Source organism: Monodelphis domestica, chromosome 6, assembly GCF_027887165.1.
Source record: "Monodelphis domestica isolate mMonDom1 chromosome 6, mMonDom1.pri, whole genome shotgun sequence".
In the NCBI taxonomy this organism is placed as follows: domain Eukaryota; kingdom Metazoa; phylum Chordata; class Mammalia; order Didelphimorphia; family Didelphidae; genus Monodelphis; species Monodelphis domestica.
The window spans coordinates 171,732,554-171,876,732 of record NC_077232.1 but is presented as its reverse complement, the minus strand read 5'-3'; the positions used below and the strand labels follow the sequence as shown (position 1 = coordinate 171,876,732).

Sequence of the window (144,179 nt, the reverse complement as noted above, 5' to 3'; positions counted from 1 at the left end):
TCTCCATTAAAGCTTAAAAACTCTCACCCTTTTTTAGTTTAGTTAGTTTAGTTTTCCTTCCCAGCTTCAGCTTATTTTGAACTTTTGTGCAAAGGAATTTTCCTAGGAAAATGTTGAGGCTTTGTGCAAAGGATAATTCCCAGAGTGCTTAGCAAATATGCATAAACTTATAATTTGTGATTTTTCATTGCGTAGCTTTCATACAGTTATTGTTACGGCAGTTATCTCACCCCCACAATAGGAACAGTAAGGATTGTATTTAATTTTTTAAAAAAGATTTCATTTAAATAAAAAGCCCTCTGGTCTTTAAGGTCACTTCAGGAACTAAAAAGTAGTTTTTAAAGGATCTTGAATGACACAAGTGATTTAAAGTATTTAGCCTTTATATTCCTGGATGAAACCTCAGAGCCCTTGAACATTAATTTCAAGTAAATAACATCAACAACAACAATAATGAGAGCTTGCATTTATGCAGCACTTTAAGGTTTGCAAGGCACTTTACCAAAATTATATCATTTGATCCTTGCAACAACTCTGGAAGTTAAGAATTATTATTATCCTCATTTTATGGTTGAGGAAACCGAGGCAGATACTGGTTAAGTGACATGCCTAAGATCACATAACTTGTATCTGAGGCTGGTTAAGATCTTTGTCAGCCGTAAAAGATTTTTACAGGAACAAATGTGTGAAATTAATATAAATTGTACCCCTCTTAAATCTTTTCAGGGGAAAATTTTGAAAACCCATTTGAGTTGGTATCAGTCTCGCCCTTTGATTGGGTGCACATGTGTGCTATACTAGGACCCTAGAGGTCTCTTGGTTCCCTGGCATCCTGCAGGAGGTTTGCCACTTGTCCCCAAGACCCTGGGTGTCTGGAAGACTGGCCTCTAACCTGGACTGAGAACAAGGCTATCCAACCAGAAAGACCCAGGAGGAGTGATCTCACTGGGGGTTTTAAGAGAGGGTTTTGAGGAAAGAGAATTTTCTTCTGGAGATTTTTCAGGGTGCTGTGGCTTTTGGCTAGTGAATGGAGACAAGCTTGGTAAACTAAAGGTACCTAGGTATGGCCAGGTGATTATATGACTGTATATCTCTGAGTCCAGCTTTTACTATTTAATAAATAATTCTAAATTAATATGTAGCCTTCAGAGAATTTTAATCATAATGCAACATAGAACCTCGACTTTTATCTTATTTTATTTTTATTATTATTATTATTATTTTAAACCCTTACCTTCCATCTTGGAGTCAATATATGTATTGGCTCCAAGGCAGAAGAGTGGTAAGGGCTAGGCAATGGGGGTTAAATGACTTGCCCAGGGTCACACAGCTGGGAAGTGTCTGAGGCTCAATTTTTATTTTTTACCATTTAGAGTGATACAAATGATCCAGAACTTGGAAAATTACTCTGCCTATTTTTTTGGAGAACCAATACCCCCAACGGGAGGAAGGATAATGAGAATGTTCTCTTCTGGGATATTATGTTAAAGTAAAGCTTGATGCAATATCATTTCCATGTTCTAATTCAAAGAAATTAGAATTAAATCAATTAAGTTTTCTTTTCTGCCAAATTTGCCTCTATACCCCATTTTCCTGAGAATGTGCAGAGAAGAACTTAGTTCCTCATATCCTGCAGGAAGCTTGTTTAGAATGCATTGGTTTTTTTGTCACAGAAAAATATGGAAGGCTATCTTCTAATATTAATTATGTTCAATCAGCTAAATAACTAATTAGGTTTGTATTTAGAAAAATTTTCCTGTGGGGTAAGAAAGCAGTCATGGCTTTCACCAAAAAAAAAAAAGTCCTGAGATGTCTAAAAATATAATGTTATAGGTAATAATCCTATAATTCTCCATTAATATTTAATTGATTCATAGATATATTGTACTAAGAATAGCAATGACTTCCCTTTTTTTCTAAGACTGTTCTAGATCATTTTCTTTCAATATTGAAGCTGTCATTTTTTTACTTTGTCCCTAGTGATTTTAATTTGTTTTTCTCTAGGGCCTAGCACAGTCACTTGGGATTAATAGGTGATAGATAAATGAATGTCTTTTCCATATTGTTGTCTCAGAACAAGACAATGTATGAGGTATTTGCAGAGATATAGACCATATCCATTTGAATGGCAGAGAGAGAGCTCCTAATCCTCCAGATGGAAATAGAAATGCCGACAGCCCTAGGCCACTCTAGGTCTCTATTTCAATGAAGATTTATTGATGATATTAAGAGTAGAAGTAATCAGACAGATTCAGTATAAGAAAGAATGCTAGATTTGCTGTTTAGTCCTCTTCAGTTTTCTCCAACTCTTTGTGACCCCATTTGAAGTTTTCTTGGCAAAGATACTGGAATGGTTTTGCCATTTCCTTCTCCAGCTCATTTACAGATGAGGAAACTAAGGTAAACCGGGTTAAGTGACTTGCCCAGGGTCACACAGCTAGTAAGTGTCTGAGGCCAGATGCGAACTTGGGTCTTTCTGACTCCAGGCCCAAACATTCCATCCAGCATAGAAGCAATTAGATTGATGCAGCATAAACAAGAACGCTACAGAGAGGAATCAGCAAGTTTTCACCTCATTTTTCTAATATCAAGGTTAGCACATATACAAAAGAGTTTTATGGATATGCTTTAGATACTGTGGGTAGCCAAGAAAACTAAAGAAACTAAAGAAATTTTATCTGTCATTCCTATCTGGCTGCTGACCCTGTTTGTCTCGCATCTCCTGCCTAGTTTTTGAGCTTCCTTACAGCTGCTGAAACTGCAAGGATAATCCTAAGTATTAGGGTAGAAGATGGAGGTGGTGGGGTTTATGTGGAGTTAACTATCCTGAAGAAGAGACATTCTACAAGCTCCCAGCCATCCAGAGGAGCCCCAGTTCCATTCTTGCCTAAATGGAAACCTATAGAAGCTTTGTTCTTTTGTTTCTTCAGGGAGTCTCAGGTGCTGGGGGTTCCTTGCTGGTGAACTTAACTGGTTCCTAAATTTCTAGTTCTGGTTCTTGTTTGTCTCTGCAAGGACAGTTTTATACACAATACATACACAAGGCTTTCCAAATGGCCCTTTACTTTGACTAACCTTTCAAATTCTACTGGACTTAAAAGCTTTATCTGGTCAGAGTCCTAGCTCAAAGGAATTCAGAACACATTTACAACTTCCTAATCTTTTGATTAGCAATTCCTTTATGCACATATTCCTCTAACTCTCCATAGCTCAGGGTAATTTTCACCACTCTTCTTTGTTTAGAAGATGTCATGTCACTAAAAAGCAGAAAGATTTGGGTTTCTTTTCCCCCTGAGATACATATTGGACTCCAGCTGATCTTTTGGGGCATCCATCTCCAAATATGTTCACGTAGATTAAATATTTCTATTCTGGGTGAGTAAATCTCTTGGCCAACTTTCCAGAGACCAAGTTCTTCATGTAAAGAGAGATTTCCCATGCCTTTGGAGAGACTCTTCACTGTCTCATCAACCAAACAATATAATTATATGTGTGTTGTGTGTTGTCTACCTTAAAAAGAAATCAGTTACCAAAGTAGTTATAATAAAGAGTCTTCCACTGTGGTCAGAAAGATTGCAATCTGGGTTCCCCCATAGCACCATGCACTTGGGTACATGGTACTTGGGTTCCCCAACGAGAATCTGAGAAGGGGTATTAACTCTTTTTTTGGATGTAGGGAAGGGGCAACAGCAAGGGTACTAGGATTCACAAAACTTTGGGAAAGGTGTAATAGCCAGAGACTAAGGTGGGTGGGAATGGGCATTTGCTACCAAAGGTTTGATTATCCTCTTTTAAATTTAGTTCTCATGGTAGATGACCAATTCTTTGTCAATTCAGTCATTATCTGCCTTCTGAGTTCCTTTCTGGGAAAGTTAGTAAAAGGATTATCTGATTATCTGAAAATGATGTCATTAGTGTGTATACATGCATCCATACACACAAATCACATACATAGAATAAGATAATAGCTAGCTTCTATATTTTACAGATGAGAAAATTGGGGCAGATAGAAGGTAAGTAAACCTTTAAGTATCCATTAATTATCCTACATAGGACTATGTATAATTGAAAAATCTGTTACCCTAAAAAAAGAACTACATTTCCCAGGATCCCACTGACATCCTGTCCTTACATACTTCCTATAGACAGGGGATATTAGGCGGGGATGTGGAGGGTCCCGCCCTCTTTAGCATGATGAGAGTGAGCTTGGTGGTAGTAAGGCAGGCATTTGAACTGGCTGATCAGCCATGGGTATGTGGTCTTTATTTTTGTAACCCTTTATTTCTTGATTTCTAATGATCATTAATAAGTCTCCTAAAATATATTTTTATTATTGCACATTAATTTTAATTTTTACAATTAGCAGATATAGTCAAATATTAAGTACCCTATTTGTCTTAGTTTCTCTTATTGTATCTAGATGCTCCCAAGTATTAATCCTCTTTCCCTAGCCTCCATGTAAGCCAGTCAGTTATCCTTCCTTTCATGTACCCCTTAACAGGTATATAAGACCCAGTGGAAATTTGGTGGCCGGCCCTAAGAACATCATCTCCCTTGTCCTGATTAGAGACATGTTCTTTTTGTAACTGCTTTGGTGGTTCTGTGTTTTATCTGCTTGACAGATGTAATGGAAACCATGCCATTGAAACATGGGCTTTGGCCCCGTGGTGATACAAAAGCCATTTTGGTTTTATTCTAAAGAACATGTACAACCTTGGGTCCCTGCCTTTCCAACCTCATGACAGCCCACTACAATGAAAACTAAGCCAGGAAAAAGAGCCTATTCAGTAGACCTTAAGAGGAGTCAGGAGGTGCATGGTTCCTAGGTGCTGACTATGAAGGCTCTGTGAATCTCTCTCCCTTTGTGGTCATGGGCTCCTCCAAAAAGAAAACAAACACACGGGCTTCTAGGTAGCCTGAGCCTGGACTGTGGACCCTGGCTACTTTTTCTGCTTTGTGTATACAATTATCCTTTCCACATCTGAGGGGAGGGACCCCCATGATTTGGAAAATCCAAGTAAAAATTTTTGGCTCTCCCTTTGTGCTAGAGAAGTCAGAATTTTTTTTTTTTAAGGGCATGTTTACAGAACCTCGTAATTTTTGGTTTAAGCATGCATTTCTACATTTCTAAATCTTTTCTGTGTCATCTGCTGGCCTTTAAGTGTTGTCTGAGGTTTCTGCAAAACTCCCAAAAAATTCCCATTTAATTTCTTATGCCAATCCATAACATATTGAAACTTTGGTGGGGAAAGTTTGAGATGCAGAAGGGATAACTGTATTTATTTGAGCATAAAGTGATCTGCAGATAGACATTTGTAGCCTTTTAGGTAACCTCAGAAGTTTGAGAAATTGAGATGTCTTTGGTTGAAGTAAAGAAGTTTTCTGCCACTACAGTGACCCCTCATCTATTGGGGGAGTTACATTCCAGAGACCCCCACCATAGGGGAAAATCCTCAAAGTAGCTAGTCACTGAGCCAATCAGTGCCCAAGATACAGAACACAGCTACAGCTGTGGTTGGTCACCTTTCATCAGCCAATAGCATGCCATGTACAATCTCACATTGGCAAACTTGTGTTTCCATTGTGTATAGTGTGGTATTCATCCACAAAATCTTGCAATATAGGGAAAACTCCACAATACAGAATGAGATCTATTTAAACATACACACACACACACATACACACACACACACACACACACACACACTACAGTGACACCACAAGTGGACTGAGATATAGCAAGGGACGACTGTATACCTTTCTTAGAGATGATTAGTGCCATCAGGAGGAAGAGCCCAAGCCATGCATACTCTTAGAAGAAGATTTAGCTGAAAAGAAGCTACTTAGAAAATGCAAAGCTGAAATAAATGTGAAATTAGTTGTCCAGGAGTCCCACAAAATGTCTCATGTTTCAATGGTGGCAAACTCCTGGAAAAGTATGAAAGAAGTTATGTATTACTGTTTCAGGTTTTTTTTTTTTTCTAAAATATGTGCTTATGAGTCTTGTGTTTTCATTATTTTTTTTTCTAAGGGAGAAAAATATATGACCCAAACTTGATCTATTCTGTAAACTAAGTATCCCACCCCCCTTATTTTATTTATTTAAAACATTTTTTTTGCCCATGGTTACATGATTCTTGTTGTCTCCCTCCCCCCTCCCAGAGCTGAGTACCTTTCTAATCTATCTTGGACAGCTGGTAGACAAGAGCAAAACCTAAATTTGCTTTATCTGAGTTTCCCCAGGGTCCTAGATAGGGTTATAAAGATTCTTTTCTTTAAGCCTAGGCTCCTCCAGTAAGATAATATTTATAACGCATTTAGCACAGTGTCTGGCACAGAAAGGTGCTATATTTCCTCCTTCCCCCAAGACTAAATTCAGAAAGCATAAGCCCAAGAATTGGGACCTCTTAGTAGGAGAGGTCCCTCAAGATCCCTTGTCTTTTGTTATATTATGGAGCCAGGATAGTGAAAAAGGATTGTTCATGTCCTCTAGCAATGGACTGAAACCCTTTCCCTGTCATAGGGTCCAAGTACAAGCTCTAATGAAATTGCCTCTAGGATATAAAGCAAATAAAAAGTGATTTTGGAGTAGTGAGTGATGATTAGAGAATTGGGATAGAGCTTGAGTAGAGGCAGCATTTACGCTGAGCTTTGAAATGAGCTAGGAATACTTCAAGGTAGTGGAGAGCAAGGAGACAATGTCCAACATAAAGGAGAGACTCTTTAAAGTCAGAGGAAGGAGAGATGGAATATTCTCTCTAAGGAGCAACAGAACAATGGTTTCCTTGGAATGCAGATACATGAGGAAGAATAATGCGAAATGTCTCTGGAAAGATAGGCTGGAGCCAAATTGTGGCCAGAGAAGTTTGTATCTTATCCTAGAGGCAGAAGCGAGCCAATAAAGCCACTTGAGTGATGTGGTCAAATCTAGGTTTTAGGAATATCATGAGGCAGCTATGAAGAGAAGAGAGACCAATGAGAAGGTTAGTGCAGTAGTCTAGGTGATAAATTAGGAGGACTGAGGGGGGAGAGAAGAATGAAAGATATTTGTTGAGAGAGAATTTCTCAGAGTTGGAAACTGATTAGATATAGGGCGAGGGAGAGATTCTACTGGAGAAAAGACCCTGCTATTGAGGGCTATCTACTGTTTCCCTAGCTTTCTAGGATTCCTTATCACTCAGGTCCCCTGAGGGTATAGTGGTGGGGTGAGAGCTTTCCTTTCCCTACCTTTTTCTTGTTGCCCCCAAACTAGCATGCTTCTTTGGGGGTTTAAAAAACTGGGGATTTGCCATAAAGTGCTATGGGGAAAAGAGACTGGAAGAGGAGAGAAACCAAACAACAGGGTAAAGGAATTCTTATGACTGCTTCCTGATCCAAGCCTCCTCTTGGCTGCCTCCTATCTGAGCTCCCTTTGCTTGGTCTCATGCTTCATGTTAGGCTCTCCTTGCTCTCCTTTCACCCCCTCAATTTAGTGACTTCTATTAGTCTCCATGGACTTCATTATCATTTATTTCTATGCCGATTTCATCAGTCAAGTCTCTCTCCTGAATTTCAGTAGTCCTGCACTGCCAGCTGTCTAACGGACATTTCAGACTGGACAGATAATACCACGGACGGACGTCTCAAAATCATCTCCAAAACACAGCTCATTGCTTTTCGACCTGAAAATGCCCCCTTCTGCTGAAATTCCCTAAAGGGTACCAGGAGCTTTCCAGTCTCCAAGGTTCACCACTTTAGTTTTTCTCTTCCTCCCTTTGTTCTTCATCACTCCAGAGATCCAGTCAGCTACCAAATCATCTCCACATCATTAACATCTGTCTCCTCCTCAGCATTCACATAGCCATTACCTTTGGCTAGATTATTGCAATAGCCTCCTAGCTGGTCTTCCAGGCTAGAATTCCTCGCCACTTCAGTCAATGCTCTGGGGAACTGCTGAAGTGATTTTTCCTTAAGATCAGCTCTGAACTGTATTTAACAACTTCAGGGATCCCTAGTGCCTTTGGGATAAAATATCAACTCCTGTTTGGCTTTTAAAACCCTTTTGCATCCGTGCCTCTCTGTATCTTGTCAGCCCTGTTATATTCTTCCCTTTTGCACAGCCCAAGGTCTAGCCCAAATGGGTTTTTTTTCCCTGTTCTTCACACATAGCACTTCATGCCTTGTATTGGACTCCCTCACCCCCTAACTCAAGTCTGGAATGTATTTATTTCCTCCTCCCCTTTGACTGAATCCCTTCTTGTTATTCTCTTTGTGACCCCAGGGACCATAGCTGTTCATGGGATTTTCTTGGTGAGGGTCCTGGAGAAAGTTTGCCATTTCCTTCTCCAGTGGAGCCTTTTTGTCAGGTAATTTTGTCAGTGGTTAAAGGACTTGCCCAGGGTCACATAGCTAGGTAGTATCTAAGGCCAGATTTGAAGTCAGGTCTTCCTAATTGTAGGCACAACACTCAACCCACTGGGCCATCTAGATACTTCCCTCAAAACTCAGTTCAGATCCTACCTTCTAAACAGAACCTTTTCTGATGCCCCGCACTGGTGCTCTCCCTTCCAAAATACTTTGTATATACTTATGTACGTGCACATTATTTTTCCTTGATAGACTATAAGCTTCTTGAGGGCAGAGATTGTTTCATTTCTATTTTAACACTTAGCTCTGTGCTTGGTACATAGTAAGCACTTTAGAAATACTTTTTGGCATATGTTAACTCAAGTCTAGCTATTTTGCTATAGATTTTAGTTGATTAAGCTATTTTTCAGCATTCCCTTTTTTGGATAAATATCTCTTAGCTTCTTTCTTTGTAACAATTCCAAGACTGAAGGACAAAGGCTAGGCAAATGGTGACTTGTCTAGGGTCACACAGCTAGGAAGTGTCTGAGGCCAGATTTGAACTCGGATTCAACTAACTCCAAGCCTGGTGCTCCACCCACTGTGCCATCTGTAATCATTCTTAAAAACATATACAGTGATTTGCATGAAAGTACTGATATAACCTATATCAGACTATTTACAGCCTGGAAGGGAGGGAAGGAGAAAATTTGAATCCTAACATGTCAGAAAACTTTTTTACATGTAATTGAACAAAAGTTAAAAGGGGGCAGCTGGGTAGCTCAGTGGATTGAGAGCCAGGCCTAGAGACAGGAGGTCCTAGGTTCAAATGTGACCTCAGATACTTCCCAGCTGTGTGACCCTGGGCAAGTCACTTGACCCCCCATTGCCTAGCCCCTACCTCTCTTTTGCCTTGGAGCCAATACACAGTATTGAATTGAATTGAATTGAATACACAGTAAGGGTTTAAAAAAAAAAGTTAAATATATATGTGTATACATAAAATATACATATACGACACACAGTATTTTATTGATGTATTTTTACATCAAAGTCCATTACTATTTCCTCCTTCCTCCATCCTCCTTTTAAATAAAGAAAAATTGATAGTCCATTACTATTTCCTCCTTCCTCCATCCTCCTTTTAAATAAAGAAAAATTGATATGTTTAAATTTTTAAAAAATATTTAATTAATTAATAATAGATTAAATTAAAAATTAAAATATTTTAAAAATATTTTTTAAAAAATAAAATATTGTCACATCTAGTTACTATAATAAGTGCTTTTTCTTAATTTTTTTTTCCTGTCTCAAGAGAGTGTTCAGTGGTTAGGGATTAACTCTAAGCTCTATTTCTTCTTTCATCCTTTTTTGGACATTTTTTTCTTTCACTATCCTTCCGAGGTTTTGGAAAGCACTGGAGTGTATCCAGTGTGAATATCCAGCATTCTTATTCAGGTAGAAAATACAGAAATAAATTCAGTATTGATATGAAGAAAAACTTTTAACATTTAAGGTTAATGTTGGTTTGCTTTAGCTAGTAACGAGCTCCCCCTTATTAGCAGATACCTTCAAACAAAAGCCATTTCATCACTATATGAACATGTTGTAGAGAAAATTTTTGTTTAGGTACAGGTTGGACTAAAATGCCTTTTGAGTTCCCTTTCAATAATTATTTTCTGTATCTGTCTTTCTCTCTCTCTCTGTCTCTCTCCCTCTCCCTGTCTTTCTCTCTCTCTGTATTTCTGTCTCTCTTTTTCTCTCTCTGTCTCTGTCTCTGTCTCTGTCTGTCTCTGTCTCTTTTATGGGAGTACACTTACAGCTAATAATATTGGTCAGATGGTTTCCACAAGCTCAGCCCTTGATGGTCAAATCGGCTCTTCTATCTAGGCCATACCAGGCTTGAGGCATATTTCTGTGTTGTTTACCACATGGCCTCTCCTCCCATACTGATTCCTTTTCTAATTCAGAACCTGTGCTCTTGTTTGTTCCACTCCCAGGTCCCATTCACCAGGGAGTCAAAGGAGAGAGAGACACACCCTAGAGCCAAAGAACAATAGAAGCCTTTTCTTGTTTCTAGCTATTGGCTCTAATCTCTTACTTATCTCCAGATCTCCTATGAGTCTTGGCAGGTCCAGCCTTGGGCCCTACTTCCCTGAAAGTGGATATTTACTATTACATGTTTTCACAAAGAGCAAAATATATGGGCATATAGCAATACCAACCTAGTCTCATCCCTCTCTTGTAATAATCCATCCTACTCTGGGGCAGGGGATCTTAACCTGGAATCTGTGAACTTAAAAAAAAAAAGTATTTTCATAACCATATTTCAATGGAATCGATTTCTACTGTAATTCTAGGTATTTTATGTATTTAAAAACATTATTTAGAGAAGAAAGAGGTCCATAGGCCAACAGGGCCCATGATAGCAAAAAGGTTAAGAACTTATGAACTAGAGATTCAATTGTCTGAAATTCAGCCAAGTGATAATTGTTTAAAATAGATGGGTAAATATATAGGCTTTAATGGGAGAGATGGTCAAGTCTGAGGTTTCCGAGAGAATTGCCAGGAAGAAGGATGTAAGAGAAAGACTTGAGAGCAGAATTCTGTTAGTTCAGGCTCAATGCTGAAAGAAAATGAGGTACCCACAGTTCATTGAATGCAGGAGGTTTACTTAGTTCTAACATAGCAAGGTTATTTAACATGGATATATATATAGCCCATGGAAATGTCTCTGGTCTACAGGGCACGATTTAGCCTAGGGATATCCATCAAGTCTATAAGGCACCAACAGTACCTGGCTGGGACCTTTTAGGGGATCAAGAAACCCCTTCATTATTTCCAGAGGTTATCCGAAAGTGGTGTCAGAGGAGGCTCAGCTTGAGTTTTGTCCTGCCTCCCCATCCTAGCCTTCTCTCATCAAGCTCTAACTTTGTGCCTTTTAGGGGAAATGTAGCCTAATCCATGTAGGGGTGTGGAAAGGGATCCTCTGATATTGGTCTTGTCGCTGCTGAGTTCAGGGGTTCTGTATAAGATTGTATAAGACTGACTGCATCAGGAAGAGGGAAGTGTTTCAAACTGTGGTGGTGGCCCGATTGGGGTCATATTTATAGTGAAATCTCTGGTTTGTACAGAATAGGGAAGTGGGGGAAACATGTCCCCTTAGTCTGAAGGATCATTCAACAACATTAATTTAACAAGCATTTATTAAGCTGCTACTTTATACCAGGTGCTAGGGATATAAAGACAAAAATGAAAAGAGTCACAAGAGAATAGATCTAGATGGAAAGGACATTAGAGACCATTTGGTCCAACCCTCTCATTTTATAGATAAGAAACCTGAGGCCCAAGGTCACATGGGGAATAAGTGAATGAACTAGTATTAAAAGCCAAGTCCTCTGGCTCAAAAACCAGTGAACTTTCCACTATATTCTGCTAAGAGTTCCTGCCTCCAAGAGCTAACATTCTGTTGGGGAGATGGGGAAGAGACAAAAAGTTCACAGATAAGTTCATTTAAAGTGTAATTTGGCAGAGAAACACTAGCAACTGGAGAGATTTGAAAAGCCTTCTGGTAGGAAGTAGAACTTGAGGAGGACCTTAGAGGAAGTTAGGGAGTCTAAATGAGTATAAAAAAGGAAATACATTATTACCAAGGCTGAGGGACAACCTGTGCAGAAACAGAGACAGGAGATGGCATGTCATGTACAGGGAAAAACAAATTAGGATATTTTGACTGGAACATAGGGTTGGGGGTGGGAGTGGGGGTAGGGGATGACATGAAATTAAGAAAAGAAGAGCCAGATTGTGAGACTTTAAGTGCCAAAAAGACATCAGTGCTTTATTCTTAAAGAAATGAGGAAGCATTGGCTTTTTTGGGCAAGGGGGGGGGGACAAAGGGAAATCAGTGCTTTAGTAATAATACTTTGGCAACTGAGGAGAAAGATTTGGAGAAAGGAGTGGGGAGCAGTGAACTAGAAGCCTGGAAGACAATTTGGAGGATCTTGTGATAGTCTAGGTGATAGAGTGTCTGGGACTTAACCAAATATAGCTAGATAGAATCCAAGCTCCTTAAGGATAGGAAAAGTTCTATTTTAAATTTGTATCCCCATGATCTAGCACATTGATTGAAAGTAGGCACTTAATAAATGCTTTTAAAATTATTATTTTTAAAGCATGAATCTAGTTTCAATTTATCTCCCACATTCACCCAATTAAGAAAGAAAGAAAAATAAAATCTATCACTGTCATCATGAGAAATTTCTGCATTAGCCATATCTCCCCTCTCTCCTTCAAAAAAAAAAGAAAGAAAGAACAGAAGAGAAAAATAATACTTCAATTTTCCCTTGTCATGTCCTTTTCAAATTATGGTTGCTCATTGTTTTGTTAGTAGTTACTAAATCTTCACAATTGATTATCATTATGGTATTCTGTTACAGTATGAATTGTTCTCCTAGTTCTGCTTATTTCACTTTGCATCAGTTCATATAAGTCTTCCCAGGTTTTTCTAAATCTATACACTTCATAATTTATTAGAATATAATAGCATTTCATCCTTTTCATATACCATAACTTGTTCCATCCTTCCCCCATTCATGGGCATCCCCTTGATATCCATTTCTTTCCCATGGCAAAAAGAGCTGCTATACTTTTTGTGATACATGATTGTGATTGTGTTATAAGAAATGATAAGCAGGCTACTTTCAGAAAAACCTGAAAAGATTTCCATGAACTTATGCTAAATGAGCAGAACCAGGATTGTACAGTACAGCAATATTGTATGATAGTTAATTATGAATGATTTAGCTATTCTCATCAATACAATGATCTAAGATTCTTTGGAATTATCAAAGAACTCATGATGAATAGTGATATCTACTTCCAGAGGAAAGAAATGATGAAGTCTGAAGATCAAAGAATACGTTTAAAAAGTTTTTTTCTTTTTTGGTTAACTTTCTTTCTCAACATTACTAATATGGAAATATATTATGTATGACTCACTTATAAAACCTATGTCAAATTGCTTGCTTTCTCAATAAGGGAGGAGGGGAGAGAGAGGGAGAGAATTGGGGACTCAAAAGTTTTTTAAAAATGAATGTTAGAATTTTCTATGGACTTCCAGGCTAAGATGGCCACAGAGTAGAAGCAAGGGTCTTCTTCTCCTCACAACTAACCAATATACAGTGCCTCAAAAGGACAAAAATCAAAATCAGATGAGTGAAGGGTCTCTACCATAGGGCACAGCCTTGAAGGTAGGCAGGCTTGGGGCATTTCCATGATATAAGAGGGTAAAATTACTCCTACCAAGGGCAAACTGATCACCCCTCCCCCATTCTACCTACAGTGCCAGAGTCAAAGTGAGTGCAGGCCAATCTCTAGGTTCTCGGAGGGCTAACTGAGGACACCACAGACTTATCCCTGAGGGCAGCAAGACTTGGGATCCCAGGAGGCTGAGGAACACAGAGCTTGGGTGCAGAGATAGGGCAGAGAGGGGCTGCCCATAGCAAACATGGTGGAGACTGAAAAATAGCCTCAGGGCAAAAACTGCTCTATAGATAAAGAGAGAGCAGCCTACCCTCCTCATTCAGACTTGTGGCTGGGAAGGGAATCAAAAACTAACACAGCAATGGCCACCAGCACCCACAAACTATAATCTACAACTACCGAAAAAAAAATATGAAAAAGCCTCCGATCCTGGATAACTTCTATGGAGAAAAACAGAAAATCACAGAGGAGACAGCCGAGAGCAACAAAGAAACAAACACATCCAAACTTTAAAAAAAATGGAAATTGTACTTCCAGGTAAACATGGTGGCAGTCTAGACACAATACTCTTCCTCTCCTCAGCACCCACCGATATAGACTACCTTAAAAGACCAAAAAAAAAAAACCCAAATTCATAGGAACAAAGGGACTCTACAGTAGGGTGCAGCATTGAAGGTACGTGAGATTTGGGCATTTCCACACTATAAGGGGGTGAAAGAGCTCCCATCAAAGCTTCAAGCTGATCTATCGGAGGATAGATCATACCAACTACGGAACCAGAGTCAAAGCCAGTGCTCACCAGAATCAGTGAGTAAGGGGCATCTTTAAAGTGAGTAAAGGGTACCTCTAGGTCCTTGGGGGTTGACTAAGACCACTAAAGACCTACCCCTGAGAGCAGCTACACCTGAAACCCCAGCAGGCTGAAGAGTGCATCCAAACACAAAGATCAAGAGAATCATGAAAAGGTAAATAAGAAAGAGAGGGAAAAGGGGAAAACTGTTTTTTTATTCAAACTCTATTCTTTAAGGACTACAATTAGATGAAATTATATATGTTAATATATGGGGAAATGTTATTTGTAACTCTCAAAAATTATATTCACTATTATAATAACTAGAAGAATCATTCACAGGAAGTTATTGGGGTAATAAGTGCTATAAGATGATATACAAAAAAAGAAAAAGGGAGGGGGGGAATCAAAGATGGCACCAAGAGATACTTGAAGAAATAAAATAAATAGGATAATCTTTATCACACAAAGATATGCAGGGGAAGGGGAGGGAAAGACTACTCTTATAAGAAGGAGAGGAAGAGAATGCTAATATGTAATACTTAAACTTTACTCAAAGTGAAATCAATTCTGAGAGAGAAGAGCATCTAGATCAACTGGGGTCTTGAATTCTATCTTATCCTACAGGGAAATGAGAAGGGAAAACTAAGGGGGTTAGGGGAGAGGGAGTACAAAAAGGGAGGGAAAGAGAGGGGGGAGGGAACTTAACAGACCCTAAAAAAATAAGAAGGGAATAAAAAGGGAGAGGCCAGAAAGGGAAGCATATAAAGAGGGGGGGGGGATTAAGGGTATTGATTAGAAGTAAACCTCTGGTTTAAAAGAATATAGCAAAAAAAGAAGGGACAGAACTAGGAGAGGATATCAAAATGCTGGAGAATATACAAGTGACAATCATAACTTTGAATGTGAATGGGATAAACTCACCCATAAAACAAAAACAAATAGGAGAGTGGATTAGAATCCAAAATCCTACCATATGTTGTCTACAAGAAACACACCTGAGACAGGTAGATACTCACAAGGTTAGAATTAAGGGTTGGAGTAAGACCTATTGGGCCTCAACTAATAGAAGGAAGGTAGGAGTTGCAATCATGATATCTGACAAAGCCAAAGTAAAAATAGATTTGATTAAAAGGGATAGGGAAGGTAAATACATCCTGATAAAAGGGAGTATAGACAATGAGGAAATACCAGTAATCAACATGTATACACCAAATAGTATGGTATCCAAATTTCTAAAGGAGAAACTAGTGGAATTGAAGGAGGAAATAGATATAGATAAACTATACTAGTGGGAGACCCGAAACTACCACTATCAAATTTAGATAAATAAAATTTTAAAAAATTAATAAGGAAGAGGTAAAAGATGTGAATGAAATCTTAGAAAAATTAGAGTTAATAGATATATGGAGAAAAATAAATAGGGACAAAAAGGAACACATCTTCTTTTCAGCAGCACATGGTACATTCACAAAGATTGACCATATACTAGGTCATAAAAACATGGCAAACAAATGCAGAAAAACAGAAATAATAAATGTAACCTTTTCAGATCATAACACAATAAAAATAATGATCAGTAAGGGTACATGGAGAGCCAAATAAAAAATTAATTGGAAATTAAATATGATTCTCCAAAATCGGTTAATTAGAGAACAAATCACAGAAACAATTAAAATTTCATTGAAAAAATTGACAATGATGAGACATCCTTTCAAACTCTATGGGATGCAGCCAAAGCAGTACTCAGGGGAAATTTATATCCTTGAGTTCATATATTAACAAATTCAGGAGGGCAGAAGTAAATGAATTCTTAACACAAAATAGTATACATATCAGATCTTTGGGAAAGGAAAGATTTTAAAACCAAGCAAGCCTTATAAAAAGACACAAAATATAAAATAAATAATTTTGATTACATCAAATTAAAAAGTTTTTGTACAAACAATACCAATGTAACCAAAATTAGAAGGGAAGTAACAAATTGGGAAACAATCTTTATAACAAAAGGTCTAATTACTCAAATTTACAAAGAGCTAAAACAATTGTACAAAAAATCAAGCCATTCTCCAATGGATAAATGGGCAAGGGACATGAATAGACAATTTTCAGTCAAAGAAATCAAAACTATTAAAAAGCACATGAAAAAGCGTTCTAAATCTCTTATAATCAGGGCGATGTAAATCAAAACAACTCTGAGGTATCACCTCACATCTAACAGATTGGCTAACATGACAGCAACAGAAAGTAATGAATGCTGGAGGGGATGTGGCAAAGTGGGGATATTAATGTATTGCTGGTGGAGTTGTGAATTGATCCAACTATTCCAGAGGGCAATTTGGAACTATGCCCAAAGGGTGCTAAAAGACTGTCTGCCCTTTGATCCAGCCATAGCACTGCTGGGTTTGCACCTCAAAGAGATAATAAGGAAAATTACATGTACAAGAATATTCATAGCTGCACACTTTGTGGTGGCAAAAAATTGGAAAATGAGGGGATGCCCTTCATTTGGGGAATGGCTGAACAAATTGTGGTATATTTTGGTGATGGAATACTATCGTGCTCAAAGGAATAATAAAGTGGAGGAATTCCATGGGAACTGGAACAACCTCCAGGAAGTGATGCAGAGTGAAAGGAGCAGAACCAGGAGAACATTGTACACAGAGACTGATACACTGTGGTACAATCGAATGTAATGGATTTCTCCATTAGTGGCAATGGAGTGATCAGGAACAACCTGGAGGGATCTATGAGAAAGAACACTATCCACATTCAGAGGAAAAACTGTGGGAGTAGAAATACAGAAGAAAAACAATTGCTTGATTACATGGGTCGAGGGGGATATGATTGGGGATATAGACCCTAAAGGAACATCCTAGTGCAGACATCAACAGCATGGAAATGGGTTCTGATCCAGGACACATGTAATACCCAGTGGAATTGCACGTCGGTTGCAGGGGGGGTGGAGGAATGGGAGGGAGGAATAGAATATGATTTTTGTAACCAAGGAATAATGTTTGAAATTGGCCAAATAAAATTGGAATAAAAAAAGGGAAATTGGTCACAAACTCTCGAGGAACTCAAATTTGAGTTTAAGAACCAAGTAAGAAAGATAGAAGAAACTTTGCAAGAAAAGTAGGAAATAGTTCAAAAAGAAAATAATAGTTTAAAAGACAGAATCTCTCACTTGGAAAATGATGCCTGGAAATCACATGAAATAAGCAAATTGGAGACTAGAATTGACCTTCTGGAAACCATGAAAATCAGGATAGAACAAACTGAAAAGTAAAATCAAAAGATCATAGCTGAAAAACAGATTTTTAAGAGTATAATTGGGCCAGTGGAAGCTAATGATCTCACAACGCAGCCAAATTAATAAATCAAAGTCAAAAGAATGACAAAATAGAAGGAAACATGAAATATCTCATTGAGAAGAGGACTGACCTGGAAACCTGCCTTGATATTCTCAAACAAGAAGGCAAAATAGATATTGAAAGATTCCATAGATCACCCTCTACATTACTTCAAAAGACAACTCCCAGAACTGTAACTGCCAAATTCACGAGCTTCCAAGTTAAGGAGAAAATATTGCAAGAAGTCAGAAAGAGACAATTCAGATATCAAGGAGCACCAATCAGGATCACACAGGATCTGGCAGCCTGCACACTACAGGACCTCAAGGCTTGGAATATGATATTCAGAAAGACAAGTTAATTGGTTCTACAGCCAAGGAAAACCTACTGTCTATTATATTGGAGGGGGTATATTTGATGGTTACTAGATTACAAATGGATCAGGTAGTTATTTTCTTTTGCCTACCCTCCTCCCTTTTATACCTCCCTTCCTCCCTCTTTCAATTTCCCTTCCTCCCCTCTTCTTCCCTTAATTTTCCTCTTCTCCCTTCTTCAGTCTCCTTCTAAGTCACTCAGGGTCGGTTATAATGTTTCAGAGGAAATACTCTTTTCTCTGTTAGATTTAAAATAGTTTTGAGTGTTAAATAGTAGTAGATAAGAGAGTGGGAGCCATAAACTGTGATAATTAAAATGTTTTGGGAGCAAGGGAAATATATAACAATTATGACCGCTGAAATATGTTTTCTACTGTGTCTTGGTTTTATATAAATATAAGATGGTTGCCAGGGAATATATTCCCAATTTATGAATATGCCCAAGCCAACTGGGTTTTATAGAGAAATTTAATTTATAATACACTGATTAATCAATAGAAAAAGAGAGAAAGTAAGAAAGAAATATGAATGAATAAATCAGTCAGTTGGTTTTATCACTCACCCAAGATCTCTCTAGGCAAGGCTTCTCATGCCAACCTCAGGCTCCACCTTCAAGAGAGCCTCCTTTCAAGAAATGTTTCCAGAGAATTCTCCTCCTGACTCCTCCTGAATTCTCCTTCCACTGCCTCCTTCAAGACCTCTCCAGGAGCTCTCCCTCCAGGACCTCTCTCCTCTCAGACCTCCTTCAGAGCATCCTTCTCAGAGCAAAACCTCCCCCCTTCTATCTTCAGACCCCGCTATCTTTAAGGAAACCATCTAAGTCCCCTCCCCTCGGTTCTCACATCTACCAATCACTGTCGATGTCTCCCCTGTGCCAATGGTGGCTCTAGCTTAACCCAGGACCGCCCAGAGGTCTGTTTCCTTTGCACATGTCTGTTGAAGGTCATATTCTCAAATAATTAAATCTTGATCTTTGCTGCAGCCCTTCCTAAATCCTGTTACTCTGAGTAGGGTGGAGATTGTAGACCTGGTTCTGTCATTCCAAGTATCTCTATTGTATCAATTCTAAAATCAATCATGACTCAAAGAACTTCCTGTTTGTTCTATGCTTAAGCATAGGTCAAAGCCCTTTCCATTGTTTAGCAAAAGGTTTCTGTCCTGAAGTAGTCTTAAGTAGGGAGGAGAAGGATCCTCCCATGCCAAGGAGTTTCACATTCCAATAGAGTTCTTACTATCAGTAGGAAATTTTTTCAAGTATGAAATTTCCCAATGGGGAAATTTCCAACATTCATAAGTCTAAGAAATTTTAAGGTTTACATCTCTTTTTTATCTCGAGTAAGGGTTTATTGGGGAAAACCAATATATATGGACTATTCTTCTTCTTCTTCTGCCATCTAATCAGCCAGGCCACCTCCAACTTGATTATCCTACATCCCAGAGATAAACCCAGCTTCTTCCTTCAAAGTCACCACCATCAGGTAAGAAGCCCAGAAATCCAGCCAGCAGTTTGATCTTGTCTTCCACTGTTTCCCGGTAACATTCCAAATGGAATCATCCTTTGATTGATAGCTGATAAGTCTCCAGCTTCTTGTCTTTCTTCTTGTCCTTTTGCATGCCTTATAATTTCTCTCCTCCACACTACCCGTCAAAACTGACTATATACTTCCAGGAGAAAGTATGGACATTTAACAAAATAGAAGATTTCCAAGTATTTGTAAAGAAAAGACCAGAACTAAATGGAAAATTTGATGTCCAAATACAAAATTCAAGAGAAACATGAAAATGTAAACAAGAAAGAGGAAAAAAATTTTAAGGGCTTCAGAAGGGCAAATTGTTTATATTCCTATATGGAGAAGTGATATTTGTAAATCTCAAAAACCGTATTCACTATAATATTAGTTAGAAGAATTATCCATAGGTAGAGGTTGGGGTACTAAGTGCTTTAAGATGATATGTAAAAACGGGCAGGGGAGAAGATGGCACCAAGAGAAACTTAAAAGAAGAAGAAAAATAGTATAAATGATACCACGTAAAGAGGCACATGGGAAGGGGAGGGAAAGAATAGTATTATAAGAAGGAGAGGAAGAAAGTGCTAATAGGTAATACTTAGACCTTACTCTCAGTGGAATCAATTCTGAGAGGGAAGAGCATCTAAATCCATTGGAGTATTAAATTCTATCTTACCCTAGATGGATGTTGAGAGGGAAAATCCAAGGGGAGGGAGGCAGGCAGGGAGTACCAAAAGGGAGGGAAAGAAATGGGGAGGGGATTTAATAAACCCTAAAGAAAAGTAAGAGGGGTATAAGAAGGGAGGGGGTGGGAAGGGAATTAATACAATGGTGGGGATCGGGGGAACTGATTAAAAGTAAAACACTGGTATAGAAGGAAATAGAGAAAGAAGAAAGGACAAGACTAAGAGAGGAAATAAAAATGATGGGGAATACATAGGTGTTAATCATAACTCTGAATGTGAATGGGATGAACTCAACCATAAAATGGAAGCAAATAGCAGACTGGATTAGAAACCAAAATCCTACAATATGTTGTCTACAAGAAATACACATGAGGCAGGTAGACACACACAGGGTAAAGGTAAGAGGCTGGAGCAAAATCTATTGGGCATCAACTGAGAAAAAGAAGGCAGTAGTCACAATCATGATATCTGAGAAAGCCAAAGTAAAAATAGATCTGACTAAAAGAGAAAGAGAAGTATTATTGAGAGAAATGGGCACAGACAGAAGAAATGAAATGCAAAGAAAGAAGAATTCAATAAAAAACATAGAATCCAGACCTCGACCCATTGGGGGAGGAGAAAAAATTCAATGGAAGGTTGAGGAAGGGGGAAGTTATCCCCAAGCTGAATTTTGGACAGTCACTTCTGTTTGGGAGTGGTCTGGTCTACACACCACTTCACATTTGAAGAAGAAAGTCTTGGTTGTTACCTTTCTCCACCTAACTTGAGCTGAAGAACATTCTTGCCCAGAAAAGACCTCAGCAAGATTATTGTTATTTCCCTCAGGGGAAACAAATTTTATTACTTTTTTGAAGAGACTGACACCAAAGCCTTCAGTAAGTGATAGAAATTAGAAGTAGGGAAGACCTCTCTCCCTCTCTCCCAGTTTCCCAATTATTTCCTTCCACCAAAAAAACTGAATAGATCCTTTTCAACTAAAGAAGTTGTTCTCAAGACTTTTGTAATTAGAGAGAGGAAACTGACTCACCATCTGTGAAGTGAACTCCATTAGGATGCTTAGTGAGGAGAACAGGAAGTAAGGGTATTCTCTGAAATCAGCTCCCTACCTTCAAAACTGTTTCCTGGTGTAACATCTTTTTGATTCCCCTATCATCTCTCAGTATTCCCCTCTAATACAGAAGGTAATTACATCCTGATAAAAGGCAGTATAGACAATAAGGAAATAGCAGTACTCAACATGTATGCACCAAATGTTATAGCATCCAAATTTTTAAAGGAGAAACTATTTGAGCTTAAGGAGGAAATAGATAGTAAAACTATACTAATGGGAGACTTGAACCTTCCTCTATCAGATCAAGATAAATCAAACCAAAAAATCAGTAAGAAAGAGGTGAGAAATGTAGATAAAATTTTAGAAAAATTAGATTTAATAGATATATGGAGAAAAATAAGGACAAAAAGGAACACATCTTCTTTTCAGTAGCACATGGTACATTCACAAAGATTGACCATGTACTAGGGCATAAAAACATTGTAAACAAATGCAAAAAAGCAGAAATAATAAATTCAACCTTTTAAGATCATAATGCAATAAAAATAATAATTAGTAAGGGTACATGGAGAGGTAAATAAAAATTATTTGAAAATTAAATAATACGATTCTCCAAAATTGGTTGGTTAAAGAACAAATTATAGAAATAATGAATAATTTCATTGAAGAAAATGACAATGAGGAAACATCATATCAAAATCTATGTAGCCAAAGAAGTACTCAGGAGAAAATTTAAATCTTTGAGTGCATATATCAACAAATTAGAGAGGGAAGAGGTCAGTGAATTGGGCATGAAAATTAAAAACTAGAAAGAGATAAAATTAAAAATCACTAGATAAAAACTACTGGAAATCCTAAAAATTAAAGGAGAAATTAATAAAATTGAAAGTGAAAGAACTATTGAATTAATAAATAAGACTAGGAGCTGGTACTTTGAAAAAAACCCAAATAAAATAGATAAAGTACTGGTCAATCTAATTTAAACAAGGAAAGAAGAAAACCAAATTAATAGTATCAAAGATGAAAAGGGCAACATCACCTCTAATGAAGAGGAAATTAAGGTATTATTAAGAAACATTTTGCCTAATTATACATCAATTTAGGTGATATGGCTGAATATTTACAAAAATATAAACTGCCTAGATTAACAGAAGAAGAAATAGAATACTTAAATAATCCCATATCAGAAAAAGAAATCGAACAACAAATCAAGAAAACATGTAATGCCCAGTGGATTTACGCGTCCGCTATGGGGGGTGGGGCGGAGGAAAAGAAAATGATCTATGTCTTTAATGAATAATGCTTGGAAATGAACAAATAAAATATATTAAATTAAAAAAAAAAGAAATCGAACAAGCCATCAAAGAACTCCCTAAGAAAAAAATCCTCAGGGCCAGATGGATTAACAAGTGAATTCTATCAAACATTTAAAGAACAACTAATCCCAATAGTATAAAAACTGTTTGACAAAAATAAGAAAAGAAGGAGTTCTACCAAATTCCTTTTATGACACAAATATGGTACTGATTCCAAAGCCAGGCAGACCAAAAACAGAGAAATAAAACTACAGACTACTCTCCTTAATGAAAATAGATGGAAAAATATTTAATAGGATACCAGCAAAAAGACTCCAGCAAGTGATCACAATGATTACTCACTATGATCAGGTGGGATTTATACCAGGAATGCAAGGATGGCTTAATATTAGGAAAACCATCCACATAATTGAACATATCAACAACCAAAGCAACAGAAATCACATGATTCTCTCAATAGATGCAGAAAAAGCCTTTGACAAAATACAACAATCATTCCAATTGAAAACACTAGAAAGTATAGGAATAGAAGGGTCTTTCCTAAACAATAATAAATGGTATATATTTAAAACCATCATCAAGCATCATCTGCAATAGGGATAAATTAGAAGCCTTCCCAATAAGATCAGGAGTAAAACAAGGATGCTCATTATCACCTCTATTATTTAATATGGTACTAGAAACACTAGCAGTAGCAATCAGAGAAGAAAAAGAAATTAAAGGTATTAAAATAGGGAATGAGGAAACTAAACTATCACTCTTTGCAGATAATATGATGGTCTTCTTAAAGAATCCTAGTGAAATCAACTAAAAAGTTAATGGAAATAATCAACAACTTTAGCAAAGTTGTAAGATACAAAATAAATCCACATAAATTATCAGCATTTCTATATATCTCCAACACATCTCAGCAGCAAGAGTTAGAAAGAGAAATTCCTTTTAAAATTACCATAGACAATATAAAATATTTAAGAATCAATTTGCCAAGACAAACACAGGAATTATATGGACTGTGAATCTTGAAATTTCTCAGACTTGTGAATGTTAAAAATTTTCACATTGGGGAATTCTCCATTGGAACAATTCCCTACTGGGAACATTCCCCATTTTGACAGTGAGAACTCTACTTGGATCAGAAATGGGAGGACCTCTACTCCACCGTACTTAAGATTGCTTTAGGGGAGAAAATTCCTTGATAAACAATGAAAATACTTAAACTCATACTTATAATGAGGCAAAAAGTTCTTTAAGCCATGCCTATTTTTAGAATTAATACAATGGGGTGCTAAGTACCTATAAAAGGTCAGGCAACTTGTAAACTTGCCAGGAGCAAAGAGGTGAAAACTTATTCAGAAGTTTTTCTGGTTCAAACTTACTAAAGGGATTAGTCGACCCAGCAGTGTTTTTTTCTGATTCAAACTTACTAAAGGGATTAGTCGACCCAGCAGTGAATTCAAAATGGGCTATCCTTTGGAAAACGTCTACTGTGATTGGTAGATGGAAGAACTTAGGGGAGGTGACATAGGAGAAAACCCCCTATATAAGAAAAAGCAGAATCTCTTGGAAATCAATCCTTTTGAAAAGATCTCTTGAGAGAGGCTCTGGAGAAGGGAAGCTCTTGGAGGACAATCTTTAAGGTGGTCTCGCTGGAGCTCCTCTGAGGGGACTCTGTCCCTCTGGAGGCTCTGGAGAGAGGTCCTTTGAAACAGTCTCTGGCTGGAAGGCTCTTTGAGGAGGACTCTGGCTGGAACTCTCTCTGAGGAAACTCTGTCACTAGAATCCTTGCTTAAACAGACCTTGTGGTGAGTGATAAAAGACTGACTGACTGATCTCTCTCTCTTAAGACTCAGGTCTAGGCCATGTTGGCTTAAGGCCCTTCATACTTATTTCCTTTTTCTCTCTTTCTCTCTTTTCTTTAATTCCTCATTGTATTATTAATTAAATTCTCTATAAAACCCAGTTGACTTGGGTATATTCATAATTGGGAATATTTCTCTGGTGACCACCTTATATTTGATTTAAAACCAAGACACTGTAGTGAAACATATTTTCTGAGGTCACAAATTTACTCACCCACTCTTATATCTACTACAATTTAGTTCTTCCACCATTTTAATTATAACAGCACACAACTACAAAACACTTACCACACAATTTAAATTGGGAACAACATTAATTGCTCATGGGTAGGATGAGCTAGCATAATAAAAACATAATAAAAATGACAATCCTACCCAAATTAGTTTACTTATTCAGTGCCATACTTATCAAACTACCAAGAAACTTTTTTACTGAATTAGAAAAAATTATAACAAAATTCATTTGGAAGAACAAAAGATCAAGAATATCAAGGGAAATAATGAAAAAAATTTGACCGAAGGGGTGTCTAAAAGCACTAGATCTTAAACTGTACTATAAAGCAGTGGTCATCAAAACAATATGGTACTGGTTAAGAGGCAGGCGAGAGGGTCAGTGGAATAGGCTTGGGGTAAATGACCTCAGCAGATAGTGTATGATAAACCCAAAGATCCCAACGTTTGGGACAAAATTCCACTATTTGATAAAAACTGCTAAGAAAATTGGAAGACAGTACGTTAGAGATTAGATTTAGATCAACATCTCACATCCTACACCAAGATAAACTCAGAATGGGTGAATGACTTAAATATAAAGAAGTAACCTATAAGTAAATTAGGTGAACATAGACTAGTATGCCTGTCAGGTCTATGGGATTTTAAGACCAAGCAAGAGATAGAGATTATTACAAAATGTAAAATGAATAATTTTGATTACATCAAATTAAAAAGGTTTGGTACAAACAAAACCAATGCAACCAAAATTAGAAGGGAAGCAATAAATTGGGAAATAATCTTCATGACAAAAACCTCTGACAAAGGTCCAATTACTCAAATTTATAAAGAGCTAAATCAATTGTACAAAAAAATCAAGCCATTCTCCAATTGATAAATGGGCAAGGGACATGAATAGGCAATTTTCAGTTAAAGAAATCAAAACTATTAATAAGCACATGAAAAAGTGTTCTAAATCTCTTATAATCAGAGAGATGCAAATCAAAACAACTCTGAGGTATCACCTCACACCTAGCAGATTGGCTAACATAACATCTATGTAAAGTAATGAATGCTGCAGGGGATGTGGCAAAGTAGGGACATTAATTCATTGCTGGTGGTGTTGTGAATTGATCCAACCATTCTGGAGGGCAATTTGGAACTATGCCCAAAGGGTGCTAAAAGACTGTCTGCCCTTTGATCCAGCCATAGCCCTGCTGGGTTTGTGCCCCAAAGAGATAATAAGGAAAAAGACTTGTACAAGAGTATTCATAGCTGCGCTCTTTGTGGTGGCCAAAAATTAGAAAATGAGGGTGCCCTTTGTAAAGATTAAAATTTAGGGGAGACTGAGGCAGGTAGAAATTAGTTTCTCTCTGCAAGGAGTATTATATTTTTTAGAGGTTTATTAAGGATTAAGGATTAAAGAAAATACAGGATAAGGAAAACGTGCCTAGGCCAGAGGCCTAGACAAGACCTCACCTACATTATGGAAAGAGCCATGTCTGCCCCAAAATGGAAGTCCAAGAGCGAGAGAGCTCAAAAGCCTTTGCAATCAGCTTAAGTACCTTCTCCACCTCACCCACCTCAGAATTCAGTGAGATTACAAAGCATTTTGGGGAAGTGGAGCAAGGACTTGTGGCGATTGAAGTCCAGAGTTCAAATCTCAATTTTACACCTTCAATTGGGGAATGGCTGAACAAATTGTGGTATATTTTGGTGATGGAATACTATTGTGCTAAAAGGAATAATAAAGTGGAGGAATTCCATGTGAACTGGAACAACTTCCAGGAATTGTTGCAGAACGAAAGGAGGAGAACCAGAAGAACATTGTACTCAGAGACTGATACACTGTGATACAATTGAATGTAATGGACTTCTCCATTAGTGGCAATGCAGTGATCCTGAACAACTTGGAGGGATCTATGAGAAAGAACACTATCCACATTCAGAGGAAAAACTGTGGGAGTGGAAAAACAGAAGAAAAACAACTGCTTGATTACATGGATTGAGTGGATATGGCTGGGGATGTAGACTCTAAATGAACATCCTAGTGTAAACACCAAAAACATGGAAATAGGTTTGGATCAAGGACACATGTAATACCCAGTGGAATTGCGCATCAGCTACAGGAAGGGTGGGGAGAGGGAAGGGAGGGAAAGAATATGATTCTTGTTACCAAGGAATAATGTTCTAAATTGACTAAATAAATAACTTACAAGGAAAAAAAAATTTAAATTAAAAAAGAGATAGAGAATATTACAAAATGTAAAATGACTAATTTGTATTACATCAAATTAAAAAGGTTTTGTACAAACAAAACCAATGCAACCAGAATCAGAAGGGAAGCAACAATTGGGGAAAAAACCCTTTATAAGAAAAACCTCTGACAAAGGTCTAATTACTCAAACTTATGAGAAGGTAAATCAATTGTACAAAAAATCAAGCCATTCTCCAATTGATAAATGGGCAAGGGTCATGAATAGGCAATTTTCAGATAAAGAAATTTTGTGGCAAATTTGGGACATTAATGTAATTGATCCAACCATTCTGGAAGGTAATTTGGAACTATGCCCAAAGGGCTTTAAAAGACTAATTGCCCTTTGATCCAGCCATATCACTTCTGGGTTTATACCCCAAAGAGATCATAAGGAAAAAAACTTGTATAAAAATATTTATACCTGCACTCTTTGTGGTGGCAAAAAATTGGAAAATGAAGGGATGCCCTTTGATTGGGGGATGGCTGAACAAATTGTGGTATCTGTTGGTGATGTAATATTATTGTGCTAAAAAGAATAATAACCTGGAGGAATTCCATGTGGACTGGAACAACCTCCAGGAAGTGATGTGAAAGGAGCAGAACCAGGAGAACACTGTACACTGTAAACCTTAAAATTTCTTAGACTTATAAATGTTGGAAATTTCACCATTGGGAAATTTCATACTTGAAAAATTTCCTACTGATAGTCTATTGTAATGTGAACCCCGTTGGCATGGGAGGGTCTTTCTCCTCCCTTCATAGGATTACTTTAAGACAGAAACCTTTTGCTGAACAATGGAAAGGGCTGCAGCATAGATCAAAATTTAATTATTCCAATCTCCACCCTACAAAGGGTAACAGGATTTAGGAAGGGCTGTAGCAAAGGATCAAGATTTAATTATTTGAGAATATGACCTTCAACAGACATGTGCAAAGCCACAGACCTCTGGGCGGTCCTGGGTTAAGCTAGAGCCACCATTGGCACAGGGAAGACATGGACAGTGATTGGTAGATGTGAGAACTGAGGGGAGGGAACTTGGATGTTTTCCTTAAAGATAGCAGGGTCTGAGGACTGGGGGGTGGTTGGAGAGTTTTTGCTCTGAGAGGTTGTGCTCTGAGGAGCTTGCTCTGAAGGAAGCTGGAGGTGGAGGCCCCTGAGACTGTTTCTCCATTTTGGTCACGTGAGTGATAGGGACTGATCTCTTTTCTTTGCCTCAGCTATCTAAGGGCTTGGGCCTTTTGGCCCAGCCTAAACAGAGGGGGTATTTAAGCCCTATTCCCTTCTCTCTCTCTCTCTCTCTCTCTCTCTCTCTCTCTCTCTCTCTCTCTCTCTCTAATACTTTTCTTCCTCCTGTTTGTAATTAAACTCCATAAAAGGTTGACTGCTGACTTGAGTTTTCATTAAGGAATTACATAGCTGAATTCCTTGGCAACCTTAAATTAATATATATCAGTCTTTTAAAGTGATTTCCTTGTCACAACACAGAGACAGATACACTGTGGCTGGACTTCTCTACTGGCAGCAATGCAATGATCCAGGACAATTCTGAGAGACTTATGAGAAAGAACGCTATCCTCATCCAGAGGAAGAACTGTGGGAGTAGAAACACAGAAGAAAAACAATTGCTTGATCACATGGGTTTTGATGGGGATCTGATTTGGGGATATGGACTCTAAATGATCACCCTAGTGCAAATGTTAATAACATGGAAATAGGTCTTGATCAATGACACAGGTAAAACCAGGTAGAATTACTTGTTGACTATGGGAGAGAGGTGGGAATAGGGGAGAGAAAGAATATGAATAATGTAACCATGGAAAAATATTCTAAATTAATTAATTAAATAAACAGTTAATTTTTTTTCTATGTGTAATTGAAACAAAATTTTCAATGTAAAAAAGTTGCTATAAATATTTTTATACACGTGAACCCTTTTCTTCTTTTTTTAAATCTCTTTGTGTGAAAATGTCCTTGGATCAAAGTGTATGTACAGTTTAATAGTTTTTTGGACATAATTCCAAATTACTTTTTAGAATAATTGGACTCTACCAATCATTTATTAATATATCTATTTTTCCTACATTTTCTCCAGTATTTGTCACTTTTCTTTTTTGACATCTTAGTCAATTTTATAGGAGTGAGGTAGATCCTCAGAGGTGATTTAATAAGCATTTCTCTAATTATTAGGGATTTAGCATATTTTTTTCATATGGCTATTAATGTCTTTGATTTTTTTTATGATAACGAACTATTCATATCATTTGATTACTTCTCAATTGGGGAATGGTTCTTTTCCTTATAAATTTGATTCAGTTGTCTATATATTCCAGTAGTGAGATCTTTACCAGAGAAATTTGCTATAAAGATTTTTCCATTTCTTGCTTTTCTTTTTTCTTTTTTTTAAAGCCTTACCTTCCATCTTGTAGTCACTACTGTGTATTGGCTCCAAGGCAGAAGAGTGGTAAGGACTAGGCAATGGGGGTCAAGTGACTTGCCCAGGGTCACACAGCTGGGAAGTGTCTGAGGCCAGATTTAAACATAGGACCTCCCATCTCTAGCCCTGGCTCTCAATCCACTGAGCCACCCAGCTGCCCTCTTGCTTTTCTTCTAACTTAAGATGCATCAGTTTTGTTTGTGCAAAAGCTCTTTTATTTTATGTAATTAAATTTATCTAGTTTACCTCCTGTGAATCTGTTTCTTGCTTGGTCATGAACTATTCCCTTCTCCATAGATTTGACAGTTAGTTTCTTCCTTACTATAGTAAAGATTAAAATTAATAATCAATAAGTATTATATTTTAAAAGTTTCATTAATAATAACTAAAGTAAAGGAAGTACCTGAACTCAGCCTGGTCATGTAAAAAAAAAAAAAGAGTATGGGAGGAGTTATAGCCAGTTAAATACCAATAAGGTTATCTCCCCAACTTGGAGCCCCAGGAGAGATTATAGGGAATTTTGGGAAATACTAAGGACTTGGGGGGAATGAAGTCAAAGGCTTAAATTAATCTCCATTTATATACTAATTAACTTATGACATCACCTTCTATGCCTAAACAATGTACCCATTTTGAACTTATCTTAGGATATGGTATAAGGTGTTGGTCTATGCCTAGTTTCTGACACAATACTTTCCAGTCTCCCAGTGGTTTTCATTAGTGAGTTTTTGTCCAAATTTCTGGAATTCTTGTGTTTATCAAACACTAAATCACTGGGCTCATTTTCTTTTGTAAATTGTAAACTTAATCTGTTCCACTGATCAACCTATTTCTTATGTAGCACCAAAATATTTTGATGATTACATCTCTACAGTATTGTTTGGGATGTGGTACTGCTAAGCCTCCTTTCTAATTCCCTTGATATTCTTGACTTTTTGTTTCTCCAGTTAGATTTTGTTACTTTTTTCTAGCTCTATAAAGTCATTCTTTAGTAATTTGGATGGTATGTCACTGAATTGACATTATTCCATTAATTATATTTCCCTTTGAGTGAAGAGTGTTTTGTAATTGTGTTAATAAAGTTTCTCAGACGTCTCTTGGTAGATAGACTCCCAAATACTTTGTACTGTCTGTGGTAAAATAATAGATAAATAGATCTTTTTTATTTCATCTTGATGAGTTTTGTATATACAGAAATGCTGATGATTTGTGTGGGTTTATTTTATATCCTGAAACTTTGCTAATGCTGTTAATTGTTTAGATTAGGTTTTTAGTTGACTATGGGGTTCTAAATAAACTACCATATCATCTGCAAAAAGTGGTAATTTTGTTTCCTCATTGTCTATACCTATTCATAAACGTTTATTGATTGAACTAGGGAACAAAAGAAAGAGATGATGTGGAGTCAGAATTAATAATACTTGATAGCTGCCTGGATATTGAGGTTGAGGGAAAGGAAGAAATCAAGGATGATGCTGAGATTGTAAACTTGAGTTACAGGAAAGTTAGAAGTGCCTTCACAGAATCAATGTTGATTCAAAGTAGTTGAGGGGTTGACTAAGACTCCTTATCCAAAAAAAATCAAATTTCTGTTCCTACTCCATATATACACATACTCACACACACATCATGGTCTCTCCCCAGAAAATATTTTGTATATATTTTGCATGTAATTATCTGCATACATGTTGTTTCTTCCAATATGATTTAAGCTACTTGAGTATAGTAATTGTTTTTAATCTTTCTATCTCTAGTGCCTAGCATGATGCCCTGTGTATTAAAGGCACATGTTCACAGTTAAGCTAATGGAAAAGCTAAGAACAGGCCTTTAAGAACAAGCTAAGAACAATTTACGATTTTATTATTTTACCTCTATTAGTGTTGTAGTCTATTAATTTGTATTTTCACATCTAGTCTCTTCCAGATCTACCATGAATCCATCTAGATTTTTGAAGATTGTTGTGTTATGAATCTCAAACTGATGGCATAGGATGGATTAGATAAAGTTGATATAGCAGTTGAATTGTTAATTAATGTGCAGGGTTGCATTAGAATTTCCAAAGCTCTTTGGGCTAATTTTCAGAGTACCAAGACAACATATAGACTTTCCTGGGGCAGTAGGCAAATACTTTTTTTTTTCTTGGCCTCCTTTAAAAAGTGAAAAAGTGTACAACATACCATAGATCAGAGAGAAAAGCTCAGTTGCATTTATGTGACAGTGCCAGTTTGCATGCGTAGGCAGCAGTCCCAGCTTTAGCATACCTCAGTCATACCATTTCTAGGCTACACAAGAGGGTTATTCATAACTCTGCTGCCATGTCATTTAAATGAATGCAATCTTCAGCTTCCACTGTTAAGCAGAGAAATGTATGAACTCTTTATTTTGAGGTGTTGTTTTCCCTTTTATAAATCAGAATCTTTTAATCTTTATATGTTATATGAATTATGAGATCCTAACCCTGGGATATGGTCAAGATCAACATGAAAACTGATCATTCTTTTGGGCAGGTTCTTATTCTGGTTATTGTATTTTTGAGGACTTAATTTATCTCTACAAGTAAAATATGGTAAAGTAAATACAAAGTACAAATCTATGTATGGAGGATTAGTTAAATTCTTATGTACATGTATTTTTTTCCAGGTTAATGTTTTCTATGAAAATCAGTTACTTAGATATTTTGTTTCTTTATATATACCTTTATACCTGATCTAAAAATATACTTCACTTAAAATAATTTAAAATTATTATTTTATACGAGGTTGTTATCAATGCCATCAGTAAAAAATTCAAAGATAGCTTCTTTGCCTTATTTCCTAACTTTTACAGTATTTAAGATATATTCAACTTACTGATAATGAAGCTTCCTTGATCCTTCGAGAAGCCTCAAGGTAGGAAGATAGAGGAAGGATAGAAGTTCTGTATGCCGCGAGGGGGATGGCGGAGCCAACTTAGAGATATGAGGTGGCAGGAATGAGTCAGAAATCCAGGCCTTATTAATTATCAAGGAGCCACAGCAAAAACTCCGATCAGTGGAGTACTCAGAAGGCTTATACCCGTCCAGTGATCCAAATTTAATACCACACAGGTCGGAGACATGATAGAGAAAAGAGAGTGCCTGGCCAAAGGCCAGGTCCCAGGTGGGAGAGGTAGAGAAGGAAAGGAAGGACAGGCATCAGAGAGAGCTGAGATCCAAGTGGAAGAAAGGGGAGAGCTTGCTGTGGCCCAGTATTTAATCTCTTTGATATGCAAATATACACAATACATAGGGATGATTATCATTGGTTAATGACAAGGTATAGGTGTGGTTTCTCTTAGCCAGGTGAGCACAAAGAAACCTGTTTTCCCGCCTAACCTGGGGGAAGCTGGGGTCAAGGGTCAGAGGCTTTCCCAGCCATGTGCAAGCCTGAACATGCTCAAGACTGAGCATGCTTTCTTCTAAGCCACTCTGTACATACTAACTGTTTCCCTTGCCCATAGCTAGGGGTGGACTACTACAGATAAGTTTGAATTAATTTTTAAACATTAACACTATTATTAGATTTCACTTCATCTTTGTTATCCTAAATACCCAACCAAAGAATATTGCATAAAGAAAATTTTAACTAATGATCTTTCTCTGCCCTGTCCTATTCTGATACCTTATCCTGGCATCGAGGTCACCCTAGGGTCTCAAAGGCTACCCTGGCAGAGTGTAAGCTTCAGGGATTGTCCCAACAATGCATTGTATCTACTTTTTGAGGATCAACTAGTTCTATATAGAGAGAGTAAGTACTAATAGTCTGGCCCATTGGTGTTGAATTCTTCAGCCATGGCAACCCATGAAAAAAGAAAAATATAAATTGGTCTTTAGACATTGTGAATCCACTTTTTGTATCCCCACTTTTGCAGTGCTGCCAAAATGGCATAAAGAGGGGGGAGAGAGTGCTAAGTTCATATAGACTTTCTATAAATATTAACTCAGCTGTTGGAATCCTAAATATAATGTGAGATCCTTGACCAATGACCAACAAGTTAATGTACTCCTGGAAGAAATTAATTTTATCTATCTTGAAATTCCAACATAAGTGAAATGAAAAGATAAAAGGAAGCTGAAGTTTAAATGGAAGGATGGTTATAAAAGAGTTCTTTAGTTGGTATAATCATGTGTCTAAAGGCAAAAAAGAAACATCATTTTAAGAAATATAGAGTCTTCTTACATTTTAGTATTCATGGTAAGTATCTGCAAAAAAAAAAGGGGGGGCCCATCATGAAAATAACTGTAAAATAATTGTCAATTAGTAATTTTTTTTTTTGATAAAAACCCTTACCTTCGGTCTTGGAGTCAATACTATGTATTGGCTCCAGGGCAGAAGAGTGGGAAGGGCTAGGCAATGGGGGTCAAGTGACTTGCCCAGGGTCACACAGCTGGGAAGTGTCTGAAGCCAGATTTGAACCTAGGACCTCCTGTCTCTAGGCCTGACTCTCAATCCACTGAGCTACCCAGCTGCCCCCTAATTAGTAAATATTTATTAAATGCTAGATACTGTGCTCATTGCTGAGAATACAAAGAAGTAAAAGGTGATTAATTCCCTGTTCTCAAGGAGCTCACAAATGGAAGAAAGTCTAAAAACATGTAGAAAAAAGGGACAAATGTTTTAAAACTGCAGCTTACCACTGGTCTGTTTTAGAGGATGAGGTGGAGGAATTTTATAAAGAACTTGACAAAGACTACCAAATTAAATGAATGTGTACTTTTATAATTGGTGAGTTCAGTGGAAAAATAGATCAAGGCAAGGATGCTGAAAATTATGGTTCAAAAGTTAGGAAGGAGAATCTCAATACAGAATAAAGAACCAGAGAAGGCAGTGGAGAGAGTATACAGTGGAGATAGCATGACAAAAATGAACTTGATTCTATTTTGACATTTGATATATTTTAGAAGCAATGGAAAGAAAAAATAAATTCAACAAACACTTGGTAAGACATCCGATCATACAAAGTCATTCTGAGGAAAATTAATGATGAAACTGGGAAAAGGGCAGAATAAAGATGGAAAAAATCTGTAAAGATTTGCTAACAAAATCTTATCAAGGATGGTGCAATGATCATACTTGGATCCTAATATCACAATACCAGATATAATTATAGATGCAATAGAAATGTTACTGAAGATAACAAAAATGGGAAATCAGATAGACGGTCTAAGAGTATACAGATCAGGTTCTTACTGAAAGAAACACAACACTAAAGGTAATAATGAGAGATCCATTTTTAAGGTTTTTGAATGAGAAGCTACAAAAGGTATGGAAAAATAGTTGATATTATTGGAATTTTTAAAAGGCAGCCAAAAGATATTAAGAACAATCATCTTATATGTCTGTATACTACACTACACACACACACACACACACACACACACTCTTTATTAGAGTAATTGATACATGCATCAAGGACATCCTTGGTGAGGATATTAGAATATGCAATCTTTTGGAAATGATAACAATAGACCATGTCTTTATTACTACATAACTGACTGAAATATGTATAGAATACAACATTCTACTGCACTATTACTCGCTGGCTATAAAAATATAATTTACATTAATGACTCTTTCTTGATAAGGTATCTCTAGCAAACTGGAGGATTTTTTTCTTTAACTGATTTTAGGATTTTTGGTTACTAAGTTTTCCAAGAATATCAAACAAATATAAAAGTTTCATGAAAAAAAAGTTATAAAATAAATTAACAGCAATTTCTTCTGTAGCTCATAAAGTACTTTTGCATGAGAAAGTAAAGGTATTTTGCAATAATATAAAAATGCTCTGTTTTGCCCCACAGCATCACACAATTTTACAAAATCTTCCTTTTAATGGATTGTTTTTTAAAGATGATTATTTATGTATTACCCTAAAGAGCTATGTGTAAATCTTCCGTTTGTATTTCTGAACACAAGTGATTGTGAAGCATGACCAAGTTTCAAAAGGGTTCATATTTTTAGGTAGGGCTTGGACATCTTTGTTCTGTCTGTGCTCAGTACACAGTTCAATACAATTTTCCTACATGTGGAATTTTCATCTTAAAAATCAACAGTTCTAAAGCAATGTAAATGAAAGTAACAATAACAACAAAATGGAATTCTTGGTACTTTTAATGGTCAAGCTTTAGCCCAAAGAGGAGAGGGAAAAAATGAACCTCCCTCTCTTCTTTGTAAATGTGGGGATCTCTGAGTATGGAATACTACATACACTATTGGCCTTAGTTGATGTGTTAATTTTGCTAAACTGCTTTCCCTTTCCTTTTATTCTTTGTCATAAAAGATGGTTCTCTGAGTAGAAGGTAGAAACATTTTCCTAGAAATAAAAGAGATGAAAATTTTAAAACAAAAGACATGCATATTTTTAAAATTCACCAATTATATAGAAATTTTCTTAGGGATCATATGTCTAGCCCTAAAAGGCAAAAAAAATGTTTGCCATGCAGTCCAACCTCCTCATTTTACAGGTAAAGTAACTGAGGTCAGGGAAGGTAGTGACTTTTTCAAGGTCACCTAAGCAATAACAAAAATGGAATTTTCATACAGGTTGTCTGATTCCAGAGTCAATAATCTTTTCACTGCATTTATGTTGAAAGTTTCTTTTTTTCTTAAAACAAAAAAACAAACAAACAAACCCAAAAAACCTTTATTACCTTAAGGGCTAGGCAATTGTGATTAAGTGATTTGTTCAGTTACACAGCTAGAAAGTGTCTGAAGCTAGATTTGAACCAAGGTCCTTCTGACTCCAAGACTGTACTCTATGTATCATATTATCTAGTTGCCCCTACACTGGCATTTTTATCAGCAAGTTTATAAAGTAATGTGTTTTACCAAACATAAATTTCAACAAACTATTACATATATGTAATTAACCAACCATCCATGTACAATGCAAAATAGAAAGATTTTATTATTTCATTTCTTTTTGGTAAAGACATATGGGAGATTCTTCTACACATAATCTTGTCTATTAGTGGCCCCATTTGAAACTGCTTTGATATGATTTATCAAGCACTGTTTTCACCATATTAATAGCTATAGATAGAGATTTGTTAGGAGCCAACAATAATTAACTGTAAATTTTCAGTGTAAACATTTATACCTCAGAAATTGGCAAAGACACATCAATACTTGATTTATGATTTTATTGATGACATAGTTTTTAAAAATGGAGAAAATATTCATAATTCAGATTAAATTTTAAAATGTGTCTATATGCATTTTTTCCCAGAGAGTTGGTTGACAAAACATTTACAAGCATACCCTTTTATACTGAATTTTTTTATATTTGACTATTCTAGCTTTATCTCTCTGGACAAGTCACCTCTCAGTATTTCAGGAAATAATCTCTTAAAATTACAAATTGCAGGACAGGTGTTAGTCTGCATTGGTGGTGATGGGGAATTGTCTCATTTGGAGTTTCCTATACCAGTGAAATCACAGGTTAATCCTGCCACTGGGGGAAGCAATCCTTTTGAAGTCACAAATATGATTTTGGAGGTTTTTTTACTTATTAAAAGCATTTAACTTTCTCTGGAAAACTCTTTTGTCTTGCCAATATATTCTGAAAAGACATTTTCAAGATACATTGTCAATTTATCAGGTTTGATAATACCTTTTGCTTAAGCATTTCTGTTTCTTTTACTTCTAGTGCCTTCCCTCTATTATTTCCTATATATCCTGTGTATAGCTTGTATATATATATATATATATATATATATATATATATATATATATATATATATATATATATATGTTCATGCTTGTTTCTTCCATTAGATTGTGAACAGGGACTGCCTTTTCTCTCTTTATATCTCTAATTAGCATGCTCAGCACACTGGAGGCACTTAATGCTTATTGACTGATTAATCACAATGGTCTTTTTTTTCCATCAGTAATAATACTTGTGAATCCTAATAATATAGTGAATAATTTTTTTTAAAATTTGGGCTTTTTAACTTTGTGTTTCTATATTTCTATTGAAACTGGTTTTGTTGTTTTTGCTTTTTGGATCATGCTAGTTCTAATAATTTTTCCTTCAAATCAGAGAATTATTCATTACAAAAGGATACTTTCACCTAGAAAAACATTTAAATTTAAAACAATTCAAATTTAATTGTTAAAAAAAAAGATTGCAACCATTTGTAAAATGTGGAGATTTAAAAAAACAAACAAACCCTTACCTTCTGTCTTGGAATCAATACTTGGTATTGGCTCCAAGGCGGAAGAATTGTAAGGGCTAGGCAATGGGGGTTAAGTGACTTGCCCAGGGTCACATAGCTAGGGAGTGTCTGAGGTCACATTTGAACCTAGGACCCTCCTGTCTCTAGGCCTGAAATACTGCAATTTTTGACAGTGCTTTTTTTTTTTTTAAATAAAAACCCAAACCTTCTGTCTTGGAGCCAATATGGTGGATCTGCTCCAGGGCAGAAGAGTGGTAAGGGCTAGGCAATGGGGGTCAAGTGATTCGCCCAGGGTCACATAGCTGGGAAGTGTCTGAGGCCAGATTTTAACCTAGGATATCCAGTCCTAGGACTGACTCTCAATCCACTGAGCTACCCAGATGCCCCCCCTCCCCCCTTTTTTTAAAGAGGGTTTATGGTGTACTTAACCAAAGTTGAATGATGTTGAAAATTAAAACAGATATTATGGTACTTTTGATTTCTAAAAACTTTTTTCCCCCTATCCTACAGACTTTCTCTTCAATTGAAAGTGGTCATAAAAATGCAACTTAACTATATCTTGAGTTGAGCTACAATGACAAATCACTCTGCTTTCAAGTTTTGACAAAGGATGACTTAAATTAGACCTTGTTTCAGCATACTAGAAAAATAATAGTTATTCTGTGTTTATTATCAGTTGGGGGGAATATATCCTTTTAGTTTCGTTTTTACTTTGAACTTTGTTTTTACTGAAAAAAAAAAAGACCATGCTTATGGGAGTTGCATTTGAAAATATCCAATAATGTCCAATAATTTCGGTCTTTGCTTCCTTCCCCCCACTTCCATTTTGGAAAATTCTTACTAGGTCTTTTCTTACTTTTAGCTTTTGGCCCCTTGTATTATGCCTCGTTTCTCCTTAGGTTATTCATCCAGAGATAGTGAGAGATTTCTGGTGTTTTCAGGTAGCATTCTGTAATCTTTACAAAGTTGGAAAGGTTGACCGACCACAAGATGATTTTACATATATATATATGCATTCTCAATTTATGAAGATTTCTTATGAGAGAGAAAAAGTTGCAATATTCAATGGAGTATTCAGTGATAAAATCGTGAGTTTTTTGAAATACTAAAATTGAAGTACTTACTAACATTATCAAGAATGATGAAAGGCTTTTCAATTCACAATCATCTGCCAGGAAGCAGCTTCCCCATGAAATGAGATAGATGAGTTCAGAACATAACTGAAAGAGGTCTCTTCTTTCTCCCATCTCTTCCAAGCTCTGAGATCTCCAATGAGGTGAGGAAAATTGATGCAATAATAATAGCTATCATTTTTATTGTCCTTTAAGTTTTGCAAAGGCCTTAAGGTTTACACATGATCTCTTTTTGATAGAACCAGCAGTGGTGAAGAGCAGTGATTAACTTGGTACTGGGGAATGAAGGAATCTCTATAAGTTCCCCAAATCAAGTCCTTTGGAATGAATAATTAGCATATTGGAGAGCTGAATCCTGCATGTAAAGAAACTGACTAAGCCAGATGGGATGTAACATTTGGGGACTCTGGTCAGTCAAGAAAGAGGAAACTTTAGGATACTGGATATCTGTCAAAAGGGATTGAGGAAACACTAGTGAGATTTTTCTATTACTTTTGCCCCTGGTTGGTTTGCATTTTTAAGGAAGTGTTGACACTCTGTCCCCATCCATAAAGAAACATTTTAATGCTCTAAAATTATTACTTTATGTAAAATTTCAATTTTTAATTTTTTCTAGTTTATTTTTGGCTTGATAAATCATGATTGAAATATTTAATTAGGGAGAATATTTTGTTTAGGTATCATGTCAGAGAACTGAAATTTTACCACATAGCTCTAAAATTATTTTTCAGAGAGACTTCTTTGTGTCTAAAATACTGTATTTCCAAAGGAGAATGGAGAGAGAGAAGCAAAGGGAATATCTGTAGTATGTGTTGGAATAAGGTGAATCTCAGTAGATTGATGCCAAGTTTTTTGTGCTTTTTTCCCCTCAGGCAGTAGTGGCAACATGTTAACTATTAATTTACCAGGTTCTTTTAAGTTATCTATACATTTTTAAAGAAGGCAAGTCAGATTAAATTCAACAAGCATTTATTAAGTGCCTAAATGTGCCAGGAAACTGCTAGGGACTAGAAAAAAGAAAAAACCAGAGGGATTTCCTGCCCTTAGAGAACTTGTAAACAGCCCATATATGTTTAGTATTAATGACAGGCTCTGAATGATGACTCTGTTGTATTTTCTGGTAGCAAATATGATTTGAATAAGACAATCAGAAGTACATCTTTAGTGATAGGGGTAAAGGATTTTTTTTCAATAAAAAAAGAACAGGAAAAGAGAAATCAAGCATTTATTATTTTACTGTGGCTAATACTTTTTTTTAACTAATTTTTTTGTTGAAGGTCTAATTAATAGAGAGAAGGTAGACAGTAGTGAATTCACAAGCCTCAAGATCATTAACTATAGTTACATCAACACTGGGTTGGAAAACGCACAAAAAATAGGACTTTTGACCTTATAGGCCTATTTTCAGTACAAAGTTGCTATTCTTGTTTGGATAGCATATGAAAAATATTCTTACTGGGTGTTACAAGGAGAAAAATCATTTGTCCATTTAATGGCATTAAGAAAAATGTTGAAGACAACACATGGTGCTTGAAATATAAACGTTGGCAATGATTTTCATGAGGAATAAGCCTTTTACTTTAATAATTCAAAGATCATTCATTTCATAAATGTGAGTTTCCTCCATTAATGCAAAGTGCAACCTCTCTCTGCCTTTATAGAATTGCTAAGGCTAAAAAAAAAAAATCATTATCTGGTGCCATCTCTTTGGTGATGAACTTTCTACATTTAAGATAGTTCCTCCCTAGACTACTAAGAAAAAAAATTCTATTTTCCAGGTCTTGTGCTTTGTGACCATAGCCTTCAAGAACTCAGGGTTACTTCCAAAGAACAACGTATGAAAAAAATGTTGTCCTTAAAAGGTCTGCTTTTTTAGTATTTTTATTATTGTTACAAGTTCTCTTTTCTTAATGGGTTATCTTTTTTCTTCCTTTTCTTAAAGAACCTGTTAGCTTCAATATTACTTTAACCCATGGATTAAGAAACTTTAGTCAGAACTGGGAGGTGTAACAGTTAAAATTATAGTTGAGATGGAAAAAAATCTAAATTTAAATGGTCACCAAGGGAAATCCCAAATAATAAAATACCCAAGTCAGCTGCCAAATTTTTATGGTGATTTAATTACAACAGGAGGAAGAAAATATTAGAGGGAGAGAGAGAAATGAAGAGAAGGAAAGGAGTTTAACTCAGAACCACTCTGGCTCAGGCTGAGCCAAAGTGGGCATTAAGGCCTTAGATAGCCAAGGCAGGGAAAGGGATCAGTCCTTATCTCTCACGTGACCAATCTGAAGGAAAGCAGTTTGCGGGGCTCCTCCAACCTCAAGCTCCTGGATGGAACTGAACTCTAGCCTTCCTCACAGGAAGTCCAGAGAATTCCAGAGGCTGTTCTATACCTCACTTCCTGTGTCTTACCTGTGCCAATGGTGGCTCAAGCTTGACTTAGGACCGTCCAGGGGTCTGTCTTTTTGCATGGCTGTTGAAGGCCATATTCTCAAATAATTAAATATTGAGTTTGCTTCAGCCCTTCCTAATTTTGTTACACTGAGTAGGGTGAAGAATGTAGTTTCCAAGACCTGATTCTGTTATTCCAAGTATCTCTATTGTTATTGATCAGGAAATAGGTAAATCTGATCTTCTAAAGAATGGTCTGAATAGGGTAGAGTAGTTTTGAAATCCACAAAGGGAAGATGGAATACAGAAGGCTCAAAGGGAATGGTAATACTCTCATGTCTGGTCCAAGCTCTGGTAGGTAATAGCACCAGTGATGGGGTGATAGCAGCAGTTGTGCTAGGCCACAAAGAGGCCACTAGGGTGAGAGGAAGGAGATACTTTCCTTGGGAGTCAGTTTTGCCCTGGAAGCAACTTCCTTGATGGGAGAAGTTACATTCATTTTTTATTCCAATCAAGGTTCTCTAGGCCCTCAAACCAATTTCCATGTGATTTAAACACTTGTTGCTTCAGCCTAATTAATTCCAATACATTAGTTTGCTATTTTCCCACTTCAAAGAAAAATATGCCTGATAAGGGATATGTATTATGGGAGAGCCCTCACCCCTCTATTTTTTCTCAGCTGCATTAAGATTTGGATTCAAATGAGCTAGATTGCTTCACTTTTAATTTTTTTAACCCTTACTTTCTACCTTAGAATCAATACTGTGTATTAGTTATAAGGCAGAAGAGTGATAAGGGCTAGGCAATGGGGGTTAAGTGACTGGATTGTTCAGTTTTTATACTATTTAGGACACTTTGCAAATCAGCTCACCTCTATATGTTTTTATTTACTAAAATTAAATGAGATGAAGAATCAAGGACAAAGGCAGTATAGTAGGTTATTGTCCTGGAATAAGGAGTGGTAAGGAGGGGTGGTGGAGCCAAGATGGTGGCTTAGTAGCAGGGAAAGCTGAAACTGCTCTGATAATCCTTCTAAACAAATCTTTAAGTAGAGCCTCAAAATGACAGAAGTAAAAAACCAATTGCAAGTAAGAGTAATTATGCTCTCTGGCTGAACACAACTTGAAAGTAGGAGAGTCGATTTTCATGGGATAAGGGGTAATTGGAAGCAAAACTGCACATAGAGAAATGCTGGCCAGCCACCCCCTGTACCTATTACACCAGGTTCTGAGCTTGGGCATAAGGCAACTTTGGGATCCCAGGACCCTGCCTACATCAACAACAGAGAACCCCACCCTGAGCCCCCACCACTTAAAGAATCAGGCTCTGGCACCAGTGTGCAGTGAGGCCAGGAAGTTCGTAGGGCTTGGCCCTTTCAAGCCTGCACTGTAGTGAAGACTAGTCCAAGGGCAAAAAATCTCAGAGTGCTGAATCCTGGAAGCCATCAGTAGAGGAGGCAGAATCAGCAGCTTTCAGAAATCCTAGAGTATAGGCACAAAGGCTGGGAAAATGAGCAAAAGGCAAAAGAAACACCCTAGAAAATTTCTTTGGCAACAAAGAGTGAAACACAAAGCCAATAGAGGACTGTAAGATCCAAGCAACCACATACAAAACTTCAAAGAAAAATGTAAAGTTGTCTCAGTTGCTGTAAGAATTGAAAAAGGAATTGAAAAATCAAGTAAAAGAGGTAGAAGAAAAACGAGAAAAAGAAATGAAAGTAATGCAAAAAGAAAATAGCTTTCAAAGCAACATTGGTCAACTGGAAAAAAGAGGTACAAAAACCCAATGAAGAAAAGATTTTCTTGAAAAAAGTAAAATGGAGTAAATGTGAAAGGATCAAAAGCTCAAGGAAGAAAATTAATTCTTTAAAAAATTAGAATTGGGCAAAAAGAAGTTAGTGACCTTATAAGACATCAAGAAAAAATAAAACAAAATAAAAAAAATAGAAGAAAATATGAAATATCTCATTGAAAAAAATAACTAGAGTCAGGAAACATGGGTGTAAGTGCTGACAAAAACATTTACTGTCTGGGTGATTTGGAGCAAATCACTCACTTTGGTTCCATGAAAAGAGCACTGAATTTGGAGTTTGAGAACTTGTGTTCTTTTTCCAAACACAAACCTTGCTGGTGAATCTTTTCTGAGTTTGAGTGCCATTCAAGCTATCTGTGAGCCCCACTGATTACTGGAGAGAGCTGAGGGAGGAAGTGCTTGCTTTGGGTGGCTGGGCAGAGGGGTGGAACATATGAAAAATGTCCTAGGGCACTGGGAAGTGGAGGAAGGTAGCAGCTTCTTGAGTGTCAGCTCTCTACACATGCCACATCTTTACCAATGCTGCCCTAGTACAATCAATTCCTGGGAGATCAATGCCAAGCCTATTCAACTCGAGACTTCAGTTGTAAAATTTGGAAATAGATTCAGATAAGACCTTGGGTTGATGGTGAGAAAACTCTTTGGGTTTAAAAAAACTTTAGATGAGATTGTCTTATTTGTATAATGACAAGTTTGGACTAGATGACCTTTCCCCACCAATTTCTATTCCTTTTATTTATTTTTTCAATTACATGTAGAAACAATTAATAGCTCCCAAACTCTTACTTTCCTTCTTAGAATCAATACTTTGTATTGGTTCCAAGGTAAAAGGGCAGTAAAGGATAGGCAAGGGGGCTAAGTGACTTGTCCAGGGCCACACAGCTAGTTGAATGTCTGAAGCCAGATTTAAACCCAAGTCCTCCTATCTCTAGGCCTGGCTCTCAATTCACTGAGTCACCCAGGTGCCCCCAAGGAAATTTTTTTTTTTAACAATTGCTTTCTGACATCTTTCAATCCAATTCTCTCTTTCCCTGCTCAGGGGGTAAACAATCTGATATGGGTTATACCAGTGTTGCCATATAATACAACTTTCCCTTCTTCTTCATGTCCTGAAAGAAGACATATATCATACATGAAAAACCTCATTAAGGAAATATGGCAAGAAATGGTATGGTCTGCATTCATACTTTGCCAATTCCTTCTATGGCTGTGGATAGCATTTTAAAAGAGCTTTTCATCTCAAAATTATTCAAAGCAGAAATAAAAAAAATTAAATTTGTATACAAAAGAAAACTGGGGAAGGGGGAAGAAAGGGACTTGAGTGCCAAGTTATTTTTAATAGTCGTAGAAGGATACCTTCAGTCTCTAAACACTTCTTTTTCTAAAAAGTTGAAAGAGCAAGGAAACCACCAGAACTCTTTTTCCTGGGCTTGAGGAGTTGGCATTACTACTACTACTACAACTACCCCGCCCTACTATTTTTAATAATGCTAACATTCATCTTTCACTTACCATGTGCCAGGCACTGTGCTAAGTGTTTTAATAATTTGTTGTGGATTTTCAGGTGTGTCTGACTTTTTGTGACTCAGTGGAACATATCATGCAAATACTGTCCATGATATTTTCTTGCAAGGATACTGGAATGGTTTGGCATTTCTTTCTCCAGTGGATTAAGGCAAAGGGAGGTTAAATGACTTGCCCTGCACAGGGTCCCATTACTAGTGCCTCCCCCAGCCACATCTTAATTCCAGTCTTCTGGCTTTATTCATTTAGTCACCTGGATGTCCTGCTTTAAAAAGAACTATAATTGATATAGCACCCATTATATGTCAGGAACTACAGTAAATGCGTTACCATCTTCAGTTGATCCTCAAAACTGCCTTAGCAGTTGGTGTTATTATCCTCACTTTACAGTTGAAGAAATTTAGGCAGAGGTTAAATGACTTGCCCAAGGTCACAGTTAACAAGTGTGAAATAAAATCTTAACTCGAGTTTTCCTAATTCTAAGTGCCAACTTGTTTTTTTGGACATAACACGCATGCTAGATTCCCTTTCGAGCCCTGACATGACTACTACGGTCTCCTAGAGTCCCCATTCCACACCGACCGTCCACCACTTCTTCCGCCCTGAATCTTCAATTCTCTGAACAAAACTTTACATTTTGGCTCTCCTAATAGGGCTCGAATCGCTTTCTTTGTGGGTCCGCAAACTTCAGAGGAACAAGAGCTGTTCCAGGAGAAACTTTGGGCAAACTTCGGCGATGCACGTCGCGGAATGGCCTCTTGGCTCCGACTGGGGAGCCGGCGCAGCGGGTAGGCGAGCGGTGCGGGGGGTGGGGGAATAGGGGAGGAAACGGGAAGAGGGCAAGGTGGTGCGCGCGCTGGCGCCCGCGCCCTGGCCCTCAGCGAGCCCGCTCGGAAGCGCCCAGCAGAGCCTGAACGCGAGCGCCGGGACCCGCAACCGAGCCACGCGGGCGGAGGAAACCGAACGCAAACTCCAACGGCCGCCGGGGCAGTTCAGTCGGTTGTAATTTCGGGGAATGGGGCGGAGTCAACGGGGCGGGCGAGGAGGTGACGCTGTCAGGAGGGAGAAGGAGGAGAAGACTGGCGCGAGGAGCGTCAGGGGGCGGGGTCAACACGGTACGTCACCGACCGGGGGCGGGGTCACTTTTGGGCGGGGATAGCTGGCCCACTCCCCTCGGGGAGGGGCGCTGGTTGAGAGGGAGAGAGAAGCGCCTCGTGTTTTGCCCTTTCCCCCTACCCATAACTGTCAAACTGCCTTAGTCTGGGCTCGGTCCTGTGGAAGGAGATTGAAGGGATATTAATCATTGGAGGCGGGGCGGAGGGAGGATTCAGGGGACTCGAAAAAGGTAGAGATGAAGAGGAAGGGTAGGGGTACCGGGCAGCTGTTTTGCGCCTGGGCAGGTGCACAGACCAACCCCCCGCTGGAACGGAGGTTTTAAGGACCGAGAGGCCTGGACAGCCCTCGCAGAGCGTGGCCAGTGGGGATGCGAGGGAGGGGCAGTCTAGCTTGTGGGGGAGGGTAGAGGAGCCAGGTGAGGCTGGCTGCAGCCAGGCCTAGAAGTCCCGCCATCTCATGACCGGGAGTTGTCGAGAGCACCGGCCTGTGGTAGCTTGAGAATGGAGGTGGGAAGTTTTCGCGTGCTCGAGGGGCTCAAGGCGGGCGCATTGAATGGATGCGGGAACTTTGGTGGGGTGGGGGAAACGGGGAGATTCCACACAGCAGCCAATCCAGGTGTGGGACAGAGATCCGAGCTGGGGCTGCACGCTGGCCAAGGACGCTGCCCGCCGCCAGTCGGAGCCGAGCGCCTCCTGGGGACTACGGCGCGGCTCCCCCTCCCGCCGGGGATGTGCGTGTGTGTGTGTGTGTGGAGGGGGGGCGCGCGCGCGCGGAGCGGGGCGGGCGGACTCGTGTGTCCTGGTGGCGGCAGCAGGAGGCGAAGGGGGCGGAGCTGGGCGGGCTGGAGGGAGGGGGCCGGGCGCGGGGAAAGCTCGGCGGCGGCGGGTTGGGGGGACCATTACTGCGTGCGCCGGGCTCAGTGTCGCCGCCGTCGCTGCCGCCGCCGTTGGGGGTTGGGGGTGGTAGGAGCTGTTGTGAAGCAGGCGGGGGAGCGTTTGTGAGAGAGAGAGAGGGAGTGAGTGAGGGAGTGTGTAAGGGAGGAGGCGCGGTGCTGTTTTGTCTCCTCCTTTCCCGGTGGAGCTGCTCCTGCTGCCGGGGAGGCCCCGGCCGGCTCCCTTCGGACTCTTGGCTCTCGGCAACGGCGGCGGCTGCCCCTCGGCCCAGCGGGGAGGGACCGAGGCGCGGCGGCCCTCGGCGGGGACTCGACTCGCAGGTAAGAGGGAGGAGCTGGAGAGGGGAGCGAGGGAGAGAATGGGGGCTCACGCTCCACCCTCCCCCCCCCCCCCCGCCCCGCGTCCGCCCGTGTGGTTGGCTTGTAGCTGCTCCCAGAGCTGTGGCGCTGACACCGGCCGGCTGGGCCCTGGGGCAGGCGGGGGGCGAATGCCCCCGGACAGGGGAGCCGAGGCGGGAGGGGGATGGGCCGGGTGCAAGCTTGATTTGATATGTTTATGTCCCGCTTCTGCTGCTGCTGCTGCCGCCGCCGCCGCCGTGAGTCCTCAGTCCTGGGGCAGGGCGGGGGTCAGGCAGAGGAAACCAACTCGAGAGTGAGTGTTGTGTGTACGAGAGAGAGAGGGGGGGAGAGAGAGAGAGCGAGCGAGAAAGAGAGAGAGAGAGAGAGAATAAATATGTGTGTGTGTGTGTGTGTGTGTGTGTGTGTGTGTGAGAGAGAGAGAGAGAGAGAGAGAGAGAGAGAGAGAGAGAGAGAGAGAGAGAAAGAAAGTATGTGTGTATGTGTATGTGTATGGGAGGGTGGTGGTGGCGGCGGAGCCGGGAGTCTGGCGGAGGGCGACGGGCAGCTCAGCTCGCGGGGCGGGACAGCCCGGCCGAGACGACGGCCCCACTCTAGCTCTGTTCCCCGGATCGCCGGCCCAGGCTCCCTCGGGCTCCCGGGGCAGCCTGGCAGGTTATGAGTCGGCCTCTCCCCGCCTCCCGGGGCGCGGGTGACTCACTGCAAAATCTCGTTATCTTAAAACAAAACCAGACCCGGAGAAACGCATCTCCTAGGGCCCTTCTCGGGACCCCGGAGGCCGGTGACAGGGCGCTCCGAGCGTCTCTACGCGGATATCCAGGAATTGTCCTGAAAACTTTGAAGGTGGGGGATGGGGAGGGAAAGTGAGAGCCATCCTGAGCCTTAGGGGAACTTTCTTGGGACCCCTTTGCCATTGAGCCTCGTTTGCTCTTTTGGGGTATCTTATATGTGGGGGATAATTAAAAGAGGGAAAAGATTTACTAAAGTAGTTGGTTCTGCACCGTTTCTGCGTTTTGTCATGTGCTAGAATCTTTGTGGCTCTTTTTGCTTGTAGCTAAATACTAGGGTTAGGCAGGGAACTTCTTTGAACCTATTTGCTAGTTTACCACAGGAATAAGGGATATTTCTCTGCAGCTTTATTCAACGAAATTGAATGTTTCACATCAGCTCTAGGTGTTAAATTGTAATCCGTTGATGGGCAGTAAGCATAGTTCTAATCAGATTTACTTTTCTTTATTTCTAAGTCTACTTATTCATGTTCACTGTCCTTTGAATCACTGAAGTATTTTAGTACAGATATAGGTATGTTAAAATTTTATTGGAATAAGGTTAATTTAAAATCAAGAAGTAGGAATTTTGGAATGGAAACTAAGCTAGCAGTGAAATGCAACCAAATGCTAACATTTGGAAGCAGTCAGTTAATTACTAGTTGTCAAGAGGACGAAGAAGGTATAAAAATTACCAAAATATTAAATTTTGAACAGTAAAAAAAAAAGGTTAGCACTTTTTTGGAGCAGTAATTTATTTGTCCTGTGTTTGAAATGGATGACAATGATTTTTACAATGATAATTTTGCATGTTTTATGTGATTGACATATGTCTTCTATAAATAGTATGTTTTGCTGAAGGTTTACAAAGCATTTTCTTCTGAAGAGTTTATAGGGTAATGCAAATATTAAGCCTGTTTATAATAAACAGGGAGACTGGTTCAGACTAAGTAACTTGCCCACTATTCCACAGCTGTCAATGTTAGAACTCTTGCTACTCAAACCTAGGATTTTCTAACTAGCACAGTGGAGAGTTTAGGACTCTTTCGACTATACTGGGCTGCAGGAAAGATTGTTAAATGACCTCCAGGCATTTCTATCTTGAGTATACAGACTAGGTCCATCCTTTGGTTAGCAATTAAGTGAACGTGTCATTATTTTCCAAGTCTTACCTGTTCATTGTATATATAGACTTCCCATCTGGTCTCAAAAAGAACATCATTTCCACTTGCCACTTTCTGAGTTTTCATTTGCTAAAGTCATTGCTATACCACTGAGATGGTTTAGAGATTGTGGCTATTATTGCTGTAATATGTTAGGTCTTCTGGGCTCCTTTGGGTGGTGGGGACAAAGTGGCAGTTGACTAATTCTTAAAAAGATTATGAAAGTTAATAAGACAATTCTTTTCTTGAAGAATCCATGACTTGTCCCCAAAGATTTCTCTGAAATGGAATATGAAGATTTCTGCCTTGTCCTAAGACTGTGGGACTTTTCTAGATGATCTGATAGCCTAATGAAGCTTTAGAGAACTCTGGGTTAAAGATACAGAGCTAAAATTCATGCACAACTTACTTCTGAGGAAAAACAAAAACAAAAACCCGAATTTCTTTTAGTTGCTTTAAGTAGTCATCAATTATGACGATGAATGACCAGAATGCACATATACTTAAGATGCTTCCATAATCTTGCAGTAAGTTTTCAATGGCCAAAGATTTAGAACTGGAAGGAAAGTCATTTAATCAAACCATTTTACAAATATGGAACCTGAAGCTCAGAAAGATTAAGTGACTTGCCCATGGTCACATGGCTAAGTAACTGGTCAGGTTCTCTGACCTTAGTCCCTATCCTGTTTTTCATAAAATGGAGGGACTACTACACTGCACTTGGAAAATTACCTTAATTTTATATGTGTGTGTGCAGGTGTGTGTGTGTGTGTGTGTGTGTGTGTGTGTGTGTGTATAAACAAATCTACAAATTATATTAATTTTTGTGTGTTTATACATACATAAATTATCCCAGTTCAAAATTTTTGCTTTTATGCAATCCAAACATAAGTCATTCAATCAATATCATTTTTGGGCTTCAGAAAACTGTAGTTACATAGAAAATACAATTGAACGTCTCCTTGTTTGGAGTAAATTTTATTAAAAAGATACCAGTCTAAAGCCAAGTACTTTAGAATAAAACATTTTTGAGTCTGAATGTTCAAAGTTATGTTCAGTAGTTCATGTTCATTTTGTGATGGTTGTATGTACATTATTCACAATAGAATACTAAATTTTGTAAGTTGAATACAAACATAATTCTGTAATATTTATTATTAATACCAGCATTCTGTTTAATGGAAGTAGGAGGTAATGAGTTCCCCATCACTTAAGATCTTCCAGTAGAGGTTGTTTAGGTGACTACTTGTGGGGATGGGGGTGTTACAGAAGGTTCTTGTTTAAGTTTGGGTTGTATTGGATATCCAAGCCTGAGAGTCTGTTAAAAATTCCATCACCACTTAGGCCATTCAGTCAACTCCTTTGAAATGATTGCACAGCTATACTCATTTATACCATTCCTAGCTGCTATCCAATATTTAGGCTAGGTTATCAAGAGAGAAATAGGAAAATAGAATAATAATGTGTCATTAATGTGTTTATATGAGGTCAGACTCTGCATTAGAAGCTGTGCTAGATAAGATGGAAATAAATATAATTAAGTTAAATTTTAGCACAGAACTTTCAGAGGCTTTCACCAAAATGCTCAGAATGTGAATAACATGAGTAATATTTTCTGGGTTGGAAAACTAGCATCTATGTGCAGTTTCCTATAAAACCTTTTAAGTTATACAAAGATTTAAGATACAAATCTTTTTACCCCCTTCTGTTTCTTCCTTAAAATACTAATCTTATAATTGTTAGACATCTAGTACAATATGATCAGAGTAGTAGGTAAGAATCTTGTTGATAACATCTTTCTCAAACATGCTTTTACTCAAAAAATGTCAATCAGAATTTGTTATAAAATTTAAAATCTTTAAACAGATTGTAACTTTTGTTTAAAAAGTTTCCTATTCAGACAGATTTGAGGTGGGACAATAAGAAAATGTTTTTCTTTTGCTGATAGACTTAAGGGGAAAATTTTCTAGGAATAAATTTCATATGTTTTAGTATGAAATCGTTAGTATTTTATAAATTTTTCAATATAAGTTGAGCCTTAGTTCACATAATAGAATGTGTTTGTGTAAAAGTTTGAACAAGTCAGTTTCCATTCTAAGAGCATAGGAAAAAATGTTAGTCATCCTTAATTAATATTTGTTTTAAAATTATAATATGCTATATTACATTAACAATTTGCAATATTTTAATAGCTTATACTTGTACAGTGCTTTGTTTATAAAGTACTTATGATAACTCAGTGACATAGTACAGATACTGTCATTACTAATTTACAGATGAGAAAACTTGAATGATCCTACAACTAGTAAAATGTCAGTCGAATGTGAACATAGGTCTTTTTTTTAAATTAAGAAAAATTTTAAGCCCTTACCTTCTTAGAATTGATACTAAGTATATGGTCCAAGGCAGAGGGTCATACAGCTAGGAAGAATTTGAGGTCAGATTTGGATCCAGTATCTGCAGTCTTCAGGCCTGGTGCTCTATAAACTGCCTCCTGAGCTTAGATCTTCTGTTTCCATAATACCAAGTTCTATCTGGCATTTCCTGTTATATAGTCATTAGTCCACACATTTCAACCAAAGCCAATGCTATGTTTGAGGTATGATATATTTTAACATTGCAAGGAATTTCATTTTAGTTGGGAGTTTTTAAAAAATTGAATATACAGAATAATCATATTTTTATAAGCACCCGGTATATGTTATAGATTTTTGAAGAGAGCTTTTTAGGCATATTTATGACAAAGTTTTATTGAGCAAATCTGTAAGTGCCAAATTATACTGGTACTAGAAATCATCTGTTGTTACAACCATGTAAATATGTTAAAATAATTGAACAGTATTCATTATAGGGTCACTTTCCTAGTAATGCTTCTAACACCACTCTTTGATTATATCTGTATAACTGGTTGAACACATTTAAAATCATCCATGGACTCAAATTTCTATTCAAACAACTGACATTTGCCATAAATCTCTAATCATGTAAAATTGTATCTTAAATTATATACTTGGGCAATTTTCCTTTAGTAATCTCTTTGTCTTTCCAAAGATGAGAAAGCAGTGCGGCAGTTGTTCTTTACTATCCACGTTTTTTATAACTTTAAAACTTTTTCTCTAAAATCCCCAAGCTATCCTTTTCCTTTCTCCTTTCTCTTTTCTTCCTTGCTCTGAAATAAAAAGAACAGGGAGAAATCTTGGGATAGGATCAGAGCCAGAATATTAAAAAAAAATCATTTTTGGTTCATTGTTTGTCTTTTAGTGCCTTCATGATTTGTTTAAAATTGGCGAGTTTGATTTCCCTTCAACACTGGGTTAGTTGAGTTAATCTTCATTGTTAGAATATAATTCACATTTTAAGAAATAGAAGTTCTCATTTTTTGTCTATGATAATCTGTTTGATAATTTATCTGGTGCACTTTCTTTCATTCATTCATACCTGGTCACTGAAAAGTAGGGAAATTTGGAAGGATGTGAAAAATGATTACTAGTCTTACCTCATTTATGGGGCAAGGCTTTGAACTTATAAGCTCTTTTATAAATTATATTTGTCCTCAAATTTTTTGAACCTTTTTAAATGATGAACTTAGTCACTGAGATACATACTCACTTTAGGAAATTTTGCTTGATATAACAATATGTGGATTAATAGAAAAATCAGGATGGCTTTCTTAAAAAAGAGAAATCTATGCCATTATGTATACCATGACACTTTGAATCTGTTAGATAATGATCACAATGGACTTCTGGCATTCTGTAATTAGTAATAGTACATAAATTTGATTTTCAAGAAGAATATAATTTGTCTTTTGTCATTGCTTGTTTTAGAATATTGTTGTTGTTTTTTTTTCTTGTAGTAAGTTTATTCTCATAAGCTATTATGGCAATGTGTTGATACAGATATATTCATCTGGGTTTATAGTATTAAAATTCATAAACCAAGACTGTACTTAGCAATACAAAAACCAAAAGATAGACATAAGTTTTATTTCTCCTTGTGCTTATGATGTCCAAAGGATACCTCAAATTTATTTTTATATTACATGGATATAAGAGTGCTTCGCCTAGAGAATCAAGAATCTATTAGAGAACAAATGGTTTTTTTTTAAGTATCATTTTTCAGAAGAGTGCCAATGATTGGGCAATCAGGATTAAATGATTTGCACAGCGTCCACCATGGCCAGGAAGTGTCTTGGGCTAGATTTGAACTCTGGTCCTCCCAATTCCTGACCTGGTGTTCTATCAACTGTGCTGCCTAGCTGCCTCTATAATATAGTTTTTTCATTAGTGTACTTGTTCCAACTTGTAAAACGAATTTTCCATACTATGTCTACTACCTTAATGATTTATTGTTGATTAATTTGAAAGTAGAAATCTTGTCCTTACATAAGTATGCAAGGCTGATATGTTCCATCTTACTACTCCACCAAATATTTATCCTTTTTATTTTAAGTACTCTAAATGTTAAATTAAGGGTAATCTGTCTTAAGTAATATTTGATTTTATTTGTGTAGTTCCTGGCACATATCTAATGCCCTTCTATGTTATTAGGAAAGGACAAATAAAGTTTGTATATTACCAAATAAACCAGTATTAATAGACTATCTGCTGGGTGCCTACTCTATTAGGATTTTAGATGAAGGTTCTGGAGTAAATTTAGTAGGTATTCTCCCCTTTAATAAGAAACATATCAGATCTTTTTACAAGGCTCTTAAAATTTTGATCCAATTTTTAAAACCTTGAATAAATTTTGACATATTTTTCAAAGGGATTAAAAACTAGTTTCATATTTTGGTTTTTATTTAGTACACAGCCAGACATTTGAGAGGTAGGTAATGTGGTATAGAGGAAAAGATAATGATCTAAAGAGGCACAAGATCTGGATTTGAATCTTTAGTCAATGTTTCTGCCTCAATTTCTCATTTGCATAACAGAGGTAATAATGATACTTGTATAGCGTACTTCCCAACAATTGTTATGGGGACTATATCGGAAAGCTAAAAGGATTAGAGATGTGAGTTATTTTCAATTATTGTGAGAATTTAGAAAGCTTAATAAGTTAAATCAATATTGTAATTAGAATATACCTTTTTTCCATTTTTTTGGTCATCATTTTAAACAGATCTAAGTAGGATGATTTCCTACTTAAGAGACTAAACATTTCCTATTGATGCATTATATAGTAAAAAAAAAAAAAGCATTATATTTGAAGTTTAAGGGCCTGGGTTAAAATTTCATCTCAGGACTTAACTCCCTGTATGATCTCAGGTAAATTTCTATGAGCCTTAAATAAGGGAGCTGGCCTGGGTGACACCCCCGCTTTCCTCCTCCCCTTCCCCCCTGCCATTTAGTCCTAAATCTATGATCCTATTTAGATGGCATTAAAAAAATATTTTATAAATGTGATTTCCTTACTCTTGACTTTTGAGAACAACATATAAATCTGATGGATTTATTTTTAAATCACCTCAGCTTCTTCTACTATCCTCTTTTTTGCTTTATATTAAAAACAAATTCTCACCTTAGAACAGAAAAAGAGGATTTTATATGTAGTTGCAAATGTGCATCATATATAGTTTTCTTCTCCCTCCAACTATACAAACATTTAACATCTTTTCAAAGTCATACTACTTTTTTATATTTTCTGCTAATTATTCTTATAGTTTCTTCTGTACACTTAAAAAATGTTTTAATGACCTTCCCCCTGCTCCTTCCATTTTGGTATCCCTCTTGCCAACCCCTCTCTTCTCATTCTTGATTTCTAACAGTTTAAAGAAAGAAAATAAAATTCTTGAAGAATCAAATATGCATAGTTTAGCAAAACAAATCACCTCACATTCAAAAGATGGGTAACTTGTTTCATCATTGTCATTGCATTAAGAGTTCTTAAACCTTTAAAAAAGTTTTTTTTTCCTTTTTTACAGTATTGTTATCACACATGGCTTATTTAAACCTAGTTTAGTTATTAGGGAGCAATATTAATCCATTATACTCAACATAGCATAATTTTTCTGTCAATTCCCATTCATATCCTTCTTATTCCCTTTTGTTTTCTTCCTGGAGCTTATACTCTTGATAATCCCTTCTTTTTTAGTACTAACCTTTCTTTTCTCCTGGCTACAAACCTCTGGTAATTCTTCCAAGTCTTTAAGGAAGATTTCTCTTTTTTAAAGGAAGTCTTTAAGGAAATCTTCATTTGATCCTATCATCTCCTCAAGCTATTATCTTATTTTCATAGTCAAGCTGTTTACACTCTTGCTTTCCCTGACATCCATTCCTATTGCTTTTTACTGAAATTGTTTTTTAACAAACAAAATCGCCAATAATTTTTTCCTTAAGGCCAATGGGCCTTTTTCAGTTATCATCCTTGATCTCTCTGTATTGTTTGACATTTATTTTTTTTTATTTTTTTAAATTTATTTAGTCAATTTAGAACATTATTCTTTGGATACAAGAATTATATTCTATCCCTCCCTCCCCTACCCCCACCCTTCCAGTAGCCCATGTGCAATTCCACTGGGTATTACATGTGTCCTTGATCGGAACCTATTTCCATGTTGTTATGTTTGCACTGGGATTGTTTGACATTTATTTTACTATTTCTTAACTTCTATAATGCATTTTCCTCCTTTGGCTTTTATGATATTGCTCTGTCATGATTCTTTCATTATCACATTTATCCTCAATTTCCTTTGCAGTTTGATTATCTATGTCCCAGGATTGTATACAGTGTGTAGGAGGCTAGATCTTTGGTTTGCTGAGCTCTTTTCAGGGCTGCTTTCCTCCTTTGGTGTATCTACCTGTCACCTAACGCTCACTTGTGACTTCAAGAAGTTGTAGCATATGAAGCAGTCACACCCCAATAAACCAGATTGAGGATAACTAGAAGGCCTCAAACCCATTGGGGCCTCAGGTGAATGTCTATCCCAAACACAGATTTCCCCTGGTGGAATGAACAGATAAAAACAATTTGTTCCAATCACTGTGAAGGTGGCAGAAGTAGTTGTGGGAGAGAGTTTAGACCATGATTAGACACTGAAGAGGCTGAGGTCATCTACAACATTCTGGACCAGTTGTCCTGGCTTTTGTCTTGCCACTGGACTTGGATGACCCTGGTAGAGTAAGACTGCTGACTTTGTGAAACTCTGCCTCATTTAAATCCAATTTATCACTGTGATGTCATTGGTTCTCTTCAGAAATGAAGGACTGAAAACATCAGTGTCCCACTCCTTATGCATCTGTCACCCCAAAGTTCTTTCTTGAGTCTCCTCTTCTCTCTACCCTTTCTTTTCACCTCATCAGCTTCTTAGGAGTCAAATCATCATTTCAATGCAGATGAATCCTAACTATATACAAATCTCTCCTAAGTTCCAACTGCCATCTGAATAACTCCTCCTGTATTCTCATTGCCATCTTAAATTGCTAAACCAAGTTTGTTATATTTTGTCTTAAGCTTCTTTCTACTTTAGTACTCCTACTACATTAGAATCATACTTAATGTTTTTATTCTTTCTTTCCATCCATTTTCTTCTCTCTACTCACCCTCTAAATATCTTAGCCCAGGCCCTTCTTCTCCTCTCTCCCCAAGACTAATAGTCTCCTAAGAGGCCTTTTCCAAATTTATTCTCTCTATTCTACCATCAGTGTTGTTGAAGGGAAAGATCACTACCCCTGGAACCACAGAATTTGGGTTCAAATTCTTCTGATTCTTCCTTATGTGACTGGGCAAGTAAGTAACTTTAAAATGAAGTGGTTGGACTATGTGATAGTCTTTTTTAATTTTTTAAACCCTTACCTCCTAGAATTGATTCAATTATTGGTTAGTATGTGGAATATTTAGTATGGTATAGTAAGGGCTAGACAATTGGGGATAAATGATTTGCCCAGTATCACACAACTAGGAATTATTTGAGGTCAGATTTGAACCCAGGAGCTCCTGTCTATGCTCCTGGCTCTCAATTCACAGAGTCACCTAGTTGCCCCTACATGACAGTCTTTTGAAGGTCCCTTCTAAGCTGTAGAGCTGAGACCTTAGGATCTTTTGCACAGCTGCCTAAGTGATATCTGACTATTGTTATTCCTGTTCTGGAATCTTCAGGACTCCTCTTTGTCTTTAGGATAAATACAAACATCTCTGGTATTTAAAGCTCTTCAAAATCTGATTCTACCCTATCTTTCCATATTGATTATACATTATTCACTCTGGGCTGTATACAATTTGGCCCATTTTCCATTTTCCATAGATGACATTCTCTCTTGCTTTAATTTCTTTACTATGGTTTGCTCTCCTGGCTGGAATACTTTCCCACCCAATTCCTCTCTCTTGAAATCTCTAGCTCCTGCTCTCATCAAGGCTTTGATCAAATGTTACCTCCTATAAGATTCATCTCTCAATTTCCCCAGTTAGTATTTCCCTCAAAATTCTCATGTTTTTGCTTTGTATATTCAGATTTTACTTATTTGTTAACATATTGCATCCCCTTAGTAGGAATTAAGTTTTTTTGAGCACATGGACTTAGAACATCTTTTATATTCATATCCCTAGTATTTTTAGCTCAGTGGCCAACACGTAGTAGGCACTTAATAAATGCTTGTTGATGAGTTAATAAGTGATTTCTAATAATATTTAGGGGAAGATTTTTTTGATTGTAAACTTTTTTAAACCCTTACCTTCCATCTTAGAATCCATAACTGTGTATTGGTAAGGGCTAGGCAATGGGGGTCAAGTGAATTGTCCCCGGTCACACAGCTAAGAAGTGTCTAAGGCCAAATTTGAACCCAGCTGCCCCTGATTGTAAACTAATGCTAAGCAAAGCATTATAAACAGTAAGCATAACATAGCTACTGTGTGTTAGCCATGTAGTGCCTATGAAACTAGAATGGGAGGATGACAATATTGTATGGTGATGGACATTTCTGAAGACAGTGAACTGCAGAGGAACTTCTTAGCAAAGTTTTTATTAAAATCTTAAAATGTAAACTTGTACCACTTTTTACCTATTTAATTTTTCTGACTTCAAATTTTAAAGATAGGGTTCAGGATTTAGAAATACTTTAAAAAATTAGTATTCTTGTATAATATAACATATCTTATGTGTTGGTGAAAAGCCGCAACTCCACAACAATCAATGGCCTTTGTTTTGGTTTTTCAAATTCAGTATTATTGAGTCATTGACTGGTCAGAGAGGTTTTTGTTTTTATTTTTAATTGTCAGTTTTAAACTTGTTGAATGGAAAAAACGTGACTTCTAGGTTATGTTAATAGCTTATAATTAAGTATGAGGTAAGTAGATCTGGTCTGTAATGGATTTAAATCCTCTTGTATCCCAAGGATTCTGAACCTATTTTTATATCAACATTAAATAACTGAAGAAAATTCTTTTGAGTTGAATTGTTATTGAAGCATTAATGTAACAGTTTTTCCTTTACTTTTTCTTACAGATTCTTCCTGTTCTTTCATCCTTTATTTGAATTTAGTGTTTAATAAAGATAAATTAGTTAAAGTATCTTGGGAAAGTAGAAATAATAATGTTAGTATTTATGTTTTAAGATTTGCAAAATGTTTTACAGATTTTATCTCATTTTATAACAACAACCCTGAGAGGTAGGTGATATTATTGTGACATCATTATAATGTCTGTGACTGGGAACTTTTTTTTTTAAACCCTTACCTTCCATCTTGGAGTCAATACTGTGTATTGGCTCCAAGGCAGAAGAGTGGTATGGGCTAGGCAATGGGGGTCAAGTGACTTGCCCAGGGTCACACAGCTGGGAAGTGTCTGAGGTCAGATTGGAATCTAGGACCTCCTGTCTCTAGGACTGGCTCTCAATCCACTGAGCTACCCAGCTGCCCCCGACTGGGAACTTTTTCCCATATTGTAAATGTTTCTTTTTAAAGACACATACTTTAACCAACAAAAGCATATAGGCATACATAATTGTTTGAACTTAAGATGACTGTGTGTGCGCGTGTGTGTGTATACATATATATATATATATATATATATATATATATAATATCCAAAATGTCTATTAATTGCTCTGTCAGTAACACAGGATCATAGATTTAGAGCTGGAAGGGATTTTAGTGGCCATGTAGACCAACTTCTTCTTTATAGAAACTGAGACCCAGAGAAGTATCAATCATCCTCTCAGTATATCAGTGAATAAAGCCAGTATTTGAATCTATGTTGTGAGTCCAAATCTAGCACCCATTTGCTATACCATGCTGTCTTAATTCTATTATTCATTATAGTGATAACTTGGGATGCAGTGGATTACCTTGGCTTTTTCAATGTCCAACCAAACTCTGAGCTTTCTACTGTACCTGTTTTTGCTGCCTTCACAGTGGTTGGAACAAATTTTCCCATCTGTCCATTCCACCAGGGGAAATGCTTGGTGTAGATGTTTCCCTTGAGCCCCTATGGGTTTGAGGCCTTCTGGTTACCCTCAACCTGGTTTAGCCAGCCTACTGGGTTGTGTGGCTGTTTCACATGCTACAGCTTCTTGGAGCTATAGGTGAGAGAGCTGGGTGACAAGATATACCAAAGGAGGAAAGCAGTCCTGAAAAGAGCTCAGCAGGCCTATCCCCAATTGTCTTGATTTTTGTCTTGTCCTTTGGTTATCAGTGACTCCACAACTCTGCCTCACTTAAATCCGGTAGTCAAAAGACATCACCTGTGATATCGTTTTGGTTCTTGGAATAAGAAGGATGACAACCATAGTTGTGATAGTGATAGCTAATGTTTACATAGTGCTTTAAGAACATTAAAAAACAAACCTTTTAAAGCAAAGAGTTTTTACATTTGCTCCTTTTATCTCAACAGCCAACTCAAGTAGTATCCCTATATTATGCTGACTTCCTCAGGGTTAGTGTTTGAGGTTGGACTGGAACTCAAGTCTTTCTGGTTTCACATAACTGTGTCTTTTGAAAATTCTTATGTTCCTTAAATTTGTGGTGCCATTATAGTAGAGACTCAATGTGGTGGATAGAGAGCTAGCTTAAAGTCATTAAGGAAGACCTGGTTTCAAGTCTTACCTCTGATTATTGGCTTTCTCATGTTAGGCAAGGCACTTGAACTTCCTGGGCCTCTAGGAACTTGCTAAGAAATTGCCAAAAGGGTGCAAATCTGCATGGATAGAGTCTCCTCACTTGAAGGTTTAGTCCTTATTTTCCTAATACTATTATAATATTACATTACTTTGATATACAGTACATTAGTCATTCATCAACTATTGAATTTCAAGTTGCAGTTCAAGTAATTCTATTATTTTTGACTATTTCCTTTTTTATTACATGTTTTTAAAAAATATGTATTAAATTTGACAGAATAGTAAAAATTTTTATTTGTTCATGCCTCCTTTTGTGGAATTTAAAAAAGTCTTTTATTGATTCCCTTATTTTTCTTTTTTATGTATTGCTATCCACTAAATTATTTTCTCTTGAAATAAATAAGTATAGTCAAGCAGTGTGAATGTAATTCTTATTCTCTATTCATCAAACTTTATATCATTCCTCTGAAGTTGAAGCATTGATCAGAGTTGCAGTCATTCAAAATTGTTTTCTCTTTTATATTGAGGTCATTGTGTAGATTGCTCACCTAGTTTTATCCCCTTCATTTCTATATCAATTTGTTTATAGAAGCCTTCCTAGTTTTTTTTGAATCTATCATACTAGCTATTTTTTTATAGCAGATAATATACTATTACACTCGTGTATTATGAGTTTTTCTTAACCATTCCCCATTTGATGAGAACCTGCTCTGTTTCCAGTTCTTTGTTACAAAAAAATTCAGTTTTGTCATCTTTGGAGTATTTGCCTAGTAGTGATAATACACTGGGTCAAAGGATATACAAAGTTCCTAAATGATTTCAAGAATAGCCTGACCAATTCACAACTTCACCAGTGGTACACTGGTGTACCTGTCCTTTGACAATCCTTTCAAATGATTATCATATTCCCCTTTTTGTCAATTCGATCAATACCCCCCCCCATTTTTGGCCGTGGAAAACAAAATAGAATAGAAGGAGAAAAAAGGATTGGTGGTTGTTACTTTTTTTACATGCAGGGTTTTTATAATATCCGATAAATGCTTTGGATAGCAGCAAGAAGTCGTGACTAATTCCTATGAACTATTTGCTTATTTCCTTTGATAGGTCACATGCTTACTTGCCTCCTGTTTGTGTTCCCATGCTGTACTTGGTAGCTTCCTTTTCTCACATTCCTTCAGTAGGCATCCTGATTTAAAATCATTTTCTTCTTTCTGTTTATACTTTGTAATTGTAAAAGATGAAATAAATTCTTAAGGATTTACCTGAACTTGTTGATAGATTCTTATACTGATTGCTGTTCTAGTTTTGAATTTCTTTTAGAAATTAAGAGTAAGTAGTCATTATTCCTAGTATATAGCCTATCAGGTAAATGAATGAAGAACAGTACTTAATTTTTGTTCATTAATTTCCTAGTTAACTTAGGTTTTTGCCATTTTTATTTTTTGTGTATATTGAATGCAGATTATTTTTTTATTTAATTCCCATCGCCATGCATTTATTTTATGGGGTCTAATGTTTCTCTTTTTCAGTTCAATAAGGAGGCAAAACTCAAGCTATCAGAATGAATTGTATTCCCAGGACATTTAGATAGCCCAACTAGGGCCTTTTGAAGGCACTAGATTTGTTTCTTTGTTTAAAGAAATCCTGTTAAGAAGAAAAAATGGCTGGATTAATAATTTGGAAGTTGAAGTCAGCAAAGATATTTAAAAAAAAGGAACTATAGAATGTTATTTATTGGATTTGTGTGGTACCTTTCCTGAAAAGAGGTCAATATTTTTCCATTTTTTCTTAAAAAAAATTATATTTAAACACTAAAAACACCAAATGAAATGGCTATAAATATGTGTGTATAATTTATATATATATATATATAAAATAAAGATTGTGCATGAAACTGAAAATGTATGTGCAGCCCACTTAAAAATTATATGTAATAAATTCAACATGGAAGCTGCCTTGCTTGTTTGTGATTCTTTTTTGGTCTTTCTATTCTCTTCTGTGAATTAAAAAATATTTCAATGAACCCCCCCCCCCCCACTTGATCCCTAGGTGACCTTCCCCCAGGGAAAAAAGAAACAAAAAAACCTTTATAACAAATATGGGATGTCAAGTAAAAGAAATTCCCACATCTTGAGACCAGTATTTTTTTCCCCCAAAGGTAAATGTAGCTCACATAGGTGTTATGTTTTTAAATGTCAGAAATGTAGAGGTTAATAGTGTTAGAGAATTGAGATAGTAGATAAGAAACTAGTATGAATTAGATGAGGACAATTGGGCAAGGAGCTGTGACAAATTCAAAAGTTGAGTCATTTTTGGTCATGTCTGTGATGGGATTTGGGGTTTTCTTGGCAAAGATACTGGAATGGTTTGCTGTTTCCTTCTACAGCTCATTTTACAGATGAGGAAACTGAGGCAAACAGTTACATGACCTGTACAGGATCACACAAGCTAGTATCTGAGGCTGGATTTGAACTCGGGTCATCCTGACTCTTGGCCCAGCCCTCTTATCAATTTGGGCCATTGGAACTGCCTCTAAATTTAGAGTAATATGCTGTTAAATAACTCTTGCCTGTTGTTAAAATTGCTTATGCAGTCATTCTACAGTGAGTTTTATGCCAGTGAAATCCCAGATCTGGACCAGAAGAAAATTCAACAGACAGCTGTTTACCTGGGCTTATAACTAGATTTCTTTAAGTCAACTAAGCTTCCCAGAGTTCTGCACTGTATTTTTTTTCCCTCAACTTTCCCATGTCCTTCACTCTGCCTCTCTCCACTAGGTATGATTCCACCACTCTTATCTGGGCCTCAAATCAGCTTTTTTTTTCCCCATTGTTTTATTAGGAAGATTCTTATTAATGCCATGAACAAATTATGGGGCTTCCTGCTGTCTTCTTTTGGGAAGAAGAGAGTACCTGAGTATAGAAACAGCTGGAGAGCATATATATATATAAAGATATATATATATCCTGGTGTTTCTTCATTCAAATAAAGTTGAGTCATAAATCCTGACTTTAATATCAGATTAGATTGTTCTTTCCTCAGTTTTATTCATATTCCAACCCCCACCCACCCCCAATTTCTATCTTTTTCAAGCTTTACATTAGGTTTCTTCATCTTTTGGGACTTCCCTGAAATTTGAAGAAGAATCCACACATTAAAATCAGACTAGAAAGAAAGCAGGAAATTAAAGCTTGAGTTCACTTCATACATTATATAAATTGCTAAAAAGTTATGTGAAAATCAGATAAGTGTACATAATCTTGTTGATTTTCATTGTAATTAAAAAAAAAAGCAAACTCTCACCTTCCATCTTGAAATAAATACTGTCTTGGTTCCAAGGCACAAGAGCAGGAAGGGCTAGGCAAAAGGGGGTTATAATTGACTTGTCCTAGGTTACACAGCTAAATGGCTGAGCCCAAGTTTGAACCCAGAACTTCCTGTTTTTAGGCCTGGCTCTCAATACACTGAGCCACTTAGCTGCCCCGATGGAAACCTTTTCCTCCCTTCCATTATAGTTTGAGAGATATATTCAGGAAATATTTTTCCCTCTACATATAACAAAGCTTTCACATTAGGATCCTAGCATTAAGGAATATTCTAGCATACTGTAACAAAGTCTCTAATTCTTGCACCCTGTCCCTACAAAATGACAGCTAACCCATCTAACCATTTAGGAAGAGAGATTTGGGTAGACATTTAAAAGTTGGTAATTACTGTTCTGGATCAGCTTCAGGGGCTCCAACTGTGGCTTATTCTTTTCTTGAATTTTTATTTTTTCCTTTTTTCCTCTTGGCTTTTCTCCTACTGTCTACAAACACACCCAAGTCTCCTTATCCTTAAAAAACAACTCATTTGACCCTACTATCCCAAGTATTTATCCCAGAAAAAAAATCTTACCATGCCTCTGCTTCTTTTGGCACTCCACCAATAATAATGTCACTTCACCACTATGATTGAATAATCTGATTTATAACCTCAATCCTCCACTAAAACTGTCCCCAAAGTTATCAGTAATCTTATGGTTTCCAAATCCGGTGTTTTTTTTTTTCACAGTCCATAGACTTCTTGATTTCACTGGCGTTTGACTGTAGATTACCTTGTCAGTGTGCTTTCTCTTTAAAAAGTTTTTGTGATACTTGTGGTTTTTCTCCTACTTTTCTGACTCCACATTTTCCTTTATTTGGATCATCATTCAAATCTTTTGGATCCCCTTTTTTTCTAAAGAAATTCTCTCTTGATAGCTCCTAGGTAATATATTATTATCTCTATTCAAATGATTTCCCTGTGTTTTTGGTTAGCTTTAGACTCTTCTCAGAGTTCCAGTGTTTCTTCAATTACCTATTTAACATCTCAATCTGGATAACCTAGGGCTGTCTCTAAAATTAGCATTTCTTAAACAATTCAGTTTTCCTTTTCCATACAAATAACCTCATCCCCAACCTACTCCCCCTTCCTAAATTCCCAGTTTATATTTAGGGCATCATCTTGTTTCCAGTTATCCAAATTTACCGCTTCAGAGTCCTTACTTTCCTTTTCCTTATATAGTTAATTTTTTTCAAATCTTGATGGTTCTTCCACCTCTGGCCATTCATGGCCTCAACCTGATTTCAGTCTCTCATTATTTCCTTCCTAGACACATTAGCCTCCTAACTGGTCTTGTTTTTATTCTTTTTCTAATTCTTTTAATACAAGCACTAAGGTGATAACCTTAAGTCACTGACCTGACCTTTGACTCCCCTGCTCAAAAAAGCTCCAGTGGCTCTCTTTTGCCTCTTAATTTTATGGCATCAAAAGCCTTTTCTAGTCTGACTCTAGCATACCCTTCCAGCTTTTTTCATCTCATTTCCCTTCCCAAACCCTACATTCCAGTCAAAATGTTTTACTTGTTTTCTGTGCATTTCATATTTCCTGTCTCCCTATCTTTGTAAAGATGTATACCAAGCCTGAAATGCACTTCCTTCTCACTTCCATGTCTTAGCATCCTTAGCCTCCTTCACAGCTGAGTTTAACTCCAGATCTCATTTAAGGCATTTCCCGATTTCTTCACCCTGCCTAAGTACTCGGTTTTTCCCTTTTCCATTACCTTGTTTTTTGAATATGCTTTGTACTTATGTGGGGAGACAATGATCTTTATCCCAATTTATTTTCTCTCCTAATTTAATTCTAGAAGGCCTAGACATATCTGTTCAATCAATCAACAGGTGTGAGTAAATTCTTGATACTTTTAATCAAATCAACCAATCAAAAGTATAATATTGAGGACACACAGGAAATATATTGGGATTTTTTGGAAGAAGGAATCAAATATACTTCTGGAGTGACTTATAACAAGCCATTTAGAATCAAGAAATCTTGCTGGAACATTTCTTAAAGCATTTAGAACTATTGTCTAATAGTAATTGAGAAGTTATTACACTCTCTCTCCCTGCCTCATTTTGACCAGAGGGATGACTTTGTGAATTGAAGTCTCATTCCTGGGGACTGTAGCTGTGGTTGAGAGCAGAATCTGTATTGAAAGCTTGGAGAGACATGTAGAGCATACTAGAAACAGTTTATGAAAGCACCAACCCTCAGAACCCAACAGGGAGCTATGCAGAAGGGTAACTTCATGAATATTCCATGAAGGGAGAAAAAGACTTAAGTAACTAGGAGCTATGAATAACCCTTTTGCCAAACATGCTCTACTTTCCCCCTGAACCTTGTGAATAGTGGTGGGAGAGTATGCCCTAGACTTTTGGGGAAGATTTTTTTAAACCAACTGGGGCTTCTGAGCAACTTATTCTAGAAAATCCTCAACCCCTCTGGGCTACCAATATAACCTGGGGGAGCTATATCGTCTGCCCTCTGGGAATCCAACCAGTCAGTACTTATAGAGCCCAGACAGGAAGGAGAATACATATATATATGAGTAGTGATGATCCCTTAATAGAAAGTAACAATAATCTTGAAGTTAAGAACTGTTTTGTTTCTGCCATTGTTTTCCTACCCATTTTCTGGTACCAGATCATATATCTGGTTTTAAAAAAATCTGTCTTTCAAAATCAATTTTATTCTGTGTAGACCCTTGACAAAAGGTCAATGATTTTTTGATTGATCAATAGAATGTAGCATAGAACTTTATAAATGACATGACATGATTTTCTGACTGGAAAAGAGTAAAACAAATAATGGTAAAGAGAAAAATGAAGTCTGTTCATACAGGTGAGGAAATATGATCTAAACTTAGAGGAGTTCAAATCTCTTAGGCAGAAGAAATATCCAAGTGTATTGAAATAACTTGGTGTAGTGATCACTATAACTTGATAATCTTTGGCAAGAGTTCTCAAACTTTTTTGCAAAGTTTCTGGTCCTAGTTCTTTCCTCAAGAATTAAGCAGAATAAAAATTGGGACATATATGCATTGCTGATGGAATTATGAATTGATCCAACCATTCTGGAAGGCAATTTGTAACTATGCCTAAAGGGCTCTAAAAGACTGCCTGCTCTTTGATCCAACCATACCACTGGTGGGTTTATACCCCAAAGAGATAATATGGGGGGGAGGGGGAAACTTGTACAAAAATATTTATAGCTGCCCTCTTTGTGGTGGCAAAAAATTGGAAAATTAAGGAATGCCCTTCACTTGGAGGATGGCTGAACAAATTGTGGTATCTGTTGGTGATGGAATACTATCGTGCTCAAAGGAATAATGAACTGGAGGAATTCCATGTGAACTGGAACAACCTCCAGGAATTGATGTAGAGTGAAAGGAATAATGAACTGGAGGAATTCCATGTGAACTGGAATGACAACGAGGAGAAGGAAGAGACTTTTCCAAACAGGAAGTTACAAGCATGGCTTATTTCAAACGGTATCTTTTGAGTGCACTGGCCATTTTATTTATCTCACCTGAGATTCAGGAGAGAATTTCAACTCCCTGCAATTCTTTGGCCCAATTTGAGATTCCAAAAACCCACCCTCACTATGGGGGAGCAGCTCAGTGGCTCAGTGGATTGAGAGCCCGGCTTAGAGCCGGGCAGTCCTGGGTTCTAATCTGGCCTCAGACAATTCTGGGCAAGCCACTTGACCCCCATTGCCTACCCCTTACCAATCTTCTGCCTTCTGACAATAGGCATCTAAATGGATTAAAAAAACCAACGAATTTTAAAGAGACTGGAGGTTATATTTTTAAGGCATTTCAGACTGCAATGTTTTATAAAAATCTCTGCATTTTGCTGATTGTTTTAAGATTTAATTTTGTTGGTTTTAAGTTCATATATTAATGTATTCAATACTATTCTGTTACACTGAATCATTTTAATGCACTGGGTTTTAACTACTGTTAAATTCTGTTGCTTTTCCCCTATAACTATACTGAACAAATATTATTGAATAAGCCCATATATAAAAACAGCCTTTTTCTGTTTTGAATTTGTAAATTGTCACAAAGAGGATAGAAAGAGGATAGATGGACTTCATCAGGACTGGTTACAATTGTATAACAACCTTTGGAAAATTTAATGAGCTAAATATCTCAAATTGATTTTAAAAGGGGTCTTTAGATATGATTTTTAGAATTTATTTTTAACAATCTCTGGTCATTTTACCTGCTCTTAACAGGAGGTAAGGTCCATTTTAGTAGCTGAAGTAAAATACAAATTTAACCTCCACCTCCCACATTTATAAAAATGTGAACAGATGGGACATCACAGTCTCATACCAAAGGATCTGGGAAGTTAATCCCAGGGCATTGTACCTCTGGATGATTCCACAAAGAGGAGCATCTCTCATTTATAACTCTTCAGCTCACTTTACCCAACATCAACAGTACAGGGGTTTGGGTTTTTCCTAAACTCCTCTGCCACATTTTTTGTAATGATATCTAGATTTCTTGATGATGTTCTCAAGGAATTTAAACTTTGCAATTTAAAATAATAATAATTATACATTCCTTCCTCTGAAGAGGGTGATTGAAAAACACAGGGATCACTAAGGGATGCATGGATGAATTATGAGGTATATGAATCAATTGGTAAGAGAAATCAAAAAACATTTTTAAAAATCCAAATTAAAAAAGATAATTTCTGGATGAAATATAGACTATCAAAGTCTTATGTGTAAAAATTCCAAGTAAAGGAAAAGTAAATCTATAACAGGTCCTTAAATCAGGGCCCAATTAAATTCCCTATAATTCCCTATAATCTCAGCTGAGTTCGAGAAAACAATTTAGTATTTAAATGGCTTACTGCCTCTGAAGCACTCTCTTCTTCTGCTTCTAAGCACATGTGACTCTCTACTTGGCATGCAAGATTTACTAAGTGAATTGTGAATGGGCTAATCAGCCCTAGGCATGCGCTTTTCTTATTTTGTATTTTCTTTATTCCTTGATTTCTAATAATCTTAATAAACCATATAAAATATAATATTTTTATCAGTAGAGACTAACTTAATTTTTTTACATAGTAGACTTAGGTTCATAATTGTACAACTAGTAAGTATTGAATTAAGCCCAGATCTCCTGATGCTAACTAGAGCTTTCTTCTGGGCCATATTGTTCCAGCTAAAGAGGAATACTCCTCTTTTTTCTTTTTTAGCCCTCAAGCCCAACAACTTTGTATTTCTCCACCTTCATCCCTTTCCTTATTAAACTATTTCCTGTGCCTGTAGTGTCTTTCCTCCTTTTTGCCAGTTGAATTCTTCTCAAAATTAAAATGTAATTCAAATTCTGAGTCCTATAGGAATGTTTTCTTGATTTGGTGTTTTTCTTGCTTATCATTTTGTTTTACAACTTTATAAAAATAATATAAATGCATTATATAATGTACTTATGCCTAATCTTCATCCATTTGAAATAAACTCTTTTTGTGGGTTCTTTTTTTAGCTTTATATTTCTTCTAATACCCAGTACTGTGCCCAGTAGATGCATAGTAATACATGCCTAATGAAGGGGAAGTGAGAAGGAAAAAAAAATATTTAGAAGTGCAGCAGATTGAAATCAAGTTTTTTTTTTTTAAGATAACAAACATTTGTTTAAATGTGATGTTTGAAGGTAGAGGAAAGGATAAATATTTGTTAAGCATTTGCTACATGCTAGCCACTGTGTTGAGTGCTTTACAAATATCCTTTGATCTTCACAACTTTGGGAGATAGGTACTATTATTACCCCCGTTTTAGTTGAGGAAACTGAGGCAGACAGCAGTTTAGTGACTTGTAGAAAGATATTTGAGGTTGCATTTGACTTGAGGCCTTCCTGATTCTAGGCTCTGTTCTCAAACTGCTATACCATCTAGCTGCCTCTAGGTAGTTCTGGAAGTGTAAAATGACCAGAGCAAAAGAGCTGTGATTGATTTATAGGCCATTGTTAGTGTGGAAGTGTGGGAAGAACTTAACAGAAGGCCTTAGGAATCTTTCTTTGGTCCTTTTTCATTCTACATTTTTATCAATGGCTTGAATGAACCACAGGTGTCACTTGTGCTGCATCTTGGGCCTACCTTCTAACTGTACTTTGATTTCAGATTGATCTCACTTAGAGTTGGGGAGACAAGATTTAGGTTCCTGGGTTTGATGCTTGCTGAATTTATTTATTTATTTATTTTTAAGTTTTATTTAATTAGATGATTTAGAATAATTTTCCATGGTTACAAGACTCATGTTCCTTCCCTTCCCTACCCCTGACTCCCTCCCATATATGACACACAGTTCTACTGGGTTTAACATGTGCCATCAATCAAGACCCATTTCCTTATTATTAGTATTTGCAATAGGGTGATCTTTTACAGTCCACTTTCCCAGACATAGCCCCACCGATCCATGTGATCAAGAGGTTGTTTTTCTTCTGTGTTTCTTTTCCCACAGTTCTTCCTCTGGATGTGGATAGCATTCTTTCTTATATGTCCCTCCAAATAGTTCTGGATCATTGCATTGCTACTAGTAGAGAAGTCCATTACATTCGATTGTACCAGTGTATTGGTCTCTGTGTACAATGTTCTCTTGGTTCTGCTCCTTTACTGGTCTCTGTGTACAATGTTCTCTTGGTTCTGCTCCTTTCACTCTGCATCAATTCCTGGAGGTCATTCAGTTCACATGGAATTCCTCCAGTTCATTATTCCTTTGAGCACAATAGTATTGTCACTAGCATATACCACAATTTGTTCAGCCATTCCCTAATTGGAGGGCATCCCCATATTTTCCAATTTTTTGCCACCACAAAGAGCGCAGCTATGAATATTTTTGTACATGTCTTTTTCCTTATTATCTCTTTGGGGTACAATCCCAGCAGTGCTATGGCTGACTCAAAGGGCAGACAGTCTTTTACTGCCCTTTGGGCATAGTTCCAAATTGCCTTCCAGAATGGTTGGATCAGTTAAAAATTCCACCAGCAATGTATTAATGTTCCAATTTTGCCATATCCCATCCAACATTCATTACTTTACTGTCATGTTGGCCAATCTGCTAGGTGTGAGGTGATACCTCAAGAGTTGTTTTTTGCATTTCTCTGATTATAAGAGATTTAGAACACTTTTTCACGTGCTTATTAATAGTTTTGATTTCTTTATCAGAAAATTGCCAATTCATGTCCCATACCCATTTATCAACTGGGGAATGGCTTGATTTTTTTGTACAATTGATTTAGTTCCTTATAAATTTGAGTGATTAGACCTTTGTCAGAGGTTTTAGTTATAAAGATCGTTTCTCAATTTGTTGCTTCCCTTCTAATTTTGACTGCGTTGGTTTTGTTTGTACAAAATCTTTGTAATTTAATGTAATCAGAATTATTCATTTTACATTTTGTAATCTCTATCTTCTTGCTTGGTCTTAAAATCTTTACTTTCCCAAAGATCTGACAGGTAAACTATTCTATGTTCACCTAATTTACTTATTATTTCCTTCTTTCTATTTAAGTCATTTACCCATTCTGAATTTATCTTGGTGTAAGGTGTGAGATGTTAATTTAAACTCAATCTCTCCCATATTGTCTTCTATTTTTCCCAGCAGTTTTTTTCAAATAGTGGATTTTTGTCCCAAAAGCTGGGATCTTTGAGTTTGTCATAGACTGTCTTGCTGAGGTCACTTACCCCAAGTCTATTCCACTGATCCTCCCTTCTGTCTCTTAGTACCATATGGTTTTGATGATCACTGCTTTATAGTACAGTTTAATATCTGGTACTGCTAGACCACCTTCCTTCGCATTTTTTTTCATTATTTCCCTTGATATTCTTGATCTTTTGTTCTTCCAAATAAACTATGTTATGTTTTTTATAATTCTATAAAAAGTTTTTTGGTAGTTTGATGGGTATGGCCCCAAATAAGTAAGTTAGGATAGGATTGTCATTTTTATTATGTTAACTCATCCTACCCATGAGCAATTAATGTTTTTCTAATTATTTAGATCTAGTTTTAATTGTGTGGAGAGTGTTTTGTAGTTGTGTTCATATAATTCCTGCGTTTGTCTTGGCAGATAGATTTCCAAGTATTTTATTCTGTCAGTGGTGATTTTAAAGGGAATTTCTTTTTCTAACCCTTGCTGCTGGGATGAGATGGAAGAATATAGAAATGCTGATGATTTATATTGGTTTATTTTGTATACTGCAACTTTGCTAAAATTGTTGATTATTTCCACTAGCTTTTTTAGTTGATTCTCTAGGATGCCTTAAGTAGACCATCATACCACCTACAAAGAGTGATAGCTTGCTCTCCTCATTGCCTATTTTAATACCTTCAATTTCTTTTTCTTCTCTAATTGCTACTGCTAGTGTTTCTAGCGCAATGTTAAATAATAGAGGTGATAATGGGCATCCTTGTTTCACTCCTGATCTTATTGAGAATGCTTCTAATTTATCCCCATTGCAGATGATGTTTGCTGATGGTTTTTAAATATATACTGTTTATTATTTTTAGAAGAGGCCCACGTATTCCTATGCTTTCTAGTGTTTTCAATAGGAATGAGTGTTGTATTTTGTTGAAGGCTTTTTCTGCATCTATTGAGATAATCATGTGATTTTTGTTGGTTTGCTTGTTGATATGGTCAATTATGTGAATGGTTTTCCTAATATTGAACCATCATTGCATTCCTGGTATAAATCCTACCTGATCATAATGAATAACCCTTGTGATCACTTGCTGGAGTCTTTTGACTAGTATTCTATTTAAGATTTTTGCATCTATGTTCATTAAGGAGATTGGTCTATAGTTTTCTTTCTCTGTTTTTGATCTACCTGCCTTTAGAATCAGTACCATATTTGTGTCATAAAAGGAATTTGGTAGCACTCTCTCTTTGCTTATTATGTCAAATAGTTTGTATTGTATTGGGATTAGTTGTTCTTTGAATGTTTGATAGAATTCACTTGTGAATCCATGAGGCCCTGGGGATTTTTCTTAGGGAGTTCTTTGGCTTCTTCAGTTTCTTTTTCTGATTATGGTGTTATTTAAGTATTCTATTTCCTCTTCTGTTATTCTAGGCAGTTTATATTTTTGTAAATATTCATCCATCTCACCTAGATTGCCATATTTATTGTCATATAATTGGGTAAAATAGTTTTTAATGATTGCCTTAATTTCTCTCTTCATTCGAGGTGAGGTCTTCCTTTTCATTTTGGATACTGTTAATTTGGTTTTCTTCTTTACTTATTTATTAGACTGACCAGTACTTTGTCTATTTTATTTGTTTTTTTTTAAAGTACCAGCTTCCAGTCTTGTTTATTAATTCATTAGTTCTTTTACTTTCAATTTTATTAATTTTTCCTTTAATTTTTAGGATCTCTAATTTAGTTTTCATCTGGGGATTTTTAATTTGTTCATTTTCTAGTTTTTTATTTGCATGCGCAATTCATTGACCTCTGCCCTCTCTAATTTATTAATATATGAACTCAGTGGTATAAATTTTCCCCTAAGTACTGCTTTAGCTGCATCCCATAGATTTCTTAAGGATGTCTCTTTATTGTCATTTCCTTCAATGAAATTATTGTTTCTATGATGTGTTCTTTAACTAGCTGATTTTGGAAAATCATATAATTTAATTTCCAATTAATTTTTGATTTGCCTCTCCCTATACCCTTGCTAATTATTATTTTTATTGCATTGTGGACTGAAAAGGTTGCATTTATTTTTTCTACTTTTCTGCATTTGTTTGCCATGTTTTTATGCTCTAGTACATGGCCAATCTTTGTGAATGTACCATGTGCTGCTGAAAAGAAGGTGTATTCCTTTTTGTCCCTATTTATTTCCCTCCACATATCTCCTAACTCTAATTTTTCTAAGATTTCATTCACTCCTCTTCTTTCTTATTTATTTTTTGGTTCGATTTATCTAATTCTGATAGAGGAAGGTTTATGTCTCCCACTAGTATAGTTTTTCTATCTATTTCATCCTTGAGCTCCTCTAGTTTCTCCTTTAAATATTCAGATTCTATGCTATTTGGTGCATATATGTTGAGTACTGATATTTCCTCATTGTCTATGCTGCCTTTTGTCAGGATGTAATTACCTTGCCTATCTCTTTTAACTAGATATATTTTTACTTTGACTTTGTCAGATATAGATTGCAACTCCTGCCTTCTTTTTATCAGTTGATGCCCAATAGATTTTGCGCCATCCGCTTTCTTTTATCCTATGCCTACCTTCCTCACATGTGTTTCTTGTCAACAACATATGGTAGGATTTTGGTTTCTGATCTACTCTGTTATTTGCTCCTGCTTTACAAATGAGTTCATCCCATTCACATTCAAAGTTATGATTACTAATTGTGTATTTTCATTTTCTCTCCTTGTCCTACTCTTTCCTCTTTCATTATTTCCTTCTATACTAGTATTCCGTTTTTAATCAGTCGCCTTAATCCCCACCCTTATTTTCCTTTCCTTTGTCCCTCCTTCCCTCCCTCACTTCTTATTTCTCTTTTATTTTCTTTTGGAGTCTTTTTAAGCTACCTCACACAGTTTTCTGCCTTGAATTACTCCCTCCCTACCCCCCCTCGCCCTCCGTTTTTATTCCTTTTGTTTTTTTTAAAGTCTATTAAATTCTCTTCTCCCTCTTTCACTTCTCCCTTTTAAAACTCTCCTCTTTTCCTCTTTCAGCTTCTCTATAGGATAAGATAGAGTTTAATACCCCAATGGTGCTCTTTTCTTTTGGAATTGATTCCACTGAGAATAACGTTTGAGTATTACCTTTTAGCACGCTCTTTCTCTCCTTCTTATAGTTGTATTCTTCCTTTCTCTCTCCTGTGTGTCTTTTTGTGTAGTATAGGTTAAACTAACTTTCTTATTCTTTCAAGTTTCTCTTGATGCCGTCACCCCCCTTTCTTCGTTTATCTTATATATGTTTTTAAATGACTTAGTACCCCAATCTTTACCTATGGATAATTCTTCGAACTACTATAATATTAAATACAACTTTCGACAGTTACAAATAACATTTTTCCATATAGGAATATAAATGATTTGGCCTTATTTGTGGCCCTTAGAGAACAAAAAAATAAGACCCTTCTTCTTTCTTATTTACCTTTTCATGTTTCTCTTGGTTTTTGTATTTTGATGTCAAATCTTCTGTTTAATTCTGGTCTTTTCTTTACAAATATTTGGAAATCTTCTATTTTGTTGAATGCCCATACTTTCCTGCGGAAGTGTATAGTCAATTTTGATGGGTAGGTGATCCTTGGTTGTAGACCCAATTCTCTTGACTTTCTGAATAGCATATTCCAAGCCTTTTGGTTTTTTAGCATGGAGGCTGCCAGATCCTGTGTAATCCTGATTGGTGCTCCTTGATATCTGAATTATTTTATTTCTGGCTTCTTGTAATATTTTTCTCCTTAGCTTCGAAGCTCTTAAATTTGGCATTTACATTCCTGGGGATGGTCTTTTGAGGATTTTGTGTTCCGGATGATCTATGAACTCTTTCAATGTCTATTTTGCCCTCTTGTTGCAGAACCTCAGGGCAGTTTTCTTGGATATTTTCTTGTAGTATGGTGTCAAGGTTTTTTTTTTTCCTCCAGGTTTTCAGGTAGATCTATGATTCTCAAATTGTCTTTGACTTCTATTTTCAAGGTCAACCACCCTCTTAGTGAGACATTTTGTGTTGCCTTCTAATCTGTCATTTTATTTTGACTTTGCTTTATTAATTCTTGCTACTTGTGAGATCATTGGCTTCTACTTGAGCAATTCTAGTTTTTAATGACTGGTTTTCAGCTAAGATCTTTTGAGTTTCCTTTTTGGTTTGATCTGTCCTGCTTTTCAAGGCTTCCAGCAGGTCATTTGTGGTCTTCAATTTGCTGTTTATTTCATTTGATTTCTGGGCTTCAATTTCCAAGTGGGAGATCCTGTCTTTTTAAACTGTTATTTTCTTTTTGGACTGCTTCCCACTTTTCTTTCCACATCTCTTCCATTTTTCTGACAATCTCACAAGAACTTGGGACCAATTTCCATTTTTTTCCCCAAAGGTTTGGGTGTGTTTAATTGTTGGTCATCTTCTGCTGTCTTTGCTTTAGTCTGGGTTTTTCTGCATAAAAATTATGGAGGGTCAAAGTTTTCTTCTTGGTTTTTTGTTTGTGGATTTTAGTTCCTGGGAGTTGGTGACCATTGCCTTGTTCCTTCCTGGTCAGATGTCTTAAGTGAGGAACGTGGGGGGTCTTTGTATTGGGCTCTGGAGAGGTTTTTGCCCTGAGGATATTTCCCCCCCAGCCCTCAGCAGAGTCCAGCTGCTCTTAGTGGTAGGTACAGCCCCCAAGAACTTAAAGATTGCCTTGCAGAGGTCTCAGTGTGGATTGTAGGTAAGTCTCTGTATTGAGTGCTGGAGAGGTTTTTGTTCAGAGGCTATTTTTTGGGTCTTTGGCGTTTTGCTTTGAACCTCCCCTCTCTGCCCAAGCTCCATGGCCTATCTCCACGTTTCCTCAGCCTCCTGGGGTCCCCAGTCTTGCTGTTCTTACTGGCAGGTTGGGCCCCTGAGAACTTAGAGGTTACCAGGAAGAGGTCTAGGTGTTGAGTGTAGGGAGGTCTCTGTATTGAGCACTGGAGAGGTTTTAGTCTGAGGGCTTTTTACAGTTCTCTGTGGCTTTTTTTTTTTTTTTTTTTTTTTTGCTGTGAGACACCCTCTCTCCCCAAGCTCTGCAACCCCCTATCTCCAGGTTTCCTTAGCCTCCCAGTGTTAGGTCTAAGACTTAGGGGTAAGTCTGTGTTGACCTCAGTCAGCCTCCCTCTTAGAACTTAGAAGTTTGTCTGGTGCTTGCTTGGACTCTGGAAAGGTAGGTGAAATAGGGGAGGGGCTATGAGCTCGCCCCTTGGTTGGGGAAATTTCGCTCCCTTATAGTGTGGAAATGCCCTAACTTTGCCTACCCCCTGTGCTGTGTCCTACTGTGGAACTTCTTTGTTCGTTTGATTTTGGTTTTGTCTATTTGAGGCACTCTGTCTATCAGTAGAGAGGAGAAGAAGAGCTCTGCTTCTACTCAGTAGCCATCTTGACCCCGATACTTACTGAATTTAGAACCTTGCTCAAGTCAGTCAGTTCTTTTGGAGCTTCTGCTTCCTTAACTATAAAACTTAGATAAAAAGTACACAATTTATTTCATAGTGTTGGGAGGAAAATGTTAACCTTTTAATGGTTGCATCTTGGGGTAGGGGTCAGGAAGGCCTGGGTTCAAGTCCTGCCTACTGACTCATGTTGGCCTTGTGTTTCTGTGTACCTCACAACCTCTCTGTGGTCCAGGAAGTTTTCTAAGACAAAGGTGCTGCCTTAGAAAGTGTTATCCACTTTAGTAGCTGAATTTTCCCCTAGAAATCCGCAGGCTGATCTCATTTGCATTCACATTAGTCGCTCCCAAGCTCAAAGGTGCACGGATTCCTCTTCTTAAGAATCCATGGATATAGCTGCTCACTTTGTGGTGGTATGACTCTCATTTGGGTAATGGCTAAACAAATTGTGGTATATGATTGTGATGTAATACTATTGAATCAAAAAAAAGGATGAACAAACGTTTTTTCTTTATTGTTTTTTATTTTAATAACAAATTTCCATATAAGTTTTCCAAAGTAATACAATCCATATTGTCTCCCTCCCTTTTCTCCTCTCCCCCTCCTGGAGCTGACAAGCAATTCAAGCTGGGTTATACATATATTATCACACAAAACATTTCCATTTTATTCATTTTTGTAAGCAAATCATCTTATAGAACCAAAATTCCCAAACACATGCTCAAATAAACAAGTGATAAATCATGTTTTCATCTGCATTTCTACTCCAACAATTCTTTCTTGGAAAGTGGATAGCATTCATTTTTCTAAGTCCTCAGAATTGTCTTGGATCATTGGATTGCTGCTATTAGTAGCAAAGACTGTCACAGTTCATTGTTCCACAATATTGCAGTTACTGTGTATAATGTTTTCCTGGTTCTGCTCATTTCACTCTGCATCAGTTCACATAGGTCTTTCCAGCTCTTTCTGAAATCACCCTATTCCTCATTCCTTATAGCACAATAGTATTCCATCACCATCATATACCACAATTCGTTCAGCCATTGCCCAATTGAGGGACATCCCTTTAGTTTCCAATTCTTTGCCACTGCAAAAAGAATACTTATAAATATCTTTATACAAACAGGTCCTTTCCCATTTTTTTTATCTCTTTGGGATACAGTCTCAGTAGTGGTATCACTGGATCAAAAGGTATGCAGTCTTTTATAGCCCTTTGGGCATAATTCCAAATTGCCCTCTAGAATGTTTAGACCATGAACAAACTCATTTAAAAAAATTATATGAGATAATGAACAGCAAAATGAATAGAACCAGGAGAATACTGTACATAGCCATGGAACTAACATGAAGAATAAACCAAGAATGTTAGCTCCAGAAAGTGAACACAAAGATAAAACGCGAAATAATTTATATGAACATGTGGTCCTTCCTAACGATATCCTACGTGATATGGGGATGAGTTGGGACACTGGTGGATGGGAACTCTTACGCAGATATTTTAAAAAGTAAGTTTAAAAATAAAAGATTTATGATTTTATTAGTATAATATCTTTATATGTGAAAATGCTTATTTTGTTTGGATTTGTAAACGTTTAGAATATTAATAAAATAAAACAATCCCCCCAAAAAGAATCCATGAAGATATGATTTTATTCCTCATTTCTCTTTAGCTTCAAAACTTTACTTAATTTCATCTTCAACTGACATTATCTTTGAATTCTAAGGCAAACATTGCTCTTTCTGTTGATAACAAGTGCTCTGAAAGATTCATCATTTCATTTGTGTGATTTACTCCTTCAATTGACACAGATCACAACCCTAATTAGATTGTTTCTTGAGCTGTTCTCACTTTTAAAAAAATCAATAGGGTAACGAACCTTCTGCTTATGACCCTGTTCCAACTTTACTATTTGATCTTTGTATGGCAAGAGTACCCAAAGCCTTTTTAGTTTATGAAGATTTTCCAGAGAACTTACTGGAGGAGGTCTTCAGAGGTGGTTTTGTGGAAGTATTTCTTACATTTGTGATGCCTTTGAAAAATATGTATACTTTTAGTTTTGATTTGTTTACATTCCTCCAATTATCTCCTCTATAGCATATTTCCAGAAAAAGTTAAAATCACTTGGTATTATGGTTGTTTGTTCTATTCTATTTGTTAACAGAAAGGATTTATGTTTTAACTTTAGGAATTTAGCAATAATGTTATACATCATATTTCATTGTAATTGAGAACTTGTCTTCATCTTCATGGCTGATGTTATTGTGTATATTGTTCTTTTAGGGTTTGCTTTCTTCTGTAGTCTTAAAGGAATCTTAAGTTTCTCTGAGCTCCTTTTGTGATCTCATCATTGTGAGTACTCCCTCTACTGGTTCATCTTGCCACTTGTTCATACTTTCTCATCCTGTTCACTTTTTTGTCCATGATTTTCCAGAAGTCTTCCACAGAAAATTCATTGTGTGCTGAATCAGCACAACATGTAGGCAACATGGAAGGAACCAGTAGAAAGGGAGAAAGTAAAATGAGGGTGATAAGGATGATTAGGAGTGGGAGTGGGTATTACATATTTGGGAATATGGAAATAGAGACTGCAGTAAAAGTGGAAAGAATGGGTAATGATGTACCCTTTATCATAATACTGAGTTCTAGTCTGATAGATTTAGAACTTTTTACTAGATTTTCTCCATAGATCCCTAGCTTAGAACTCAGTACTTCTCATTGTCCATTGATCTAACAGAGAGGCTGGTAGCATTAAATGAACAATCGGTGGTAGAGTGAAAGAGTTCTTTTCAAATTTCTCTTTTTCTTTCTATGCTAGAAGATGATAGAAGATTTTGTGTTGGTTCGCCTCAAGATTTTAGTAGCTCAATTTTAGTTTAGTAAAATTTTAGCCAATTTTAGAAATTCTTTAATTAAATATTAATAAAAATAAAATATTAGCATTGTATAATGCTGTTCTTTAAAAATGTTTTGAAAAGTTTGTTATAGATAGTGATTTTTAGTGAAACAACTTTTCTCTAGGAAATCTGGCTCTGAAGTGAAAATATGTAGATGAGAAACTAAATTTAAAATTTTTTATCTTACGCCATTTTAATATCACATTTTATTTATTTATTTTTAAAAAATCACATTTTAAAGTAATTTTATTGTTTTGTTTTGCTTTTCCAGCCCCTGAGTTTCCCTCATATGCCTCTTCCTATTCTTCTTCAAGATCATCCATTATTTTCTTTAATTTATATGAACATGTTAATTTATACCTTCTATTTCTCCTCTGACAAAAAAAGAAAAAAGGCCCCCAATATATAAATGGTCAGACAAAAATTCTAGCATTAGCCACACCCAGAGAGGTAGGTCTGTTGCTGAATTTTAAAATTCATCATATTTCTGAATTCTGTTCTGAATAGACTGTTTTATCTTCATCATTTTTTGAACTTTTGGTATTTTGTAGAGAGATCTAAAGTTTTTGAAAATTGTTTTTCTCTATATTAGCATTGTTTAAATTGTTTCTGCTCATTTCACTCCTTATTAGTTGATAAAATTTTTCTAAATTTCTTATGAAACTATCCATTTCTTATAGAACAATAATATTCCTTTACATATATCCTATATACTACAATTTGTTTATCCATTCTATGATTAGGAGGATGCTCCAGTGTACCATTTTTGTGTACCATGAAAAGAACTACAATAAATATTTTTTTGTACAAATGGCTCCTTTTCCTCCTTGGGTGGGAATAGGGGTCAGGGAATAGTAATAGTATTGCTGTTTTGGGTTAGTAGGTATATACAATTTAATAACATTTGGGGCACAGTTCCAAAGTGATTTCCAGAATGGCTGGTACAATTCATATTTCCACAGTGGTAGTCTGCCTGTTTTCCTGCAGCCCCTCCATCATTTGTCATTTTCTTCTCTTGTCGATTTTGCTAGTCTTCTAATTAATAGTGATTAAGATCATTTTTGTATTGTTGTTGATCCCTTGACTATGGGAAATTAAATTAAAAACTGAATCCATCTAAACTTATTATAGGATGCTCTTTTGTATAAGTGAAGGTTCACCGAATTACTTTTATAGATGCTTGGGGGGGGGGGGACTTGAGTTAAGTTAGTTTGAAATAACTTGTAAACAAAAGAGTAAAAATATTTGAGTGAGACTGGTATGAAAATTCCAAAGATGTCACAAATATTTAAATTATGATTGTTTCCAATGATAACATTTGGAAGTACAATATGGAAATCAGCTTAAATCAATTCATTTCATAGTAAAATATACTTTATGTTGTGTCTATTTAACTGAGAGTCTGCATCATTAACTACTCACAAATTTGTCATCACTTTGTGGTCATACTTAGATAGGATATTTGATTCTTTTAGAGAGAAGAAGGAATGGCAGAAAACAAAAAAAAAGTCTGTTTTACTGTACTAGGTAGGCACTTATTTTCAGTAGAGGATTATTAAAGACCTTTTCTCAGACCAGGATGAAAATGTTGAATATCCCATTTAGATATAACTTCTATAAAGGGATAAAGGCTTTATTTCTTACTCTTTATGATGTATTCCTAAATGTGAATATGTGCCTTAGTGTGCCCTCTTTTGACATAGAGGTGTATTAAATGTAACACCTTTTCATAGTTTGAAAAATTAACAACTGAAACAGCATTTCAAAATATTTAAGTACTTTAAAAGTTTTTTTGAATTTTGTTTATAACTATTTCTTAATTTTTCCAATTTTTTTAGACTCCTTGGTTAACCATCTTCAGAAGAGTGGATTTCTGATGTACCAAACTCCATGTCTCTCATTGAAATTAAAATTTGATATCACAGATAAACAGCATTGACAACTATCCATGAAACTTTGTATATCTTAATATCAACCTTCGAAGCTTCCCCAGGGAACGCATAATGACATCTGCAGTGGTTGACAGTGGGGGTTCTGTTTTGGAGCTTTCCAGCAATGGAATAGAAAATCAAGAGGTTTGGAATTCACTGTGTTCCATTTTAAGTTGCATTTATATTTTATTTTGTAGAAATTCATAGGTAATTCTTTTTAAAATACTTTAACATGTACAATTTTTCTTTCACATTGAATGTCCTATACATGAAACTCTCAATGTATTAAATTGTAGGCAGTGAAAGTATAGTGAAAGCATAATAGCTTATGCTTATAATAAATCTTTTCATATACTATTTGATTTTATCCTTACAATAGTATAGGCAGGTATTAGTGATCTCTATTTTATATTTGGGGAAACAGGTTCAAAGAGTTTAGTGACTGGCCCAACATTACACAACTAATAAAGAGGTGAACCAGGATTTGAAATGAAACCAGGTCTAATTTAAGGCCATTTTAAAAATTGTAATATGTTGTATAATGGGGTATTATAACACTTTTGTTGTAGGATAGTATACTTGGAATTAAGAATTGAGATGAGAGAAGAAATGGTGAAATATGATTTGAGATTAAGGGGGAACCCTTAAGTTAATAAACAGATACCAGTTTGGATTTTCATAGAATAATTTAAAAAAACTTTTAAAAATGATAAGATTAGAGTTATTATTATCATCAACATGTTACGACTTTATGTAAATTTTAGTTCATAAGGGGATACAAAGCATTTATATAGTGTCTATTGTGCCAGGTACTATACTAAGCACTTTTTATAAATATTATCACATTTGGTCTTTATAGCAACCCTATGAGGTAGGTACTGCTATTATTCCCATTTTACATTTGAGGAAAATGATGGCAACAAGAGACAACAAGACTTACTGAAGGTCACATATCTAATATGTATCTGAGGCTGAATTTGAATTCAGTTCTTCCTGACCCCAGGCACTGTGCCACTAGCTGCCTTATAACATAGTACTTAGACTGATGACAAACTAGATTTTTCTGTTTCTTTGTTCTTCTCAATTCCCTTCAAATATTTCAAATTCAGTAATATTCATTAATCCAATTAGCAGTACAGTATATGGAAAGTGTAAATTTAAATGTAATTAATGAGTAAGGAAATAAATTCAGTTGGTATTCTCTAAAACAATTATAGTATTTTGAATCATTGGTAGATGTGGTTTCTTCCATGTTTCTATTCCCTGTTCTTTGGGGATAGAGGGGATAAAAAGAGAGATACATAGCAAAATCATAGAGATTGAAAAGACTTTAGAGGTCATACAGCCCAATCCATTCTTTCTACCTCCCTCTATAGATGTACTTGTAAATGAGGACTATGAGACTTGTATATAGGTAATTGATTTGCTGAAGGTTTCACAAGTTAGTTGCAGACTTTTTGAGTGTGTCCTTGAATTTGAGACTCTTAGGTATGAATTATACCTTAATTAACTTATCTTCCCACAGTTTACATTATGTTCTGGTTACTCCCTCCACTGACACATATCATAACCCCATTATAATTTAATACATGGTCTCCAAAGAGTTGCTGTGGCTGAAAAATTCACCTTGCCCTGGATGTGATATGCTTTGGAACACTAGACTAGTCTTTGGGTGCAGAATGAAGGATAATTAATTACTATTCCTTTTCTTGCTCTAATATTTTGTCAGTCTCGTAGTTGCTTCTGAGTAGAAATCTATTCCAATCATTTCCCTTTTCCCCTTCCTGCTTTTTATCAATTGCTTTAGTGACTGAGGAAAGCTGTTTCTTTAAGGCTTTATTTAGCCACTGACCTGGGCAGTCAGGTAGGTACAGGGATCCTCCCAAGACTGTAGGATTTTAGGGTTGGAAGGGGATTATAGCCATCATCCAATCCAGCCTTCTCATTTTACAGATAAGGAAACTGAGGTCCAAAGATGTGAAATGACTTGTCCAGAGTCATGCAATAAGTAGCAAAAACCAAGATTCATTCAATCCGGTCTTCTGCTATTTCTAAATCCCAGTTAGTGTTCTTCCTGCCACACCATACCATGATTTAGCTGCTAGGCTAATTCATCTTTTGGGAAAGTCTTAAGTTTATAAAGTTGTTTTATATTCTTTCTTCTCACCCTATGGGCACTCACAAGGTGATATTTTTTCTGGTTGTTGATGCTGCTGATCAGTGTTAGTATACAGATTCTTAGTGACTTCATCTTCTGATTTGTTTTTGATTTGTTATCTCAGTCTTAAATAAAACTTTTCACCTATCTACTTGTGAGACATAAAAATCAGATGATCCAGTTTAATTGCTTATTTTTAAAAAGTCATATTTAGTTTATTATACAAAATAGTACACACTGAGTACATAAGAATTTGTGATTGAATTCAGGGTTTGTGGACAATATGTTTGATTTAGAAAAAAATTTGCTCTTTTAGGAAGGTGAACAAGTTTCCAAATATCCAGCAGTGATTGTGGAGCCAGTTCCAAGTGCCAGATTAGACCAAGGCTATGCAGCCCAAGTTCTAGTCTATGATGATGAAACTTACATGATCCAGGATGTGGCAGAAGAGCAAGAAGTTGAAACTGAGACTGTGGAATCAGGTAGAGCTTTAAAAAATATACATTTTTTTTTATAAAGTCTTTTTGTGGGATTCACTATTCTTATGTAAATTTTGTACAGGGGCTTCTTCTATTTTGGAATCAACTGAAGTATCTACCTTATAATTTGTTAAAGGAGTTTTATTTCTAGACACACTAGGAAGACATTATATAATTTTGATTTATCTAGGACTGTTCTATGTCATGCACCCCAAGACCAAAATTATTTTCCACTTTTACTGTCCAAGGGTTATTATGCATCCTACTTTCCATACTTGATGCTCTCTTCTTTTCTTCATATAGCAGTAACAGGAAAATAGGTTCAGAGCTGGAAAAGACCTGAGAGGTCATCTAATTCATTGAAAGCTGAGGGTCAGAGAGGTTAGTGATTTGCCCAGGGCCACAGATGGATTTTGAGGAAGGCTAGCATTCAAACCTAGCCTCTTTAACTGCAGATTCAGAGAATGTTTCTTCCATTCCACTCAGAAACCCAGTCCAATACATTGGCACCCAATAAAGGCACTTTCTCATTTATCATGAGAATTATAATTGCATTTTTTGAAAAAGGGAGTGCTTTGGAGAAAAGAATGGTCATGTGTCTAAAGCATTTTTATGTTAGGGGAAGAAAAATTAATGGATTTGTCTTCTCAGGGATCTGTAGAATCATTCCCTCATGAATGAGGAAAATAACCCTCTAGAACTTATTTGGTATTTAGCAATTTATTAGACAGTTGTTAGTAGTCTAAAAATGCACATTAAAAAAATTACATTTAACTAGAAGATTTTATGCCTTTTTTTTCCTGCAGGATTTTACTTAAAGTTTTTGGTGGGAATCATGAAAGCAGAATTGTTTGAACCACCTTGCCATAATTTTCATCATTCCCCTAAAAAAGGATTATTTTTAATGTGGTATAAAATATAAAATAACAAATAGTAGTTCTTACATATACATTTATGTAGATATTTGTCAAATTTAGTCTAATAGATGTTTGTTAAATTGAATTAATTATGCTCCACAAAGTGTCTTGTTTAAAGAACTTCGGCATAACAAATAGGCTTAGTAGTTATTTACCAGCAAGTGAAAAACAGAGTAGGGCTAACTCGTTATTTTCACTACTCATTATTCTCACTAATAGAAGGCAACAAAGGTATTTATAATCCAAAACTGATTTGTATTTGTTCTTAGAAATATGGTTTTTTATTGATAAATGTTTAAGCAAATCTGATAGTCAGGGAATGTTATTCATATATGATAAAGATCCAACATAGGGAGAACTTGTAAGATATGTCATTTCTTTATCTTGACCTTCCTAATTCTAACAGCTCATTTCATTCTGGTAATAGATTATCTTTTTAAGCTGTTGCAGTATTTGCCATTTTCTAAATCTTTCTTATTCAAGAGAATGAATTGACTTTCAAAGGGCTTTCTCTACATGCTGAGTAAATGACGAGAGTTGAAATGTCAACAATATTGAATCAGTAAACTTGAACATAAGGTTTGTTCTAAATAATCATAGTTAATGGAATTATGTATATCTGAAAATACAAATGGAATGCATTGATGATGGCACTTGTCTCTCTTGAAAGAATTTTTTTTGTTGCTTTTACTATGTTTTTTTTTTTGAGGGCCTCAAGTTATTTTACCATGTAGGTGAGATTATGATGATGTTATTGTCCTTGCTATCATCATGATCATGGTTGTAATCATGATCGGTCATCATCTTGATCTCATCTTTATTGGGAGGTTAGATAGAAATGACTGGGGGGCAAGTTGCTATCTATATTTTTTATATTTAATCTTTTTTTAATTGCACAGGTGGATGAAATAACTGCTCTTTTTAATGCAGTACCTGTTATCATTGCTGATATTTGCATAAAATATCACAGAGTAGAGAATTGCCAGTTGATTTGTTTTTTTTATTATTGTTGAACACTTGATTTAGAGTTTCATAAAGAGGCTTTTGAGGTTAGAACTGGTACAAATACAGTAAAAGAGTATATGATTTTTTTAGCAGTTTATTGAAATCTATCAGATGCCAGATATTTTTCAGTTTGCTTTTGGTGGGATTAAAAATACACAAGAATTATGACAGATGAACTCCCCTTTATTTGCATGTGAAATGATTAGCAGAAGAGTTTAAATATATGAAAATTATTTATTTTAGTGTTCACAATATGAATGGAAATTTTAGATATGTAAGTATTATTTAAGATAGTAAACATAGTAATAAGCAAAGAAATAAAGTAGTAGGAATGAGGGGCATAAGTAAAATCTGTATGGAAAAGATGTGAGATGAAGAAGGAAATTTTGAATGAGGCCCTTAGAGCACCAAAAAGAGAATCTGTGAAGTTGAATGAAACAGACAAAATTTTTATTATTGAGGAAGAAAATATGGTCAAATAAAAAGGAAAAGAAGATAATTTCAGTAGTATCATGTTTGAAGTTTTAAAGAAAAACAAAAACTGGATATATTTGTAAAATTTCTATGGGTATCCTAGGTATTTTATCCTGGATATGTGAATAAACAACAATGGCTACCACACTCATATTAGAATCGCCTTGATAAGCTTAATTTGTTCCCAATGATTATTAATTCTTTATAACTATTTTAAAGGAGCTAAGAAAAAAATTAATTTCTTTCCAGAAAATGTGATTCATATAATCAGTTTAAGTGTCATTCAGGGATCATTTTATTTTTAGTCTTTTTCCTTTTCAGGAATCAGAAAAACATGTAGTATTCTTTTCAGGCAAGATGATAAAGTTTGCTTAAAAAAAGTATTGTCATTTAATGGGTTATTTAAAAAATTAATAATCTCTTTAGATTTATTTTACTTAAACAGAAATATAAACTACTTTAGGCATATAACTGACCAAGAGTCATTCTGTATAAAATTATTGAAAAAAATTAGGTTCTGGCTCTCAAGAGCAAATGAGAACTAATATTTATGAAAAGCTCTTAGTAGAGTGCCTGGCACATAGTAGGTACTGTAGAAATGCTTATTCCCATCTCCTTTTCCTCAAGTACTGGAATGTAACTTTATAAGGATATTTAACTGGCATAGATCAGTTTCAAGGTCATCTAATTTGGATCATAATTCATTTCTATTTAAAGAATCAAATGTTTCTTCAAGCGAGTTAGAGACCTGAATATAACTTGTATCATTTCATCACTTAGAGAATAGAAGTTATCCTCTTTTTCAAGATTCATTCTTATATATGTGTAAGACCTTAGGATCTGATCAATTTATGTGAGCTAAACTTAACATTTAAATTCTAAAAACTTAACTTTCAAATAGGAAATCATGAGTAGGGAAGGGGAAGGTTTTTCATATGGGTTAAATATTTTTGATTAATGGGATGAGATTCAGATAAAACAAGGTTATTTAAGACCTTTTTTTGGTAGATCCACTAAACTTTTTAAATTCAAGATTCTTTCTACACATATAATTTGGTTTATAGTCTAAGCATTAATACTAAATACTACTAACAAATAATACTAAAATAGTATTATTTAAAATTTTATATTTATGCTATTTAAATATTTTTATATTCAATTATTCAGATTGTCTACTTGGCTCAAATTCCTCAATTAGATTTTATTTTTTCATTTAATTTTATGCTATTTAGACTTGTCATAGAGGAAGTGTTCAAACAGCTGTTTTTCTGATTAATAATGATGCTGATAAGAGAACTAGGAATGTGATACTTTAATGATTTAATTCTCATTCAGTGTTTTCCAAACAATATGATTGTAAAACACTCCTGGCTTTGAAATATTCTGACAAGAGGCCTTAAATAAATAGTTGCATAGTTAGTACTGCGGACTACTGAAGTTGTCAGGTATTATTAGCCAGGGCTTTGTCGACAGAGTATGGGTAGAGATGAAAGTAATTTGGTAAATGTTAAGTCTGTTAACTTCTCTTACTTTTTTGGGAGGGGATAGGGAGGAGGAGAGTAGTGGAGTATGGAGTGAGGATGAGAATGGTTTTCTATGCAGATTTTTGGTGTGGTGTAGTTTGTCAGTGTTTCTTCTGGGTTATGCCATCCTTTTGAATTTAGAGTGAGAGTTAAACTGAAGCTGGGAAAGAAGGGAAGCCAGAGGCCTGGTACATCCCTTGTAGGATCAGAGGCCCTTACTGAATTTGGAGGAAGGGAACTCTTCTAGATGGTGCATTAGGATAGAAATCTTTTTGTACAACTACTATTAATATCACATAGAGGGTTCTGTGGAATATATGATTTAGAACATCTTATCATTTTTGTTCCTCTAAATACAGTATGATCTTAATATTTGATTAGTAGTTGTAATTATAGGCCATTCTCTTTCAATATTTTCCAGACTCTTATGGTTACTCAACAATATTAAATCTTAATGTGCCATTCTGTATATCTTTTGGATCTATAGCAATAGGTATCTACATCTAGATGGTTCTTTGATAGTTATTATAAGCCTGGTGGTTAGGAAGTCTTTAGTAGTAACAGTGATTATGAGTGTGAATAAGGAAACTAGAGATGATCTCATCTAACCATCTCATTTTGCCATCCAGGAAACTGAGGTACATTAGATTAGGTGCCTTGCCCAAGGTAACACAGAAGTAGCTGAGCTTGGATTCAGACACAGGACTTTTAAATCCAGCTAGAAGATGCTTTCTATTTTGCCAGTATCCTTCTTACATATGGACCAAGTTAGTTTTCTTAGTTATTATAGAATGCTCTCATACTGGTTATCTTACTATGGATTTTTTAGGTACAAGTCTGCCAGAAACATTTTTATTAATTTAACATTATTCTCAATCCAAGCATTTCTAGTTTAGAGAAATGTTCAAACTGACCTAGTTCCTCTCTCATCCCTGCAAAACTCCTATTCCCCTTACCCTGGGACATCTCTACCACAAGGTAATTTGAGGTTACATTTATAGGAAGCTTGAACATGTTGAACATAGAACTTTACATTAAAATATGGTGTAGAATTAACTTATTTCATCTAGAACAACAGTCATTTAAGCTTCTCCTTAAACTACTCAGTTCCTTCTTTGACCACTCCTCTCAATTTTTTCTGAATAGAAAGAGCGTTGCCTTTGGGTGGTCATAAAGCCAATATCTTCTGGCTTTGAGTTTACTTTTGAGACATTGAAGCTATCTTTTGTTTGAAGTCTAGTTATCATCCTTAATCCATTCCCTCCAGGCTTTTGTTTTTTATTGATCTTGACCAGCACACTTTCCTGAATTTCCTAAATAGTAAAGTCTGGAAAGGATTTTAAACTTGAGAAATAGTTATTTATTAGGATTTCTAGTTTAACTGAAAAGGAGCTTTTAAATATTCTTCCACATTTCCCCTCCTTTTTGGTAAAGTACAACCTTTTGAAGTAAAATCTCATTTTTGAAGTTGCTAAAAAATGGCAAGATATATTACTGTGTCAGCATTGGTGAACCTTTTAGAGATAATGTGCCCAAACTGCATATTCAAACTGCCTATGAGCCCCCCATATTACCCTAGACAGTGGAGGGAGGGAGTGCTCACATTGGGCATAGGGGTGGGGGGGGCATATAAAAAATGTCCTTGGGTGCTGTGGAGAGGGAGAATGGAGCAGCCAGCCACCTCTGGCACACTGTGCCATGCCTTTGTCAACATGGCTAAAGTCCAAAATAATGGTAGTCCATAATAATGGAGTTCTGTTTTTTTTTTAATATGATTTTATTTAAAAAAATATTTTTTCATGGTTACATGATTCATTTTCTCTCCGTCCCCTCTTCCCTCCCTGCTCCTGAGCTGACAAAGCAGTTCCACTGGGTTATACATATGTTATCAATTGATATTATTCATTTTTGTAATTAAGTAATCTTTAAAAATCCAAACCCCAAATAATATATCCATGTAAACAAGTGATAAATCATATGTTTTTCTTCTGCAGTTCTTTCTCTAGTTGTGAATAGCATTCTTTCTCATAAGTATTTCAGAGTTATCCTGGATCATTGCATTGCTATTAGTGGCAAAGTCAATTACATTTGATCATCCCACAATGTTTCAGTTACTGTGTATGTTTTCCTGGTTCTCCTTATTTCACTCCACATCATTTCATGGAGGTCTTTCCAGTTCTTATAGAAATAAAGCAATTCACCAGTTCTCTGTGTTTTGATTGAATCTAGGAAACACAAAATGGTAAAATGATAAGAATTATTCTAGATGCTATTATCAATATGCCAAGTGGCATAATAGGTTTGTTCATTGCTATGAACCAACGTACAGGAAGTAATAAATGCAGTGGGGTTAGAGATAACCTTGTAAGTGTGATGCCTGGATGATTATATGCAAACACTGTTGAGCATCAGTGGCTTATTTTCTGGTACTTTATTCTCTCAATAGAATCCCGGGTCTTAGTCCTTTTTAAAATAAGGCCTGCCACCAGCATTCTACTTCTTAGAGTCCTTTTCACCCAGATTTCTTAAGGAAAGAGAAATGGGTCCACATTCTTCCCCATCCTGCTCTCTGTGAAATCGATATTCAACCTTTCTTAAATTTTCTAAGAATTTTTAAAAGATGCTGTGGAGAAACAGTAAGTCAAAACAGAAATTAGATATATTCATGACATAATATTCAAGTGGAATTATTCAGCTATATGTTGGAGTTTTGGAGTTGAATCTCAGGTGAGAGAGGTCATGTATAGGAGACTGAAAGTAGAGATTTAGGAACCAGCCACAAATAGGTGGGAGTTGAAGTTGTGAGGTTATGATGGAGAAAGTATAGAAAGAAAAACCAAAGGACTGAGGAGTAAATTTTGGATAAAATCAAGAGCAATTTAATGGATAGAGAGAAAAGAGTGAACAAAGAAGAGACCCAGTTGGACTGTAGGTACCATCTTATTTCATTTGTATCAGTATCTCTAGTGCCTAGTACAGTGGCTGTCATGTAGTGAGGACTTAGCACATGCTTGTTGATTGGGCTGAATTCATCAGAAAGGCAAGAAAATCTAAAGAGGTTCTTATTCTTTTGTTTCTTTTGTTATTTTTTTCTCATTCTTAATCTTCCCTTATTAAAAACTTTCATCTGGTCCCTCATTCTGGCTGCTCATGCTGTTTATCCTGTTTTTAAAAAAAACTTCTAAATTGTTAAACTTCCAGATTGTTAAATGATTGGTTTGTACTTGCTTTCTTTGCCTTTTCACCATTTATTACCTCCTTAACTCACTGTCATCTGGCTTTTGCTACAGCTGATAAGCTTAAATTGCTTTCTGATTAGCTGCCAAGAACTAAGGCCAGGTAGTAGTATAATATGTGAAAAAGCCTGACTATGAAGTCTGATGATCAGGCTTTCATAGGGGTTTCTGATACATAGCCAGGTGACACTTAAGGCAGTGATGGCAAATCTATGGCATGGATGCCCAAGATGGTACACAGAGCACTCTCTGTGGACCTGTGGTCACTATGCTCTCCACCCCCTTGTTCCTTACTAGAAAGGCAGAGGGACTTGGGTGAAGCTGCTCTCCTTCATCCCCTGCCCCTCTGCCCAGCAGCCCAAAGGTAGCACACAGGGGATAAGGTGGGCAACTCACAGGCTAATTACTCCTCCCCCTCTCTACACTGACTGAGAACATTCCTCACTTCATCTGCCCAGCAACTCAATGGGAGTGCTTCCTCCCTCCCCTGTGTGGGGTAAGGGTGGGGGCAGGGTGCATCCAACACTCATTGGGAGGAGTGGCACAGCATGTGTTCTCTGGCACAGCACTCAGTGTGGGGATAGGATGGGGACAGGGCCTGGCACTCTTATCTCTTTCTGATCCTCAGTTTCCTCATACTGCTGGATTCTGTTTCCTTCTGTAAAACAGGGGTGATAATTCTTGTACTTCCTCTCACATAGAGTTGTGTAGAAAAAAGTGCTTCACTTTAATGAAAGATACTATTGTGAAGTGAAAATTCTGCATCTTGCTCTTCAGGGCTCTTTATGATCTAGATCTGCTTTACCTTGTGCTCCTTGTCTTCCACAGTATCATCTCTTTATAAAAGAGAACCAATCCCTAGTTTCTAGCCCTCTTTTCATTCTGTTATTCTCACTTGAAATGCTCTTTTCCCTAGGTGCAGCCTATATTTCTACAGCTGACTTCTACTTTCTTATATTGATATCAGATCCAATAATTCAACAAGCATTTTCTAAGTGCCTGTTTAATGCCAACCACTGTGCTAGGTGCTTGAACTATAAAGATGAAATAGAAAACAGTGCCAGATCTCAAGAAGTTTACATTTTACTGAAGTGATACAACATATAAATAAATAAATGCTCTTTATGAACACCATCAGAGAATTAGAGGTGGAAAGAACCCTACAGAGTAGTAAGTAACCCTTTCATGTTGAATGATGGATCTCAGTAATTAGTCATCATAACCAGTATTTGCCCCCAGATACTCTTGACACCAAAATCCAATGTGTTTTCTGTTTTTACCACATGATGAACTGAAGAGGAAAGAAAAGCACTGACAACTTCTGTAATTAGGAAAATATTGCCGGAAGTGGTGACACTGAGCCTCCTAAAGGGAGAAGCTAGGACTAAGAGGTAGAGGTAACAAATGAATATATTTTAGGCATGAAGACCACCTGTGCAAAGGCTTGGAGAATAGAGATGAAATTCCTGGTTTAGGGTTTAGCAAGTAGACCAGTTTGCCTAGAACTTAGAATGAATGAGTAAGTCTGGAGTTAGTTCAGGAGGACTGCATTTATTTGTTCATTCATTTAATGGATTTAGAATTTAGAGAATACCTTGTCCATATGATCCTTGCTTTAGAGATGAGGAAATTGAGGCTGTCAGAGATTAATTGACTTACTCATGGTCACTTAGGTAGTTGGGATGGAGTTGGGGTTCAAACCCAGATGCCCTTACTCCAAATCCAGGACATTTTCTATTGTACCATATTGGTCCATTCGCCTTTGGTAAAATAATTTAAATTATATTTTATCTTAGATACAATAGAGAATTGTGAAGATTATTAAGCAGGAGAGAGTAACAGTCAATTTTTTTGTTTTAGGAAGATTATTTTTTATTCTGAATTTAACAGGAAAAAAAAAGATGAATGTCTACATATAAAGCAGAACAGAAAAAGAGGACTGAATATGTAGTTTCAGATCTGTGCCTTGTAAGCCTTGCTTTTCTTTCCAGCAATACATTAGATATAGCATGTTATTTTCAAAGCTGTCCTACTTATCAGTGTTTTCTATTGAGCTAAGTAATATTATTTTGGTAGCCTTTTGGAAGGTGCATTGGAAAAGGGAAAGACTGGAGGCTGAGTGCAGTTAGAGACTTTTGGCAGAATTCAGCCAGGGGTAAGAAGAATTTGAACTTAGGGTGGGGTCTATATCAATGCAAATGGCATCATCCTGAATTCAGATCTTACCCCAGACATGTACTAGCTTTTTGACCCTGACTTACTTAACCCCATTTGCCTTAGTTTCTTCATCTGTAAAGTGAGAATGGAGAAGGAGATGCAAACCACTCTAGTGTCTTTGCCAAGAAAACCCCGAATGGGATCAGAAAGAGTTGTACATGCTGAAAATGACTTGAACAACTATATGAATGGAGAGAAAAGGTTAGATGTTGCATATGTAGATTTATTGGAATTTGGCAATTGATTGATTATTGGAGGTAAGGGAGGGGGATTAATGAAAGATGACTTTGAGTTTGCCTGTCTAGTGAGAGATGTTCTCACTAGAAATGTGAGGATATTATTAATTAGATTAATTTTGAATTATGATGATACTAATTTCAAACTAAGAATTTAAGGTGAAAGGTGATTGGATTCTGTTTTGGATTTGTTGAATTTGAGATGCATACATGGCATTTTTAGTTGGAGAATTGCTCAGAAGGAGGCTGGAGCTTGAGAGAGAAGATAGATCTGGATGTAATCTTCATATAGATGATAACTGAATCCAGGGAAATTTATCAATCAAGCAACAGTCAGTCATTAAGTGTCTTCTATTTGCTTAGGTTCTAATGGGAGAACAGCAAATATATAGAAGTAGACATGATAAATATAAAGAGAATGTATACAAATAAATACAGAGTGATTGAATACAAGTTAGGTTTGGGAGAGAGAGAACTAGCAGTTGGATTAGGAGAGGCTTCATTTGGAAGATGGCACTTGTGGAAGAAAGAGGGATTTTTCTAGATAGAAGTGAGAAGAGAGGTGGGAGGAGTGTGTGTGTGCCAAGACAAGACTGGAAGAAGAATGCTATGACCTGAAGAACTGAAGTCAATTTAGCTGGATCCCAGGGAGGGAAGGGAGAGTAATGTTGAATGAGGCTGAATACTATACATGTATATATGTATATACCTAAATATTTTCTAATTTCAGGTGCATCTTTTATTTTGAACATTTCATGATAATCTTTAAAATGAAAGCAATCTAGATTTTGTATTAATATAAAAATCTGTATTTAAAAAAACTGTATTTAAAGTACCTATGTTATTTCTGTTTTAGAAATATAATTGGTATTTCACTAGTAATAGAAGACTTCAGCACCAGTGCTTTACTGAAGAGCAAGAGTTTGGTGTGGGTGATTGTGTAGGTGTTGGGAGGTTCCTTCCACACCATTTGTTAGAAAATGATTTTTAGTTGGTTTGGTGGACATGAAGTGTTCTCAAGCCAGAGCATGGAGCCAAAGGGAACTTTTTTCTTTGTATATTTTAAATTTAATTCTCATGATGGTTATGGACTCTTCTACTCCAAATTTTAAAAAATTGATTTCTCACCTCTTTTTTCCCCCTCCTTCCTCCTTTCTTCCCCTTTCCTCCTTGTTTTCCCAAGGACAATGGGATGCATTTGTGTGTATGTGTGTATGTGAGTGAGTTGGGAACATTAGGAAGGATATAGGTAGAGCTTTCTATGGTAGATGATTTGGATATTTTTTACTGGACTAGTTTGAGTTGAGAAATACTGGTATAAAGGATTCCCAGGTTTTTCCCATTAAGAAGTTTTAGCCATGCCAGAATTGCATCCTTCAAATTTACAGTTGTACTGCTAATAAAAAAGGAAGAAAAATACTGATTTATGATTATTCCACTTAATTATTAGTTTGATTTTGGTGCTACTGAGATAATCTTGTTGGTTCATTCCCCATTCAAACCAGGTGGTATAACCACATTTTGTAGCCATAGTTGCACAAGGTAGACTAGGTAGTAGAGAGTAGGTGGGTAAGTTTGGGTTATCATTGATACATACAATCATTAATGATTGTATCAAGCTCATAGCTCTTTCCTTGTTAATGGTAGATAAGTATTAACTTACATGAAAGATGGCATATGAGGCAGGTAGGTGGCACAGTGGCTAGAGGGCCAGGGCTTGGAATTGAGAGAACCTGGGTTCAAATGTGGCTTCAGACATTTCCTAGCTGTGTGATCTTGGGCAAGTCACTTAATCCCATTTGCCTAGCCTTCGCCCTTCTGTCTTAAGAGTTGTTACTAGGCCAGAAGATAAGGGTTTACAGAAAGAAGGAAGGAAAGAAGGAAAGAAGGAAGGAAGGAAGGAAGGGAAGAAGGAAGGAAGGAAGGAAGGGAAGAAGGAAGGAAGGAAGGAAGGAAGGGAGGGAGAGAAGGAGGGAGGGAGGGAGGGAGGGAGAGAGAAAGAAAGACATGCCATTGGTGGACCATAGTAGGGTTGTGGCATACCTGAAACTGGTTATGGTGACAGGTTAAGCCAGGGAACAGTGTCTATTTAAAGCTGTTTCAAATAGCAGTTCCTGAGATTTATATCTCAGAACACATATCTCAGACAGAAGCATGTAGACAGAAGTCTTTTCCTAATTCTGCTAAGCCTTTGTTCTTGAAATATCTCAAGCTTTTCTTAATTGGAACATTTTTCTTATCTCAGCCCCACTGTAACCTGTGTAAAAGAGCGAAGGGTGGGAGATAGAGGAATTAATTTAATTTTAGGTTCTAGGGAAGGTATTTAAAAGGATGGAAGATTTTGGAAATGGATATAAAATACACTTTCAAGGGGGGCAACCAAATGACTCAGTGGATAGAGCCAGGTTTAGAGATGAAGGTCTTTTCATTTTTCTGTCTTGAAACAGATACTTAGCAGTATTGCTTCTAAGACAGAAGGCATGGATTTAGAAAAAGAATTTTTAAAAAACTGCTAAATTATTTCTTCCTTTAAAAATTATTGTAAGTTTTTGGTAAAATATTTCTATGAAATTAACATTAGTGGCTACTTTTTAGGATATTGGTATTAAAAACAGTTTTATTTGTTTTAGGTATCTATTATAAAGGAGAGGGTTTTAAAAAAATTTAGCTTTCAGTAAAATTATGATCAAGGGATCATAGATTTAAAACTTGAAGGATTCTTCATGTCATCTGGTTTAACCCTCTCATTTTACAGATGAGGAAACTGGGGAAATGATGGGGATTTGAAACAAGGTATTTTGGCTTGGCAGCAGGTTTGCCCAGTGGATAGAGCCCTGGGTCTGGAATTAAGATGTGGCCTTAGATATTCTCTGTTGTGTGACCCTGGGCAAGTGACTTAACCCTGGTTGTCTTAGTTCCCATATCCGTTAAATGAGTTGGAGAAGGAAATGGCAAACCACTCCAGTACCTTTGCTAAGGGTTGTGAAGAATGATTTCTGTATACATTCCATGGTACCTACCACCATATAAGTTTAAATATTAGTTAAATAACATAATACATTTTGAAAGAGCTAGCAAGAGGGCAATACCTTTTTTTAACTGAGAATTTAACATGTTAGTTTAGTTTTTCCCCATATAAAGATTTTCCAAGAAGTCAAATTTCTCTTTTTTTTTAGAGATTCATGCTATTTGACTTCATGGTGAACTATTTTTGGCATAACTTTTTGTCTTTATATCATTAGAAATCCTCCCTGTGGCACAAAAAGGACCATTTTAATTAGAAAATATTGTTGCCACAGGGAGGTAGAAGATCTTCATGAAAAATTGGGGATCTGAAAAGGAGCCCCTTATTCCAGGATTCCCTGAAGGTGAAACTGAGTGAGCCAGAAAGAAGACAGTGCTGGTATGTTAGTTTATAATTTATTTAGATTGCCTAAAACTTTCATTTAAAATCTTAAAAACAAATTGGCTATGCAGCTATATTTGTTTAAAAGGTGATATGGTACCTCTTAAAGGTAAGAGAAAGTAAATAGTAATATAGCAGTGCTACTAATTAAATTTTTTCTTATAAAAAACTGAAACCTTTTCCCTTAAACAGTTTGATGTCTTATTTCCCTCATTCCTAACCTTTATTTCTTTTTGTAGATAAAACTCCAGGCTTTTCTTGCCTGTACTACACAGAGCTACTTACTACTGAGCATCTTCGCCTTTTTCATCTCCATTATTTATTTCTAGACTTCTTGTTTATTCACTTGAAATTGTTTCCTTTTGACTATATCACCTTTCAGAATTGAGCCTCCTTGCAGAATTCCTTCTAATGAACTGAAATGTCTGGAATTTTCATTTTTTAGGTGGTCCTTAATTTAGGAATTAAGGTCATTTATTTTAGATCCTAGAATTGTTAGAATTATAATTGAATAATAAAATTATTTTGTTCTTTTCATCAATCAGAAGACATTCTTGGAGGAAAGATTATTTTAATCTTTTAATAAATTTGCTGTCTTATTAGAATTGACTTATTTGTAGGAAAATCTGAATTATTGGTCACCGCAGCATTAAGATGAAATTTCGGGGAAATAATGTTATAGTTATGGAAGGCACTATATAATGAAGAAAGTGTCTAATTTCTGAGAGTATTTCAGAATAAATTTTCTAAATTTTTTTTTCAGTTTTGCAAAAACTGTTTATGTTGTTCAAGAAACTTAAGATTTGAAAAAGATAAATTTTGGGAGGAAAACCACCTCTTTTAAATGGCATATTTATTTACATTAATAAATAATCAGATTATTTTCTTAATCATGTGGGTTATTTTAAATTTGGATTTTGGAATTTACAGATTTAAGCTAAAAAAGTAGTATACTTTATATAGTATGTTACTATATTTTAAGAAGGTAAAAATTGTGGTTTTTAATATGCTGCATGTTACATTATGACATAATGTCCATGTTCCTTATTAAAAATTTTCATGGCTTAGGAAATTTGCTTATTTATTAGAACACATAAACTTAAAGAGCTAAATTTGGTGACTTTTTCATTTGCAAAATGATTCTTTTAAGTTTAAGAATTCCTTTTTCAGTATTTTTACAGTATTAATTTGCTTAGCAAATCACTTTCATATAAGTACAGAGATAAACTTCATTCTAACTTTTGTAAGAATGATACCATAGGGGCAGCTGGGTGGCTCAGTGGATTTGAGAGTAAGGCCTAGAGATGGGAGGTCCTAGGTTCAAATCTGGCCTTAGACACTTCCCTGCTGTGTGACCCTGGGCAAGTCACTTAACCCTTATTGCCTGGCTCTTACCACTCTTCTGCCTTGGAGTCAATACATAGTATTGACTCTATGGATTATGGATTATGATACCATAATCCATTTTAGTTGAGTCCAAACTAATGATGTTTTTAATATTCCTTAAATGAAGAATGAAGGATTCTAGTGACTACTCAGATGATTCAGCTCTTCCCCACTATCATTTTTAAAGGTGTCAACAGTCTTATAAACCTTGGTCTCATTCAAATGGTTGCTTTAGTTCTCAGTTTTGATTAGTGTACTCGGATAAAATCACTTCATTTATAACTACCTAGGATTTTTCATGTGCTGGAAAGCAAAAATCTATTGAGAAATATAGCTTTATTCTGGTTCCTAGATCTAATAGCACAGGATGTTCCTCCTCTTTCTTTTGTGATACCTTGAATGGGAATTAATATAGATTAAGCCAGAATTTTTATTTCAGTTGCTAATTTATTTTACCATTCTTGATTTTTTCATACTTGCTTTTCTTTGAACATAAGGACTCCTTGAAAGACAGTGAATTAGATACATTTTAGGGGAAGGGTATTTTTTTAAAGCATCTATGCTAGAACAGAAAAATCTCTTTTTTCCTGCAAATTGCTTTTTCCCCCACCCTGTTTTGTGGAGAATTAACAGCTGCCAGCTATAACTATTTATGTTTCCTATGATGATCTAGAACTGACTTAGGAAATATGTTGGGATGGTATTTCATAATAGTGGGAAAGGTATAGTGGTAATATTTGTATATCCAAAAGAATTCAGAGTAAATTCAACTTCAAATTGTTTTCCATGACTAGGTTTCATTTTGTTGCCGAGGAGAGCAGTGACTTTCTTCGATATGTTGAAGTTGGGGAAGGAAGTATCTGCAAGGGTGTGATCTATGCATTTGGGTGGCATCAGTGGTTGAATGCTCTTCTTGGAGTTAGGAAGATATAAATTAAAATACTTTCTAGACATGCAACTCTGAGCAAGTCATTTAACTGCTTTATCATTCACTTTTTAGTTAGGTCTTCTGTGTGGTATGGACTAACTTTGTGATGATGAGTTTAACTTCTATAAACTTGTTTTCTTACCTGTAAAATTTAACAAATATTTATAAGCACTTAATATGTGCCAGGCACCATGCTAAGCACTAATAATAGGAATAAGGAAAAGGGATAGTTTCTTCCCCTCTAAGCTTAGATGAACTAACTATACATTATGGGAAGCTGAAGGGAGGTGAGGGGCTTGCTAGTTGTTGATCTTTAGAGGGGAAGCCAATACCAAGCTGATGGAGAATAATAGTAATTGTGCTCTCTACCTTAATGGCTTATGTAGAAGATTGAGGGAGATAATTTGCACAAGTTGTTTGGTAAACATGAATATCTATTGTTATTATTTTACAATTATCTTTTAGTCTTTGATAAAGTGGGGAAATTGCTCTTTGATAAAATTTTGACAGAAAGAATAAAAGCAGAGAATAATTCAACAATGCCACAGTACAGAGTGCTAGATAGTTTAATGACATCACAGAGTTAGAAAACTGAGATAAAATAATGTTTACTTTAGCTTATGTGTTTTGTGAGCTACATTAAAAAGCTATCATTTCTCAACAAAATTTAGAACTTTATTATAATTGGCACTAAACTTTCTGTTTTATAATGAAAGAGATTCATTATGTATAGTTCATTATTATAATATATACACAGGAGACCTGATTTGAAATGTAGCATAGCCAAATCTGTGAATTAATAAAGAATTTTATAATGGAATTTTTGCTGTATTTTTATAATTCCGGTCATGTATGTTTATTAATTACAAAAGGAAAGGCTTAGCTAAGGTAAACATCTCCTAGAAGCCTTCCATTCCCTTCTCAGTTTCTTCCTCTCTTCAAATGACCTTAATTATTTTATATTTATCTTTGTACTTGCTAAATCACCCCCAGAGAGGATGTATGCTCCCTAAGAATAGGGACTATTTTTTTTTTCTTTGTATCCCTAGTACCCACTACTGTGTCTTTTACTAAGTCAAATCAGCAAGCATTTATTAAGCTTACTATGTGCAGGCATGTTTGGCTTGAATTTTTTTTCCCCCCTTCAACATGACTCCATATTACAGGGAATCAGATACACTACCAGTCAAATAATAATACTAATAGCTAGCACATATAGTACTATAAGGATTGCAAAACACTTTTATATATTCTTTTATTTGAACCTCTTAACAACCTCATGCCAACAGTGTGAACTCTGACATGTGAGATGTTAAGCCTTTTTGTGTATGCCTAGTAATGGAGTGTATATTTATGATCTGAGAACCAGCCTAGCTAAGTTCAAATTGAAATCAACTATATGGTCTTGATTTTCCTTCACACTGTCGCTTTTAAAGATTGTTCACTGATCAATAGAGGGTTTCATTCTGTATACTGAATTAAATTCAAATTTTCTCAATACCAGATTGATGTATTGAGATATTGAGATGAGATACTGATCTCATCTAGAGAGAAAATTTTCTTTAGTGAACTGTATGAATCTCTATTTAGTTAGTCCTTCTTGATCTCAACTTGAAACCTACAATCTTTCAATTATTGCTGTTATTCTTGAAAGTTAATAGCCTAATAGCCTTTTTATTCTTGAATCCCATGTTATAGGCTTTAAACAGTGACACTTCGATGTTATTGAGAATGATTGGGGTTGGGGATGGGGATTCTGTAAACTGGATTTAAATTTCCTGACAGTGATCAGAAATCTTAAGTTCTGATAATAAAAAAAGCTAGTTACTTAAAAATTTATATAGCACCTTCATTAAAAAAATAACTTCAAGTTATACCACGATTACATATCTTTTCTGTTGCTGTCTATTGAAAGAGGTTCAGTATCAGGACTTTGATACATCTATCTCTTGCCTATATATTTTGGCCTCTGCTCATTTTTGATAAACTTAGATTTAAGTAACCATTTGCTGAAAAATCCCAAGCCTCTATGAATATCTTAACATTTTTGGGTTCAAAATTTAATTCTTAGGTTTTTAAACAAACTTCTATAAAATGTGTCTGCTATTAACTTTTAATCATTGCTTAAGTTAATATTTTAATGGTCAAATTTATATAAATGCAACTCTTGTTTCAAAGTTAAAACAATTGTAGGGAAATAGTAGTGTAATATTGGTAGTGCTGTCTATATAATTTAATATATGAACTTCCTCTGGGGGATGCTCAGTAATATGAGCAATTTTGTCAGTGATATTTATAAGTTCTGAATATTTCTGTAAGGATTCAAAAGACCATAGTAGAATATGATTTTATTTTGTGTTTTTCTTTCCTTACAGAAGTGTTTCTATTTTGCTTTCCTATCCCATCACTATGCCGGAGCTACTTGAAAAGCTCTATCCTGAAGCAGGAAGCATACCCTGTATTTCTTCTCTCCTCATCCACCAGCCTATATTTATTGAATATACCTGTTCTTATTGGTGTTGGTTTACTTCAGTATGATTATTTTGAACTAGTTCTCTCTTTTTTTCATTTTCTCTCTTTATTGGTTTAGCATTGCTAATCTTGACATTAGGACCATGTGTTCAAATCCTGCTTCTAGTGATTACTGTCTTGGACTTCAGTTCAGAGGAGGGTTGCTCTTTATGGTTTCATAGGTCCCTTTCACCTAAAAATCTTAAACCGTAAGTGCTCTAGTCACCTAAAGCCAGAGAGAAGGAATGTCAGCCACATTTCCCTCCTAATTCTACTTAATATTTTCAGAGCTGTTTAACACCTTACAGAAACTTTGGAATTTTCTGGTATTTTAAAAAATCATTTGTTCCTTCAGAATGAGACATTCATCTATCTTCAGTAAATTTTCTAAATTCTTTTTGGCATTTAACTTTAAACAGTTTCTAAATAGAACTCTCCATAGTCATTCAGTGTCACAACTAATTGACACCTTCTTAGTTGTGAATTAACACTTAGGAAAGGGATATAATTATATTATGTGTGTTACTATATAGTTCATAGGATCATAGGGTTCTATGACCTCTAAGGCTGTCTAGACCAAACACTTCATTTTTTACATGAGGAAACTGAGTTCATGTTTGATCATCTCTAGGAATTTTCTGGTATCAATAATGAACTATGCCTATTCACAGCTTTGATGCTTTATCAAATTATGGAGAGCCGACAATGGTTTCTTAAAAATCAATCCCAATAATGCACAAATTTGGGCAAATTCTACCAAGCTTGAAAGAATTATAGTTTGGTGATGGATTATCTATTGTCCAAGGATCAGTTTAGCCAAGTTTGGAGAGATACACAATCAGGTTGTCTGTAGGATTTTGAATTTCTTGGCTTTGTCAGATATTGCAGACAATCTCTACTAAAACTATGGAGTGATTGTGATCTGCAGCAATGATGAAATTACAAATCTTTGAAGTATTTAATTAAGTAATTATACCTGTAAGTCACGCATCATCAAGGCTTAAACTTGAAAAGTAGACATTTGGCAGGAGCTAGTTTCCCCATCAGCTATCATATTTGCTATTTCATGAAGAATTGATAACTTGTAGTTTTATCACTATGGTAAGGAGATTATAACTTCTTTGCATAAGATATTTAGTCTGACATTTAACAAGTCTATTAATTACTCTATACTGAAGATCTACACTAGAATTGTGGTTTGGAATTGATTCTTTTAAAGCTCCTTGTTCTAGCTATGTGTAAAAAAAGACACTGGGAGGTTATACCAGGCTGGAAAAGCTGTGAGTATGAGCTAGTGATGGCCTTTTGGCAGCATTCATTCATTTGACAAATCTCAAGTGCTTGCCATATGCAAACTATGTAAAGGCATAAAAAGAGGTGGTTTAAAAAAATTGGTACTTTGATCAAGTCCTTTGGTCTGATTTCTTCAAGGAGTAAGGGGTACAGAAGAGTTATTTTATTTTGTGATTAATTTCCATTATTTAAACAAAAGGGAGCCATGTGATTGAATCCTACCTTCAGGGCCTATTTTCTGCTGTGTACTATGGTACTCAGATAAGCTATAAAATGACCTTTAACATGATTTCCATACAGTATACCCAGCAGATATGTAACACATAATATGTTCTGTATCGGCTAGGTATATTATAGAGATATAATTTTATATTAGTCTTCATTCCCAAAACTTTTGCTTCAGAGAAAAACTCATATATATACACACACACACATATACATAAATTCATTGATGTATGCACATGTGTAGGTATATATGTATACACACATGTATATATGTGTACATATGTATACTTTATTTAAATTTATGATTAATTATTAAATAAATTCACGAATGATTTTTTTTTTAAGCTTACCTTCCATCTTAGAATCAATACTATGTATTGGTTCCAAGACAGAAGGAATGGTAAGGGCTAGGCAATAGGGGTTAAGTGACTTGTCTAGGTTCATACAGCTAAGAAATGCCTGCGGCCAGATTTGAACCCAGGATCTCTCCTCTCTAGGCCTAGCTCTTAATCCACTGAGCTACCCAGTTGTCCCCATCAATGAATAATTTTAAATAAAAATTAATTACAAGACAAATCAATAAATAAAATAATAATTAAAATAATAATTTAATTAATTACTTATATTTATATCTATATAAAATCTCCCTTTCCAGTGCCAATTTCCCAATTCTACTCATAGTTGTAGACCAAATCTCTTAGAGGGTGGGTGAGCACTTCTCTCTGACTTACCCATAGCTTTCTATTTTCTACAAGTGCTACCCCCTACCAGGGTGTTTACCACTGATTATAAACTAGGCACTTAATAGTTTAAAAGGGTATTTAGAGTAGATATAGCAAAAGGCAGATGTTAAAGAAGGTTTCTCTAAACCTTGCATATATAAGGTTCTTGAGAAGAGTGAAATCAAATTTGTACTGTAATAATAATGAGTCACACATGTAGGAAACCAATGTAGCAAAGGGTTAACTCCTAGCTACTTATTCTTAGAAGTCATTTTCAACCTTTGTGGAGTTCCCATGAAATTTCATTTAAGTATAGCTTTATTCTGGGCTTCAAGATTTGATTTTGTAGGATCCTAAAGCTGTCTTTCTTTGGTGTATCCTTGATATGTCTCAGCTCCTGATGAAGGTGCTACTCCAATCATTGCTTCTTTGAGGACACAGGTGTCAGTGGATGGGAATTTCATATCATTTGACCTTTTGAACTTCACCAAGTTGTTCTGTTGTCAATGGAGGGTAAAGAAACTGCCCTCTTTCTCCCCCTTACTTCCTTCTAAGCCCCCCCCCCCCTTTTTTAAACCCTTACCTTCCTTCTGTCTTGGGATCAATACTGTGTATTGTTTCCAAGATTGAAGAGTGGTTAAGGACTAGGCAATGGAGGTTAAGTGACTTGCCCAGGTTCACACAGCTGGGAATTGTCTGAGACTAGATTCGAACCAAGGACTTCCCATTTCTAGGCCTGACTCTCAATCCACAGAACTACCCAGCTGCCCCCTCTAGTTTACTTTTAAATTATTCAGTTGAGATATTTAGGCCTTCTGAGCTTGATTAGGGTGGTGGTGATTTCTTATAGTAAAACTTTTCTTGATAATAGAGAAAATTTTATGAATGTGAAACAGTATAGGAAAAACAGCTTAGGTGAATTTTTTTTAATAATCATCGAATTCCTACATATAAATCATGAATTGAAGATTCTCAGCTTTGAAAGTATATTTCAACCAAATTTCAGCCCAAAACACATAAGTGCATTTGTGTACATGTGTGTAGTGTGTTGGAACTTTGGCTGAAAATTGTGGAGGCCAGGGAAGCCAAGAGACAGAGATGTATAGGGAGCTTTAAGGGGACAGCCAGTGAAAATAACAAGAGTCAAGGGATGGAGTGTCTTGTACAAGGAATAGCAAAGGAAGCTACAGGTTTTAGATTGCCTATAATCTGGAGGGGAAGTAATGTTTAAGAAGACTGTTAGATGTAGTAGAGGGAAAGGACTTTCTTCAAAAGCTAGGGAATTTATATTTTATCCTGGAGGTAATAGCCTCAGGATTTTGTTGAATAGTTCCAATAGCCTGCTGCTTGGCTTACCTGCCTTAAGTCTCCTCATTCCAGTCATCTTCAACATAGCTGTCAAATTAATCTTCCAGAAATGTAGATATGACTATGCCACCTGCTATTCAGTAAACTCCAGAGTTTTATTATCCCCAATATCAAACATAAAATCTTCTGACTGGCTCCCTTCTACTTTTGTTAGTTGTCTCATACATCTCCCATCACATATTCTGTGATCTTGTGATTCTGACTTCCTTGTTGTTTCTTAAAGAAAGACATTCTGTCTTAGTCATTGGACATTTTTACTGGTTGTCCCTCATGTCTGGGATGCTTTCTCTCTTCACCTGGAAGGAAATCTCCTGGCTTCCATGGCTTTCTTCAAGTGCTAGCTAAAGTTCCAGTTTCTATGAGAAGGCTTTCCTAGTCCTCCTTAATGCCAGTTCCTTTTTTCAATTAATTATCACGAATTTATTTTATATACACATGTATATGTCATGTATATCATGTATATATCTATTTTGTATATTATTAATTAGATTATATGTATGATTGATTAGAGATTGAAGGAAGGAACAGGTATTAATATATATAATCTATACTTTTATACATAGACATCTGTATTACTCTTATTTTTGCTGGAGATAGACCTTATTCTTATAGAATGGAGTATTATCATGTTGTCTCCCTCATTAGACTGTGAACTCCTGAAAGTAGATATCCTTGGCACATAGCATGGGGCCTGGCATGTAGTAGGTGCTTAATAAATTCTTACTGACTGACTGTAGAGTTCCATGACTAAACACTGATATTAAAAAGATGGGCCTTTGTTTTAGAGAGATGCTTAAGAGTCTTTTAGATACATAGGTAGATAAATTTACTCTTGAACAGTCTTTGTCTTCAAGTAATTTATATTTTAATAGGGAAGGATATGCCATAGAGAGATGTTAGAAGGTGGTGGTGGGGGATGTGTACCCCACCATAGTAAGGAAATGCTGTGAAGGGGTGTGAGGTCCTTGGTCTGAACGTGGCCAAAGCTCTCAGAGCTAGGGGATGTTTGCAGAGTACAAGATTCTAGTGAGAAAGAGAATGATGATGGGCTAGAGAAGAAAGCATGATAAGGTAGGAAATTTGAGGACTGCCTCTTGCCTTTCAGGATTAGGCTGGATTTTACCTGTTATAGATGGTAGGCGAGGAAGAGGAAGATTGGATGAGAAATTGACAGTTTTCTGAGCCAACCTAGTATATTTTCTTCCTCCTATTTTGGGCCCAATTCACTGTCCATTTGCTGTGTCAATCCAGCACTACCATTAATTGTGATACTCAGGGCCCACGCACAGCAAGAAATCATAGATCCTTGAAACATAATAATACTTATGTCTTCAAATTTATTAATTCCTCCTTTCAAAGTGCTAAAAAAATTAACAAATTCTGTCTTAGAACAGATTTACTTAGCTAGGGAATAGAACTAGTGCGTTTTCCTTCTGTAGGAAAATCATAGCATCAGAAGGTTAAGTGACTCATCATTACAGAAAAACCAGGAGGCAAAGTAGGACAAAGAACGTATCCACTTTCCTTTCCCTAGTTTTTATTTAGGTAGTTTTTGTCTTAGGATCCAATTAGCTTCTTGCTATTTTTGTAGAATTCCTGTATTCTCCTGGGTAGAAAATCAGCATGTACTTTCTTTTCATCTCTTAAATAAACAAAATCATAGTACTTAAAAACATTAGTATAATCATGTATATTAATAGAATAAAGTACAGTACTAAGTTTTCAGGAGTACTCTCTTAGTATTCAGTGGTAACATAAACAGTATGTAAGGTGTTCCACAGAATTTTCATTGACAAGAATATATTCTTGAGACAAAGAAATTTGTACTATTCAAAGTTTATGAAGGATCACTGAGAAATTTCATATCTATAAGAAAAACAGTGTCTTTAATGCATTTGTGGAAAGATATTTTTATATGACAACTTTCTGAACTCAAATTCTTTATTTTATTATCTTAACTATAAAGCTGTATCTAAGATATGATTAAGAACAAAGAGCTGTGTACTTTCTTGGAATTAGATAGAATAAAACAAGATTTAATAAATAGTTGGATTTGAGAGTGGGAGAAGAGACTGAGGAACAAAAGATGAACCAAAGATTAAGGTTGCAAATCTAGGTAAACTGAAAGAATATGGGTGCCCTTGATAGAAAAAGGGAAGTTTGAGTACCCAGAAAATTGACCTATATAATCCAATGTTTTTGTTGTTCAGTTGTACCTGGTTCTTCATGCCTCCATTTTGGGGTTTTCTTGACAAAGATACTGGGGTAGTTTGCCATTTCCCTTCTCCCACTCATTATACAGATGAGGAAACTAAGACAAACAGGGTTTAAGTGACTTGTCCAGGGTCACACAGCTAGTAAGTGAGGCCTGATTTAAACATATCTTCCTGACTATAGATCCAGGTCTTTATTCACTAGGGCACCTTGCTGCTCCTATGATCAATTATATTAAAAAAATCTAGGGGGCAGCTCAGTGGATTGAGAGCTAGGGCTAGAGATGGGAGGTCCTGGGTTTAAATCTGGCCTCAGATACTTCCTAGCTGTGTGACCCTGGGCAAGTCACTTGACCCCCATTGCCTAGCCCTTACCACTCTTCTGCCTTGGAACCAGTACACAGCATTGATTCCAAGATGGAAGGTATGGGTTTAAAAAAAAAATCTAGATATCAAATGCAATTAACAGTGTCTTGCATGTAGTAGGTGCTTAATAAATTTTTGAACTGAACCCTTTTAACCCTTATAATTAAACAATTAAATATATATTTTTATAGTTATAGTCATATTATAGAATAGCATGCTAGCATATATTCCCAGTATTTATATTTTACTTTTTTGGTTGGACCCTCATATATACACATCTGACACACACATGCACACATGTCAGAGATGTTTTGTACATATATGGATATATGTGTTCTTTCTGTGTAATCTCATAAGCATGCATGGGTTCAATGATCATTTGTATTCAGATAACTTCCAATTCCATTTTCCTAGCCTTAATCTTTCTCCTAAATTCCATTCTGAAATTTCTTAAAATGTCCTGTAGTCATTCTTAATTTTAGTATATTAACCCCCCCCCCCACCCAATTCACCCCACTTTTATACTTCCTTATTTCTATTGAGGGCATTCCCATTCTTTCAGTTTGCCTAGGTTTGTATGTGAACTTTTAGGCTGCCATCCTTGATTCTTCAGTGTCCTCTCCTCATATCCAACTATTTGTCAAATCTTATTTTAACTCTATTACATCTCTCTTTTCAGTTCCCTTTTCTTTACTCAAATTGCCACAACCCTAGTTCAGACTCTTATTACCTGTGACTGAACTATTACATTAGCCTTCTGATTGGTTTCCTTTCTGTCTTGTTTCTCTCTTATCTGGTCCATCTTCTCAAGTAATAGTCATACAACACAGATCTCTCTATGAATCTTTGGAATTGCCTTTTAGCCTTAATGCAACTCTTCTTAAGAAAAGCTTTGCACAGTCTGATTCTAATCTACCTTTTTAGAATTAACTTCCCTGTATTCCTCTTCACAAGCTCTGCATTCTGTGAAACTAATTTGCTTGCTAAGACACACACATGACAATTGAACTCCCATTTCTTAGATTGCTTTATATGGATTTCATAAAATAATTTTTTTGGTAGTTGTCATTCTTTATGATGATATAATAACTCAATTTTATTAATGTATCATAGTCTACTTCTTTGTACAAATAGTTTTTTATGTATGCATGTGTATATATATTATATATACATATATTCCATTTAGGTTCTTTTGGATATTGTCCTCTTTGATGGTACTTATGGCATTATTAAGGAGGAGGTGTACCGAGCAATCTGAGGACTTGGGTCAATGTGGAGAGAGAAATTGTTTCAAAACACATCTGGTTTTGATTCACTTTCTTCCATAAGTTGCTTTTTTTTTTGCTTGTGCACAGGTTTTTTTCCTTTCCTCCAAAGACCAGTAACGTGGTTATCATTTTAAATGAATTGAATTCAGCAAACATTTGTAAATCACTTATTGAGTGCCTAGAATTGTGATCATTAGTAGATGTCATTCAGAGTACAAGAAAGATGTTCTGTGCGTATGGAACTTGCATAAGCTCAGTAGGGAAATGGGCTGCATTCACAAACAATAGTAATAGAATACTGTATACTAAGTGCATAAGAGAAGATATTAACAAACATCTGAGGTAGCCTGAGGGTGGAGAAGTCATTCTAGACTAGGATTATAAAGTATGCTTCCTGGAGAAAGGTGGCTTTTTGCTTTTTGAGTTGGGTGTTCAAGGATGGGGAGGAATGCAACAGGTAGCAGACATTCCAAACATAAGGAACAATATGAATAAAGGCATTGAGATAAGAAGAATGTAGAATATATGTGTTGTCATTCAGTTGTGTTTGACTCTGATCTTGTGGATAATAATGTCTTTGGAGTTTTTTTTTTCCTTCTAGTGGATAGAGGCAAGTAGAGGTTAAGTGACTTACCCAGGGTCACCCAGCTAGTGTTGCTGGATTTGAATTCAGATGTTCCTTACTGAAGACTCAGCACTTTATTCATATCCACTAGGCCATCTATAGACATCCCCCTTCCTGCCCTCCAATATATTTGGAGAGATTGAAGGGAAGCCAGGTGGTAGAACCAAGGAGGCAGATAATTTCAGACATGGAGAAAGCAGCCTTTGTAAACCTTAAAATTCCAATAGACTATCAGTAAGAAATTTTCCAAGTATGAAATTTCCCAATGGTGAAATTACACCTTTGAAAATGCTTTGATTTGGAAGATGGAATGTCTTATGTGAGAAAAGAGTAAGGAGCCAATATTATTGGATCACAGTGGACAATCAGTAGTTGATTTTTTTTCCCCTTTTAGGGGGAGGAGAGGAAGGAGGTAATGGAGGATTTGTTCAAATACTTTCTGAACCAGCCACCATGAAAGATCAATAAAGTAATGTCAGCTGCTAATTTCAACAAAATCTTTTCAGATCTTGACATATCTGGAATGTCAAAATTTAAGTATCAGTCATATCCAAAATAAACTTCAATTTTCTTTTTTTATTTTTATTTTTAGTTTGTTAAGACGGTCTTCTTATTTCTAGGTCTGGGACACTTTATAGAACATTGGAAAATATTTATCTTGATTCTGAATGTGGTTTGCCATGAGGCATTTCTTTGAAGCTCCTTTTAAGAACATGTTTTTTTTTTTCCAAGGTTAGAGATGGGAGAAGGATTCTTTTGAGAATTTTTGGAAGGTGAGGTAGTAAGCATTTTTCAGTTGGAATGTATAAAAACTTTAAAAAATTGATAGTAACTTATATTTAATATTAGTGATAAATTTCTAACTGTAGAAAAAATTCTTTCAGTTGATTTGATTTTTAAGTTGACAATGGACTATGAGCCAATATAGACCTTTTTCTCAATTAAATTTCCCAATCAAATAAATTATAGTAAAAGGTCTTTATAATTAATATTTCTAAGCCCAGGTAACAGTCTATATATTGGAATATGATTAAATTGGAAGAATATGATATTTCCTGGGATCTCATTGACTTAGATTTAACTTGAAGTCACTTTGTATTTTAATTATAAAAATTGGCTTAGTTTTTTAATTAAAAATTTTTTAATTAAAAAAATATTTTTTCCATGTTTCCATGATTCATGTTCTTTTTCTCCCCTCTTCCCTCCCCCCTCCCAGAGTCAACAAGTACTTCTACTGGGTTGTAAAAATGTCATCACTTGATAACTATTTCCATATTATTCATTTTTGCAATAGAACGATCTTTTAAAGCCCAGACCCCAAATCTTATATCCATATGATCAAGTGATACGTGGTAAGTCATATTTTTTTTCTTTTCAGTTTCTGCTCCCACAGTTCTTTCTCTCAATGTGGATAGCATTCTTTCTCATAAATCCCTCAAGATTGTCCTGGATTATTGTATTAGAACTTGTATTAAAGTTCATTACATTGGATTGTTCCACAATATTTCACTTTCTGTGTACAGTGTTCTCTAGGTTCAGCTCTTTTCACTCTGTATCAATTCATGGAGGTTCTTCTAGTTCATGTAGAAATCCTCCAGTTCATCATTCCTTAGAGCATAGTAGTATTCAATTACCATCAGATACCACAGTTTGTTCAGTCATTTCCCAGGTAAGGGACACCACCTCATTTTTCAATTTTTTGCCGTCACAAAGCACATGGCTATGAATATTTTTGTACAAACATTTTCATTATTATCTCTTTGGGGTACAAATCCAGTAGCGGGTCAAAAGGCATACGATCTTTTAAAGCCCTTTGCACATAATTCCAAATTGCCTTCCAGAATGGCTGGATTAATTCACAACTCCACCAGCAATGCATTAGTGTCAAAAATTGACTTAGTCTTGAAACTTTCATCAGAAAAGGTAGAGCCTCTCAAGCAATAATCCACATATACCCTACCCCAATATATGACTTTGGTGTGGTATATTCCAAGCATCTTAGGATGATAATAGTGACAGAACAAATAATTCAGGTCTTCAAATTTGTGTTTCCATACTGCTTTTGAATAGTCATGTAGCAACCAATTATAGACAATTTTAGCTAGTGTTTGTAGTATATTCTACATATATGAGCACTTAGTAATAATAAATTGTATTTGAAAATAATTCTGAGGACTATCATCTCTTAGACAAAATGTATAATAATTGATGCAATAATATTCCACAAATGATTGTTAAAAATGGCAATGTAAGTATTTTGACCTATTAAAAATCAGAAAAAAGAAACATGCTCAAGAACAGCTTGGCCCACAGATATCACTAGTAGGATAGAGAAATCTTCCACGTTTCTGACATATGAGATAAAAGAAACTGAATAAAATAATTAATTTTCTAAAATGTCATTCATTTCCAGAATGATCCATAGATTTTTGGACATAGCTAATGTGAGAAATTGTTTCTCTTGGATAAGTATATTTATTATAATTTATTACATACTTATAACATCATATGTTGTTACATGTTATATAGACAAAAGAAAAATAAATTGTAAAAAATAAAATTATAGAAGTTTCAAAACAATAGCATAGGGCGTAGTACCTTGGAACTACATTTTAGGTAAAAATACTTTATTGTGATATCCTTTAGATATTTAATTAAATTTTCTTGGGTTGTAGTCCAAGTTCAAACCTCTGGATATTATTCATTCAACAATAAGCCTTTGTTGAGAATTTATTTATATTTAAAATGTCAAAAAGAAAATAATCTTTGTCTTCAATAGTTTACAAACTTTTTTTTAAAGGAAAAACTCCTTTTTATCTTTTTGGTTTTGCAATAGTCATTTTCCTTTAATTCATTTTCCTCATTTAATTTTTTCTTCAACAATAAAAACAATAACAAATATTAAAGTAACTGACATAGTAATAACCCATTCTGATAGTATATTAAATTTCATATCCACAGCTTTCATTATTGTAGTTGCTAGTGTTCTCTTTATAGAAGGAAGACATTTCTACATGACAAGTTATTAATTTTATAGACTTGAGACTTAAGTGCTTTTTATTTACTTTTACAGTTATAGTTGTGAATTTTCTTTCTTCATCCTTAGTCTGCATAACTTATACAAATCTTATATTTCTTTGAAATCCTTATATTTATTTATTAACATACTATATAATATTTTCATATATACCACAGTTTTTTCTGCTTTTCCTCCACTGATAGACACTCATTTTGTTAGGATCTTATGTTATACTGGAGTAAAATATGCTCCCAGGTTGAATATCAAACAAGCTGAAAAGCAATTTCTGTTTGATTGAAAAACAATAAAATCTCTGAAGAATTTAGGTCTTTGCTGAGCAAACATTTAAATTTTCAGGAGAAGTTGCTAGGTTAAATGGACAGACTTGAGAAAGCATTTAGAAACAGTTTGATTCATTGTAACAGATCAACAAGATACTGTTACTGTGGGTTATCTACTGGGACATGAAAATAGCTTCGATGTGGAAAACTTTATAATAAAGCAAGTGTATTGACAAAAATGGAAGTTTACTTAAATATAGTAATTAAAAATGAAAATTAAAGCATTGGGGAAACTTTTAAAGGATTTCCCAAGGCAATTAACTTTGCTTTTGCGTATAGAATCATAACATTTTGGAGCTGGAAAGACCTTAGAGATAATTTGGTATTCAATCACTTTACTTTAAAAGTTGTTACCAAAAAGATGTAATTATAAGGAAGTATGTGGAGATTTATTTTACATAGACTTTCAGTGTACAAGTAAAAGATCATATCCAAATCATTTTTCTGGTCACTTCTCTCTGACAGTCATAGAATCAATCATATTATCTCTCTGACAGTCCTCATAGAAGTGAAGGTTTAGTGGATTATCTTTAAACCTTTATTAAGGGCATAATTTCCTGTAGGTCTGTGCTAAGCCCTATGGAGTGATTAAGGCCCAGTCACCCAGCTACCCTAAAATAGAGGGACTGGCTGATTTCACTGCTTAAAGCTTTCTATACAGAATTTATATAGCAAGAAACAAATGACTGACAAATTACAAATGGTAAGGACCAATCTCAAATTGACATGTTCCTATGTCAACAGGTCTTTCTATTTCAGCTTACTTAAGTTGAGTTGCCAACCTGAGAACTAATGTAGCAAACTACATGAAAGAAATTGTAAATTATCTAAACTCAGAAAGTATTGATTGGTATTTGCCCTCCCTTTCCCCTGCAGTTTAAATGGATAAAATTAGCAATTGTTTCCTTTTGTCAACGAGTGCTTTTTAATATTGCTTAAACAAAAATGAAAATAAGATTTTAAGTACAGTTTTTGTTCCAGATTTGGCAGATGTACCTAGACCAAGCAGAAACAGTTTTGGGTATGGCATATCTATAGCAAATATAAGTGCTTTTAAAAGCTGGGGGAGCAATTCTATAAAGGTATGTTAAGAGGAATAAGGGATGGAAATGCAGTCTAACCCCGCAAAGACTTGAGGTCTATATCTCCAAAGGCATTTGAAATCCACATGATACAGTGAAATCTATCACAAATTAGCATTGTACTAGGTAACATGATTGAATTTAAGTTTTTGTAGGCTGTATGTGAAGAGTCAGTTTGGCTATATTCTTCATTCAAAAACAATCTTAAAAAAAAACCCAACTTTAATCATATTAAACTGATATTGGCAGATCTCTATTTGTGGTCAGGCAGTTTTCCCCATTCACTTCGGGGATTTTTAAGGAAAAGGCTTTTGTAAACTTTAAAAGCTCTTATAAACAAATGTCCACGATTAGTGTCATTTTCAGAGCTGAGTTTGGTGTAGACATAACTAATGAATAGTTAATATTTTTCTGCTTTAAATTGTCTTGGTTCCCTGATTTTATACATTTATTTAGTAGCATCTAATTGTGTGCTTATTTAGTATTTGTTAGTACTTTAATAGGGATCTTTTGTCTTTATTGAAGGTTAAAAGAGTGCAAGTGCGTCATCATTCACAGATTTGTATCTAAGCCAGTTATTAATTAGGAGGGGCATACGTTTTATGACAGATTTACGAATGGCTTCACGTATGACGGATTGGTCAGTTTTGTTGAGGAGTGTTTGCTGAAAACAAAGGCACTTTTTTCCTTCCTCGAAAAGTTACGGGCGCCTAATTTCTTGTGCTCATGCTCATGGGTTACTATTTCTAACTGCTACCTCCATCACCAGAAGGAGGGACAGAACCGCAACCAGCCAGCTTGGCGGTGGCCAAAACAAGGTAAAGTAGGCATAGCCACATTCAGGCTGCCCAAACAGCACGAGAATCTCTTCCTAGAAAGAATATGCTCCCTATCTGTGCTGTGTCCCGGGCAGTTAGAGACAGTTCTCTCTGCCTTCTCCGTCCGGGGCAGCCCCTTAACTGTCCCAGGCCCGGGAGAGATTCCTTAGCCTCAGGTGTCAGAGTCTCCTCCCCCGGCTGCGGGTGGCAGAGCGGCCGTGCGCGAATGTCGGGGACTTCCTGTCTGGGCTGCAGGGCGGAAGGATCGCGTTGCTAGTCGAGCCGCCGCTGCAGCCCCTACCGTTAGGTGCTGGGCTTCTCGCCGGGCGGACGCCTGGGAGCTGGGCCGGTTCCGCGGCTTCCTGTCGGGAGGACGCGCAAGGATCCTTCTGTGTGTGTATGTGTGTGTGTGTGTGTGCAAGTGTGTGTGTGTGCGTGTGCGCCTCTGACTGCTGGTTCCGCCTCCTCCCCCGCCGCCGCCGCTGCTCCTAGCGTTAAGTCAATGTGAAGCAGCAGCAGCAGCTCCAGCCCCGGGATAAACATGGCGACTTCTCTGCATGAGGGGCCCACCAACCAGCTGGATCTGCTCATCCGGGCCGGTAAGGACCGGGCAAGTTGTGTTACTGTGCACGGGTGCAGGCGGAGGCGGCGTGTGAAAGGGGCGGGAGGCGGCTCTCCCGCGGCTGCGGCTGCCGGTGCAGGGAGCAGCGGGAGGTGTTGGGAGGTCGGGTTGAAGGGGGAGCAGTGAATGAAGTAATGGAGGCGACGAATGAGGAAGTGATCACCTTGGTGAATAACCTGCCCGATCCTCAGTGCCAGGGCTCCGGGGCTGCCCCCAGCAGCGGCGGCGCTACCTCCCAGGCTCGGCGCCGGCAGCCGGTGCAAGAGAACGTGTGCCGCGCTCAAGTTGGCGACTCCCGGGCGGGAGAGTTTGCGCTTCGCCCCAGTTGCTGAGGAACCAGGAAGTGGGCGAGGGAGCGAGCGAGGGAGCGAGCGCGGCTGTTGTCTCCGCTGCACTGCCACGCTGTCTGGCCGGAGAGGCCGCGGCTGCCCCAGGGGAGGGGGCACTGGGACTCACCCCCCGCACTACTGTCCCTCTCCATGACTCCTGCAGAGAAGAAACGGAGCGGCCGAGGGTACCCGCCAAAACAGCTCCCCGCCCCCTCACACCTGGTGCACTTTCAGGAGTAACGGTCCCGGAAAGGGTCAGGGTGGAGGGGAGTCAACTGAACGTGCTGCCCCTGCCCAGGCCCGTGACTCTGAACCCAACCCTGCTAGCTAAAGGACAGGAGGGAACCTAGCACAGCCCCCTCCCCTCTCGGGGGGGGGGTGAGGGGACGGGACTATTTGTGGGATGGGAGGTGGTGGAATGTCTTGAGCAATGGGGCGGGGGTCTAGAAAAAGGCACAATTTGCCTAATCTTTTATATGAGTAGCTGAAGAGTGGGCACCAGCAGGGTTGGCGGGGAGGCTGGAGGCAGGCTTGGCCCTGGGGAAGTCTCAGCACGGTGTCGCCCCCTTTCCCCTCCCCCCCAAACCTCCCACCATAGCGGAAGCGCAGCGGAGAGGACAGAATCGGCGAGATTGACAAGGCTTCCATTCCAATCCCCTCTCGGGGATGTTCCAAATAAGAACGTTGATTTCTGGGGGCGGGTCTTCTGGCCTGCGCTGGACCAATGGAGATTGGGCGGGAGTAAAGCTGACAATGTACGCATGGAATTGGAGGGAAGAGGAGTGTAAACACGGAAGTGGCCGCAAGGGTGGGGGATGTGCTGCACCGCTGCTGCAGCGGAAGGGCACGGACTTCAGTTATATAGAAAGAGCTTTAATAACGCCCACAGCAGCCCTTCGGGCTTCGTGTCCATGTATCAGAGCCCAGATGCTTTCCATATTTTGTACATGAACCAGTAGGACCGAAAAAGTGTTAATCTCTATTCTTCCCAATCCTATTAAGTATCTCAATTGGTTATAATAGGAAGATTATAAATTTACACAGGAAGCTGAACTAGTGGTATAATTGATATCTTGTGCCTGGTTTCTTCCTGGTATTGTCAAAGAAAGTAAAATTTAGTACTTAATTTAAGCACATAACCAAGTTCTTTATGTGTCTATAGGTTTATGAGTAACAAATTTGTGGATTTTAATTTTAGATGGACTACCTCATATATATGTCTAAAATTGATAGTACAGTGGAAAATGTGTGTTTGGGGACAGGGGTGGTGGGATCCACTTCCCTTCTCTGTTTTACTACCTGTGTGACCTTTGGCAAGTCATTTAACTTCTCTTTACCTCAATTTATTTGGCAAAATGAAGAGGTTGGGCAGAATAATCTAAAAGTTACTTAAGGCACTATATCTGATCATCTGAAATAACATGCAAATATCAGCCTTTAGATTTGGGTTAAGATTTATAATACTTTTCAAAGAGTTTGGAAGAATAAAACCGGGTTCTTTCTTTTTTAAAATAGAACAAGTCTCCACAGGTGAGTAATGTCTATGAACAATGATTGATAAAGCCTTTGAGGTAAGCTTAGTAAAATCATTGTAGAAAAATGTATTAACTTCACAGGGAAAGTGTCCAGGTCTTTAGTAAATGTCAGGACACTATAACTGAGTTCTTTTCCTCTTAGTTGGCCAACTACATTGTTTTTAATCTTCAGTATGAGTGTGTGTTTTAACTTTATGTTGTTGGTACCAGTGTAATATTTATGTTAAACTTTGTTACAAGGATATGTTGTCTCTTAGGAACTGTAGCTCTCTATTCTTGCATGCAACTTTTTAATTACAATACTACTTTCTTGCAGTTAAGTTGTACCACATTCACTTGAAAAACTAGCATAGATTGGAAAGGCAGGAAGGAAAAGTTGTCATAAACAACTGAATTTCTTAAGCAAGTAAAAAGTGTAATTTCTAAATTTTGGGGTATGAAGCAGGTGGCTAAATCTGCCCTGTGTGTATTTTGTTTGGAACTGGACTGGTGGTGAAAAATGCTGAGTTTTAGTTTAATAAGTTTGAAAACCCAAGAGTTTTCTAGTAGGAGGTGAAAGAAGATTTCCAGCTCTGTTATATTTGACTAGTATATTAAGAAATAGCATTATAATTATAATTGCTTTTCAGGATTTTATATATATATATATACATATATATATATATAAACATTTTACAAAGAAAAGGATTATGTGAAACTTTCTCAAGTTATTTCCTTAACTATTACTCCTTGTAATCTTGAGTTAGCAAGCACTTTATGCTTCCTGAAGAAACTTGACAGGTTTATTAATTTGCTCAAGGTTAGTAGTTACATAAATTAAGTAAATTAATATTTGGAAAGGCAAGGTGGCCTACCTAAAACTTAAGATCATAATTATAAATTCTTGTTATAAATATTAGTTTATCTTGCCCTCCTGAATCATTGTGCTTTAATTTTGTTTGCTTGCCAAATGGAGGGAGAGAAGGTAAAGAGAATGCTCTTGCTTGTATTTGGGGTGGGATTTTCTTCACAGGTCCAATTCCTAAGGTGCTAGTTCCTAGAAAATGAACAACATGTTAAAAATTATTTTTTACCTCATGGGAAAAGAGTCAACAGGTATGCATTAAAGAACATCAGCCCTACCTTGAAGATTTTAGCAGTGTAAAAAAGGAGAAGCTGAACTTGTAAGAAGCTATTCAGGCAAATATAGTAATTGCCAGAATGTACTAGGGATAGAAGAGAAATTTAATTGGTGTTAATTGGGGGGGGGGCAGCTTCCCAGAGGAGGTGAACTTTGAACTCAATATTGTAAAAACATTTATTGAAAACTTTTTGTAAATGAGGACCAAAGTACTTACCTCCATGCTAGGGCACCTGTATGATTTTTATTATAATACATGTTTTCATTGCATTTAGAGGATGAAACATTAAACGCTTTAGTTTTCTTTCACATAGTTATTCTTAATAATTGACATTTGACATAGTATTTAGAAATTTTCAAAGCAACACTCTGGCATAGGTAGTTTGAGTGTTATCCATTTTACCAAGGAGGAAAGTGTCTTCTCATGATCATTTAGTTTAGCAAGTGATTTAGGTGGGAATCAAACCTTAGTTTTCTTAATGCTAAATCTTAGTACTCAATACTGTAAAGATGTACAGTTTAGTGGAGAAAGTAGATTTAGGTTGAAAAATTAGAAAAAAATTACATGAAATGATTGAAAAAAAATTGATGTAAAACAGGAGAGAAAATGCTATTGATCTTTTTTATTTTTTAAAAATATTTTCCAGTTACATGTAAAAACAATTTTAACATGTTTAAAATTTTTTTGAGTTTAGAAGTTTTCCCCTTCCTCCCCTCCTTTCTAAATTAATTTATGAGTGTATTTAATCATTTGCCCTTCAGTAGTCATTGCAGCATTAGTAGTGAGAGTTCATATTAAGCTTGTGTCTACTGAAGTGAAGAGAAAAGCAGTAATACTGTAACGCAGGTCAAAGTAGATTAACCAATCAAACTAGCTTGGCTTAAATTTTTTTTTCTTAGTAGCAAGTTTTTTTTTTCCCCCTCTAGAGGGAAGGTAGGAGGAAGGAGTGGCAAAGACCAGGAAGGGAGGAGTTTCTAATCTGTATAATTACTTAAATTCCACTTAGCTTGTCTTACATACAACTAAAGTATTGGGAGGGTGGCAAATGGGTCATTATGGAAAACTTGTATCTTCTTGCCAAAATTTGTTTCTTTCTTGAAAACTGGATACTGTAAATCCCTAGAGAGGCGATGTATCAAAGTAGATTGAACGCTAGAGTCTGAAAGATAAGAGTTCAAGTTCCAGCTCTGTCACTGTATCAGAAGTCTGACTCTGAGTTTAACTATTTCATTGCCTTCAGGCTACTCTCTGAAGCCATAAATTGTAGAGGAGTTGCCCTCTGCTTTGACTGTGGGAGTTCTTCCCTTGGAACTATCTAAAATCTGTGATAACATTACTGGGCCTTATTTAAGGAAAAAGCAAAAAAATTCTTCCTAGGATTTAGAGCAAAAGGGATGCCTTAGTGATAAGCCTATCTAACCATCTCATTTTCCTGAAGCAGAGACTGAGAAGTTAAAGGATTTGCTTAAGTCACACTTGTTCTAGATAGTAAGTAGCAGTGGTGATTTAAATCAGTTCTTTGATCTCAAATCCAGAATTCCTTCTCCCACACTGTTGTCATTTGAATTTTTCTGCCCAGAATTTTAATTGAGTTACTTGGATTCTACCTTATTAATCACCTAGAAAATACTGTAGAAAAAAAATTAACTCAATTTTTTACATGGTGCAAAGCTGATTTTTGAAGATGAAAATTTACTATATCATTTAATTTTTGGTATTATTTTTCACTCTAATGTTATGATAGTTGCTTCAGGGCACTTTTTGGACCACTAGACAAATTAAAGGGTAACTATTGTAAATAAGGGACTGCAGTTTAGTGATAATCTTGTTATGTTAATTTATCCTCTTACTGGTTTGAGGCACCATACTTAATGAAATGTTTTTTCCACTTTTTCTCTAACTAAACTTTTAGTTTTGTTCTAAGAACATTGTTATGAACTAGATCATTGCTGGGATTTTCTTCCCTGAAGCTGAGTTATGCCTCTTGTCAGAGAGAATAACCAAGTTTGGTGTTTTCTGACAGCTGTTGAATGACAGCTTGGAATAATCTACCATATAGCACTATTGGACTAGAAAGAAATGGAAGAAAACATGCACTAGACAGTGCATAGGGACACAAGAACTTTTTTTTGGGGGGGGTTATTAATACTTGCCCCCCTTCCTTGAATCTGTACCTTCTGTTGTTGCTTGGAGTATCAGCAATAGCAACATCAACTGAGAGAGCCTGAAAAAAACTGTTTCCTGCACTCCAGCCTTTACCTTTAGATCAGAGCAGGGGCCAGTCTGTACTGTTGAGAGATGTTTTCCCTCACTGTAGGTTTATTGTGCCAGGGGAATCATAGGTTTTTAGGAGGAAGGGTTTTTAAATTTTCTCCTTCCATCTAGTTCGGACACATTTCTCAAAAGAATGAATAAATCAAGTTTTAAGAAGCAATGATTTTTGACTCATTTTGTAAAAATAATAGCACACTGTTAAGATTAAAGTTGTAAATTCAAACTTAATATGTGATAACTATTGGAAAAATAGATAAATCAGTTATCTAGATGTTCAATTTGGACAGTTGGAAAATTTTAAGCCATATTCATTGATTTATTTTCCTTACATATCACATTCATTTCTACATATATATCCTTCCCCTCTCCTTATGTATGGAGTCATCCCTTGTAACAGATTAAAGTCATTCAGAAGTCACAGACTTTTCAAAAGCAAAATATATTTTTGTAGACGCAGATGATGTGGAGAGGCAGAAAACCTTGGGTGTTCAGATCCTGACTCTTCCAATTACCTTGTGTGTGACTTAATGTCTCTGGGCTTCAGGTTTCTCAGTTGTAAAACAAAAAGGGTTAAACTAGATGAACTCTTGATATTTCTTCAAACACTAAATTTATGATTTTAAACTTGAAGGGGAAAGAATTTGAAATAGTAAAAAAAAACTGTTGGTATGGGTTGGATTCCTTCTACCACTGTAAAATGTCAGCTTTCCCCTTCTTGTTCTGTGTGATTCTTGTCTGTCTCTTCCATAAACAATGAGGCCTCCCTCTGGATCTTATAATAATTTGTGGATGCCAGTATAACCACCTAGCATTTCATTGTTTTATTTTTTATTTTCGGTGTAATGTTGGCTCTTTTTTTCCTTCATGCATCATCTTGATGTATTTCCTGCTACTTCTTACATCTGAGTTGACTTTGGTATGGTAGTTTAGCCTTCCTACACAATTGTCCTTTGACTCTTTAAGACATTTTGTTGTCCCATAAAGGTATATTTGAAATTCATAATTTCTTTGTGATTCTGGGTTACATTGTGGAATGCTGATAGTAGTGTAAATAAATGGCAGTGCAGGTAGTTTGTACATTTATGAAGAGGAGTATTCCTGGAAACTGCCCTGAAATGGATTGAGTAGCAGGCACTGTTGATTCCTCTGTTTGATTGTATTCAGCATTATTGACATAAACTGTTGAATGAATGAGCGAAGGCAGCTAAAAATAAGTAGTCCATTAATTAAAAGGCTGAATGTAGAGAATAGGATGCATGCTTTTTATCGGGGACAATTTGTATATCAAAATGCCTGGCTGCATGTTTGCATTTAGAGATTCTTTAGCTTTTTTCAGAACTCTCACTTGGTTTCAGGATTGTTTTAGTTTAAGCAGTTGGAATGTGTATCAAATGGATTTTGATTATATGAATTTTATATTTTGAGGGTATTTAGATAATTTTTTATTAAATATATTTTAAGGACCTGAAGTATCAACATAACTAGTGGCTTTGGGGCCTTCAAAAATGATAGTGCAAATTTCTTTAATGTCTAAATTTGTCTGTTATATGTGTTTTGTGTATTTCAAGTTTGGAACACAACCTGACTTACTTATTTTGGTTATTTTAATGATTGAATCTTCACAATGGAGTGAAAAATGAACAATGTTTGTATATACAAACTTATTTTTAACAGTTCTATGTAATAATGTGCCTCACAACTTCACATTATTTACTTATTTATTAAGTCCATGCCTTCCTCCTTAGAATCAATAGCATGTATTGGTTCCAAGGCAGAAGAGTGGTAAGGGTGAGGCAGTGGGGGGGGGGGGGAGGTTAAGTGACTTGCCCAGGGTCACCTATCCGGGAAGGGTCTGAGATAAGGTCAGATTTGAACCTACGACCTCCTATCTCTAGGCCTGGCTCTCAAACCACTGATTAACCCAGCTGCCCCCCTCACATTATATAACGCTTGATCTGGAGAACAAAAACTATGTTTGGACAACATGTGCTTTGGTTTTCTTTTTAACTCTACTTTTGCCTGCCTGATTTTAAAGAGTTTCTCAGTGAGAAGGAAATAAGTTTTAAAGGAATATTCCAGGGTCTTAATGAATTTGTGAGGTTAAGTAAACTTTGGTGTACATATTGACCTTGAACCAGTTAAGAATCAAGGGGCAGCATAATAATGTGCAGTTGGGGGGCTTAACCCTATGTCCTTCCCCTCTTTGACTTTATTTATTTTATTTAAGCCTTTACCTTCCATCTTGGAGTCAATACTAACTGTGTATTGGCCCCAAGGCAGAAGAGTGGTATGGGTTAGGCAATGGGGGTCAAGTGACTTGCTCAGGGTCACACAGCTGGGAAGTGTCTGAGGCCAGACTTGAACTTAAGACTTCTCGTCTCTAGGCTTGGCTCTCAATCCACTGAACTACCCAGCTGCCCCCTCCCTCTTTGACTTTAAATAGGATTTACATGTAATTTAAAAAACCTCTTAGAATTTTGTTTTTAGTTACTGTTTTTAGTTGAACTTTTTAGATTCCCATTTCAAAATGTATGTTTTGGGCTCATTTCAAAATGTGCACTTTAGGATATGTTCTACTAAAATAATTGTATAAGGAATTTACTCTCATGGCTACTTAAAAAATAGTATAAAAATTGCTAACATGAGTATATCTTTATGAGTATATATTTTGAGTAAATGAAAGTTTTAGTTTGTAAAATTACTCGTTTTACTTTGATCAAGTAATTTTTCTTCGATTCAGCTTTGCTTTTAGTTAATCTACAATATATAATCCCCTCTTCAAAAAAAGGTTAAAATGGCATCTTGAATAGACCATATCTATGATTGATTATCTTCTTTTAGGTGACCTCTAGCCTAAAGATTGCATTTTATTTTTGAGTAGGCTTTCTGAAGTTTGGACAGAAGTACTAATTGAATCCTCTTTAATTTAGTGAAGCAACAGATAGAGTAAGCAGGGTCACCTAAAGATAGATTTGCTCAGATGTTGGCTGCCTCTCTGGAACGATTGAGCTTTGAGCAGATTTCCATAAATGGAAAGAGCAACTGCTGAGGCACAGCTACCTTGGTGAGAGTGTAGATGATGTACAACAGGTGGTTAAGGGGTCACTGGATTTAAAAATGTTGTCCAGAAAATGAGAGGTTGAGAAGGGTAGCAGAGTTGGTTAACAGTATTTAAAATCCTAGTTCAACTGAGGTGTTTTGGGTTTACCTTAAAAATTGAATAGAATTTATTTTTATAATACAAAGACACATTTTCAGCATTTAGGATCCTACCTTCCCTTCACTGTAATTTTGTACAAATTGGATAGTAAGTGGTAAAAGGTGAATCTTTCCTCCCTAGTATATATTATAAAGCTCTGATTCACCCATTTTCCCACAAAACAAATTGAATATCTTCATGGGAATAAAGAGAATCACTCTCTGAGGATCCCAGAAAGGTCCCTTCAGTAAAGGAAAGGTTATTATAAATGAAATTATAATGATTTTCCCAAATGGGGGTATGGTACTGCTAATTTAGGGTTAATTTTTCCATTATCATTGGAAAAGTTGTTGATATTATGTGTCTAAACCAGGAACGAATCCTCTTGGAAAAAGTAGAATCTCTTGTCATTCCTATGTGTCCAGAAAGGGTCTATGATTAACACTATCACATACAGACAGGGAAGTTATTTCATTGGTTAAGAGAATTACTTCACTACTTTGAATGGAATTGGAGTTAAGCACTCCCAACTCTGCTTGGGACCCAGAGTTTTAGTAGACATGGTATTGGGTATTGTTTTGATAAAGGTGCTTTTTACCTCTTAGAATTGTTTAATCTGTAACCATGCTTATTTTTCCTTAGTTTTGGCTTAAAGTTGACAGTTCAAATTTCAAGGTTTCAGAGTTCAATTTCAATTTTTTTTTTGATAGTACCCAGAAAATCCTTTTTAAAAAAATTAACATCCATTTTAAGGAAGCTTAGATACTAACTCATCATTGCTTTGAAACTTAAATACTGTACTCAAGATTTCTTTTCTAAACTCTTACTTTCTGTCTTAGAATTGGGGTTAAGTGACTTACTCAGAGGTTCACACAACTAGGCAGTGTCTGAGGCTACATTTGAAATCAGGACTTCCTGTCTCCAGGCCTGGCTTTGTCCACTGAGCCACCTAGCTGTTCCTGTATTCAAGATTAACTAGTGTATACTAATAATTTTAATGACATTTAGAATTTTTTATCTGGTCTGAGTTTTTTATTTTAAAATAAGTATATACTTGAAATCAAGACTTTAAAGGCGTGTACTTGGTTTTATTTATTTATTTTTTTATCCCTAGTTGAAGCATCCGTTCATAGTAGTAATGTACACTGCACGGATAAGACAATTGAAGCTGCTGAAGCCTTGCTTCATATGGAGTCTCCAACCTGCTTGAGGGATGCTACAAGTCCTGGTATGTGAACTGCCATTGAGATGAATATTGTGTTTATATTATAGCAACTGTTTTACTTTTCAAGAAAATTGTAAAAAGAAAAAGTATTATGAGTGCATCATTAATCATCACTAATCACATGTAGGGTTAATTGGCCAAAAATTGACTGATGTTTATTTATAAATGTGCATGTTTAAGCCAAACCCTTGAATGTTTATTTAATGTTTTATCCTAATAATAGCGAGATATAGAAGACCCTTAAGGTTAAAAAAATTATAGCTTTAAAAAAGATGCCAATTGTACAAGTATTTTAGGATTACTATTTATACTATAGGCTGCTTTTCTTTAGATTAGTCACAAACCATTGTAGATAGGGAGTAGAGTATGGTGTTTGGGGACTCAATCCTCTCTCCTTCTTTCTAGCCACTGGACAGGCATTGAATCAAGAGGAGTGACCAAAAGGGAGAAGGAGGTGGCGGTGGCTTCACAAATTGGTGCTTTAAAAAAATGCTCCAATTTGAGTTTATAGCAATATAATTAAATTTTTCTGTCATTAAGTATTCTCTGTGGAACTAGGGCTGCCTCTCTCTTTACCCACACATCTCTTAGGCTGTATGCTTACTCTTTGTGAGAACTTTTTCCTTTAAAGGTGTTGCTCTTTACTTTTATCTTGATTTCACCTACATGAAAATGTTGGTGACATATGGCAGGACATATGGGATGATTTTATTATTTAGGCTTTTCATCATCTCACAGCTATGAGCTCCAGATTTCCCAGAATTGACAGTGATGAAAGTTTATAGTAATTTTTAAGAACAATTCCTAGTTGGAAAAGGAATTTTTTTAGTTCTTCAAGTAGGAAAGGGAATTTTAAGGATCAAAATTATATTATGAATAATATGGAAATAGGATTTGAGTGATAATATATGTATAACTCGGTGAAATTGCTTGTCAACTTCTGGAGGGGGGAAGGAAGAGGGAGGAGACAACAAGAATAATGTCATCATGGAAAAAAACTGTATTGTGCATGAGAATGTGCTTTGTATGGAGTCTGTTTGCATGAAATTTAAATAGATAACATATTTGTATTTTTTTTTCAAAAGTTGCACTTCATAGGTCACAGAAGCAGTTAAAACAGTCTCAGTAACAGTTTCTATAATATAAGAATAAGTTTATGCCTCCCAGTCCACAGTTAATTTTACTTCAGAACTTGAGAAAGAATCATAGATAGGTGGGGAAAGGAGAGATGGCTTGGTTTTTTTTATATTTTAAGCCTCATTAAGATTATTGCTAAGCTGAATCATAATTAATACCTCTTCTGAAATTTAAATTGTCCCATGTCATAAACTTATTGAGAGGGAGAAAAATGTAATCTTTTTCTTTTTTTTTTAATATAGTGGAAGTCTTTGTTCCTCCTTGTGTGTCTACTCCAGAGTTTATCCATGCTGCTATGAGACCAGATGTTATCACAGAGACTGTAGTTGAAGTGTCAACTGAGGAGTCAGAACCTATGGATACCTCTCCTGTTCCAACCTCACCAGATATCCATGAGCCAATGAAAAAGAAGAAAGGTAAAGTGGATTTTTGTTGAAGGTTCTTGAGAAAAGCAGATTAATACTTATAATTTATTTTTTTTCCTTAGGAAAAAGAATTTGAAACAATAAAAATTGAATACACCATAGTCTATGGAGGGGGGGGGGGGGGGCAACTGGGTGGCTCAGTGGATTGAGAGCCAGGCCTAAAGATAGGAGGTACTAGGGTTCAAATCTGTCCTGAGACACTTCCTAGCCATGTGACCCTGGGCAAGTCACTTGAACCCCATTGCCTAGCTCATATTGCTCTTCTGCCTTGGAACCAGTACACACAGTATTGATTTTAAGATGGAAGGTCAAGGCTTTAAAAACAAACAAATAAATAAACAAGAATTAGGAGACACCTCATGCTTTCAAAGACACCAGATAAATGGTAAAAAAGGAACCCCCCTCCATATTTTACAGTCTTTCTCTTTCTTGTATATACCAATTTTCATTATTGGATTTTTGTACTACAAGGTTATTTGAGAGTATTTTATTCCTTACATATTCACAGACGCTATCTTCCATCATAGTGGAAATAAGTTACATTAAAAGTAGAAACTTTTGTTATTATTTCAGATTATATACTTCAAACTCTTTAATAGTTTAATGCTTTATTCCAATAGTTGGCAAGATTGAGAAGTTCTTTTTTTTTGTTTTGTTTTGTTCTAATAACTAGGAAGGAGTTAAGTTGTTAAATGAAAAATAAATCTAATGGGCTTAAAAATGTACTATTGGCAGCCATATGTATGTACTTTTCAGAGTCCCTATGGATAAAAATCCATTTGGATCCTATGTGAAACTGGATCAGTCAGTAATAAACCATAGAAGATTGAGGACACAGGGCTTAGGGATGTGTGTGTATTTGTGGGTGGTGCATGGGGGTATATGTGTATGTGTGGTGTCATCCCCTCTACAAATATTGTTGGATAGGCTTTGATTTTGGTAGCTGGTAGGAAAGGAGATGGCATCTTAAGGCAGTGTGGTATAGTAGCTAGAATGCTAGACATAGAATCAGGAAGACCAGTTTCTGAGTTTCAGGTAATTCTTAAGATGATGTTATAATTGGATTGTGATCGTTGTCAGTGGAAATACTAACCAAAATCTGTAATATATTGACAGATATGCATACACTTTAGGTTAATCAGAGATTCATTGCAGAGTATGATAAAATTCAGTACCTTTCAAAGCATGAATAAAACATACATTTCTCATCAGAGATAGGGCTTAAAGGAATTGAAAGTTTTTACCCCATTTACATCCTGATGTGGCCACTTTCCTTTTTTTTGTCATTTGTTTTCTTTGTCATAAGAAAGGGGTTCAGTTTTGAGAGTAGAGACTGTTCAAAAATTGCTATGATATATAGATAAGGCATCAATTCCTTTAAAATAAATTATTAAATATAAAAAGAATTAAAAATATTCACTTAGGCAGTGTCTGATGTATAAGCACTTAAAGATCAGTATAGATTATAAAGGACATTGCCTGTCCTTTCCTACCTTTCCCCATTAATGGAACTCTTGCTGTCGTTGGGAAAATACTGGAGTTTTTAGAGAATTGAGGGTAAATAGAATTTAGAGAATTAGAAAAGATTAGTGAAAGGTAAGGAGATAGAAATTAAGCAAGAAAAATCTTTTTTTCTCTCTTTTTTTAAAATTTTAATTTTAATTTAATTTTAATTTTTTTAAACCCTTACCTTCTGTCTTAGAATCAATACTGTGTATCGGTTCCAAGGCAGAAAAGTAGCAAGTCCTAGGCAGTGGGGGTTAAATGACTTGTCCAGGGTCACATAGCTAGGAAGTGTCTGAGGCCAGATTTGAACCTAGGACCTCCCATTTCTAGGCGTGACTCTCTAATCCACTGAGCCACCTAACTCCCCCCCCTTTTTTCTTCTAAGGAAACTTTTTCAACCAGAGACTAGGAATTCTCTTGTTAAAAAATTAATCTTTTTAATCTCAAGAAAAAATTATATAAACAAATTGTTTAAATTAACATAAAATAATTATTTTTTCTAATAATTTGAAGAAATCTTTTTATGGTTTGAATATATATATATATATATATATATATATATATATGAAAATATACCAGTATAAGTAACTTATTGAATACTTAACCAGACCTGTTTAATTACAGAAGTGAAATCTAAAAAAAAAAGTAATTATGAGCTTACAAAATTTTTAATTCTTGCTATTGAAGAGCAGTCATGGATCAAGATGACAAAAATGACAGGTGACCCCCAAATTTATATGATTCTGAAAAAGAGTTCTGCCTCTGGAATCAGAGGACTTGGGTTCAATTCTCACTTTTGATGTTTACTGCATATGTAACCTTGGGTAAGTAAACCTTTTTGAGCCTGAATTTCCTAAAAATTAGAGGGTTGACCTTTCCTAAATGGCTTCAGGTCCCATCCCTTGCACTAGATTTGTGAGCCTGTTAAATATTGTTGTGTTTGGCTTTGCAGTATATTTGAGTTCTTCTATATAAATAGAAGATTTGTTAGATCTAGGGAGTCAAAGTACATTTCAGACAAAACAATTTTAACATGGACTGTGACAGTGACTGTGACTTAGGAAGTGGTGGGTAATTCTCCAGTTTCTCAAGCTCAGCTGTTTTCTGGCTCCTTCTTCTGGGCAGTGGATACATCATAGTAAGAGCTCTCAAGACAAATAGAAATCATGAAGTTTGTTGACTTTGAGACTTCAACCTTCTCTGGGCTAGGGATTGGATGGACATAGAGAACTTGTGGATTTACCAGTATAATTAGCAGACCTTATCCATAACTTATTTTTTGGAAAGCAGAGGGGTAAGTGACTTGGTTAAGGATCATATAGCTAGGATGGGTCAGAAGGAAGACCTGGGCTCAGGAAAATTAATGCATTGAAGAGGTCTTCATTCCAATTCCTTTTAGATTGTATAGTGAAATAACAAAGGTAACAATAATGTCAGTGGGTTTTAAGTAATCAGAGTAGGTGAGAATATCAACAAGAATTGGAAAGAAAGATTTGTCATCCATATAATCTGCCATGCAAATTGGCCAATGAGTTATCTAATTATTGTAACGTTGGCTTTAATTATGATGTTAGCATATAGTCTTTGGGGTCTTTGTCATTTCCTGGATTGAAATATTTTTGAATATAAGATATAGATAAAATCTAATGATAATTAACTTCACAAAAGCTCTACATTATTCTTTTGAGATAGGATTTTGTTGTAATGAAAAAAAGTTATTGAAAATCACATTTCTGTGGAGCAGCTAGGTGGCTTAGAAGATTGAGAACCAGAACTAGAGATAGGAGGAGAAGAGCCTTAGACACTTCTTAGTTGTGTTACCCTGGCCAAGTCCCCCATTACCCTGTAGAAGTAGAATTACCATTCTGTAGAAGAATTACCATTCTTCTGTGTTGGAACCAACACACAGTATTGATTCTATAGACAGGAAGTAAGGTTTAAATGAAAAACATATTGTGAGCAGTCCAATAATTGTTTCTACAGCAAAAGATGCATATTCATTGTAACATAATTTTACTTAAATTGTCACTGGGATGGGAGCACCAACGAAAAGCATAGGATTTTAAAGAGTTGGGGAAAAAATCCTTAGGAACTTTCATGGCCCAGCTCCTTCATTTTCTTGTAGATGGAAGACACTGGAGCTCAAAGAAGTTAGGATCTGAAGTCAGGTTTTTATTTTCCAAGTTAAGTGCCTCTTGATGATTCAGGGATCTCCTCTGGAAAACATAAACTCTTATTTGAGAAGAGATTGTATGAAAAGGACTTTTTAGTTTAAACCTAAAGCACTTTGTACATTAGAGTTATTGTCCCCAACAAAAGATGGTGGGGCTTTTGTTGCTTGCATATTTCTAGTATTCGGGAGCTTATTGTTATTAGAACATTGTTCTACAAGATTTTTTTGGCCTGAATAATTCCTTATAACTATTTTAAACTAAACCCCACATCTGCAGACAGTTTGCTAGAATAAAAACCTTATTATGTTATTAAAAATTCTTGATTAAAGCTGTCTTGGCTATAATAGTATTTAACTGTACCTAGGCTGACTTTACCAACATTACACATTCAAGGAAGCTATAGGCAGGCCTTCTTAGTTTAATGGCTTATTAAAACTGAATGAATCAAACACGTCTTATATAGGACTGACTGCAAAAGGCATCCGCCACAAAGTGGAAAATGAGAAGTGTCTGGAGGAGGGAGTGGAAAGAGTACCAAATTTTGTGTCAAGATTTAGGTTCTATCTAGTCTTGGCCTTTACAACACCTTTGTAACCTGGGGCAAATCACTTAACCTGGGGCTCTCAGCATCTTCATCTGCAAAAGGAAGGAGTTGGACATGCTCTCTAAGATCTCTTTTAGCTTTAAACTTATGGCTTCATGAAACGAGTACTAGGTAAATTAACAGTTGGCTCAGAAAAATAGGGTTTGCTTTTTGTATTGAGGAATGAGTTGTAGAAGTTTAGAATTTTAAAATGTTCAAAATGACAATCATTCACTTTGTTTTTAATTACATAGATCATCTGAGATGAGAATGTAAAAATAGATTTATATAAACATGTATAAATACAGGTCAAATATTTCTTGAATTGTAGTTGGATTCTTGTCTGTTGCTATTCATATGGAAGAAGTTAGTAAAGAGACTCACTGTAGCAATAATTGCCTGATTGTATGACTACTGCCAAATAATTGAGGTAATCGAAAACTTCAATTTAAAAAGAAAATGTTAAACTCAAGTTTTTTCCTGTATAACATGTAGATGGCATTAATTAGCAAATTCATGAACCTCTTCTACCTGTATGTTAGAACAAAGTCTAGTAGCTACATTTCTATTGGATATAGTCCCTATTCTCATTCTATAATTTTATTTAAAATTTTATTTTTTACAGTTGGCCGTAAACCAAAGACCCAACAACCAGCCATTTCCAATGGGTCCCCTGAGTTAGGCATCAAGAAAAAACCCAGAGAAGGCAAAGGTAATTTGGGGAGTGCCAGTTTGTACGTGTGGGTAGAAATTTTATTTGATAGTTGACATTTACATTGCGATTAAAAAAAAAAAGTATACTTTATACATTTTGATGCACATGATAGTAATGAATATATTTTTCTTTGCAGTTTAAATGTGTAGATTGTAGCTACTGTTGTTAAAGGAAGTAGTATGTTAACTAAAGGCTTGTTTTTCTCAGTATTTTTACTTCATGAGAGAATTTTATTGAGGCTAATTAAAAAATTTCCAGGACACATTTCAGTTAAAAGGTACCTACCCTAAGATAGTACTGACCTTACTGTATACCTTAGCTTTTGAAATAATTTATTCCCATTTTAAATTAAAATTTTTTTTCTCAGGAAATTTTTCTTTTGCTTGATAGGTTTTTCAAGGTCATGGTAAAACATTTGGCAAAGTATTGAGTATTAAGCACTCTTGCATTTTCAAAGTGTCTTTTCTTCCTTAAATTGATTTGTAATCTTATTGGTGTGACTGTTTCTACTGGTGCATATTGCAGCCAATCTATGGCTTCTTGTTCTCAGTGTTCTATGAGTGCTTTGTATAGGATTCATACAACATACGCCAGGACTTTCCTCTAGTGTTTTTACTATTTCCTAGAGTCCATTTACCCTCTTTTTTTTTCTTATTTTAAATATTCATAGTTTTTACATCATTACATCAGTGGTAAAAAAAAACAAACAAACTAGTTTGATTTAAAACTTGTCAATGTCATTGTTTTTAGAACATTTAATTTGATTATTGGATTCATATTGTCACTTGGGGGTTTGTATCTGCTTTTCAGTTTACTAAACTAAACCATTATTTCATTTGACCCCTGAAATCAGTATTACTTATATTTAAAGGGTATTGTATTTTAAACATTTTTTAATTTGAAAATACCAAATGGAAATTAGGGGAAATATATAATCATTTTGATGAGCTGAGCATTTAGTTAAATGCTATTTACTTAAGTAATGATTGTAGCAAACTCAGTTATTTAGAAATCAGTAATCCAGTTTGAGGCTCATTTAGGAGTCTTATTTCTATATGTCTGCAGTCATTTCACTTCCAAAATCAGCTCCATGCATAACTGAAGCCAGTTCCTATTACATGTTTTTATTTGGAAGATTATAATTAGTTCAGTTATTGTTAACTTTGAAAGGATAGACATACAAATAGTGTTAGGGAAAATTTTTTTGAGTAAGGAGACTGGTTCGTCTTATTTGATGCATGCTTGGAAGTGCTATACACACTTAGAGCCCTGATCCCACTGCTGATGGGCACCAGAACTTTTACCTGCTCCATTTTTGACCTGGACTGGTTCACCCCTCTTTAAGAGTGCAGCCTGATGGTCTCTTATTCTCAAGGGCTCACCGTACTGGTGTTGGATTTAGATTCTACTTGACTTTTGGCGATATGGCTTAGAATTCCTAATCACAAGCTAACTTCTAGCCTTAGCCTCCCTAGTAGTAGGAAGAAAAAGTAAACGAAAACTTTGTTATTTATATATATATAAGTTTTGTTTGCAGATTGGCAGTTGCAACTTACTCCTGTGTAATAAAAAGCTTGATTCAGAGCTTTGTAATGAGTTAATTTTCAGAACCTTGACATTCAATGGTTGACTTAATGAAATTCATTTTAAAATGCCCTCTAGTTGAAGAACAAAGCAACATAGATACTTCTAATTCTCAGTTCTTTTTAAAATTGAAGTTTAACTTCATTATTTGTAAGTTCCTGCTTGTCAACTTCAGGTGGGATTGGTTCCATCTTACAAATGGACTTGTTTGCATGTAGACTTTGATGTACAAGGTGACTTCCTTTGAAATGGCCTAAGAGACATAACCTAATGTTTTAATTTGTTGGGTAATGCTAGATCAGGATTGTACTGGGCTTCATAAAGTCAGTTGTTGATAATGCCCTTCTTAGTATGCAAAATAGGTAACCTGTAGGATTCATAACTTTTTTTAATCCCATTAGTGTACACTGCTATGACAGAAAGGTGACCAAAAGTAATCCATTTCATAATGTGGACTTCCTAGGAACCAGAACAAAAATTCATTTTGCATGAACCTGTTGTAGCCTGAAGGACTATAAATTGCTGCCAAGTTGTAGAAAGGATCCATGGAACACCAGCAAATATTGTCACTTTTTTTACACTTTGATAATAAATGAAAACTAATTATTTTTGTGTTATTCCTCTTTTACATCTTTTGCCACTGACAGCCTGAAAATCTGTTTTTTAGATATTCTTCTGCTTTTCTTGCTCTTTACTTTTGCTCATTCCTCTCTCCTCTTGGTGCCTTACTCATGTTACTAGCCCTAGTTCTGTGAATCCCCTGCACACAGCTCATCTAGCTTGCTGTACCCCTCTTGCACTATTGAATAGCTATGATTTATTAGGCAGCTATGTACTCTCTTTGTAATTTGCTATATTATTATGTTCCATCTGTTTGTTATTTTCCTTTTCTATATTTCTAACTTATTGAAGGGGAGATGTATCTCATATTTAATTTGCATGGCCTATAGCACTTTAGCATTGCATACCATAATTGCTTATAATTATGCATATGAATGAATGCTTGTTGATCTTGACATTTTATCTGTAATTAAAAAAATCGTAGCAAACCAGGGCAAAATTTGATACTTATTAAAATTAGTTGGACCATTTTAAGGATCTCTGTACTACTTAATTCTTTTAAGTCTAATACCCCATCTCATGGAAGATGTGAGAGCTGGAATGACACAGTGTGGTTTAGTGCAATTCCCTGAATGTTTCTTAAGGGCCCAAAATAGGTCAGCTTGTGAGCATGCAAAGATCTGTTGGAGAAAACTAGGAGGCTTGTCAGCCTATTACTGATTGAATGTGCCCCTCTTGGCTTACTCATCCACAAAGTGAGGGATTCTTTGCCACCTTCCAGGTCTACCAGTGCCATGAAATGTTACTTGTCTTCATGCTTTTTGAAAGAATCTGCCTTTTTATTTTAATTTTTTGGTAACTGAATTATTTATATACCATGCCAGCCTTCTAGTGTTGCAGAACTCTGGTCCAAATGAGTTCAAGCATATTTTAAAGGAGCGTTTTGCTAGGCAGCTGCTTGTCTGAAGACCTTTCCTTAGCCACCTTTGAATTGATTGGTAGTTATCTGTTAGAGGGAATTGATGAAATTTTTTAAAGTAATGTATGAGAAATTTGCTCTATGTTAAGAGGTAGCCTACAGTCCTTGCTTATTTTATCCATGCGTGGACACTAAAAGTTTCTCATACCTGATGACTGAGCTAAAACTTCTATAGCTTCATTACATGCTTGCTTACCTCTACAGAAGTGAAGGCTAGCAGAAGTTCCTTTAGTTTGGAGGAGAATCATTGGGACTTTGGCTTTCATAATACCATGGAATTTAGATAAGTCTAAATGTAGACTTCCAGGACAATCTCATTCTATAGATGAGGAAACTTAAGTCCCTGATAGTATAAGTGACTTAGCCAAGGTCAAACTGGAATTGGAATCCAGGTCATCTGAATCCAGATGTTGCAGGGCTTTTTCTGCTAAGTCATTGCTACTTGAGCCCCATGTTTAAGAAAGCCATTATAGATATACACACATACATTCATACATGCACATGCACACACCTCCAAAGTGCAGCTGATGGACTTGGTTATGTCACCAGCCAATCTGGAAGTAAAAAGGCCCTGGGGTGAAGTCCTTCCTCTGACATACACTTGGCTTTTTGAACTTCTTGGGGCCTAGACAACTCACTAAAGCAAGAAGGTTCAGGTGCTGCCAAATCTGCACCACAACAGAAGGTTTACTAGCTATGAAGTTATAGATTTGGGACAAAGACAGAATTTAAGACTTTCACCCAGATTAAAATCAACATAGAAAAACCAGTGAAATTGCTGATGTCAGGGAGTAAATAGAACATCTGTAATATAGGCTTTATTAGAGACAATATAAAAAAATGTACATGTAATGATGGGGGTCTTAATAGAATTATAGCATATAATTATCATTCTTTTATTGCTTAAATGCACAAATTAGGTAATAATGTTGGATACTTTTTGACCCAGTGAGCTACCATTATGATATTATAAGCATATACACATGCCTAAAATCCTTTTTATGTTTATTTTTAAAGGTAACACAACATATTTGTGGGAGTTCCTTTTAGATCTCCTTCAGGACAAAAATACCTGTCCTCGATATATTAAGTGGACGCAGAGAGAAAAGGGGATATTCAAACTTGTGGATTCCAAAGCTGTATCCAAGCTCTGGGGAAAGCACAAGAACAAACCGGACATGAACTATGAAACTATGGGAAGGGCCTTGAGGTAAAAAACAAAACCATACAAACATAACCCCTGAACTGCTGGACAGAAATGAAAAGAGAAGCAGTGTTCTCTTTATTCATTAGCTATAGAATGAAAAACATTTTAAAATAAAGAAAATCTCAGTAATTGGTGAGTTTACGTCTTAACATTATCAAACATTAACTCATTTTTGGAAAGCATGCTCACTTTTTTCATGCAGATATCTTTTTTTTTTAATATCAGCAGTGATAACATTATTGTATATATTTTTTGGGTGAGCCTAAGAATTAAGGGTGTAATATTTCCAGGAATTTTTAAGCAGTGGGAAAACACAATTGTATATGGTGGGCTTTTGTTATTGGTGGTGGTGGTTTGGGAGTGTAGTATTGGAGAAAGGTTTTTTTAAAAGGTTTCTTAAGTTCAAAGCCCTTTTGTTGGTTTAGGAACACCATTTATTACATGTAGCTGGATTTGTTCACAAAGTTGTTTCCTATATTAAAATTTAAACTGCATTAACACAGATAACAGTGATATATTTGCTTATTGAAATTGCTTCTAAATATTTTCTGGACATTTTGGCCATCATCTTGAAAGTATTTGGAAGTGTCCATTTTGTTTGAAAATCATAGTTTCTTTTTCTGAGAGCAACTTGAGGTATAGAAATGTTTCCTTGCACTTGCTTATCAGCTGGTCTAGTCATTTTGCCCCAGGGATGGGGGTGGGGTAGGGTTGGGGATATCCTGGATGGGATAAGGAGTAAGGAAGGTGTTCAAAGAGGGAGAACAAAAATATCCTTTAGCAACTAGTTTGCATATAAAAATGGAAAGGTGCTGAGTTTCACCTTAGCTTGTTAGTAATGGTCCTCTAGGACCAAGAGAGTTTACTAGAACCTTGTCCAGCCCTGTGTGCTCTATTTTACTGTTAAGGGGTTAGAGTAGTAGTAATCTAATTATACTGTACACATATTTGTGAGAATATGTATAACGCATCCAAGTAGTAAGTGTACTCTTACCTTAAACGCTTTCATCTTCTTTTGTGAATTTCAGTCACAGAGCTAAAAGGAGGCAAGTAAACAAGTTCTCTAACTCTTAAAGACCTTTAGATTTGTTCTTATTCTTCTCTGTCCTGAGCTTTTTGAGCAAGCAGGGCAATAAGCTCCTTGTTTCTGATCTCTACAGGAATTAATGAATGCTACTGCCAGTATCCACTCCACTCCCAGTCCTTTGAGGCCTAGGCAGGAGGACAGGAACCTACCTACCTACCAACTACTAGATCAAAAGTCAACAAAGTCCACAAGCAAAGAAGGCACTGAATCCTTCTTTCTCTTGTGAAAATGGCAGCATCCCTGGAGGCAGAAATTCATCTTGCTTTTGCATTTGGGAGTTGTACTGTACTGCTTTTCCTCATTGTATAGGAACTGTAATGATTGGATACTGTAGATAATTTTTTTTTATAAAATCTTGCTATTGAATACTTTCAAAAGTATGCCATTGCATATTTTTAAAGTAATTTTGGGGAAGTAAAGTCCAGATAGGAATACATGAGCATCTTATCTGCAAAATTTTATTTGTAATTTACATAAATTAAATAATGTACAATCATATTTTTTAGTTTTCCCAATTATGGGGAAAAAGTGTGGGGCAGGGAGTCCAAGGAATGAAGATTATTTCTTTTCCAGATGATACTCCTCCTTGAGCCCCTCTCTCCCCCTTTTATTTTCTTGGGCCTTTTACTTCTACTCAAGATGACAGAGGGGTGGGGAGGGAAATCTTACAGACACATAGAAAGTGCTCAGGCTGAAACAAGTGAAGGACACCAAAATGAAACAGTTACTGTCTTGGTATAAGAGTAACTTCTAAACAGAATGGTTTTAGAATGTAATTAATGCCAGTGTATATAATAAATCCTCTAATTCCTTAAAAGAGCATGAAAAATAAACATAGTTGGCTATAATATTTATATAGTAATATGTATTAATACAAAAGTGTTATGTAAGATATATAATGAACTCATCTCATTTGGTGCTTTATTCTTACAGATACTACTACCAAAGGGGGATTCTTGCAAAGGTAGAAGGGCAGAGGCTTGTATATCAGTTCAAAGAGATGCCAAAAAACATTGTTGTCATAGATGATGACAAAAATGATACTTGTAATGAAGATTTATCAGCAACTAGTGATGAAAAATCATTGGAACGAGTTTCATTAACTGCCGAAAACCTCCTGAAAGCAGCAGCTTCTGTACGTGGAAAGAACTCATCTCCTTTAAACTGTACCAGGGCTGAGAAAGCTGTAGCCAGAGTTGTGAACATCACATCCTCTGGGCATGAGGCTTCCTCAAGATCTCCTTCTACCACCACTTCTGTTTCAGCATCAGCTGCCCCAAGGTCAGTACTGTTATATCTTTTCTCTGTTGTCACTCTGTTCTTGGGAATATCCAATATTACAATGGTAAAAAGGATAGGCTTTAAAAAAAATGTGTTCTGAGGCTCTCAATGCATGGCATGACTGAAAAGTACTTTTAAAAAATGTAGTTTTACTTTTAACACATGTTTCTCAGCTAACATGAATTGGTTTATATATTTATTCTAATTTTAGCTTGGCTTTGTGTTTCTCATGTTTGATTTTTAATAGTAAAATGGGTTGAAATTTAGGTGGCTGATGAGGTAGAAATAGTAAGAGAGAAACAGAAACCAGTGTTATTTTATTTCAGATTGTAGGAATTACCAGGAAGTAAACTGATGAGATTTGATGGCACTAATTCTTTACATTCAAATTTATTTTGGCCAGTTTTATCCGCCTCTTGAGACATGTAATAAGCTTTTCTCTTTTTTTGATTTAACAGAACAGTCCGTGTGGCAATGCAAGTGCCTGTTGTCATGACCTCTTTGGGACAGAAAATTTCAACTGTGGCAGTTCAGTCGGTCAATGCAGGCTCATCATTAATAACCAGCACCAGCCCCACAACAGCAACCACTCCAAAGGTTGTAATTCAGACAATCCCTACAGTGATGCCAGCGTCTACTGAAAATGGAGACAAAATCACCATGCAGCCTGCCAAAATCATCACTATCCCAGCCACCCAACTTGCACAGTGCCAGTTGCAGACAAAATCAAGTCTGACTGGATCAGGAAGCATCAATATAGTTGGGACCCCGTTGGCCGTGAGAGCACTCACCCCCGTGTCCATAGCCCATGGGACCCCCGTAATGAGACTCTCAGTGCCTGCGCAGCAGGCATCTGGCCACACTCCCCCCCGAGTCATCAGTGCTGTGATCAAAGGGCCAGAGGGGAAGCCTGACACCATGGTGGTAAAGCAGGAGCCTGAGGTGAAGACTCTGCAGCTGGTCCAGGAGGAAAAGCCTGCAGATGGAAGCAAAGCGGTGACCCACGTGGTGGTAGTCAGCGCTCCTTCCACCATTGCTCTTCCACTCACGGTGAAACCAGAAGGCACCGTGACCTGTGAGAAGTGAGGCAACTCCCAGGCTACAGCCAGCACCCAGCTGGCCTGCCCAAGACACGGACTGACACGGAAACACTGATGGGATGTCATCAAGAACATTTGGAAAGACTTGAAAACTTTTTTAATGCATATAAGAAAGCAATCAGAGACATACTGGAAATAAATTACCTTTATCCCATGTTTAAGTGGGAAATGAACTACACATTGAGATGCTGACAGAAAACTGCCTCTTACAATAAGAAAATGTTAACATATAAATATGAAAAAGGATTGAAAAAGGGACCAAGCTGTTCACTACATTATCAAGTTACACTAAGACTTGGAACACTAAAATAATTCTGTAAGAGGTGATCTTTTAGGATAGGGGAGGGGGGATAGGAAGGATGGTCTCATTGTTACAAATAGCAAATTTTGATGCATTTTTTTTATGCATACCAGCAATTATTACTGTGTGAACACAGTACTCACTTAACTGGTGCTATGTGAAGACTCTGCTAATATAGGTTTTTTAGAATGTGAACTGAAGAACGGATCCAAAAGCTTCTGAAAGAGGACAACGGAGAAAAGAGACCTAGTGGAATTTTTGTATCATATAGCTTAAGCTGATTTAAAACAAAAGCCTTAGACTGATTTTCAGTTTTTCTTTCTTGAAATAAGCTAATGGCTTGTTTGTGTAAAGCTTTTTTTATTAAAAGAAAAATTTTAAAAATCTTGTACCTAGCACAGTATTGTTATAGAATTTACATGTAACATATTTTGTATGGTAGTTGAAGTCTGTCGCTTTCTTAATTGTGGACATAGTAGCAGCTGGCTTTTGGCCTTTGCTGACACATGCCTGTGCCGCTCCCCCAGCCTTGGCATATGTGCGTACACTTCAGTCTCAGCTCTACTCTTTCACTAGAAAGTTCACGCTCGGCATGAATTTTTGTCAGGTAGTTTTAAACCTGTATTTCTTTCTTTTCTTTTCTTTTTTTTTTCAGTTCAACTTAAAGGAGGGAAAGTACCAGTGTTCAGAATTGAACTATAATAGTTTGTATATTCAACATTTGAAGTATATTATATTTTGTTGTACTCTTGTTTCAAAGTGTATTCACATAGGTTTTACTGAAAATATAGAAATGAAATTTATTTTGTGCATTGTTTGATCTCTGGCGATATTTTCAATGTTTGGAGGGAAAGGAAACAAAGTAATTATGGTCACTGTGGCATCTGCCCTATGACATACATTGTTACAAAACTTTGCTTGGCAGATAATAGAAGCTGGTTTAAGAAAAAATTACTTCTTGGTCATCTGCAATAGAAATCTTTGGTCTTCTTAACTAGAGATTTTGCCTCCATTTATAGTACTTAAAAATTCAGCAGACATCAGCCATGTTTTGCCATTCCATTTCTTTATGATCTTAATGAAGTTTGACTTTAATGTTCTAAGAATGACAAATAGGAAAGGTGGGAACAAGTAAAAAATATCTAATCAGAAATTAGGATGCATTCCAATTTGAAAGGTTGTTATATGCTGATTTAATAATGTTTTTAATCTTTCCTAATTATGCATTTGCTCAAAAACTACTTAAAATCTACCTGCCTTTACGATTTGTTGTCATTCTGTGTAAGAAAGGATAGAAAGACACCTGAGTCTGGTTTTTCTATTTGGGGGATAAAAAGAGGAAAGGAAGAATTTCACAAGTTTAATAAGCTGCCGATAGAGCTTTGTACAAATATCTTGCACTTTTGTGGTGCTTTACAGTGTACAGCATGGTTTTTACATATGTTATCTCATTTGATCTTCACGATAACCAAGTGAGGTGGGCAGGATAGGTATTATCCAGAGTAAGGCTTTGAAAGTTTAATTAACTTAGCGTCCCAACGTGAACTTCTGACTTCTCAGTGTTTTTTAAAAAAAGACTAATAATCTTAGAAGAGCACATCAGCATTAAAATGCCACATTGGCATAGAAAATAAAAAATGAAATACTAAACCTTCCAAGGCTGGAATCCAGACGCCCAAATCGTCCCTTTGGCTTTGGTTGGGGTTAAGTTCGGACAACTGCTTTGTAAAATGGGATTTCAACCGGGGGGGGGGGGGGGGGATTTTCATAGATATTATATCTATAAACATCTCTGTCTCTAGAGAAGAAAGTTCAAAAATGAAAAATTCAGTGCTGTGCTGAGGAAAAAGCAGGGGATGGTAGGGGTACGGGGGCGGAGTTGTGTGGCCAGACTGGATTTTGGCATTGGCAATTCCTCCAGAATAACTGCTATTATTGGTTCTGTTTTTTCCTCCTGTCAACTGCCTCCAATAGTTTGCTTATAGAGATCTATGGCAAGAGATTGGCATACCTATGGGAGGATATCTAGGCCAAGGTAAATCTCCAAGGAGACATTGGTTATTTTTCTTAACCATATTTAGGACACAATTCAGCAGAATGCCACTGAACTCTCAACACCAACAGCAATTTACAAATTGAGGCTTTTTTAGCATTCAGGAAGGAAGAGAAACTTAGGATCAAATGAGATGTGGGTCATTCTAACTAGAACCAAATTAAAGGATTCATTTGGAATAAGCATACTTACATATGATAGAAATAAACTTTCCCAAAGTCACCAGTATCTTAACTTGAATAAAGTTCTTGTCAGATATGATTATCAGTATGTCAGTATTTCAGTGCCTACTATATACCCACCATGGTGCATTTAAATATAAGCAAATTTCCTTAAAGAGCTTATAATATACTTTGAGAGATGTGACCAACAACTGAAATTGTGTGAAATAGATTATAAATGCCATATAAGTTTTTAGAAGGGGAGAATTGTAAAAGCTGAAAGGACAAAAGCTTTATCAAAGAAATGAGGCTCATGCCTTTGAAGGTAGGATTTACCTAGGTAAGAAGGGAGATGAGGTCAGTTAAATTAAGATAACACTCTGGAAGGGATAAAAGTACCCCGAGAACAGGAATATGACACATGACACCATATAAAATAATATAAAAGCAAAGGCCTGAGAAATGAAGAAGCAAAATACAAGGGCAGGCAGGCTAAGATTGCCGCTTTCTCAAAGCAGATTTCTTAAGAGCGACAACCTGAATTGCTCTTTATAGGATGGATAGAAATTCTTTTGGGGGGAAAGGTAGCAGGGGTGCACTCTTGGCATTTAGGACTATAAGCTAAGGTAGAGAGAGGAGAGGGAGAGGAAAAGGGGAAGGAAGGGAAGCAACACTTTAAAGCAGACAACAGAAAAGATGAAATCACAAAGGCAGGAATTAGCACAGTGTGTTCAAGAGCCCTGGAGAAACCCAAGCTGACTGAGTGGAGGGAACACGTGGAGGAATGGGAAATACAGTTAGGATGGTTATGGTGAACCCAGATTGGTAAATGCCATTAGGTAATGCCAAAAAAACACCCAAGATAGGCCTAGAATCAAATTACATAGAAGCTGTGAGGCTTGAGGTGAAGTTTAGCTTCCTTGCATCAGTTTTCTTACAGAGTGATCAAATGTATATATTAAAGGAATTTTGTTAACTATAAAGCAGTACTTGTACGTTTTAATTTTTATTGAGGAAGGTATCTAGTGAATCAGTTGATTATGTAGGATAAGAAGTGAATTACTGAAGGTTTTCTGGGCAGGCAGTGACATTGACATTTTAAGAAAGTAATACCTCAGATGGATGGGGTGGGGTGGGAGGGCTATGTGTAATGGAGTGTGGGAGTGATGCATCTATGCCACGATGAGTAAGAATGGAGGAAGAGTGGCTAGCAAGCCATCAGAGGGCAGCCGGAAGTGGAGGAACGAGGGCAAACAGGGCCCCAGGAAACGTGGCAGGTGTGTGTGAAGAATCACAAAAATCTAAGAATTGGAAGAGGGACCTCAGATGGTCTAATCCAATTTGTAACTAGAGACATCGGCTACATCCCCACCAAACTTCCATGTGAAGAAGGCACCACCTCTGAAAGCAGCTTATTTTGCTTTTATACAGTTTCTAGGAAGTTTGGCCCCTTCCTCTTCTACCTCCCTCTCCTAGGCCAAACAGAACAAGTCTAAGCCCCCTGAACATGACAGCCTTTGACGCTAGGAACAGGTATCCTATCTTCTCCAGGAGAAAAGTCCCTTCAATCAATAAGGCATATTTCCAGTCCGCATCATTTCAAACATCATTTAAATAAGCTCCTGTTTGTCAAAGTCCCTAAAAGGGTACCCACCCAGAACTGATGACACTTCTCTAGATGTGTTTCACTACCCCAATAGGATTATCACCTTCATTGCTCTAAACATTGGGCATCTCAGATCTGTTGATTACTAAACAGGATGGACACTTGCCATTTTTTTGTCACTATCTGCCTTATAACGCCTCTCTTGGGGGCCTACTTCTGACTCGACACTACTGGCTCTCCTATCTGACTTCTCTCATAATAGTGCCTCATCTCTCCATATACTGTAAATTTTTGCAATTACAAAAATTTTGTATTATTGGGTAATTTCTTTGTGCCCTTCCATGACAGCTTCTTTCACTTCTATAGTTTCCTTCCTTGACCCTAAGTTGGATGACTTAAATCTACAACTCCACCCTAGACCTCTTCCCTGGCGATTATAATAGCACATTTCCATTCACCTGCTAAACATTTTCACATCTCAAAGATCAAACTCTCCTAATGGAATTCACCA

At 36.3% G+C, this 144,179-nt stretch overlaps 1 protein-coding gene across 7 annotated transcripts; it reads left to right on the top strand.

The window, feature by feature from the left end:
• Window positions 1-45,580: 45,580 nt before the first annotated feature.
• ELF2 (E74 like ETS transcription factor 2) lies at window positions 45,581-140,651 on the top strand. Of its 7 annotated transcripts, none has more exons than XM_056802710.1 (9): window positions 45,581-45,599; window positions 80,995-81,231; window positions 83,562-83,727; window positions 125,098-125,211; window positions 126,588-126,761; window positions 131,659-131,745; window positions 135,890-136,082; window positions 138,100-138,447; window positions 138,906-140,651. In XM_056802710.1, exons 2-9 carry the CDS (start codon window positions 81,160-81,162, stop codon window positions 139,531-139,533), a joined length of 1,782 nt encoding a protein of 593 aa, XP_056658688.1. In that variant the 5' UTR covers window positions 45,581-45,599; window positions 80,995-81,159; the 3' UTR covers window positions 139,534-140,651. The 7 variants fall into 7 exon arrangements, with proteins under 7 accessions (XP_056658688.1, XP_007496377.1, XP_003341465.1 ...); XM_007496315.3 differs by lacking the exon at window positions 45,581-45,599 and adding an exon at window positions 45,644-46,106; XM_003341417.4 differs by lacking the exon at window positions 45,581-45,599 and adding an exon at window positions 46,434-46,813.
• The last annotated feature ends 3,528 nt before the right edge of the window (window positions 140,652-144,179 follow it).

Bases quoted from the DNA above. Each gene is read 5' to 3' on its own strand.
- ELF2 (XM_056802710.1), top strand. From the start codon at position 81,160: ATGACATCTGCAGTGGTTGACAGTGGGGGTTCTGTTTTGGAGCTTTCC. The intron at 126,762-131,658 runs GTAAAGTGGATT...TATTTTTTACAG, and splicing joins GCCAATGAAAAAGAAGAAAG to TTGGCCGTAAACCAAAGACC. The intron at 136,083-138,099 runs GTAAAAAACAAA...TTATTCTTACAG, and splicing joins ACTATGGGAAGGGCCTTGAG to ATACTACTACCAAAGGGGGA.